At 39.6% G+C, this 144179-nt stretch overlaps 1 long non-coding RNA gene across 3 annotated transcripts; it reads right to left on the bottom strand.

Annotated features, from left to right (window-relative positions):
* Positions 1-60055: 60055 nt before the first annotated feature.
* LOC139684994 (uncharacterized) lies at positions 60056-143663 on the bottom strand. 3 transcript variants are annotated; one of them, XR_011700013.1, is made up of 10 exons: positions 143548-143561; positions 140971-140991; positions 135872-135909; positions 134536-134582; positions 109660-109733; positions 104944-105027; positions 65120-65232; positions 64651-64752; positions 63677-64133; positions 60056-61313 (listed from the first exon to the last, which is right to left on the bottom strand). It is a non-coding gene; the product is annotated as an uncharacterized lncRNA (long non-coding RNA). The 3 variants fall into 3 exon arrangements; XR_011700015.1 differs by lacking the exons at positions 134536-134582; positions 135872-135909 and having other exon boundaries at positions 143548-143663; XR_011700014.1 differs by lacking the exons at positions 134536-134582; positions 135872-135909; positions 140971-140991 and having other exon boundaries at positions 143548-143663.
* Between the last annotated feature and the right edge of the window lie 516 nt (positions 143664-144179).

The following is a 144179-nucleotide window of genomic DNA, read 5'->3' as shown; positions in this document are numbered from 1 at the left end:
TTCTTTTTATCATGTGCTAAGAACTCCATATTGGATCTGGTAGTCTGAGCAAAATATGGAACTAGGGATTTAATCACCTTTTTGTCCTTTTGGTTTGCAGGGGTTTCAGAAGAAAGATTATTATTTGCTATCCCGAAGGCTTGCTGAATTTACAGCACAGATGAGGGGGGACAACAAAGCCACTAATCATCAGGAAAATTTAATCAACATTTTACTTTGGGAAATTTAGATATACCTTTAATTCTTTGCAAAGACTAGTCCACAATATGGTTTAAAGACAAAATTTAAAAGCAAACAAACAAACAAAAAACACCTTCCCAAACCCCAAACAAGAAAATGGGGCTGTTTATCATTGTTCCTAAAGGGATTTTTAATTTTCAACTATGATTCTTTTTGCATCAAAAATTTTAATCACTTTCTTGATTATACCTCTTTATTGGTATTTTTCTTTCACACATTACATTTTTCAAGGACTATAAATAATAATGTAAATAAATAATTTTCCGTTTAGTAGCTAGGTAGTTGTCTTTGGATAATTTCCACTTCAATCACCTCAATCCTAGTTTATCATAGTGAAGAGTAATCTCAACATATCTTGCCCCCAGTTAGCCACACCTCTGCAACAGCTTCCTGACTAAAAATCTAAACAGTTCATTAAAACCCTAAGGAATACTCCAAGTCCTGCAAAGTTCCTTTTTCTTCTTTTCTTTTTTTTCTGTTTCTATTTTCCAGAAGATTTATATTTCATAGGCTTTTGTTCTTTTTGTATCTGTTACATTGTACAGAAAATCTTTTGTATGCATAACACAAAACAATGTACATGACCAGTTCTGCCAAAAAATCTCACCAAAGACTGTTGTCCTTGATATATAGAGGGAATATCAATTTTAAATTTGCAGAAATCCTCTTTTCCTCCAGAAAAAAACTAAAGTTCAAATGTCACTTACCAAAGTCTCTTTGTCTATTGATTCATCCTTTTATGTATCTAGCTATTTCATATTTATATTAGACAAAGTACTGACAGGAAATGTAAGGGAAAAAATTGGCATAAGCTGTTATAGCCAGATGTAATATATGTATTTTTCATATAGAGTAATGCAGTAAAAACACAATTTAACTTTACAATGAACTAAAAATCATGTTTAATTTTTTCTCTAAAGGAAACCTTTTTATATATCACTTACTAGAGATCAAGTAGCATTAAACTTTAAAATAAGAATTTTAATTTGGCTGGAAAGTGATGAAGGAGATTTAGGTAAACATTATTATTATCTGTGCAATGGACAACTTCAATGTTTACAAATTAACAATAAATTACATTAACAAAACAAACAACTGCACAACATCTTACCAGACTGGGATGGAACTGTTATGTTGCCCTCAGATAAAATGCAGTATCTGTTCCATTTTACCCTATTTTCTAAACAGAGCTTAGCAGGCTTGCCACTGGTGCGGTAGAAGTGGTATAAAAAAAATGACACAAAATGAGTATGACTGTATCTTGATCTTGCAGGTAACATGAAGTAATGATGTTCCAAACACTGGATCTGCAGTTAACTAGATGAATTCTAATGATTTGATGGACTTTGGATAAGCTCATCCAAAATGATACTTTGCATTACACAAGCACAAGTAAGTGACAGTGAATGCCTTTTCAATATGGGTTTTTCATCCTTTGAATGTATGTTATATGGTAGTCAAATTTATTTCAGAAAAAGTATTTTAAAGTCAGATGAATATGACTGTAGAATCTGAGTATCAAAGGTTTCTGTAGAAATACTTGATAACAAATGATTTTACCCAATCAGGAATATGAACCTTGACATGAGACTTACCTGCAAATACAACTAAGCAATATATTTCAAAGAGTTATGAATATTCATAAAAAATCACTTGCCATTCATCTGTCACATTAAAGAGATAATTAGTAAAGGTTGTCACATTAAACCATTAGCAGAAAGAGTTGGTGTTTGTGAAATATTTCTTATATTGTGAATTTTTTAATAAACCCCAAAGTTTACAGATGAAATTTGGGTATTTACTGGACAATATGAGTATCAATTGGAAATGGAAATTTACAGAATCATCACAATTATTATAAATAAAAATAGACAAAAGAGTTTATTCCTTTTCTCCCAACAGCCAGCAAGCACTATGCAAGCAGCAAGAAGCAATGAAGCCCATTACTCAGACTGCTGCAGGTGTTAGCCTTGAGGAAGGAAACATCTTTTTTCCATCCTGTCATGTTATTCAGGTTTGCTGTTTATGTACTTGCATATTGGTTGGTTGGTGGGCTGTTTGCAGCCATGAAAACCTAGAAAACTCCTCATTTCAAGTCCTGAGAAGTACTTACTGAGATCCAAAACTTTTCTGGTACCCCAAAAACTGCCTGTACATTCTAAGTAACACTGGAGTGTATCTGCATCAATGCAAATCATTCATCAACAAGTTAAATACTACTCCACCTATACCTCCCGTTAAAGGCAATGGGAAATTAGGGATATGCAGTGGAATTTAATGAAGGCCCATATATTAAAAAAAAAAAAAAGAGAGAGAGAAAAGGAATTTTGATTGCCCAAGGGGGTGTTTTTTGCTTTTAAAACAATGTATTCGTTCACAATACTAGAAGAGTTAATATTGTCCATCTCAATTAAGGTCTCAAGAAATAAATCAGGAGAGAAAATTTCTTCAGCTTATGCTTTATCTAGAACTTTATCTGGGAGTAGAAGTCCTAGAATTTCTCTGAGGTCAGCTAAAGCTGGTTTTGTTATTTCTGTTGGTCTGAAGTTGACCTCACTTTTTGAGACAGTCACTGCACTAGCATTACCTAAAAATAAAATGTAGCTAAGAGATACAAGACATTGAAAAGGTATATATAATAATTATAAATGAAAAGGACATCAAATGTAATTTTTTTAAGAGAAAAATAAAAAAAAAAGCAAAACCATGAATACAATATCAAGTACTTTAAATAATTTGAGTCTGGCCCAGAATCACGCTAAATCTGGAAATTAGTAGACTGGGGGGGTGGGAGGGGGAGGGTGAAGGTTAGAGAAAATAATCATATGTAAAGAGTATGATTAGAATAATTTAATATTCTAGTTACTAAAGAGTGCTTAATATTTAAAATCTCCCTGCTGTTTATCATGGTTAGTAGAGAGATGTACGATAGCAAAAATGAGGATGTCAATTCATTTTGTTATCAAGAGTAATCACTGTGAAATCTGGGATTGAACAAATTATGCTAATTTGGGATCTGCAGAGAGAACAGGAACACAACCTGCACCGCCTATTGACCACAGGCTTCGTCAGATTAAGTTGGGACTGAAAAAAAGTGGTATTTTGCTTCAGGATCTGAAGTCAGGAGGTCTAACTCAGAAAACATGATTCAGAGCTGCCCTCAGGCTGTTCCAAATTAATTATTTTTCTAGAACTTTATGCTGAGATTTTTTTTTTCCGAGATCCTTTTTTTTTTTCTTATATGTAGCCTTCACTTCTGCTGCTGCCAGCATCTGGGAAGGCAATGAATTATTTTCTGTTTTAACGAAAGAATCCATCACTGTTTTTAAATCTTATATTCCTTAGATCTATCTTTATATTTCACGGTAATTACAGGCAAAAGTATCATAAGAACCTTTGCATAACTTCTTACTTTATGCCATTGCCTCCTTCTCCAGAACTGGCCATGAGGTGAAACACAGTACAGCAAATTTATTTGACTCCTTTTTATGGTTTTAGCCAGGCCTAAATTTAGGCTTCAGTTTTCAGTTTAGACCTTATACTATCATCTGACTTGAACTGGGCCAGGCCAGCTGACAGCTGACTTCTAGTGGCCAGTGACATTCCATACCATATTCCGACATCATCACAAATATAATAGCAGGTGTAGGAGGGGCTTAGTTCAGTTTCTCATGGCTGTATGTCTGGGAAAGACGTATTGTATTGTTCTCCTGGATCAGACTCAACTGCCGCTTGGTGCTATGGTATCTTAGGAAAGTAAAATGTTTGTTCTTAGTTTTCTCTCTGCTTGAGTCTGTCCCTCAAGGGATTGAGTTCTCTTGGGTGATATGTAGCTAGAATGGTGGGGTTTGTGTTCGATGGGGAGTGGGGAGTTACTGTTTGTTATTTCTGACTTGTGTGGATGTGTGTTATATTGTAGTCTTCTTTTAGTTTTCTCTTTTCCATATAAATATTTAAACCTGTTTTAGATTTTAGGCTTTTTTCATCTTCTTTCCCTTTTCCCTCAGTGGGGGGTGGGAAGGGAAGCTCTGACTGTATGTTTGGGTACTTGATATTTTGGAGCTCAACCAAATATACTCCTTGATTTCACAAGTTCACTAGTAAGGTATGAACATCAAAAACTTCAGTGAGGTTCATAACTTTTAAGAATGCACTCTAGTTTGTGTTCAACCCTCTGTACATTTAATCATTCATATTATCTTATGTGCAGAAAAGAGATCAAAGAAGTGACTTTTGAGACCTAAAATCATTTATATTATTTAGTTAAAACCTCTCTAGCTGGTGTCTGAGAATGATTTCAGAATTTTCAATGTGAAACATAATATATTGTACTATTATTAAAGCTGCTGCTACTACTTGTAGTAATTCACTGCAAGAAAAAAAAATCCTCAGAAAATTTCTTGCTAAATCATTAAACAATGAATTATATCTCAAAATGTTTTCAGAGTCTATAGTCATTTCACATATTATTTGCTAATGACTACAGATAAGACTAAAGCTGAACACTAAATCCAAGCTCTTGAAATCCATATTTTCTACCAACACCACCTTTTTGCTGCGGATTCTTTTTCATGCATGGTATATAACTTTTCCTAATGCTCCTAACTTTTCAGGGTGGCATGGGACTGCTGGGAACAAAATGTGGCTTCATAAAAACTAGCTTTGATTTCTCTGTTGGTCTGCATAGGTAAGGACTGGGAGACCAAATAAATTGTAGGAGAAAAATGTGCTTTTGGTGCAATTAAATCAAAACCTAAAATATTTACATTGTCAAGTGTTACACTTCAGTAAGTTCATTTTAGAGTTTTAAAAAAAAATCAATTTTTTCATAGCCTGTAGAAACAATGCTCAGCCTGCTCCAGATTTGAATACAAAATTGTCTAAGAGATTAGGGACTGAATTCTGTGCTTAAAACAAAGCAATTAGGCATTGTGGATGGTGTAAGTGTTGAACTGCAGATGTCTTAGCTACAGCTCAGAAGCAGCACACCAGTTTCTGAACTGTGAAGTCTAAAATATGTCATCTGAACATTTGAGGGACTTAGTAAATCTACTAAAAAACCCCACAAGATATTTTCCACAATGTTATTCTAACTGCATGTATTTTACAGGAAATGTGAAAACACCACTCAGTTGAATGACCCCCTTTTTTGACCATGTGTGTCTTGAGATGAATGTTATTAGCTACAGGGTGAGGAAGAGTGAGTCTGGAGACTTATAACCCCACAGAACAATAAGGACTCAAGCTGAGCAGTAACAGATATGTACTTTGAATTTATTATTTATACTTGCCTATCTGACTGCTACTGGGCTACAGATACCATTATGGTCTATAATTTTAAGTCAGGACTAGATTATTATGATTATCTTTTTTGACTGCAACATGTGTGAGAGTACACTATCTAGTAATTCCTGCATAAGTCCCAAATAATTATTTGAAATCCCTCAGGATTTCAGGCCTATTCGTCAGCTATTTACAATAAAGTAAACCTCTGATCCCAGAATTTTGCTCTCCATGCACTACAATTTTTAGAGCCAAGAAATTTCTTCTTTCTGTTCTCCCAGAGCTTGTCTCTGTGGAATCTGTGCAAATAAATAGAGGAATTATTTAACTGCTGCAAATGTACTGAAACCAGAACATGGTTTGAAATGCCAGGTGTCCCTACATTGGATGTCAACTTAATTTATTCTGATAAAATTGCATCCCAAACTAGTTACAGAACCATTTGAGATTATCTTTGATAAAGTGATGATCTAGTATCCCAAACTCTTTGGAGAGGTGTCACTTCAAGAGGGACTTTAATTCTTACAGACATGAGATTGAGGGCAGAAAACACGTTGAAGGAATTTCATTTGCTATCATAGGTTGAGGCTTTCTTGACACAAAACATCTTCTTCAATGCAATAGTAACTGTTGGGAACTTCTTACTTGAGTTGGAGTTGACAGCTTACAGACCTGAGATTCAGGCTAGGTTTTCAGCAGTTACAAGGGTCTGCTGTCTTTGATGAAAAATACAAATCCCAACATTTTCCAGCTATCGGCTTCAATTGTTTGTAGGGAAAGCATGGATAGTGGGCTTGTCATTGAAAAGATTTTTGTGACATACTAGATGGATTCTAGATTTACAGTTCTCAGAAGATAAAACCAGGAACAAAATACATGAGTGTGTTTTCCTCATGAAGGGCTCTTATACTTCATCCTCTCTTTCTATTTTATAAGAAGTAGAATATCTTAACATTGAATTCTCAACCACACCAACAGTTGTGCAGGTATGTCTAACTGCTTTCTAGTTACTCCTTCATTGTATAGTACATGGCAAAATGGAGGTCAGCTTCAAAGTTTTCCTGAGATGCTAAGTAAATCCTCAGACGGCAAATTTAAAGAAAGATTCATGTCACCATGGCTACACTGCTGTTAATGCAAGCAGGCAAGCTTGAGAATGTTGACATGATTTGTGGTGGTTTTTTTCCCTTCTTGTGGATCTACTTTTATATACCTATCCATGTCAAATGGCATCAGAGCATCTTCAGATGGAAGAGGGCTCAGGCTGCAGCTGGGTAGCTACTGTGAAGTGAACAGCAGGAACCTACACAGATACCTAACTGCACAACTCAGTACCTGCATCCTTATACTAACATAGCAATGCTATAAACTATATTGGTCATTGACTTTTGGAGGACTGAGCTATCCAGCTTCAATAAAAAAAACAACTTTTCATCCTTTTTTGCAGGTAGGTCAGTTCAGTTAAAAGGCTTCAGCTGTAAGCACTCACAGATAGAAACAAGTTCATTTCCCTTCATTCACTGTTTATAGCTTTCTCTCTCTTCCTGTTCTTGTAGAGGGAAAAATGCCAGAGCAAGCTTGAAGTCCAACTGCCTTCAGGAAACAGGAAGATAAAAGAATCATCTATACTGACAACTGTCACATGTATCCATTTATGATAATGGCATCTTGAACACTCAACACTCTCAATACATTTGTGCCAGGCTAACGCTTCAAAAACCCTTAATGGGACTCCAAACCTGAGCAAGAAATGTAACCTATACAGAGTATAAAAATAAGTTCTCTTCCAAATAATCAGGAATTTTAATGAAAGACAGGTATAAGCAAAGAATCCAGCAGCACAGGAAAGCTGCATTCAGATTCAGAATTCAAATTAAAGTGGGAATTGACAAAATAAGAGCAAATGCTTACTTTGTATTGCTTAATATTAAAGAGTCTACTGAGGTTGCTGGGCCAACATGGATGACAGGCCAGGGGGGTCTCAGTTCCCTCAGCTGGAGGATCATGACCGTGAGAATGATAACTCCCACTTGCCCCTGACGTTGTGCAGGATCTGCTGCTCCAGCTGAATGCCTATAAATCTACAAGGCCTGATGGGATTCATCTACAATCTCTCCTAAAACAAGTCTCAATGATATTTCAGTGGTCTTTGGAGTCCAGAGAAGTCCCAGATAACTGGAAGCTGGTAAATGCTGTCCTGATTTTCAAGAAGGACAAGAAGGAGGATCCTGGAAACTACAGCCCTGTCAGTCTCACTTCAGTGCCTGAGAAAAGTCATGGAGAAAATTATTCTGGGAAGTATTGAAAAACCCCTGTAAGACAATGTTGTCATCTGTTGCAGCTGGCATGGTTTCATGAGAGGAAAGTTCTGATTATCAAACCTGATTTCCCTCTACGACAAGGTAACCCACCTAGCTGATCAAGGGAAGTCAATTTGATGTAATCTTTTCAGATTTCAGTAAAGTTTCACTACTCTCTCTCATAGGAGCCTTCTGGACAAAATGTCCAGCACAGCTGGATAAACACATCATGTTGTGGGTGAGCAATTGGCTCACAGGTCAAGCACAGAAGGTAACGGTGAATGTGACAACATCGGACCTGTGACCTGTCACCAGTGGGGTTTTGCAGGGCTCTATCTCAGGCCCTGTGCTCTTCATCATCTCCACAAATGACTTGGACGCAGGACTGAAAGGAATACTAAACAAGTTTGCAGATGACACAAAACTGGGAGAAGCTGTTGACTCCTCAGAAGTCAGGGAGGCCCTGCAGAGAGACCTTGAGAAATTAGAGAGATGAGCAATCACCAAACATAGGAAGTTCAACAAGGGCAAGTGCTGGATTCTGCAACTGGGATGGGGCAACCCCAGACTGGAGAATGAGATACTGGAAAGGAGCTCTGTGGTAAGGGACTTGGGGGTCCTGGTCGATGCAAGTTGAATATGAGACAGCAGTGCCCTGGCAGCCAGGAGGGCCAGCTGTGTCCTGGAGGGTGACCAGGCACAGCATCACCAGCTGGGCAAGGGAAGGGAGTGTCCTCTGTTCTGCACTGGGGAGGCCTCACCTTGAGTATTGTGTGCAGTTTGGAGCACTGCAATATAAGAAAGATATCAAGACATTAGAGAGTGTCCAAAGGTGAGCAACAAAGATGGGGAAAGGCCTTGTGGGGAAGCTCTATGGGGAGTGGCTGAGTTCACTTCATGTGTTCAGTCTGAAGAAGAGGAGACTGAGGGGACACCTTACTGCAGTTACAATTTCCCTGTGAGAGGAAGAGGAGGGACCAGCACTGATCTCTTCTCTGTGGTAACCAGTGACAGAATCTGAGGGAATGACTTGAAGTTGTGTTAGGGAAGGTTTAAGTTGAATATTAGAAAAAGGTTCTTCCCCCAGAGGGTGGTTGGGCACTGGAACAAGTTCACTAGGGATGTGGTCACAGCGTCAAGCCTGACAGAGTTCAAGAAGCATTTGGACAATGCTCTCAGGCACGTGGTGTTGCTCTTTCAGATGGTCTCGTACAGGGCTAAGAGTTGGACTTGATGCTTGATCTTTTCTAACTCAACATGTTCTGTGGTTCTGTAATTCTTTGATTCTGTTATTCTGTGATCAGTATTTTAGACCACAGTATTTACAGAAGAGGTGATATAACAGGTTGTGACCTGAAGGCGGGTTTGGTCCTCCAAGAATGTGCACAGTCAACAGGTTGATTGCCATTCTGTGTAGAAACTATTGGCTGAAAATATTTACTGCAAAAGTACAAGTATTTATGAAACAGGTTCAGTGTGGAACATGTCAAAGGCCATTCCTTATAAGAGAGTTGATTGCAAGGCACTTCTCTTCCAAGCCCTTTTTGCTGCTCACATCTGCCCTCAGTGGGTTCGCAGGGTCTCCCAATGTACCTTTTTCCTCCCAAAGAACAAGGTGAAGGTTCAGGGCTGTCTACTGTTAAGAGAGTTCACTGATCTCACAGGGATCATAAAATCTGTAATTTGGTTGCTTAGTTAGATCCTTAAAAATCACAGAACTGCCTGAAGATCACATCTAGGATTTTCAGTTCACTTTTTATTTACTGTCAAGTGCCCTATTCTGTCTTCATTGCATGTAACTGGAGTCTTTCTTTTCATTATCATTGACTTTTGGATTACACTGTAGTATATCCTACTTAAGAACTCACAAGCTTATGTCATCTTTAGGGCTGGTTAGGCACTGTTTAATGGATCAGTAATGGCCAACGGCAGAATAATTAAAGCAGTGTCTCAGTGGACTTAAAGAATTAGAAGAAAATGGAGATTTATGAAAAAAATATCGTTAGAATGAAAATCATTTTCCTGCACTTGATCTGATATGCAAATGAGTGCACCTTTATCATAGAATAGAATCATAGAATCACAGAATCGATTGTGTTGGAAAAGACCTCCGAGATCATCGAGTCCAACCCTTGTCCAACTCAAGTCTATTTACTAGGTCATGGCACTCAGCGCCACGTCCAATCTGCCTTTAAAAATCTCCAGGGATGGCGAATCCACCACCTCTCTGGACAACCCATTCCAATGCCTGATTACTCTCTCTCAAGAATTTTTTTCAGATATCCAACTTAAATTTCCCCTGACAGAGCTTAAGCCCATGCCCCCTTGTCCTATTGCTGAGTGCCTGGGAGAAGAGACCAGCCCCCACCTGGCTATAACTTCCCTTCAGATAGTTCTAGACAGTGATGAGGTCACCTCTGAGTCTCCTCTTCTCCAGGCTAAACAACCCCAGCTCCCTCAGCCTCTCCCCATAGGGCTTGTGCTCCAGTCCCTTCACCAGCCTTGTTGCTCTTCTTTGGACTCGCTCCAGCACCTCAATATCCTTTCTGAACTGAGGGGCCCAGAACTGAACACAGTACTCAAGGTGTGGCCTCACCAACGCAGAGTACAGGGGAAGGATCACTTCCCTGGTCCTGCTGGCCACGCTATTTTTGATCCAGGACAGGATCCCATTGGCCATCTTGGCCACCTGGGCACACTGTTGGTTCATGTTGAGCTTCCTGTCAGTCAGTACCCCCAGGTCCCTTTCTGCCTGGCTGCTTTCCAGCCACTCTGTGCCCAGCCTGTAGCGCTGCATGGGATTGTTGTGGCCAAAGTGCAGGACCCAGCACTTGACCTTATTGAACGTCATCCCACTGGAATCAGCCCATCTCTCAAGTCTATCCAGATTCATCTGTGTCTTCTCTTACTTAACCAAAGACTTGACTCCAAACTCATTAAAACAGGGGAAAGAGAATGGTAGGTGTATCCCTAACAATTTACAACCTTCTAATTCCCCAGTCAGCTTTCCTTTTTTTTACCATCTTTATGAAATACTCATTTGGTGAATAACATATGCCGTAAGTGTGCATCTTTAACACACTGCTCAAATGCCAGCTATTCTTGTCCCACATGTATTACAATGTCATATTTAAGGAGTATACTATTTCACCTGGGATCCACTAACATTTCAGTAACAAAAACAAGGTGAGAAGCTGAAAAAGGTGAAAAAATTCTGTGAATTTATAAGCATAGCATCCTCACTAGTATGGAATTGTAAGTCTTGGTTACCTGAAGCTCAAAGCCACAGCAATGCAGCAAGCAGTGTTACAGAAGGTTTTGGAGATCTACTGCACAGTAACTGAGAGTGCAACTTAATTAATTATGATGACAAGGGATGTTTCATAAATACTCACATATTCAGCTCAAGTGATCATGAGTAGTATGTTTCCTTCTCAGTAATAGGCAGTCAGGTGTACCAAAGAAATCTGAAAGAACAATAAGATGTGCACAGGTTAAATGTACACACATGAAATGTGCACAGAGGTTTTACATATGCCTGTATTGCACACCCTGTTATGGATAGTTTGAATACAACTGGTGTCTTAGCTCCAAACCACAGATCGGAGTTGGAGGGTGTACAGGTCAAGGATAATTCACAGACTCACAAAAATCATGGAACAGATAAGGTTAGAAAGAACTACAGTAGGTCATCTTGTTCAACCTCTCTACTCAAGCAGGGTCATTCTAGAGCAATTGCACAGGATTATGTCCAGATGATTCTTGAATTTTATCAGTGAGGGAGACTCCACAATCTTTCTTGGAAATATGTTCCACTGTGTAATTACCCATATGGTAAAGTTCTTCCTCATAGTCAGGTATAACTTCCTGTGCATCAGTTCCTGCTCATTGCCTCTCATCCTATTGCTTGGCACTACTGGGAAGAGCCTTGTTCCACTGAGAAGAGCCTGGATCCATCCTTTTGACACCCTCTCTTCAGAAACTATAGACATTGATGAATACCCTCTCTGTTGTCTCTTCTTGAGATTGAACAGACCCAGCTTACTGAGCCTACTAAGAGAGATGGTTCAGTTCCTTAATTATCTTTGTCACCATCAGCTGGACCCACTCCAGGAGCTCCATGTCTCTCTTGTGCTGTGGAGCCCCAAACTGGACACAGCACTCCAGATTGCTCCCCACCAGGACTGAGTAGAGGGACAGGATCACCTCCCTCAACTGCTGTATTCCAGGGCTCCTTCTTGGCCACATGGGCGCACAGTTGGCTCATGGACAGCCTGGTGTCCACCAGGACCCCTAGATCCTTCTGTGCACAGTTCCTTCCCAGCAGGTTAGTCCTCAGGCCTCAGCCTGGACTGATGTCTAGGGTTATTGTCCCCTGGGTGCAGGACCCTGTATTTGACTTTTTGAATTTCAGATAATTCTTTGTCCATCTCTCCAACCTGTTGAGGTCCTTTTAACAGGCTGCACAACACTGTGGTGTATTGGCCACTCCTCCCATCTTTGTGTCATCAATGAATTTGATGAGTAGGCATCTTCCCCTTCACCCAAGTCATTGATGAACAAGTTAAACAATACTGGTCCTAGTATTGAATCTTAGAGTACTCCACTAGCAACAGGCCTCCACCTAGACCTTCTGTTACTGATTATGATCCTTTGGGATCTGCCACGTGAATGGTGATGGCCTCCAGAATAAGGCAGTACAGGGACTGAGGTGAGGTTGACTGCCAGCAGTCCCCTGGGTCATCCTTCATGCTCTTTTTGTATCCTGGGATGGCAGTTGTTCTCTTCTAGTCCTCAGGCACCCCTTGACCTTTCAAAGATGATCATGAGTGGCCTCACTATGCTGTCTATCACCTCTATCAGTCCTTGTTGATGCATCCCATCAACGTACATAGATTTGTGGATGTCAAATTTGCCAGGTGTTCTCTAACCCAATCCTTCTTGACCAAGCAAAAAATCTTCCTTCCAAGATTCCTTTTTTTCTGGTCTGCTGGCTGAGAGATCCTTGTGGACTATTCCTGTCAATAAAGACTGATGCAAGGAAGGTATTCAATAACTCTGCCTTCTCTGCATCCTCTCTTACCATAGTCCCCCTCCACTTAGTAACAGGGCCACATTATCCTTAGCATTCCCTAATTCCCCCACATAGACACTGTGATGTGGGTAGTCATTGATTGACATATAATGGTACTGTGTTGTTCCAAACTGAGAAGCTAGTGTGGTTTACTAGAAATGTAAGTTAATACAGCTTTCAAAGTACAACAGAAAAATGTAATCACCCACAAACACATGGTTTTCTTCCAGGGCTATGGTATTTTGACTGCCAGATCAACCACCTAAACCAATCTGAACTGGTCTGGAGGAAGCATAATACGCTGTCATACATTGCACTTGAACAAGACTTTTGCACTCTTTAATCTGTTTGGCCTCTCTAATGTAGTCCCCTAAAGCTGGAAGTTTTTGAAGGAAAGAGTTTTCATTTCAATGGATGAAATGAAAAACATATTTTATGCTGCCAGTCATGCCAGCCATTACCGATTGATTTGTGCAGTAAAGAAACCTTAAAGTTGCTAACTTCTGTTTTTTGCTTATGTATATTTTTATGGTGCGAGCTAACGGAAGGAAGAGATGAGGATGGTTGTACTGAAGGCCGAGAACAGTGAGGACTGCTAAGCAGTTGCATGTGTGAGCAGAAATGAATAACTGAGAAAAGAAGATCTAGCAAGATGTAATTAGCTTTGAACTACAGATTCCATTTTCAGTCAATGTGTTCAGAGGAGTATGTGTCTTTCACTGGGAAAATGCCAAGTAAAAATGGGTGGTAGCATTTGCACAGGAGTGTAGAATGAATCTGAGCAACATTTCTAGGTTTTGCTCCAGGATATTTGGACAAACATGAAAAACATTTTGAAAGTACTTATGGGCACAGATTTTTTTCCCATGTTAAGTTTTGCACATTCTTAGGAAATTTTTATTCCATTCTAAAAGACAAGGCATCACTCTCTTTAAAAAATAAAAAAGGAAAACTCTGAAATAATACTTTTTCTGTTTTAAATTTTAAAATTCCAGTGGCTTCTGATGAATCCTGCAGGTGATCATTTTGATTGTTTTCTCAAATAATCCATGGAACAGAGTATTTGGTGGCTATTCTAGGACAGTAGTATTTCCCTCCTTGGCATCTCTATGTCCAAATCGCCTCCACACTTACTCTGTCTCTTGATCGCTCCCATTATTTCTCCTTATAAGGAAGTTTTATTTCTACCCGTAGAGCAAAATGAACCAATAAAAGGAAATTTTGAATAATATAATTTTTTTACATAGGAAATAATTTTCCAACTCTCAGGCCTTGGTGATTCATTTTATTTAGCTCCATTAATCAGAATATCCTGTTCAATTACTGGTGAAAATGAAATCCTACACAAAATTCAGTTCATACCACAGCATTTTTCCAGCTGTGCTCTCTCTATATCCTCACTGAGATGTCTTTTTCTCAGATGCCACTGAAATTTTCTTTAGAAAGAAGCTTTCAGTAATAGAAATGTGTTGTCTTCTAGTCACTCAATTCCTCAAATTTTCGGATGGGAAAAAGAAGACAAAAACCTTTCTCAAATCATTTAAAAACTTCTAGTTAGCAGGTCTACCTAAACATAAGGAAAGCACATATTGATGTTGTGAGTTGAAATAAATGTTCCAGAATCTCTTCATCCATGAAGATTTACAAATCTGGTTAAGCCAGCTGCATGAGTCATTATGCTCTTAAGAGCAATTGGTAGCAAAGAGAAACTTCTGCTCAATTCCCTTTTGACAGCTGTGATGCACCACAATATTCACACAGACCCTGATGAGTGGTTTTACCATTCCAAACTGTTTAAAACACTCACACTCATAAAATATTAAACAACCTTGCTTTCTCCTGCAGAAAAGTAGGGGAACATTCCTAATTCATTTACAGGGGTCTGACTCAGCTGCCACAATCATTGCTTGACTTAATCAATTCCCACACATACAAAAACTTATTTCTCGCCAAAAGTATCTAAATTAATTGCACAATTTAGTGTAAAGTACTTTAAATCTATTGCATATAAAAGGACACATGGCACGTGCATTCTGATACTAATGTTATTTCAAAGTATTTTCAATTGTTTCCAGGAAATTATGTATGCATGAATTTCGAAATTTTCAAAGAAGTCAAGCTCTTTAACCAAGATTTTTAAATAATCTTGTTAAACAAGGTGTTAAAAAATATACAATCTAACTACAAACAGAGTTTTCTCTTAGAATTCTAATTCAACAAAGTATAATCTCTTCATAAGTAAGCTCTCTTATTGTAAGAGTGAACTGTGTATCACTTACCATGGTGCAGGATGTTATGAGTCAACTCTACAAATCTGATGCAGTTAGGAAATTCTCCATAAAACCTGATGTGGAAAAGCACATGCCCCTCTAAATACAGGAATCCACATACCAAATTCAGCTTTCTGTTCTACTTTATATTTTATGCCTCTATATAGTTCCAAGACCGCTTGCTGTGAAGGTTCACTGGCATCTGGATGTATTACTCAAAAAGGCAGTAGAGCTAAATTCTTAGTCCCATTGACTTCTGTGAACTAGCCAGAATCAGAATTGGGCTCAGTTTCAGGCTGGAAGGTTCCCCAAGTGGTTGTCAGGTTCTGTCCTTCCTCTTTGGCTTTCAGGAGTGTGAAGTTTTATGGAGGATTTGAGCACTGTTTCTAATTAAAGTCCTGTACCTGGAATTTACTGTTGTGTGTTCATTAGCCATGTATTGTGATTTTATATATATATTTCCATTTATTGTACTTTTCCACCTTGTTCTCAACTATGTTTTCTTTACATGCCATGAGGTGTTCTCCCATCAAGAGAAAGAATCTTTGTTAGTCTGAATGTTATTATTTAGAGTACTAAATTGATAACTTTAATCTTTTGTTGCTAGCACAGCAGCTTTGGAAGCATCCACTAGCTCCATATTCCTGCTTGGTGTTCATTAACCTGTTTCTTTTTATGCTGAGTTTATCCAGCCTCCAGGGATAGATTCTCGGGAACAGAGAGCCTACTATTCTTGAGGACTGAACTACACTTGCAGTCCTTCTGTAAAAAATACTTCACTTGTTTAGATTTCAGCCCAAATAATTGATAATATTACAGAGCATGACAAATACATGGTCTTTTTTTCACAGAAAAATCTCCAACAAGTCTGTAACATTACAAAAAATAAATTTTTGGGTTGTTGGTTTTCTGTTGTTGTTTTTTTAACTACCCCTGAAATGTGTACCACTGAGGATTTATGTAAGCTAGTAGAATTTTATACAAAATAAGTACTCTTTTAAAAAAAACCCTAAAATTGAATTTAATCCCTTTAAGTTTTACTACTTTTCAAGAGTAAATATGTAACAACTCTACAATTAGCTGTCATTTCTTCTCTGTAATATTACAAATCTTCAGTTACCATTGAACTGTTAAACTGTGTGCCCTTCCAAACAAAAGATAATTATGAAAACACCAACAGTCATTTGACCACAACCAATAAATAATTTATGAGCTGGGTGCTTGAAATTATGCAAATATTATAAGTACTTTATTTTTTGCCATTATATCAGAGTAAGTATGACTCAGAAAAATGTGTACTATGGATTAATAGATTCAACATTTAACAGATTTATATTTTTACTGTGTTCTTTTCTTTGCTGGTTCCCACTATCTTTAGTATCATAGCCCAGAAAGCAACTCCCAACAATACAATCTGTAAGTTAATATCTTGGCATCCATATTCATTAATCTCTTTGATGCATAAAATACTTTAGCCTTCCTTGCAGAGCATTTTAAAAAGGGAGAGAGAAGTATTAAGATCAAACTAACCGCAAGTCTTTTGCACCCCTCGTGTCCTACGTTTATTTATAGGTAGGAAGGTAGAGAGATTAGACAAATTAGATAGATAAGAAAGACAAGAAAGATCAATATATAGATGACAGAGATAGATAGATAGATAGATAGATAGATAGATAGATAGATAGATAGATAGATAGATGATAGATAGATAGATAGATAGATAGATAGATAGATAGATAGATAGATAGATAGATAAAATGTAATGCTAGCCTTTGGCAATCTGGCTGCCATTATCCACACTACCTCAGTACTGTGAAAATACTGATTAATGTATTTTAAAGCCAATAGAGGCCATTATGGTCAACTGATCTGACCTTTGGCATGATGTAGGTTGTGGAATGCTACCCTGTAATTCCTGAAACAAACCCAGTCATATATGACTGATAAGTTGTGGTTGCACTAATGACATTTTTTGGCTGCTGTACTCTCCCCATTGTCACACAGAACAAAAGTTCATGCATATTACATCTGCACAGAAGAATATTGGAGTTAAGTGCTCAAGTAAGTTTGGCACATTGGTGTGTTCAGCACTGCCTGTTGCCAAGGCTGGAGAGCATTTTTTAATGCCTTTTCAGCCCCATGGATAATTATCATTTGATCTTCTGGCCTTCAGTCATATTGACACAGTGAAGTTTTGAATTCTGGTTGTCAAACGTAGGAAATACGTGAAGAAAAAATGTAATGCATTTACAATGTAATTTACTAAGATATCTGACAGAACCCATGAGCATGCCATTTTTCATTTCAGCAGATTTTTAATCTGCATGAGAAACATAATCTTCCAGTTTCATCAAATTCTCAGAAATATATACAAAAGCTACATACATTCATCGTCCTGTGCAGTGCATTTGCTCCCAAACTCCAAATTACACGGAACATATGAAGTCTCATCTTCTTATAGCAACAAAGAGTGAAAGAACCACTAAAGTTTTATAAACTGAGCCTATGCTCTGCTCCATATGACTACAGGTCTACTGGTTGTCTTTGGACAGATCTAAGAAATTCATGGCTTCTTTTCATTGGCTTCACATTCCCAGCCCAACTGGATCTGAAATTCAGTGTGAAAATCTGTATAAATGCAGAATGAGCTGGTGTTGAGAAAGTCATTTACATACAACCCTGGACACTCTGGCTTGTCAGATCTGCCCAAGAAACTGGGTGTCAGCAGTGTAGTATCTCTGCTCTACATTAACTTTCCTGTTTTACTCCTTATCCAGTGAAAGGAAGGTGTAATGATATTTTATGAAGAAAATACTCCAGCAAACAGACAAATATGATCTATAGAAACATAACATTTTCCTGCAATATGAGTTTCTTTTTTTTTCAAAGCCTCTGCTGACTTTTATAGCAGTGACAGAGCTTCCTGTACACAGGAGTTTTGATCTCTAACTTAGCAAAGGTAACCACTCTGTATCATAAAAAGCACTAAGGACAGAGGCGACCCCAACAAGTATAAATAGTTTTCAGCACACACTGGGCAACTATTTGGAGAACAAAAATTGTGTGTGAGGCCATGGGGATGGGTGAGGGTAGTACAAGTGCCAATTCAAAGCTAGAGGCTGGCTGACCTAGATGGGCTTCCTGACCTTTTTCCATCCTGAAAGCCTCCCCATTACTCAGTGGACTGGAAGTCATCTGTTTGTAATTAGGAGCGGTTGCTGCTTTCTCTGGCTTCCTCCTTCAGCACGTTAGTTGTGTTTGGCACAAAGCAGCGGTATTTGAGGAGTGCTCATGCCCACAACCCCTCCAGCTTTTGGTTAAACCAATCAGTGGAAAAAATGACAATACTCTCTGGCATGGAATACACGTGTTAAAAATACCTTTATTAAAATAGAGGAAATAACACCTATTAGGAAGTGACCCTGAACTCACACTTTTTAATAGGGGTGGAAGAAGGCATTTTCCTTTCAACATCCTGTAAATGCTCTTGTTCTTGCATAGTGTTTAACAGTAGAAGCAGCTGCAATCTAATTTTATTACATATAATGTTATTGTAGACTCATGAAGGGACTGACCTATGACTTAGCAGGTCCCTTTTTTTTTGTGATTTTTTTTCTTAAATTTAGCCAAATCATAAAAAAGCACTTTAAAAAACTCTGCTGAACACTTTTCAGCAGCAGCGTGCAAGGTTTTTCCTGAAGAGCTATAAAGAAGAAGGAGAAGAAAAACTGTAGACAAATCTGAGCTCAGTTACCTTCTGCTGAATGTATTCTGAGAAATTACATTCTTTTGTATCAAGCAGGAGTGAAGGTGTTTAGAAGGAAAGACCAAAACCTCACTCATGCTCTTCTGAAATGTCTCTTTTGCTGCTGGCTGTGACATGTCAAGCTGTGGATGTAATATTGCAAATCAAGCACCCACAACCATACAAAACTGCTTCAAAAGCATAGTCAGTGCCCACTCCTTCATCTCCAAATGAAAAACACATTGGGTGATTCAAGATGTGCGTTTCTGCTTTGAGGTTAAACAAGAGAGCACTATTTGAAAATGATCCAAAAAATATGTTCCTAATATACAGAGATGAAAGAGTATTTCCCGTAGAAGAGGAAACATTAAAATGTCCATTCATTTTACTTCATGTTGTTAAACACTCAGGCTCTGATTCAGGAAAGAATTTCAGCACGTACCTAAGTGTTAATGCCTGAGTTGGAAGACTTAGAACATCCAAGAAAAGGAGGCACAACTTGCAAACACTAGTTAGTATCTGTATATATGTGTATACTGCTCACCAAGAAAGTAAATAGTGGAAATCAGTGGTACCTAAAAGATCAGGAGATGAAGAAAACACCAAACGAGGTATAATTTTTGCAACATATTTTTATTAGAAAAGAAAGAGATACTAAAGGGAAAGGATATAGTTCTGGTCTACATTCAACCTCTGTGCCCAGAAAAGGACCACAGAGCTGGGGAAGGGTCTGGAACACAAGTTTTATGAGAAACAACTGAGGGAGTTGACTGTTTTTAGCTTGGAGAAAAGGAGGTTCAAGAGCGAACTGATTGCTCTCTACAACTACCTGAAAAGACATTGTGGTGAGGTGGGGTTTGACCTCTTCTCCCAGGCAACTGACTATAGGACAAGAGGAAATGGCCTGAAATTTCATGAAAGGAGTTTCAGGTTAGACATTAGGAAAAATGTCTTCATTGAAATAGTGGTTAAGCTTTGGAACAGGCTTCTCAGGGAAGTCGTAGAGTTACCATCCCTGGAAGTGTTCAAAAAATGAGTAGATATGGCACTTCATTATATGATTAAATGGTCATAGTGGTATTCAGATGAAGATTGGACTTAGTAATCTTGGAGATCTTTTCCAACCTTGATGATTCTGTGATTCTATTCTATGATATAATTCAGTGACATGAAGCCCATTGCTAGAAAACATTGATGAATTCAGTAGTGTTCATGGATCACAGAATTGGGGGTCATACAAAGCTTTGTGATTGCATTCTCTGTTGATCATAGACGGGCTATAAAGTTCAACATCAATCCCCACCCCCAACCTCCCTTCAGCTGTCATCTGAGGGACACAGAAATCTATGAAGTAAGGAGAATAATTAGGTGATTAGGAGGTAGGGGTAGGGAATAGCTCACAGTTGCCTTGCAAACTGAGATATAGAAAAAATTTATTGAGAGACCTGTTGCATGACTGGGTGAAAAAGGATGAAAGTCAATGAAAGGGGAGTGATATGGGGCTGCTGAGGATCTATATCCAAGGTATCTTTGCATGAATTAGCACAACTAAGGACAGTTTGACCCTGAGAATCAGGAAGACATAATGAGGGCTCAAGAAAACAGTGTTCCAACAAAAGGACTCTGACCTTTTTAGGATGTGCATATTAAAGGGTTTATACTTGACTGTATTCTAATCCTGCTGTTTATCTCAATGGAAAACATTAATGACCACACTTTTTTGTTTGTTTGTTTTCTTCCTTCCTTCTTTGTTACATAATTGCTACGTTCAGGACTCTTTTTGCCACAGAAAGTTGCTTCAAAGATAATTTTGGTTTTTAGGTTTGATTTCTGTTTTGATAGAAACCCAGTCAGCTCCGAAACATTAAAGAGGAATGAGGAGCACTGGTAGATGCACAGGGAAGGCTGAGAATGCAATGGTGGTGAGTGGATGTGTAAATAGCTCTTGGAGTCTCTAATGTCTATGGATCTGAGAATTTGGGTTTTGCGAGCTGTTGGATAGATTTCTTGGAGTCGGGGGGGTGGGTGAGAGGTGGGGATGGGGGGGGAGAGTGCTGATGTTTAGAAATACCCTTTCCTCTACCAACATCTGAGTGAACCTTTCTTGGTAGTCCCTTTCATTCTGGGAGGAATAATGTGCTTAGTTTGATTTTTAGACTTTATCTATGGGAATGTAATAGAGAAAAGATGATTCATTGTCAAATTCCAGTATTTAGCCGTGTGTCCATATTTGCAATTCAGTATTGCTCAGTTTTGTTTCCTTAACTGGTTTCCTTCACTGGCATCTCCCTAAAAATTGTAGTGGATTCACTTCTTCAAAATGCAGTACATGGTAGGATTTCCAGCTTTTCCACAACTAACCTAGCTGTATAATGTTGAAAAAATCTTCAGTACAAAATATTGCCTAATGACTATAATCCTTCATTTAGTCAAAAGGACCAAAAGTTTATTTATGTATTTTTAAAAATCAGAGTATGATATTATACCTTCATGTCCTTAGTAGAGAAAACTTAAGAAGAGTAAAAATTAAGGTTGATTACAATGTATAGTCTGCAAAAGAAAAAAATAACTTACGGGAATATGAATTTCCCTAAGTTTCAGTGAGATAAAATAGTCTGAAAAAATGACTATCAAGCTTTGGCTGTGAGCACCATAAAATACCACAAATAAAATATTTGCATAGCTTATAAAACACTCAAGTTGAATATTAAAAGCATCTGTTTTCAATGAGCATACTATAATTAAAAGGACTTGAAATGAATCAGAATTTTGGATTCCCCAAACATAAGGCATGTTATAAACAAGTCAATTAATTTGTTCAATATACAAAGTAATGGATGGACTGCTGCATTACAAGGAAATCATTTTCTTCCTGAGCTCTGTGCCTCTCATAAACCACATCAGTAAGACAGAAGTGGTTCACTGGTTTAGCCTACGCTCCAAGACCGCATTTAGCTAGATAACCACTGAAGCATGATATGGAGGATTATTCTGTTTTTCTCTATGTGGATTCGTGTGACAGTATGTACGGCTTCTGAAGCTTTACATATTTGAGTCCAGAAGAGAAGCCAATATAGGAAACAAAGGTCTACCCCATACAGACAGTATTTAGCACTGGCATGGGATATAGAATCACAGAATCATAGAATCATAGAATCGATTGGGTTGGAAAAGACCTCCAAGATCATCAAGTCCAACCCTCGGTCCAACTCCAGTACATTTACTAGATCATGGCACTCAGCGCCACGTCCAATTTGCCTTTAAAAATCTCCAGGGATGGCGAATCCACCACCTCTCTGGGCAACCCATTCCAATGCCTGATTACTCTCTCTCTAAAGAATTTTTTTCTGAACTGAGGGGCACAGAACCGAACACAGTACTCAAGGTGTGGCCTCACCAATGCAGAGTACAGGGGAAGGATCACTTCCCTGACCCTGCTGGCCATGCTATTTTTGATACAGGACAGGATCCCATTGGCCTTCTTGGCCACCTGGGCACACTGTTGGTTCATGTTGAGCTTCCTGTCAATTAGTACCCCCAGGTCCCTTTCCGCTTGGCTGCTTTCCAGCCACTCTATCCCTAGCCTGTAGCGCTGCATGGGATTGTTGTGGCCAAAGTGCAGGACCCGGCACTTGGCCTTATTGAATTTCATCCCATTGGAATCAGCCCATCTCTCAAGTCTATCCAGATCCCTCTGCAGAGCCCTCCTACCTTCCGGCAGGTCAACACTCCCTCCCAATTTGCTGATGATGGACTCAATCCCCTCATCTAAATCATCAGTAAAGATGTTAAACAGGACTCGACCCAACACAGACCCCTGGGGAACACCACTAGTGACTGGCTGCCAACTGGATGCAGCTCCATTCACCAGCACTCTCTGGGCCCGACTCTCCAGCCAGCTCCTAATCCAGGAGAGGGTACACTTGTCCAAGCCATGGGCTACCAGCTTTTCCAAATGTGTTATATAGGACAACTGAAAACCAAAAAATAAAAAGAAGAAAAAAGGCAAAAAATAATTGGGTAAGGATCATTACAATACCAGACGGGAAACAGACAGGTACCTTTGGTTGTGCCCTGAACTGCTGCTGTTCTTCAAAGAAGCTCCAAAAATCAGTGAAAAGCATAATTTTGCATTTTTATCATAGCTCTGAGACCAACATCTGAAGACTGCAAAAGAAGCAGAACTGAAAATGATAATGGCAAGACAAAGTCCTTTGTCATTACACCACTTGCTACCTGTGAGTTTTCTCTGGGTACTCAATGTCTGACATACACTTCTGCCAAGCAATTGTTGTGGAAGGAAGATTGAAAACTTTTTCCTCACTCATGAAAATTGTCCACACTGATATTCAGTATAGTTATGTTTGTATCTGGTCCAAAGAAGGAATCATGGGGTTTGAAAAATCTCTTACATTATGAGGAGACAGAAGTTATGGAAGAACTTTTTAAGGACTTTAGAATACTCTTTGGAGGGATAAACATAAACATAGTTTCAAGCATGCATTGTTTTCTTGTGTGAAATTTCAGTGGGTAAATGAATGAGTAACCTAGACACTTCAGAGCCTACCTTCTCCCACCTTTAGCTTTTGCTCTTAATCAGCTTTATACCCCTTTGCACAGATACTTGCAACTTTACCTGAAGGACACAAAGGAACATGATTGCACATGAGCATCATACATCCCGTTTAGGTTATTCCAAACCTGTGTTGTCAGGTCAGCCAGAAGAACAGCCCTGCCTGAGTCCTGGGGATCCCTCCACCCCAGCAGAAACATTCACCCTCTAGTTTATAACCATAATAAATAGTGCCTCTCACAAAATTATTGCCAAGCCTGTTTGTTTTGAAAGGATCTGCCCTCAATTTTTTTCATCACAGCAAACTGAGCATCTGCACAGCGGTAACACAGTGTTGCTGCTCATATACAAATTGTGAAATGTAATGGGAAAAGTGTTAGTATTGACAATTGCCATGATCCTAAACCTAATCCTGGCAGCAGCCATTTTAGTAAAGCACTGAAAAAGCAACCATTTTGAAGAAAACTCTTTTCTGTGTGAGACAGAAGGAAGACAGAGAGAGAGAGGTAAATTTCATTTTTGCTTTTATTTGGAGAAAAAGAAACAAAAACATATTAAACTCAGGCAGCTCATAGGGCAAATAGAGAGATTCTTGTAAATTTTGGAAAGAGTCATCAGACATTAGTGTGCAAAGAGAGAATCTAGTTCTAAAATCTGTTTAAATTGTTAAAATTTTGTTAAATGTGAAGGGATTCTGCTTTGCACTGAATTCATCACAGCAGTATCACAGTTTTATACTACACATCCAAATGGTTGTTACCAGCTGTGAGATTATAATGAGTCTGTAGTGATTATAGAGCCTGATCCAACTCCTTATTGAACTTAGTGGCAATCTTCTTGTTGACTTCAAAGGCAGTTGGACCAAGCCCTAAGTTAGGACTTCAAAATGTCAAGTCCTGTGAAAATTCCGTTGTACAAGCCAATGATTAATGCAAATGCAGATAATGCACCAAAGAAATATTAAAGTTGAAGTCTTCAACCCCCCAAAAGCAAGAGAAGTGTAAATTAATCCTATCATAGCAAATTATCCCAGCTCTCCTGGGTGACACTTGTAGGTCATATTGCAGTCACTTGATTTTCTTTATTGAAATTTTAACTGTTTTTTTTTTTCAATTTTCTGTTATTAAACAACATATTAATTGACTGCTGAGCACAGCTTTTGATCTGGCTGACCTATGGAGCATAGCAACATGGAATAATAGCAGCACACTACAGCTCAAAGAAGATCTGCCTGAAATTCTAATGACAACTTTGGAGCTCCCTCTACCTGAGCTTCTTTGATGGCCCTACGTTGACTGCCAAAGGAAACAAAGCCTTCTGTGTGACACTTTCCATGCAAGTGCAATGGAGAAAAACATCATTATTTAAACTGAAGCCTAATTTGATGAGCAAGTATTTACCTGAGAAATTACTCAGAGAAATAGATGTCAACTGCAAATATGCTGAGACAGTTATGGCTTGGTTCAGAACCAACAGCTGTCCTGCAGCAAAGCTGGTAGTTTTTGATAAATACACGGAACTACACTTTATGGAGAAAGAGTATGACATAGTACCACCATTCACTTGACACTTACCCTTCCAGGCATGCAAACACATCCAACCACCTACACACCATCCACATAAGTTTTTTGCACCTTAATTTTCCATCCATAAAATGTGAAAACAGCATGCTACTGCTTCTCAGGAGGCTTGTGAGATTAACAACTTTGAATTTTATAAGCACCCTGATACTGTGTTTAGCAGAGCCATATTACCAAGATAGATCTGAGGCTTCTTCCCAAAGGTTCTGGAGAAGAGAGTACAGCATTCCATTCTGTCTTAATGCACTAGAGGAAGGGAACAGGTCTTGTCCTAATGTTCGTTCTTAGTTAAAAATCTGTTCTTGTGCTATATATCAGCACAGTATGTGCCATTGGTAAATAGTTTTTCTTGGCAGTGAACCAAAATGTTCAAACTTTTCAGGTCTCTCCATATGATATAAGTATTTCAACAGGCTTGAAAGACATGCTGTTAGGAGGGCACACATGATGGGACATATTACCAACTCATCTGCAAATTATTTGATTTCATCTGAACCATGTTCTGATTAACTAGAGAGAAAAGGATTTTATTAGATAAAACATTGCTCAAGACTTAGCAAAGAATTGTATTAGATAAAATTCTCTCATGCCTTTCCTTTTCATTCCTTACTTATCATCATGGCTAGACTTTGTGAATGAAGATTAGGGAAGGGCACTACCCAAGCTTGCTGCAAGCATGTCGGTGGCTAAAGAGGCCAATGCAGGATAGGCAAGTCCGGTCATAAAACGCACAGTGGAAAGTCTCCTTTGTTGATATTGGCGGAGAACGGTTCTTTCTGCATTGTCTTTTCTCCTTGAGACTGACTCTCCGTGCATTCTCAAAGGAAGCAGCAGCATCGTGAATGGTGTGCCTCCATGAATCCCAATTGGAGGCCAGAGTGGACCACTGACAGCAGTTAATATGGCCAAGGCTGCAGTGTTGTTTCAGTGAGTCCTTGTATCTTCTGTTTGTGCCCCTCTCTTGTGGCAGCCCGTGGAAAATCCACCATAGAGCACAATCTTCGGGAGGCAGTGATTCTCCATCCTGGAGACGTGCCCTGCCCAGCACAGCTGCGTTCTCATCAGCATGGCCTCGATACTGCTGACCCCTGCCTGTTCAAGAACAGACACATTGGTCATGTAATCTGTCCAATGGATGTTTAGGATTGAATGGAGGCAGCTCTGATGGAAGCATTAGAGGAGTCACAGGAGGTGGCAGTAGATGACCCATGATTCAGACCCATATAAAAGAGTAGACAGTACAATGATTCTGTAGATGGATGTCTATGGAGAAGTGTTCCTACTAGCTTTGTTTTAAAGAATGTTAGCAACTGCACTGACATATTATGTTCTCTTGACTCTTTTTGCACCTAACAGTGTGCTAAACAGTGTTACAAGTAAATCAAAGGCTAACAGATTTCTACCTTCTAACAATAACAGGTTACACTTGTCTACAGCTTTCTGAAATCTAGATCAGTCAAAAACATCTTTTTCTAAGCACAAATGGCATTCTCTCTTCCTTTTCTGTTTGACATTCTCAAGCTATTATAATTATTTGTTTGTATTACAGCAGCCATCAAGTCTCAGTCAAAATCAAGGCCCACCATAATATGCACTGAACATAGTACAATATCAGACAGTCCTTTTTGCTAGACGTTTATATAATAGTAACCAGCATAAGTGTTATAAAATAATCCCTATTTTAAAAGTAGGATAGTAAAGTGTAGGTCTTTATTGATATTTAGGTATTTAAATCTCTTTGCACAAGGAAGATGTATTAATGCTGGAGTCCACAAGCTTTCCTGTGAATATGTGACACAAAGCAAGCCAGAGCAGTTGCTGGGCATCTCTTGGAAGTATTTCAAATATAATGATTAATATGTATACTGCAGCCTGGTAATTTCTGCTTTAATGCAATCCTTTCCTCCGTTTTGAACAATACTCAGTAAAAAGGGTTTTTGTCTGCTCTATTTGCAGAGCAGCTGGATTTTAGCAGTTTTCAAATATCTTCAAGAAGCCAGGCTGCAATATTTCAATATTTCACAAAAAGTCTCTACCTAGACTGGATGTGAACATAGATGATTAGGCCTGGTGACAGGTGCATCTTAAATATTTTCCTGACATACTTCCTCTATTCAATTGACTCAAGGTAATTCTTTATAAAAGATCAAATTCTGTCTATCGAGCATGACAAAGATCTGTCACTCAAGCATTCAGAAACCTGCATGTCTCCTTCATCTTGGTGATATGTTGTTTTATTGCTGCTTTTTCTTAGGAATCCCAGTGGCTTCTGGGCATTTGTGCCTTTCAACTGTTACGGAGCTGGGGTGGAAGGCAGAAAAGCATTCAAGAGCAAAGGTTTAGAGGCACGGGGTGCAAGAACAGGGGTGTAAAGTTGTGGAATAACAATGTCAGCCATGCAGTGGCTATAAAGCACACAAAGTACCTTTCTGCTTAGGGAAGCCATAGTGACATGGCAACAGTTGTTGCTGGCACATAAAGGAAAATGTTGTGTTGGAGTAATTAGTTAATGATTGAGCATAAGAACTTTTTATTTCCTATAGCACTGTCTTTGATTGCTGTTCATTTCACAGAACCTGAATGTGATTTGGATGGACAGAAACAAGTTTTACAAATCTCATATATGAAGTTCACATGAAAAATTTTCCTCCAGCTCTGTCTGACAGGAGCTTCAAATCTAATGAGATCTTTCAGAGACTTCATTGTCAGATACTTAAACTCAGAAAGCAAGGCAAAAGAAGTGGTGAAAGCAGGCTAATGTGGAAATTTGATAGAGGCATTTTAGAACTGTAGGAGTGTATCACTCTCCATCTCTAACATTTCCCACAGAGGAGATGAAAGGAGCTTGTTGTGAATGTCCATCAGACAGAAGATGCTGATACAGTGTACATCATAACTCTGCCCTGCAGAGCATGTCCATGCAGAAGGTATGTGACAAAACAGATGTAAATTTTTGAAAAGGAGTGAGCAGACAAAAATAAAATGTATCCAGAGTCCATTCCTTCCAGCTAGTCCTTGGAAACATCAATCAGGGAACAAGTGTTCCCATGTACCAACTCACCAATCTGTTGTGTCACAGTGCAAGAGCTGAATAGCAGCATAGAGCATCCTGGCTACCCATTCAGCTCCTTGACCCCTTCTGAAAACATTTTAGGATGACTGCTGGGTCATCTATGTGTGCAGGCTCTGCTGGATGCTGCTGCAGGTTTTAGAACAACTTGTGAGCATGGCATTCAACCCTCAGGCTTACTAAAATGAATAATTGGGTATTTTTTTGTTTTGTTTTGTGTCACAAAACATGCTATATAATTCAGCAACCACATATATTTTGGTCAAATTTTTAAATTGTGAACATCATATGTAGAGTATGAGCAAGCTGATCCTTTACTGTAGGACCACTCGAGAGCATTACTAGTTCTCTTGGAATTTTCCATTTGCTATCAGCAGGAATATTTACCTAAAAACTTGGTTTATACAAGAGAGTGTTGCAGGACAAAGAAATAGAGCAAACAGATACATCTAAAATTAAGATTATTTACCAAGGCCCTTTAGATCAGCCTATGCTCTTGGAGGTTGGTCATCAGTTTTTATCACCTTATTGGAGACCTCAAGACAGTCAACATTGTTTATATCATTTTACCCCTTTTAGTGAAATGGCAATAATGTCATTCTAAACCCTAATCTTTGTTATTTCAATTGTGAATTCTTGGGCCCAAGCCTCTTATTTCATGCAGTAGGACTCCCATGTTCATTGAGGTCTGTTTGAACTATATTCTAGCTTTTACCAGGTATCCTTATTCAACATGAACCTTAGCTCACACACAAATTTTGTCATTGTTTTAGTGCTTCCGAAAGATATTGAACACACATTTTAACATTTTTCAAAACTGTGAATTTTGTACTACAACTCTGTTTTCTGAAGGTCACAAAAGAATTAAACCTAGTCTGAAATATCACCACAAATTGTCCTGGATCTGCATGTCCTTAAACCGTGTGGTTTTGAGCAAAACTAAGTAAATGTGACCATTTAACTTTCAGTGTATTCATTTTTTCATCACTTGAGCTCATATCTCAGAAGGAAATAACAAGACATGTACTACATCAAGCTTATTTGTGGAAACTTAATGATAGAAAGCCTGTTGTCAATAAAAATAAAGTTGAAAACAGACTATTTCTCTTTCTCTGAAATTATGTCTACCTGCAGATACTTCCAGGTATTTAAACTGTACTTTTTCCATCCCCTGACTCACTTTCAAAGAACTTTAAAAAAACTGTCAAAGGAAAAAATATGTGTTTTTCATGAAATTTGACATTATGCATTCAGTATGCTCTCGAGACAAAATATCTGCTATCTACTTGAACCTTTTTCCTGCCATGTCAGTCTGATGAGAAAAACTGCATCTTGAAGACAAAAAGAACAGGGGGTTAAAAACAACACCAGAGATTTATTAACCCTGTGTTGTTATCTAACAATTGTCAATAACAAAATGCTACTGAGCTTCTGCATTTTTCCCTTCTAAGTTTCCAGTCTCACACGTCACATCTCAAGATAAATATCCATCACAGAGTCAAAGTGGCAAACAACTGTGTGGTCCCTTGATAAGGAATAGTGACACAGTTTGTCTTCTTCTCCTCCCACAGATTGCAACTAATGGGCTAACAGCAGGTTACAATAGCACAAGATGGATTTCAATAACTATCAGTGCTAGAAAGTGAGCACAGCTGCAGAACAGTCTAAAGAAATATTTCAGTTCAGATGAAAATCTAAAGCAACATACCATATTGAAACCTAATCAATCTGCTTTAAACGGATTTAATGGTAGTCTTAAAAGTTAATTATTGTTATGTATTGAAGTTATGTATTGAAGGCTTATTTGTTACATGTTTTTCCCTGTTAATGGTAAATTATTGCAGGAGCCAAGGCACAGCTCCTGCACAGCAAATAATATTACAGTGGAAGAAAGCACAGTAGGATAGAGAGTATTAAAGACTACAAAATGCCTGTCTGGGAACACATTTTCCAAATGGATTCCATCACACAACATTTTGAAATGTTGAGTTTATAATGAGAAAATAGGAAATCAAAAGTACAATTAATGAAGCAAAGGACTTGTAACAAATTCAGCTCTGGTTCAACAAAATTTCCTCATAGCTGAATTTATAGTAGGTTAGAACATACATTTCCACAAAAAGGCAAGGTGGGGGGGAGGGGGGAAGGCTTATTGAAGTTTCTTTAGGCCCTCCTTTTTGTCAAACACCTATACTAAAAAAACATTAAAACATAAAAAACATTAAAATGTATTGAGACATAAAGCCCATATCAGTGCTTCAAAAGGACAACTGCTTTGATAGTCATCCACAAGCCAGAAATTATAGCTACAGTAGATTCAGTCTCATGATTATTCCAAAAAGAAATACTAATACAATAACGCAAATACAGTCTGAAAAACACAGTTCTAAATTAGTCAAATGACCTGAACTTGCCACCACAGTGCGACTGTAAGAATCGTAAACCCCAGTTTATCATCACACATGACTTTTTCCTTCAAACTCAGTTCAGAGGCTGAAGGAGCTGGATCAATGTTTCTGGAGCTGCCTCAGCTCTGTTAGCACCAAAAGATCCATGAGTTCACCCAAGGAAGTATCTGTCCCTCATCACATTTGTAAAGGAATTTGAAAGGGGTTAATTTTTAGGAAGGAAGCATGACCCCTGCTAATATGGGAACTTGGTGCTGCTGCTGGATCTGCTTCTCATCCTGTTCTTGGTTTCCAGAACCCTGTTCACCTCTCTTTTTGGCCTGACTTCAATTTAACACCTTCCAGTTCAGATGAGAGCTGTGTTGAAGAGAAGCCAGCAACATCTGGATTGGATGACACTGACATCCATGTAGGAAGGTAGGAGGCTTTGAAAAAAAAATCCTCAGGATGGCTTCACACCTGAAAATGATTGTCCTTCATTTGCTAGTCACTCCCTTACTCTGGTATCTTTTGTTCTCAAACTACCAAAAACTGCAAATGAAAAGGGTTTCCTCAGAGAAAACAATGTAGTACAGTTCTCAGAAGTATTCTTTTCACAGAGCTTGGACTGAGGCAGAATATTGCCAGGCTGCAGAGCTATGAGACAATGAGATGATTTGGACAGCAGGTTCAGTTTGTAACCTGTTGTGAGGGGGGGGGGGGGAAATTATATATATATATATATATATATATATATATATATATATATATATAAAGAAATAAACACGGGTCTGCCTGTTTTAACAGTAAGTAGTGCAGTAAGCCAGCAGTTTTGCAATGCATTACTCAGAGGAAAAATTGGATGACCTTGAAGAGTGAAGATAAAGAAATGCAATGAAATTTAATAGTGCAAAGTGGAACAGCATGAACTTGTGGCCTAATAGCAGGAATTTCTATCAGCTGAAGCTCATCAGTTGTAAGAAATGCAGCAGGAGACAGACTTTATTATACTAATTATACATTGTATGACTATGAGTTAGCAATACTGGGGCTATAAAAATGCTAAGTGAGATATTTGTGTAAAAATTCAGAAGTATTCTCTCCATTATGCAAAGTACCCTTGAAAATACATTTGAAATACCAACCATAGCTATGAACACTCAGGTGACAGGTTCACCAGGACTTGCACATGAACAGGGGCACACTGCTAGGGCAGACAGGGAAACAAGGAGCCTGGCTTATGAGTGGGAATGAAAGGGGTCTACCTTTAGTTTGCAAAACCTGCAAAGGAATATGACTGTATTCTAGAAGTATATTAGTAGTAATGAACAACTCCTAGAGAAGAACATTGCTGGCACAAGAAAAAATATGTAATCTGCAGTGAGTGTGTGCTTGTAATCAGAAGAATATTCTCGGCCATTAGAGGATTCTGTAAACTCTTTCACTAGCATTAGAGAAGTCTGAAAAATCAACTGCTTTCCAGGCAGACATTTTTACTCCTCTCCTAAAGTGGCTGCATGTCCTAAATATATAAATGTCCAGCAAGTACTTTTGCAGAGATAAATCCAGTAACAGTGAATGGGGGATTGAACCCTCAGCCCTCCTGGTACCACAAACCTGGAGTTTGCACCTTTGCCAAGGCATATACTGGGAGCCTGCAGACACAAATCAGGTGGCATCCAACTATGTCTCACTGCACAGACAAATTTGAAGCTGGCCTCCAGGAAGCTTACAAGTTCCAAGAAGCTTAGAAGAAGATCACAAGGATCTTACAAGGTCTCTCGGGGAAGTAAAAACAAAATATTGGTTTCCTTCTTCAAGCAAATCCCTTCCCATTTTCCAACCATACTGTCCTTCTAAATGTATTGAACTTCCCAATAGTCTACAATTACAACTAAGGTCTAAACTCAATTAAGTTTTAACTGAGTCAAAAAAACTACCAGAAGATGATTTTTTTTTCGTTCCCCAAGTCCCACTTACTAACTGTTGGCTTAAATCACTTAAAGATTCTTTATTTAAAGTTTCCATGGCTCTTCCATTCATAAGGGATGGTATGATTCAAACGCTTGACTTTTGTTTCTACACCTACTCAAGGTAGGACAAAAATGTGACCCTGAAAATATGTGGGAGGAAAAAGTGCTTTGTTTAACCAATTTAATAAAATTCTACAGCACTGAATAAAATCAACAATCACTTTCCTGTGTGATCTTTGAACACTATGCAGAATAAAATTCTACCTTTTTTGGGTAAAGTGATAAGCAGATTGTGTACAAATAACTGACCCTTGTTGGGACAAATGAAATAAACAGCAGCTATGCTCCAGTTCTCTAAATCAGTATTAATTTTTTGTGTAAGCTATGAGGATAACTTTCTGATAAATGGCAGAACCATGTGATTAAAAAATGCATCACATATTTTTGAGGCTTCTCTTCAATTTGAGCACCTGACTTTACTGAAGTTATGTCTAACATTCCTGATCACAGAGCAGCTTCAGACAGACAGCAATTCTGGATCATATGCAGAAGTCATAAACAGCTTCTTCCCCTTTAAAATGCATATTTTTCTTTCCCAAAGCAGGCAGTAATTATTACCTCATACTGAAAAAAAAATGTGTTTTAAAATCCTGCTTGCTTGAAGTTCACATAGCTGTAAAAAGATATATTACATCGTTAGGAACGGAAACATTTTGCCTTCATATAATTCAGTATTAAACTTTTTGAGAGATCCAGAGCCCAAGACCTTAAAATTATACTTTCTGTTCTATTTAAACTACTTCATTGGTGTTTCTTAAGACATAAAAGACCTCAAGATGTTTTTTCCAAGGTCAAAGGCCCTGTAAGAGAGGAGTATTCCTGTTTTCTTCTGTGTCCCAGTATCTCAGCTGACACAGGAGGGACATAAAACATTCAGGCCCATGAAGAATACATAGTATGGATATTTAAAGATAATCTGTGTAAGTCAATTACATTTCTGCTACATTTGACTAATGTGGCTATCTATCAAACCTTCTTTATGAAAACCTTCCCATTGCACCTACTACAAGTTTCCCTTCCTTTCAGACAATTACGCCCGTAGCAATAATCAGGTGAAGAGCACAGTACAGCAGCTACAGACATGGTTATATTTTGAACTTCATTTGATCAACTGTTTCATAGAAAGGATTATAAAATTTATATTACAATATTAGGATCCTATTTTATGTTCAACTTTTCTGGACAGATGTTTCAAAAACATTTAAACAGGAATTTTTTTAAATGTTTTTCCCAGTAAACTACTACAACGTTAATATCATCTGTACTGCACCAGTGAAAACTCCATGAAAGTATAATCTCTTTCTGTCTTTAAATTTTATTTATAGCCTTGCAAAATACTTGCATCCACATAACCTGCCCTTGCTGACTTGACAGAAGATTAATGATATTGTGGTGTTCCTGAGAACAGAAATATGTCTACCACCCTGGTGAATAATCCCTCATTTTGCACTTTAGAAGTGAGATGGGAACTGTGGAGGGAAAGGACAGTGTGTCATGCTGGATTGGCACACGAGCAGCTGTTCTCCCACTGCTAATTATGACATGCCAGTCCTGCAACGTTAATCAGCACTTCTACTCTTATACTTCCCTGACTGTTTGGGACAGAGGCTAGCTCACCGTCAGCAGCTCGGAGGATGCTAAAAAGGAATCCTATATCATGCGAGGTGGGCTGCAATGGTACATAAAGGTACCAAAAGGACAAAGACCAAAAATTTGTTTGGTGAATGCAGCACACCCACGGCACAAAATCTGAGAGTTGGTTCCAGTGTGAATTTTTTCACTCTGTCATGTTGACTAATCTCTTCATACTTCCCTACAATAATATACCTGAAAAGTGCAGTTTTCATTGGCTGCTCTTTTTCTTTAATCCTTTGTAGCCTTTGTAACAGCACAGTTTGGTGGGGGTTTTAGGTTTTCTTATCTGGGGATAGAAGGAGAATATTACTAAAAGACTTCCTAAGCTTATTCAGCCCTCAGATTATTACCCGCTCTTGGTTGTCCAGGTTGCAAGTGATTACATCAATAAAAGGAGTACCAGGGTAATTAAAAAAGATTTTAAGGCACTGACACAATCACTTACAGGAGCACAGGTAGTAATTGCCTCAGTTCCTGTGCTAGACAGGATGAATGAGGAGATAAATGAGGAGAGGTTTAGGAAAGCCCAGCTTACCAATAGGTGGCTTAGGAAATGGTGCTATCATCAAAAGCTTGGGGTTTTTTGATCGTGGGGCAAACTCCATGTTGCCTAGTCTTGTCAAACCAGATGGGCTTCATTTATCTAGGAAGGGCAAAACAACTGTAGCCCATAAGTTGACACAGTCGGTTAGGAGGGCTTTAAACTACGTTTGAAGGGGGAAGGGACAGCAACTGGACTCTCCAGAGATAAGCCTAAGGGTGTAGAGCCCGAGCTGAGAATAAAATCAATGGCCCAGCTGAAGTGCATGTACACCAATGCACGCAGTATGGGAAACAAACAAGAGTAGCTGGAAGCCAAAGTGCAACAGGAAAACTATGACATAGTTGCTGTCACAGAAACATGGTGGGATGACTCACATGACTGGAGTGCTGCTATGGGGGGGCTACAAGCTCTTCAGAAAGGACAGGCAGGAAAGGAGAGGTGGAGGTGTGGCTTTATATGTTAGAGAGTCTCTTGACTCTGTTGAAGTTGAGGTCAGCAGTGACAAGGTTGAGTGCCTGTGGGCCAGAATCAGGGGCAAGGCCAACAAGGCTGACATCCTTGTGGGTGTCTGTTACAGATCGCCCAACCAGGATGATGAAGGAGATGAATTGTTCTACAAGCAGCTGGCAGATGTCTCAAAATCTCCAGCCCTTGTTCTTGAGAGTGACTTTAACCTGCCAGATATCTGCTGGGAGCTTCATACTGCAGAGAAGAGGCAGTCAAGGAGGTTCCTGGAGTGTATAGAGGACAATTTCCTTCATCAACTGGTAAATGAGCCTACCAGGGGTAAGGCCCCGCTAGACCTACTGTTCACAAACAGAGAGGGGCTGGTAGATGATGTAGTGGTAGGAGGCCGCCTGGGGCACAACAATCATGAAATAATAGAATTTTCAATCCTCAGGGATGTAAGGAGAGCCATCATTAAAACCTCTACTCTGGACTTCCAGAGGGCAGATTTTGGCCTATTCAATAGACTAATTCAGAGCATATCCTGGGAAACAACCCTTGAGAACAAGGGGGTCCAGGAGGGATGGGCATGTTTCAAGCAGGAAATTTTGCTGCACAGCAACAGGCTATACCAGTGTGCTGAAAGGCCAGCTGGAGGGGAAGATGGCCGACTTGGTTAAATAGGGAGATTCTGAAAGAAATCAGGGATAAAAAGAAAGTTTACAGACTGTGGAAAAAAGGGCTGACTACTTATGAAGAATTTACGAAGAGAGCTAGGTCATGCAGGAAAAAAATTAGGGAAAGAAAAGTGGAATTTGAAGTTAATTTGTCTAATTCAGTTAGGGATAACAAAAAATCCTTCTATATATACGTTAATAACAAAAAGAAGGGGCAAGGAACACCTCCATTCTCAGTTGGACTTGGAGGGAAATATAGTTAAGGAAGATGAGGAGAAGGCTGAGGTAATTAAGACCTACTTTGCCTCAGTTTTCACCAGTAAGACAGGTGGCCCTCAAGACAACTGGTCCCTGGAGCTGGTAGACAGGGAGAGGGAGCTGAATAGCCCTCCTGTATTCCAGGAGGATAGTTAGTGACTTACTGAGCCAGCTGGATCCTCACAAGTCTATAGGACTAGATGGGATCCATCCCAGGGTGTTGAGGGAGCTGGCAGAAGAGCTGGCCAAACCGCTCTCCATCATCTTCCAACAGTCCTGGCTCTCTGGGGAGGTCCCAAGCGATTAGAATTTGGCCAATGTCACCCCAGTCCACAAAAAGGGCTGCAAGCAGGACCCTGGCAGCTACAGGCCTGTCAGCCTGACCTCCGTGCCTGGCAGGGTTATGGAGCAGTTCCTCCTGAGTGCAATCACACAGCACCTTCAGGGTGGACAAAGGATTAGACCCAGCCAGCATGGGTTTAGGAGGGGCAGGTCCTGTCTGACCAACCTGATCTCTTTTTATGATCAGGTGACCCACCTGGTGGATGAGGGGAAGGCTGTGGATGTGGTCTATCTGGACTTCAGCAAGGCCTTTGACACTGTCTCCCATGATATACTCCTGGAAAAGCTGGTAGCCCATGGCTTGGAGAAGTGTACCCTCTCCTGGATTAGGAGCTGGCTGGAGGGTTGGGCCCAGAGAGTGCTGGTGAATGGAGCTGCATCCAGCTGGCAGCCGGTCACTAGCGGTGTTCCCCAGGGGTCTGTGTTGGGTCCAGTCCTGTTTAACATCTTTATTGATGATTTAGATGAGGGGATTGAGTCCATCATCAGCAAATTTGCTGATGACACCATGTTGGGAGGGAGTGTCGACCTGCTGGAAGGCAGGAGGGCTCTGCAGAGGGATCTGGATAGACTTGAGAGATGGGCTGATTCCAATGGGATGAAGTTCAATAAGGCCAAGTGCCGGGTCCTGCACTTTGGCCACAACAACCCCCTGCAGCGCTACAGGCTGGGCACAGAGTGGCTGGAGAGCAGCCAGGCTGAAAGGGACCTTGGAGTACTAATTGACAGGAAGCTCAACATGAACCAACAGTGTGCCCAGGTGACCAAGAAGGCCAATGGGATTCTGTCCTGTATCAAAAGTAGCATGGCCAGCAGGACCAGGAAAGTGATCCTTCCTCTGTACTCTGCGTTGGTGAGGCCACACCTTGAGTACTGTGTTCAGTTCTGGGCCCCTCAGTTCAGAAAGGATATTGAGGTACTGGAGCGGGTCCAGAGAAGAGCAACAAGGCTGGTGAAGGGACTGGAGCATAAGCCCTATGGGGAGAGGCTGAGGGAGCTGGGATTATTTAGCCTGGAGAAGAGGAGACTCAGAGTTGACCTCATCACTGTCTAGAAGTACCTGAAGGGAAGTTCTAGCCAGGTGGGGGCTGGTCTCTTCTCCCAGGCACTCAGCAATAGGACAAGGGGGCACGGGCTTAAGCTCTGTCAGGGGAAATTTAAGTTGGATATCAGGAAAAAATTCTTTAGAGAGAGTAATCAGGCATTGGAATGGGCTGCCCAGAGAGGTGGTGGATTCACCATCCCTAGAGATTTTTAAAGGCAGATTGGACGTGACACTGAATGCTATGATCTAGTAAATGTACTGGAGTTGGACCAAGGGTTGGACTTGATGATCTCGGAGATCCTTTCCAACCCAATTGATTCTATGACTCTATGATTCTATGATTCTTAAAGACACAATGGCTGTTTGGAGCTGTAGTATTTCAGTCCCCTTGCTGATGATATCCTTGCAGTCAAAAATTTCTGTACAGAGAGGTCTACTAGCTCTCTGAAAAAAAAAAAAAAAAAAAGAAGAAAATTATCATTTAGATTCTTAACGTGTGTCTCGGTTTGAGGGGAAAAACCAAAATGTTTTACCCACAAGCAGGGGAGGGGCCTCCTCCTCAATAATCACACCACTCTTTATCAAATTTAAGAAAAGGAATTTTAATACAAGAAGGATAACTGCTATATATATATATATATATATGTAAACAGACTAGTGCAACCCACTTCCCCAACACCATAAGAGGAAAAAAAAAAAACAACAACAAAACCCAGCAGGTTTTCCTCCGGGAGAAAAGGTTATACTTAAGTGTCCTTGTCACAGCCCGCTGGCTGCAGAGTGAGTTTCAGTCCCTCTCCAGCGAAACAGACGAGCAGTGGGCTTTCAGATGGACTCAGTCTCTTTCCCTTGTGTTCCCCGTCCAAGAAAGCAGAAAAGGTACGAGCGACCAGCAGCAAATCCAAGGCAGGTAGCAGCACGGCAGGAAAAAGTAATCCGAAGTAGGCAGCGGCAAGACAGCCAGGGAAAACCCCAGCAGTAACCAGCAGGGCAGCCTGCCTCCTTGGAGCCCCCACTCCCCCGTTCCGCCGAGCCAAGACTGAGGAGAATATCCAAAAAAAAAAAACCAAAAGAGACAAACTTGCCCCCACCCCAGCGATCACAGTTAACTACTTCTTTTGTCAACCGCTGGCCTGGGCAGTTAAGTGGCAGGGGAGAGAATTTACATAATAATCCCAAACTACAACAACGTGCTAAATACAAATGCAGGAAAAATACTATCATGATAAAGTCCACTTACTACCAATTAGCTTTCTGTCATCTACATGCCTATATGTAAGTATCCACTCTGTTTTAAAGTGCTGCATTCCTCATCTCTTTGTTCTTAAATTGAACAGATTGAGCTCTTCTACGAGTTGCAATGAGCCATCCCAAGATACTGTGAAAATACCCCTTTCTCTACCACTTTAGAATAATCAGCCTGAACTCTGGTAGCCAAAGAACTGTCCCTCCTAATGTGTTTTATGATTAGCATGTTCAGAGGTGTGTATCCACCTAGTTATGGTGGTGATGAGGCTTTCTGCTTTGGGATTGTTTAAATTTTTCTGGATTGAGGTGTAATCTACAAGGACCGGAAAGACTCAATGAGGTCTAGGTGCCCACCCCATTTTCTTGACAATTGCTGTGAATGTGATAGTGTATATCTACTGCTTGAAACACCATAAACTCCTTTCATGGGGTTAAGGCAAGGAGAGTGAAATTCAGCCTCTGCTGCACCAGAGAGGTTAAATTCATAAACTGAAATACTGCAGTCATGGATCTAAAGAGAGAATAGCCTTCAAACAAGGCAAACATATTCATAGAGGTCAGGGATGATTTAAGAAAAAAGCAGTTGTTTGTCATACAGCTGAGATTCATCTTGCTATAGGTAAATGATATCATCATTTGTTTTAACAAAACCAATGTGCAAACATATGTGCAAAATATGAACGAACCTTTTCTGTGTGATGAAGCACTCTAATAATATGCACGTTTTTTTCTAAAGTGAACTGGTGAACACTAGGTTAGAAACAAAGTTTTTACTTGTCTCCCACAGATATCAGTTATTGCAGACATTATAGCCATAATATTTGTTACCTTCACCATCAGCCTGATGGTGGTTTACATGTGTGTGGTCGCAATATAGACTCTCAAAGGTGAGCTCAGATGGTCACAGTAAATGATTTTTAGTTCAGAAAGTATGATTCCTGTCTAAATTATCAAGCAGAGGGTGTTTTAGTAGCTTAATCAAGGTAGGTAGTCACTCCATATTTCCTTTATAAGTAAAAGGTAGGTTTTCTATCTCCCATAATCCCCCATTTCCATGTATTGGTGAAAGAAGAACAGACACTTTGCCATGTGATGTGTTAGCCAGAGTGACTAAAATCATAGGAGGCATTCTAAACTCTTTCTTTCAAACTCTACTACTTTGAATAAAATATTCAAAAATCACGAGGATCTCATGACTAGTATATCAGCAGTCATATAAAATTTACAAGAGGTTGTGAAAGGCAGTTTGAAGATGCACATGATGCATCTGGGTTCAGTGTGAACTGGATGAACAGTGGTAGGTCCTAATGGAGAAGAAGACATATGGTAGCTGTTTTCAACCATGAGAACACAAGATTTTGTACTTTGGTAAAAATGTGACATCTCCCACCCCATCCAGGCAAGTGCTGATGACTGCAGATAACTTTCTGAGGAGTGGATCTGTGTGGTCAGGACTGAGTGATGAGACATCTAAAAAATACTTGCCACAATCATGTCACTGATCACCATAATTTTATCATTCATTATTTACAATGAAAGAAACACAAACAAAAACAATTATATTTTCAATGAAGGAGAGTATGCAGTTTAAGCCAATAGATTAAAAAGCACAGTGTTTCACTAAATTTTAAATTCTTATTTCCTTTGAATAGAAGATATGTTGACCATATGTGCTTTAGGTCCTACCTGCATCTTTTCTCATTCATATATTATCAGTTTTTTCACAGGATATAGTGTGACTGGCAGACAATCTGGAATCAATCTGTTTGTCTTTAAAATGGTGCTGAAAACTTTTAGAAGTTGCAAGGTCCTGAACTGGGAAGAAAACCTTGGAAGTAACAACAAAGAAGTATTGGAAAGACAGACAATAACTTCAGAGTCTTCTATCTGGATCCTGTTGTGCAAAAAAGCATATATACCATCTCTCAGAAAACCATTTCAGTGAAATAAAGCCTTCCCCATTTATTAATGCAACCAGGAATCAACCAGGCAGTTTTTAATTAGCATTGTAATTTTCAAGAAGGGAAAGATGGTTGCTTTATAGACTTCATATGCAGCTCAGAAGGGGCTCCAAACACAGCTGCATTTGTTTATAATATACTGCTATTTTTTAAAAGGATGCATCTGAGAAACTGTATATACTTGAAGACCTTGTGCTGCATAGCTAGAAAAATTTTATCAAAACCCATGAATTCAATGTATTGCAATTTTGCTCTCTGATGCTTTTCTAAGCATTAGAAATCATAGGTTGTAGAGGGTTTGCAAATAATCACTCTAGGAGAAAGCTTCCACATGTATATTAGTAAGAATAATATAAATATTCCACAAATAGATGAATGCTCATTGATGGGCAAATATAGGGCAAATATTCCGTGTTGTGTTTATTCTGCATTTCAGCCATATCTGACATTTAACTACATTATTTGGCATTCCTTTTTCTCTGATACTCAATGATCAGAAAAATGCTTTAACAACATCAGTGTGCTAGGTCTCAAAACATTTTTGAAAGAATCATATGTCCTTGTCATTTATTACTATAGTTCACTACTTTCTCTCTATTCATATTATCCTACTCTTTTCTGAATTAAATATAATAATCTTAGCAGGCTTTCTAGTGGACTTTTCTGCTCTCTTGTAGTAGATTCTACTTGAATCTCTGTGTGTTTTTCGTGTTTTTCATGTTTTACATGTTTTGTTGTTGACTCAAAGACAAAAATCTTGCTGCCTTTCATTAGCAACATCAAGATTATGGATTATCACCATCATCATCAATCATCTTCACAGGGGACACAGCATAGAACAGCTCAAATTGGAAGCGACCCAAAAGGATCCTTGAATACAAGTCTGGATAGATTATTTTAATCCACTTTTTCACTTTGCAGAAGAAAAAAAATACAAACAAAAAACAACTGCCAGTGGTACTCAAAAGAGGTCATTTGCAATACTGAGATAATATTGATCTGATCTGGGGAGCTGCAGAGCTACTATTCATTGCAAGAGGAAAGACAGAATAACTGGGGCTCAGGTTCAGCCATAGGCTCCCAAATTTATGAAATGCCTCTAAAAATAGTATCTCTTGAAATTTTGTTTTCTCCCATAAGCTTAGTGTTTAGGGACATTAAATACTTTTCTACTGTGACTTACAAAGGCTGACGGGCTCAAATTTATTAAAAAATCAATTGCCAAAATGTACTAACAAACCAGACTGTTGTAAGATGAAGATAGCCCTCCTGTTGTTTTCCATCTGAGACATGTTAAGGTGATAAATGGAATAAGCAAAAGTTTCAGATTTGGCTCATATCCCTTCATTGTCCATAATTATTCAGAGTATCTTAAAGTACTTGCATAATATAAGATGGTAGCAATAGAAGGTGAACTCAGGGAACATTTCCAGGCTGATTTCCATGAATACTGTAAGTTCTCCAAGCTCACATTAGGCTCAGCACTCAAGATCTGGCATCCAAGATGCATTCAGGATTTCTGACTGGATGTCCGGGCTGCCTCTTGTGTGCTCACTCTGAACATGTGGCTCAGTCCTGTAAAGTACTGACGATTTTCTTCTCTCACAGAAGTCAATGGAAAAAAACACTATTGTATGGATATTGAATTGTGGTAAGCTCTGCTTTTGTCCCATGAGTTCATTACTATATAAGTACACATTTCCCCACAATTACTGCTGAAGCATATTTTGAACAGCAAGCACCCATTTTTATTTGTTCAGTCTGGTGCTGATTTAGAGACACTCTGTTTTGTTTAGGTTTTGTTCTTCACCACAGGATGTGGCCTTACTTTCACTGATAGGAAAGGGAAGATGATTCCAGTGTGCATCAAAAATCAACTGAATCAGCTGAAGCACCTATGACTAAACAAGTGGACTAAACTTTTAAATAAAGACCTTTTTTTGTGGTTTTTTTGCAAGATTCTTAATTTTTTGTGTTTTTTTTTCATTTGTATGATTATAATGCTTATAGGTTATTTGCTGTATACTAGCAGTAGATATCACCCCATTTCCTGTTTCAGAAAGAAATCAAAGTATTCCTTTGAGCATGGAATAATTCCCTTTGCAGTCAATGGGGCCACTTTTTGAAAGTTTAAATCTCTTCCTGAATGCTGGTCCATCTGAATAGTGGCAATATTTTTTTTTCATTTATTTAGCCAGTTCCACTTGAAGGACAAGGAGGAAAAGTTTATATATGAAAAAAAAAAGGAAAAAGGAAATTAATATCATAAGAAGCCAAAATAATCTTTTTATTCAAAAAACAAACTCACAGAACTTCCATGGAAAGCTATAAAACCTACATTGTTTTCCCAATAGAATTTTCTAATCACTTAGGTAAACATGGGAGGTAGACTGGGTAAATACATATCCAGTATAGGCTACATATTGAGGTGTTTTAGAGGAATATTTATTGAGTTAAATATATTTATGTATACACATACACATATTGGTACCTGAAGAATATATATTTTAGTATATTACCACAGAGCCAAAGCAACTCTTGGGTGTAAAAAGCTGGCAGTTGGAGGAATCCAATTTAAAAATCCAGTTGAAAAAATCACAACAAAAAAGAGACTATAAAATTACAGTGTACATGGTTGGTAATCTTTTCTCAGTTCAGTGATGTAAGACCTCATATATTTGATGGAAGGAATCTCCAAATAACAATAACTTCTTCATCCGGATGATGTCTATGTAGAAATAACTTGTTTTTAAACAGCTGTTTGTTTTGTAATGAGTTCATTCTATATACATTGCCTTAAAATCCAGAGGACAGATGAATGGCTGACAAAATTTGACTATCCGCATACTTTCTTGTATGATAAACTTCAACAAAGTAAACTTGGAAAAAAAAATCACTTGTAAGTGAATTATCTGCATTTAGAAAAATTGCTTGTAAGTGAATTATCTCCATTTAGAAAAATCACAGAGTAGTTTTAAAAAAGTGAAATTAATCCTGTAGGTGATCTTTAATTTTTTTTGCTATGAACACGCGAAACTTACTGCATGTTATTATTAATCTTCTTTAAAATACCCCTGTTGGCAGGCAAATCTCAGGGAGTTTTGCAGGAAGATATTTTAATTTATGAACTCAAAATTATTTCAGAACCCTGAAGAAACACTAAATATATATTCTGGCAAATGCCTCTAATGAGTAAGCTTCTAAGGTAGCATTAAAAACCAAATTCAAATCACAATGTAAAAAAAAACCCATAAATTTAGGACAGGAAGATCAATATTAAGCTATCATTTGTTACAGGCAAAAATATCTTTCAATTTTGAGTTTCCACAGACAGTGGCAGTAGACAGCTCTAGTAAATGAAGGTGTAAGTGACAGCAGTTTTTACTTAAAATGAGTAAACTAAAATGTAGAGAAAATGATCCTGTTACCCCTTCAGACAGCTGTGCATATGAGTGCGGCCAGAAAGCCAAGTGAGAAAGCTGATATCACATCTTTGCAGTTTAGAATCAGACAACTGCTAATAGTTTTTAATTATGATTTGTTGTTTCTTTTATCCTGTCATACTTTGCTTTGTAGCTAGGCTCCCTCTTTCCACGTAAGCTTTCTCTGGAAGCACAAACTGCTGACTCCACATCTAGAGACAATATAACATCAATAAGGTTAAAAAAAAAAAATGTTATGGTTGGGGGTGTGCCACAGCTGATAAAAAACCACAGTGCAGCTGCCTGGTGAAAAACCCTCCAGCTGAGCACTGATAAAATTTATCACAGGGGCACACATAGGAATGAGCAGCTTAGCAAAGCAGCCTGTGGTGAAACGTGCAACAGCTGAATATATAAAGGTATGCTGCAACTTGACAGTGAAACAGTGGCAAAAAAGGCCTAATAATATGGTAGGTAATCTTCTTATGTGGGCTGTTTGGTTTATTTACTGAGGCTGTTTTGTCCTCTGGACTCAGAGCAGAGGATATAGTGCTATGTACTTGAACCCTCTGAAAGAGCTTGCCTTCTTCTTGTTCCTGTGACACACCCTGAGCAGGAACAGGCAATGGAAGAACAAGGCTGGTGCCAGCACTCAAAACACTGTGATGCAGGACTGTTGTCACTTAAAAGTTCAACTCTTTCTTCCTGCTTTTACTTACTTAATTTTAAAGTGATTTCAAACTTTGCCTTATAAAAGAGGGAGATTGGTTTTCATTTTTTAGGGTACATCTGACCCCAGGGTAGTCAGAATGTCACCAAAACCCGTGATCTTGTGAGGTCATCAGCTGTTCCAATGAATTCAGAAATGTTCTAAAATAAACAAAATGTAGTGTAGCTTTGTTCATTAAATGAAAATATAATTATAAGATTTCTCTTTCTATCTCTAGTTGCTCTTGTACTGCTTGATGCTCAGGAGGGTAAAACTGACACAAGGGTACCTGACTCCATGTGTGTATTTTTAGCTCAGTTGTTCAAGGGTCCAGAAGCTGTTAATATTTTGTTTAAAGAAAAATCAGGATTCAAGGAGCTATTAAGAACAAAAGAGTTGGAGGGTTAAGCAATAGCATAAGAGAGTTTGTGAGAAATCAGGGTTGGATTAGCGGTAACTGGTGACTCACACAGACTTTGCTCATATGTATCTGACACTCCTGAAAGTCTGCTGATTCACTCTGGGAAGGACAGGTTCTGCTTTCTCCTTTGCTGACATTTACAAGCAGCATAAATGAAAATGGTAGTATTTCACACCTGTGTCACACATGTGTAAATGGCTGTAGGAAGAACACAACAGCTGCAAATCAGGTCCAGAAGGTTTAAACTAGAAGACACAGAAGGTTCATAAAAAAGCACAAGCTAAAGACTCTTGCCAATGGGGACAAAGAAAAGAGAGAGAATCAGAGAGAAAAAGGTCAAAGGAAGTGAGAGAGAGATAGGCAAAAACTGAAACCAGGTTCACAACAAAGAAACGGATGGGGGGAAAAGTTATGGGGTTTTATTTTTTTTTAATGGAAGTATCCATGAGCAAAAAGCAGGGAGCATTAACAAGGGGGAAAGAACATGAAGAAGGGACAAGAATCATAGAATCATAGAATCAATTGGGTTGGAAAAGACCTCTGAGATCATCGAGTCCAACCCTTGGTCCAACTCCAGTCCATTTACTAGATCATGGCACTCAGCGCCATGTCCAATCTGCCTTTAAAAATCTCCAGGGATGGTGAATCCATCACCTCTCTGGGCAGCCCATTCCAATGCCTGATTACTCTCTCTAAAGAATTTTTTCCTGATATCCAACTTAAATTTCCCCTGACAGAGCTTAAGCCCGTGCCCCCTTGTCCTATTGCTGAGTGCCTGGGAGAAGAGACCAGCCCCCACCTGGCTAGAACTTCCCTTCAGGTACTTCTAGACAGTGATGTGATCAACTCTGAGCCTCCTCTTCTCTAGACTAAACAACCCCAGCTCCCTCAGCCTCTCCCCATAGGACTTGTGCTCCAGTTCCTTCACCAGCCTTGTTGCTCTTCTCTGGACCCACTCCAGTACCTCAATATCCTTTCTGAACTGAGGGGCCCAGAACTGAACACAGTACTCAAGGTGTGGCCTCACCAACGCAGAGAACAGGGGAAGGATCACTGCTCTGGTCCTGCTGGCCATGCTATTTTTGATACAGGACAGGATCCTATTGACCTTCTTGGTCACTTGGGCTCATGTTGAGCTTCCTGTCAATTAGTACCCCCAGGTCCGTTTCCGTCTGGCTGCTTTTCAGCCACTCTGTCCCCAGCCTGTAGCGCTGCAGGGGGTTGTGGTGGTCAAAGTGCAGGACCCGGCACTTGGCCTTATTGAACTTCATCCCACTGGAATCAGCCCATCTCTCAAGTCTATCCAGATCCCTCTGCAGAGCCCTCCTGCCTTCCAGCAGGTCGACACTCCCTCCCAACATGGTGTCATCAGCAAATTTGCTGATGATGGACTCAATCCCCTCATCTAAATCATCAATAAAGATGTTAAACAGGACTGGACCCAACACAGACCCCTGGGGAACACCGCTAGTGACCGGCTGCCAGCTGGATGCAGCTCCATTCACCAGCACTCTCTGGGCCCAACCCTCCAGTCAGCTCCTAATCCAGGAGAAGGTACACTTCTCCAAGCCATGGGCTACCAGCTTTTCCAGGAGTATATCATGGGAGACAGTGTCAAAGGCCTTGCTGAAGTCCAGATAGACCACATCCACAGCCTTCCCCTCATCCACCAGGTGGGTCACCTGATCATAAAAAGAGATCAGGTTGGTCAGACAGGACCTGCCCCTCCTAAACCCATGCTGGCTGGGTCTAATCCTTTGTCCACCCTGAAGGTGCTGTGTGATTGCACTCAGGAGGAACTGCTCCATAACCCTGCCAGGCACGGAGGTCAGGCTGACAGGCCTGTAGCTGCCAGGGTCCTGCTTGCAGCCCTTTTTGTGGACTGGGGTGACATTGGCCAAATTCTAATCGCTTGGGACCTCCCCAGAGAGCCAGGACTGTTGGAAGATGATGGAGAGCGGTTTGGCAAGCTCTTCTGCCAGCTCCTTCATCACCCTGGGATGGATCCCATCTAGTCCTATAGACTTGTGAGGATCCAGCTGGCTCAGTAAGTCACTAACTATCCTCCTGGAATACAGGAGGGCTATTCAGCTCCCTCTCCCTGTCTACCAGCTCCAGGGACCAGTTGTCTTGAGGGCCACCTGTCTTACTGGTGAAAACTGAGGCAAAGTAGGTCTTAATTACCTCAGCCTTCTCCTCATCTTCCTTAACTATATTTCCCTCCAAGTCCAACTGAGAATGGAGGTGTTCCTTGCCCCTTCTTTTTGTTATTAACGTATATATAGAAGGACTTTTTGTTATCCCTAACTGAATTAGACAAATTAACTTCAAATTCCACTTTTCTTTCCCTAATTTTTTTCCTGCATGACCTAGCTCTCTTCGTAAATTCTTCATAAGTAGTCAGCCCTTTTTTCCACAGTCTGTAAACTTTCTTTTTATCCCTGATTTCTTTCAGAATCTCCCTATTTAACCAAGTCGGCCATCTTCCCCTCCAGCTGGCCTTTCAGCACACTGGTATAGCCTGTTGCTGTGCAGCAAAATTTCCTGCTTGAAACATGCCCATCCCTCCTGGACCCCCTTGTTCTCAAGGGTTGTTTCCCAGGATATGCTCTGAATTAGTCTATTGAATAGGCCAAAATCTGCCCTCTGGAAGTCCAGAGTAGAGGTTTTAATGATGGCTCTCCTTACATCCCTGAGGATTGAAAATTCTATTATTTCATGATTGTTGTGCCCCAGGCGGCCTCCTACCACTACATCATCTACCAGCCCCTCTCTGTTTGTGAACAGTAAGTCTAGTGGGGCCTTACCCCTGGTAGGTTCATTTACCAGTTGATGAAGGAAATTGTCCTCTATACACTCTAGGAACCTCCTTGACTGCCTCTTCTCTGCAGTATGAAGCTCCCAGCAGATATCTGGCAGGTTAAAGTCACTCTCAAGAACAAGGGCTGGAGATTTTGAGACATCTGCCAGCTGCTTGTAGAACAATTCATCTCCTTCATCATCCTGGTTGGGCGATCTGTAACAGACACCCACAAGGATGTCAGCCTTGTTGGCCTTGCCCCTGATTCTGGCCCACAGGCACTCAACCTTGTCACTGCTGACCTCAACTTCAACAGAGTCAAGAGACTCTCTAACATATAAAGCCACACCTCCACCTTTCCTTCCCTGCCTGTCCTTTCTGAAGAGCTTGCAGGCTCCCATAGCAGCACTCCAGTCATGTGAGTCATCCCACCATGTTTCTGTGACAGCAACTATGTCATAGTTTTCCTGTTGCACTATGGCTTCCAGCTCCTCTTGTTTGTTTCCCATACTACATGCAGGCTACTAACAAAACCACATGGACAATGTTTTTTGAATTAACTCTTTTTATTAAACTCATTCCCATCTCTAATAAAGGTAATCAGACAATTCATTCCTAGTGATCTCTGGTTCATAGAGTTTCAGGATTCATTTAGGATTTCAGGCCCTTGCTGTGTTCACTACATTTGATTGGTACTGGCTAAGAAGATATAATTTGTCAGTCAGTTACATTTCAACCTGAAGATCACTGGTTTAAGTTGCTTTGTCTGGTTATTGTTTTGTTTTGGTTCCCCCCACCCCCCCCCACCCCGTGTGTTTCAAATGGAGCTAAAGTTAACATGGCCAACTTTGTTTAACTGCTTCTCTTTGACAAAACAAAATATCTCAGTGCACCTTATCTCCAGTACTTTCATACCAGAATCTATGCCACTGATGCTGTGAGAGTAGCATTAAAAATTCTGACCTTTTTTTAGCAGCTATGTTTCTATAGGTCTTACTACAAAACATTTTTATAAATATGTTTGAATAACAATTAAATAATTGCTGAAAATCCATAATATTAGGGAAATCAGAGATTTCCCATAGCATTAATACAAGTCAACCAAGTTTTAGGCCTTCACCCTGTGAATATTATTTCCAGGATTCCCATTACTTCTGCACATTGACTGAATATAACAGAAATATTTTCTTTCAGTTTCCAAGGATGAAAACTGAACACAGAGTTCCCAAAACCCAACTTTTTCAACTCTGAACTGCATGACCCAAGAAAAAGTTTTGAAACACAGAGCCAAGACAACATTTATTTTTCCTTCTTGTAATTGTCAATCATTCTGTTAATCAGAAAATTCCAAATACAGAATTATTTTGTCTAGTACCACCTTTTAGCCAGTAAGACAAATTCCTCTCTCTGTTGCAACACTAATGAGGAATGTAATCTTGGCATATGATGTGAAGTCCCTACCTCATTCTTATTCTCTTTTATGTTATTATCCGTATGTACTCCAGTATTCAAATAAGTCATTGACAGAGAAATTAAAACACTTTCACGTAGAGTGAAAGATATCCCATATGGGTGAAAGTCTGAAAACATATGCTCTCTAGTGCAGTACCTCTGCCTGATGTTTGCTCTCTGTAAAAGTATATAGAAAACTGAGGCATATTTTTCTACAGTTACCAAGGATCTAGAGGGCTCCAATTTTCAGATGCCCAACTTAGGCAATTAAAGGTGAGCAATTCCTTGCCTAAGAAAGAAAATATCTCAGAAAAATATGACCTGTAATGTCATTTTAGTTTCTTGCAAATACTGAGCCCTTGTTTGTATCTGGTGTGGAATTCTGGGGACTCTTCCATAGAGAGAAAGAGTGGCAAATGGAGAAACATCTCTCTCCTTTTTAAGAAACAGAAGTTTGAGTATAGTTGCATTCCCTTTCCCACCACTCTGCCTCCCTGTTTCTCTAACATATTTCCACAAGTTGCATGTCCCCCACCTAACATGACATGCTAAAATAGCTTTCCTTTCCACATAGGCTATGAAGAGAGGTATGGTACTTCATCAGAAACCTTGATATAACTCTTGTGCACGTTACTCAACCCTTACCCTCTTCTGAGGCTTTGAGTGTCTTTCAGTGTCTTTGAGTGTCTCCTATTCTCCACAAAGTTATACAGAAGCATCAGTGGAAGGTGGGCATACAGAATTGGGTATGGGGTGGGAGTTGCTTTGTCTTTTTTTTCCAGGGTGTCTAAATTTAAAAAAGAAACAGAAACAAAAGCAAAAACAACTCACACACACACACACTTTAACAACTAGGCATTCATTTTAAACCAGAAGAAACTCTAATGTTTGGGCCAATCCATTAGAGTTTATTATTTAACAACTCTTGTAGCTGTCCTTTAACAATGACAATTGTTGTACAATGGAGAAAGAAGAATGAAAAATGTTTTGTAAAAGAATAAAAGTATCAGAGAAGGAAAATATTGTATTAAGCTAGCCACTTCAAAAAGATATGAAATAGTGTGACAGTCGGGGAGGAGGGAAACCTCGGGCTTTTTTTCTACAATTTGATCCCTTCTGTAAACAAGTCTAGTCTCAGAGACCAGGTATTTCCTCCATCTCTTTTCCTTTCCAGGGTTAAGTGCTAATAAAATTATTCTTGTGTGCCTCAATAGCTGAAGAACTATGATTGCGCGAATGATCAGCTCCCACTGGACATTGAAACTGCACAGGATCTGCTGCCCCAGCTGGATCCCTACAAATCTATGGGGCTTGATGGGATTGATCCAAGAATCTTCAACGAGCTGCTGTTGTCATTATAAATCCTCTCTCAATGATTTTTGAGTGGTCTTGGGAGTTCAGAGAGGTCCCAGCTGACTGGAAGCTGGTGAATTTTGTTCTGATTTTCAGAAAGGCAAGAAGACCCTGGAAACTACAGGCATGTCAGGCTTTCTTTAGTGCCTGGTAAAGTTATGGAGAAGATTATTCTAGGAAGTATTGAAAAACTCCTGAAAGACAACGTTATCATCTGTTGCAGCCAGCATAGTTTCATGAGAGGAAAGTCCTGATTACGAAATCTGATTTCCTTTTCTGACAAAGTAACACACCTAGTTGATCAAGGGAAGCCAATTTGTGGATTTCAGTAAAGTTTTCAATAGTTTCTCTCACAGAGTCCTTCCAGACAAAATGTCCAGCACATAGTTGGATAAACACATCATGTGGTGCGTAAGCAATTGTCTCTAGCACAGAGGGTAACAGTGAGTGTGGTAACATCAGACCTGTGACCTGTCACTAGTGAGGTTCTGCAGGGCTCCATCTTCAACGTCTCCATAAACAACTTGGACGCAGGACTGCAAAGGGATACTGAACAAGTTTGCAGATAGCACAAAACTGGGAGAAGCTGTTGACTCCCTGGAAGCCAGGGAGGCCTTGCAGAGAGACTTCAACAAATGAGAGGACTGGACAATCACCAACCACAGGAAGTTCAACAAGGGCAAGTGCACAACTCTGCATCTGGGATGGGGTAATCCCACATGTAAGGACAGGCTGAGGAATGAGATGCCAGAAAGGAGCTCTGTGGTAAGGGACTTGGGAGTCCTGGTCGATGCAAGTTGAATATGAGTCAGCAGTGCCCTGGCAGTCAGAAGGCCAGCCATGTCCTGGGGATCACCAGGCAAAGCATCACCAGCTGGGTGAGGGAGGGAATTGTCCTGCTCTGCTCTGCACTGGGGCAGCCTCACCTGGAATATTGTGTGCAGTTTGGGGCACTGCAATATAAGGTATGAAGCCATCAGAGACTGTCTAAAGGAGGGAAATGAAGGCGGGGAAGGACCTTGAGAGGAAGGTCTATGAGGAGTGGCTGAGGGCACTTGGTCTGTTCAGCCTGGAGAAGAGGAGACTGAGGGAAGACCTCATTGCACTTACAACTTCCTTGTGAGAGGAAGAGGAGGGATAGGCACTGAACTCCTCTCTTGTGGTGACCTGTGACAGAATCCAAGAGAATGGCCTGAATTTGTCACAGGGGAGGTTTAGATCAGATATTAGGAACAGTTTCATCTCCCAGAGGATGGTTGAGCACTGGAACAGGCTCCTCAGGGAAATGATCACAGCACTAAGCCCAACAGGGTTCAAGACACATTTGGACAATAATCTCAGGCACACATTGTGACTCTTGGGTATGCTCCTGTGTAGAGCCAGGAATTGGACTCAGTGATCCTTGTGGTTCCCTTCCAACTCAGATTATTCTGTGATTCTGTGGATCTTCTGGATAGAAAAGATTCAGTTGTTGGTCTTGCCATGTTCTTAGAGATATTCTAAGGTAAAAAAAAAAAAAAAAAGTGGCTGGATTTTTTAGGTTAGTTTGGGTGGGTGGGTGGGTGTGTGTGTGAGGGGGTGTTTGTGTGTGTTTTTGTTTGTTTGTTTTTGAATCAGGTCATTGCACAGATCTCATTTGGAGCACAGGCATCAAAACAGTAAAATCAACCCAAACTCTGACTCAGCATCCACTTACAATGTAAGTTGCTTCTTCTGTGCTCTGTCAGGAAGTATTTTTAGCTCAGAAGTTTATAACTACAAAGCATTTTTAATAAAATGACATAAAACCTGACATGATAACATGGAAGAAAATTAAGTAAAGAGATACCTGTGTAACCCAGGCTGTCTACTGCAGTGGACCACAAATATTTCAGACAAGAAACTTCATGTCACTTGCACAACCATTTGCACGCTCCACTACAATGGGTAACATGCTTTTCCTGACATTACAAACTGTTTAACAAACAAAAGACTGAATGTTCTTTGAAAGATGGATGTTATTGGTTATTCTTTGTCACTGGAAGTAATCCAGAATGGTAAATAGCTTGAAAATGTTGTCTGCTGCTGCCACAGGTGACAGCTAATGGATTATGCTGGTGGGAAGACCATTTTTCATAACCGTCATATTTCTTGACCATGATTCTTTCAGCTAGAAAAAATCTCTTGCCTGCCCAGTACTTAAAATACAACTGGAAAGTAAAATCCAGAGCAAAGACTTTGGAGAAACTTTTCTCTATTAACTCATATGGAAGTTGTCAAGTGTCATAGATTTTAGTATAGGAGAATCTCAGAAAACATTTAAATATATTCTTCAAAAATAACAATATCTTGACCGAAAATTACAATTATGTGTCTTGTAAGTTATCCACTGATTTCAAAACTCTATCTTCTTTCTAGAAATGCGGTTACTGTACTTTGATAACAGAAGTCACAATGGGTCTTTCTACAAATAAGGTACATTTGCAAAACAATTTATTGAGGCAAGACCTTGCTATCACAAACAAGTGTCTATTTGCCGCACCTGTTGGAATACAAAAGAATAATGCAGGTGATGCCTTTCAAATTGAAATGTGCTTATTAACACTGTCTCACAAAGGCAGTGATTGTTGTTAGTGAGAAATGGCAGTGCATGGCTCAACTGCTCATACTCCACTGCTGTCAAATTGTTCAGTATAAATTAAATCAGGTAAAATGGGCACCCAGCTAAGTGAATTTTCTGCTGATTGGAGTTTCACTCTCTGCTGTACTTGGGCTTTTTGCAACATGATCCAAAGCTTATTAAAAGCAGCAGAAATGCACCCCTTGATTTCCATTCAGCCTCAGAAGCCAATGAAAGTGGAGGCTGCCAAGTGCATATATGAGTTCTGATCCAAATAATAGTGTAGTAAATTATACTACTCTTTTAAATCACCTACAAAATATGACAAGAGGCAGGTGATTGATTGATATTTTCTTTTAAGATAAATGCACTGTGCAAATGGTCAGCATACTTTTGATAAATTTTTTCTGAGAAAATAAAAAAATGGTTAAACATTTTCAGAACTGTAATTAGGCAAAATTCTAGGGACTTGCAGGTTATTCCAGCTTGGAATAAAATAACCGTGATTCTTCACAAACAATTCCCAATCTGGATTCCTCTTAGATTAATAGAAGTGAAATGAGACAAGAACTTCGCTCAAAAGCATAATCTCCTCCATAAGGCAGAAGTTAGCCCAAAAGCTTCTACTGCACCTGGAATGGTCCAATATCACCAATCTCAATATCAGGTCACACAATATCTTTCCAGTGTTTTTTTATTTTGTTTCTGTAGTCTCTATGCTGAGGAACAACCAAAGCAGACCATTTCCCCCACCAGGGTCAGAGAAATAACATTAACATCACAAATCTATCAAATTTGAAACAAAAAAACCAATGAAAAAAACCCTCTATCAAATGTCTTTTTGGTGGCTTCTTGGGTTTGTGAGGACATTTGGGATCTGAGGAGTGTCTTCATTTATTCTCTTTCTTTTTGAAATACTTTGCTTTGTTTTCACAAAAAAAAAATAAACACAAAGACTGAGCAAAAAAAAAGGTTTAAAGAATAATAAAAGAACAATTTGTAAGCACTGTTTTGAAATGTGTAAATAGTGCTGTCAGTCAGTGAGGGTTTCTTTTTTCATTTTGAACACTTACATTTTCCAACTGTAGTTTTAGAACATTTCACTGCATGCTGTTATCAATCATCCTTAGACTAGAAATGTACTGTACATTAGTAATGCTTAATTGGCATATTTAAAATAAATAGCTGCTTAGTTTTGCTGTAAAATCTTTGGGAACACTTTTATGATACCACATGGCATTGTTTGTTCCAAAAGCAAATAGTCAAGTCTTGAATGTTAGCTCTGATTGGAGACAATTAGGAGTACTGAAATACTTGGCTTGCCAGGCTACAGCTAAATACAGGTCACCAGGATATTGCCTGACAAGGAAATAAATGTCTCTTACCGTATGCTTGGAAATTATTTGGGAATTAAGAAAAGATTAGCTGTAAAAGAAAAGTAATGATTGATCTTTGTCATGGCCAGTGAAAAAGAGGAAACAAACAGGCATAAAAATCAGACCAAAAAAAAATCAAAACAAAACAGAAAGATGAAAAAGAGAAGCAGTAAGAACAGCAAACTGGAGAGAGGGAGAAGGATAACAATGGCATGAGGCCAGATCCTGCTCCCTGCTACAACTAGGCAGTATCATAGGCTGAAGATGCATGAGTGTAACGGAGAGCAGAGCAAGCTTCCTGATCTGCTTCTTGTTTATACCAACTGCCAAGGATCTATTTCTACTTCAGGTATAAACACCCTTCACTGCACATGCAAAATTTCTGCATTTTCTTCTATGTAACTGTAGAAAGGGAAGCTCATTTTAGACAATGTTGAATGAATATTTAGGAGTGTATAGCCAGTCCACCACCTTTTACTAGACAGATCTTGGCCTGATTCTCCTGTATGATGTCTTGTAACCATGCCACAGATTTTCTCTCTGCCTAACAAATTTCCCTGTCATTCTCCTCCCTGCTTCCAGATAAAGGAGGATGCACAAGGCACACACCACACTGTGCACTGGCAGTCAGACCACTGCATGACTGGCAAAATGCGGATGGCACTCTCCCTATTAAAGTGGTATGTGATGTTTCATTTACATATGCCAGCTGGCTAATAGTAGCCAAATGTTTGTTGCAAAGAGCGAGTGAGAGAGAAAAATAGCCATATCCTTTGGCACACAGAATAATAATAATCCTCCTCCAGAACAGGCTGGCAGTGCTCGAGCCAGAGCCATCTTTCTGACTCTGAGACACTATTAGAGTCTCCACCCTTCTCTTCTAAATTCTGCAGCAGATTGTTTGGGCTGCAGAGAGATGGAGACAAGAGGTCCCATCTGGTATCAGTTCCTTATTTCTTTGTAGCTCTATAATACCTCCAGGTCTTTACACAGTTCATTTAGGAGGCAAGGAAAAGACTTAGGTGAGTGGAGGCAGTGGACCCAGGTATTCTACAAGCTAATAATATTTTTATGTTTTTCTTTGTATTTCTGTTCTTCTCTTTCCCTTCAGATTGACAGGAATTAACAGTCATCTGCTCTCCTACATTCACGGCCCTGTAGTTCTGACCTGTGAATAGTTTCCACACTTCCTGATATTCTTTTATGGGCAAGATATTATAAAGGGCTTGGCAGAGCTAGTGTGAAAAATGACTTTTCACGCTGCTTTTCTCCACACACACCACACCCATGACTATGTGTCTTATTTATTTTGTAACAACTAGAACAAAAGTTTTCCTCTTTTATAGTTTTAAGCATGCCTTTTCCAACTTACCTTCACAGAAGACTAACAGCATGTCTCCAGCAGCTTAATTTCAGACACAGGTTCTGCCAAATGACAGCCAGTTTCTACTGCTTTGTTGTGTGAGAGTATTTTTTGTTCTGTAGGTCTCTGTTTCGGTACCATGTATTACCCTGCAGGCAGACTTGATAGAGTAGACTTGCAAGATGCCCATGTAAATACTTAGCAACTTCTTCATCCCTCTCTATTCAAACACTGACATTCATCAATCTTTGGTGAATCCAGTGTCTCAGTAACACTGAATCCTCTCACTGCAATTCAACAAGAAATGTCAGCAGAGGAAAGAAACCCTTCCCGAAAAATGCTCTGGTTCAGACAGTGAGATGTGGTCCTAGAGGCTCTGCTGGAAAGGCAGGAGCCAAGCACCACTATGTCATATTTCTGCCTCATCTTTGAATATAGACACTGCTAGATGCAGACCAGTTTCTAAGCTCATTACTCTCCTTTTCATCATTCCCCCCATTTCATTAAGCTGAGAGAGCCTTACTATTCAGAGGAAGATGCTAGGCACAGACAGGGAATAAGCAAAACTGAATGGAGACTACTTGTTGGGCTAGAGATGTTGAATTTGGCATGTGGTTCCCTCTCCATACCAGATAGCAGGAAGGGAGAAAAGCTGAACTGTTCCTCAATCTCATATTTGATTTTTGTCTCTGTTTGAAATTGTTTTGAGGAAAGAGGTGTTGGGAAGGATTTGGTCAGAACCTATTTAATGCAGCATCATTTAATTACAGCAAGGCATAGCTTCAGTCTGATTTCATCAGTTAATATTGTGCACTAATTATTCATAGAGGTCCTGAGACATCACTTTGATACATTTAAATTAAAAGATGAAAGGCTAACAACATATTTTATGAACAGGAAATCTAAAACTTTATTCTCTTCTCACAATTGTATCCTTAAAAAGTAGAAGTTCAATTATTTATGAGGTCTATAACAAATATTTTGGAAGAGCAATCCATTGCTGCAGGAAGGAAGGAAATAGAAGCAAAATAAGTACAATTATGTTGCAATTCAAGGAACTAATCTAAAAGATGCTGAGTGCATTCTGAGTAAAACTGAATGTCTTACCGATTTATTAGATTGGGCGGAATTTGAAGTTTTTTACCATACTGAAAGATCAGAGTCCAAAAATACGCTAAATATTTATTTTTTTACCTCAGTTGGCAAAAGTTTTGCATTGAACCCACAATAATTTCCCTTTAACCAAGTGTTCAGCTGCATGTACAATGGCCTGAAAAGGAATGTTCAGTGGTGACTCAAAATTCTGATTTTTAAGTCTGTGCTTTACCATATTCTTAGTTATAAAAGATGAGGAGAAAAAAAATAAAAGTCCTTTATTGTGGTCTTAATTTGCAGCATGCACATGATTATGCCTTATCAAAGCCTTGGAAGGAGGTGAAAGAAACCCAAAACCATTGATTAGATTTAGGACATGTGTATATCTTGATTCATAGCTAGATTTGTTCTGTTTAGTGACTAGCATTCATTTACATGTGGGTTTAGTGCTGTTACTTAATTCTGAACTTAAATGTGAATTAAATGATCACTGGCAAACCACTCGTGGTATTTTGATTATTAAATTTAAATACTTTGTGAGTAGTAAGAAGCTAGGAACACAAATACGGTGTGAATGGTAAGAAAAAGTGTAGTTAAGAGAAATACATGAATCTACACTTTTTGCTTTCTGATTTGTAGGCACTTTTCCAATATGCCTAGTATTCCATCAGACTTATCCAATCTATATAGCTGAGAATATTTTTCAAGTGAGAAGGCCTGTAATTGTTTATTGAGTCTGCTATCATGATGTCAACCACTGAGACAAAACATTGCAGAGAAGCAATAAGAGCTGGAGGGCACCTGGTTTGTGCAGGGAACAGAGAAGCATGCCTTTTGCTGCCATCTGATTTAAATTGACCACTTGAAAGCAATGTTTTGAATGCAGGTTTTTAGGAGGAAGTGTGAAAGAGACCTGGGGAGTGTAGGGAAGGTGGAAAGCAATTATAAATACCTCTAATGTTCAAAGAAAGTTAATATGTTGTAACTCTATGATAAATAATCTGAAATAATTTAATTATATCTGAAGAATTATTTTCTATTAATATCTACTGCAACAAATAAAACTACACTAAGATATCTCACTCCAAATGAACTTTATAATAACAGGTTTGTTGGAGAAAATACTTCTTGTTTTTATCAACTCAAATTCATACATCCCTCCTTATGTCCCTTAGAATTGGTGAAGAGTAGAAATTAGTCTTTCTTTTACAAATCATACTTTATTCTGGAAAGATATTTGTTTCTTTAAATTGACATAAAATACTGATATAAAACCAATAGTTAGAATTGAGTGTTCTGAGGTACTGCTGGAAATTTTCAAAACCTGTTCAAATCAGCATAAACGGGTTTTTTCTGCCCCAGAAATTTGTTACCATGAAGCTGATCTTTTTAATAATATTTAATGCCTACAGTCCTTTTTGTTTGGTTTTTTTTTTATTTTCTTTCACTGCTTACTCTGGACAGTACAATTTCAATGCCTTGAAATTTCCACCAACACAAAGAGTGCCAGAGTAAGTTAATTGCAGAAAAAGACATTCACAGGAGGGGCATGAGGCAGGAATACAATTGTCTAAACTGCTCCTAATTGCTCAGTAGGTAGAGCAGAGCTGTATTTCAGTGCACAAAAACACATTTTACTTCTAGCACATCTGATCTCTTCTTGCCTGTAGCCTCTGCCAGGGAAATTTGCTAACTATATCCCATGGGAAAAGTCATATGAGTTTGACTTAACTCCAGCTCTGACAACTGGGATTCCCTGCAGGCACGACTCCTGTCACTCAAGTCCAGCACTCTGTCTGCCCTAAAGAAAAGATTCACATCTTGCGGTAGAAATATGAAAATTGCTGACTGATTAAGTTTGAACTTTAAATGGTACCCAGAGAGGCAGTTAGCAGTGGAAAGTGAGTGGTAATGCATATATCAAAGGCAGGTGCCTTTACCCTGTTATTTCAGATGGACAACTGAACGTAGAAAGGGAAGATGGGTTTCTAACAATGGAGATCCAGAGACTCCAAACCTTAATTAGCTTTTCTAGACATCTTATTTAGGTCTTTGTTTAGAAGAGCTAATAATACAGTTGTGCTGGAAAAACACCATGGAGACATGTTGGACTAAGCTAGTACTTAAGGTTGTCACTCATTGTGTAGTGCATTGACAATTGAAAGCTAGTGAAAATTTAAAGTTAATGGAATTCAAAATGAAATTTGGGTGGAATCTATTTCATGTCTTGGAAACATCCATGAAGTAGTTTTCAGAAAGGTAGTCTCAACCTTTCCATGAGTATTCTCTGAAATACCCTACATTTTGCTTCAATGCAGTAGTCACCAGGAGCTCCTTAACAAACAGTTACTTCATACGCTTATTTTTTTTTTAACAAGCATGTCTTTTAATCTTTTCAAATATTCAGATAACTGTATGCATCTTTCCTAGACCCAACAAGCTTATGGTGTGCTGTTGATTTTTTTTAAACTGTATAATAGGACTGTGCTCAGAATTTTGCTGCAGCTATAACCAGGCACTTCCATTAATTTTGTGATTTAAAACATGATTTGTGTAATGCATAGGGTTTCACATCTTTGCAGATTTCAGTTGTTCAATATCAGTCCTTAAGTGACTCTACAGCAGTGTGTGGTGCAGGTGTTAAGAACATTAGGATTTCAAATATATTTCCAAATTAAAGCAAGAAAGAGATTTAAAGAGAAAAAAACTCTCGGCCTAATTAAGAAGAGTGAACTAGATTTAATGATGAACAATTTATTGGCAGTTAATAGAGCTCATACATGGTAGCCAGAAGCTAGATAATTTATCCTTAAAAAGACTCTCCATTACATATAAAATCCCTTCTCTCTTGATACAGTTAGCAACTGTACTTCACAATTACCATTTTTATAAGCCTGATTCACTGGCGAATGAAGCTGTATTTCACAGAGTAGCAGCAAAACGTGTAGGTGCTCTGAATATTTAAATATGCAGGATTCAAGTTCTTTATCAAGTAGTTTATGTACTTCAGTCAATGTGCCTTTGTGATCATGACCTTGATTCTCAAAGTTTCATATTTTAGCCTCTAGTAATTTCATTATTCATCTGGAAAACTCCTTAAAATGCTTCTGGTTGACATAGCCAATAAAGTATAGGGTAGGGAAGCTCTGTGTGAACACCCAAGTATGATCCAGTTGTTTCAGAATCCTGTGCTTGCACGAGAGGAAAACTGCTTCTCCCATGACTGCAGTGGCCATCTCCAGCAAGTCAGTGGGAATGGTGCATGTGTCATTCAGATTGGGTTATGACAAGAATGAATTTGGCTTCTTGTTTTGCTTTTGGGATTCAGAAGTGGAGGAATTTGTGCTCCACACACTGAAGCACAATGATGTGTATGCAGACATGTCAATGTCTGCACCTGTGTGGCTGCCTTTTGGCAACCATGCAGAGCCAGACCAGAGTCTTTCCTTTTGGCAAGCAGGAGCTCAGAATGTGGAACACTTTCCAGCATTGTTTCTCCAGGTACTGTCCTTCTGTGCGTAAGGGAGAAGGCAATTTCATTCTGCAGTAAGGAAGCCTAGGTACAGCAGTGTTGAAAGCAGCAGCTTTGTGCTATTTGGGCTTTTGGGGCAACACTAGGGACAACAGCATAAGCCATCAGCTTGCTGAGTAGAGGCATTCTCCACTCTGAGGGGATAGAGGATGGTCTACCTTGATGAAAACTGCATCTGATGATAAATACATCACGTCCCCAGAGGCAGTGCTCCAGCACTTCTTGAAGGAGATTTTAGGCACCTCAAGTTCACTCAGATGGACAGCACTGGTGATCAAGACATGAAATACCTGTTTTATGGCTTCTTCTCTGATTCTTTTCCCCTTCTTGATTTCTTCCAAGCAGCTCTTTGAGGTCTGTAAGTGTGAATGTGCAATGCCATTGCTCAGCACCATCACCCACTGGTGAGTGGGATATGAAATAACAGCAACATGAATTCTAGGATCAGACCTAGGAGCAGTGAGTGGCTTGAGTCATTTCTAAAGAGAGGGGTTCAAAAATGCAACAAAAGGTTTATAAGATCATTAAAAGCTATCCTCACAATTGACTTCTTGTTTGCCTAGAGAAGACCACAGTCTAGCAAATCCAACAAAGATAATCTGGTGCTATCATAGAAAATGAGAACCTTTGCAGAACTACTCAAGAAGACCAACAGAAGGTGGAAAGAAAGTCTCAGATATTAGTAAAACAGTCAAATAAAAGCAGTGTTTTCATACTATCAAATGGAAAGTGTGAAACACATCTTCCACGAAGCCTGCTTTTGGTCTCCAGTATGAATGGGTCATGAATGCAATGGGGTCCTTCTCTGTGGAAATCTCCATATTTGTGGCTACCTACACTGATACTTTTTTTTTTATGAAGTGTGAGATGAAGATGAGAAGAGCAGAAGCTCATTGAGCCACCAGAGAGCATAGGACAGCTCATCATCTAGCACATTCTTCACAGTTTATATGAACTCAGGTTAGCATCTCCACAAATGTTCAACCTACACAGTCTCCCTGGTGGGGCATATCATTGACCTACAATCGTGTGGCAATTCTCTGAGTAAGAGAGAAGTAACATCACCCCTGAAATTTCTGCAGTATGAAAAAAGAGAATTCTGGGAGAAAATCTTAGATACTCAGTCTTCTAAGCATCTCAAATATCAACTTTCTATTAGCAGCTTGGCATTTATAAAGAGGTTTTCAAGATTAAATTGTATGTTAAACATATTTTCCATCATATTACCTTGTTAAGGGGGAAAAAGATGTTTTACAAATAACAAAAAATATTTTTCTTCTCTTAAGTGTTATCTTAAAAAAAATAATGTCCATCAAGAGGCTGTAAGATTGTTTTCAAATGGTAACAATTCTAACTTCCTCTGTTATACAATACTGTCAGAATACATATTTTAGAGGTCTAACATAATCTGAGATAATTAATCTTGTCAAGGTAATAATGAACAGCTGCATCAATCTGCACAGAGATGACTCGTACAATAAATGAGGTGAACATGGGTAAGCCACAAAAACACTCACTGCCACCATCAGCCCATGAAAATTCAGATCTTGAAAGACTGCCCTAGTCTAGATTTCCAAGCAGACTACATTTCCTCCTTTCCTCTAAATTTAAAGATCACACTGTTTTAATATATAATTTTACAATAATTTATGAAAATGGAGAGCAATGTGGAATGCAATCAATCATTCATACTTCTGAAAGGGAACCCAAAAATAGCAATGCTGTTCTGCAACTCTGTCAAGAACTGCTGCTGACATCATGTTCGTCCTGCTATCCTGGTGAACTTTTTGCTTCATCAGCCACTAAAATAAAGTTTTATTGCACAAAAGCTTTACATTTAATTGTGGGGTTAAGCCATTTGCAGGAAGGGAGGGAGAAAATATGATTTGTAAACATATCACAAGTCTGTGTTCATCTTTTCCTTTGATCCAGCTAAACAGTGCCTTCCATGGCAATGGAAAAAAAATATTATTTATAATAAAAGTAACTGAAAAAATTTAAAATACCCAAAAATTCAGGATTCACTGTCAAAACTGGGAGATTAGAATTTCAAAAAGAGTCGTATCAGCATCTTCCCAGTCTAGAGATATTGCCTAGCAATGGAAATATTCAGCACTTTTTGTTCTGACCTTCTTAAATTGGAATATATTTTATTGTGATTTCAAAAAACCGTAAGGAGAATTATAACACATTAAAATACTTAACATAAATACAAACTATTAATGAAGGTAGCTCAGAAATAAAAATTTTCACTACAAATTTAAAGGAAAAACATTTTTTTTAAACTCCTTTCTTGAGTGTTTCCCTAGTTTTGTATCAGGCAGAAATTACTTATTTACCCACTTTCATTGTTAACAGAGCAGCACAGGCACTTTATTCCTTACAAGTTTTGTAGCACAAGGTGAAGGATGTCATAGTAAAACCCTATATGAACACAACATATATGAAGTGTAGTGATAGGTATGTCCCTATCAGCTGGGAGTTCATCTGGCCAGCATCAACAATAAGACAACCCAGGGCATCTCCTGATCTTTAATGCCAAGGAGGGCTATAATGTCAGACAGCCTGAACTAGGGTTGGTTAAGTGCTATTAAAGAGAAATTGGCATCTATTCTGTATAAATGCATGGACCAAGTCCCAGAATAAAGCAATATTGTTGGACAAGGGTGTATCTGTTAACGTGTCCTTTAGCCTAACCTTTAATGCATCTTATGGCTCTGAAGCTCATAAAGATTATTCAGTGGCAGGGACATGTTTAGAATCAGGCCTTCCATGTGAGTGAAGAAATCAAATCCTAATTATTTCAGGAAAAAGCAGCCTGCTTGAAAAATAGTGAACTTACCTGTTGAGAAAAGCTTTAATCCTTTCACAGTTGGCTTGTGCTCATGTAATTTCACTTCACTTGAGAAAATCTATGATTGGATAGGTGGCATACAGATAAACAGAAGTTTGTTTTGTTTTCTTTTCTTGCATATGACTATTGATCCTTTTCATTCACAATTTTCAAATCCTTTTAGTTGAGTAAATTGCTTACAACAGTCTAAATTTTCCTGATGTTTCCTCTACTCTATAGAGACTTGGTAAATCAATTCTTCATAAGATCAGTGTCTTGCTCTAACAGATTTCCAACTCTATATATTAGACTACTGAATGCCAAAAGAAGAAACATTCACAAAACTGCTTTGTTGATGCTTTATGTTCTGGATGTTGATGAAATGGAGATGTGATACAAATTTGTAGTCAAAGTCAATCAAAGGAAGCAAATATCTCTGCTTTTGATGAACAGTTTGATGATGCAACTGCAAAGGAAATGTCATTATTTTCAGATAATTCTTACAGAAATGAAGGCTTGTCTTCTTGGGAAAGGTGAAAATAATGGCATTATTAAGGAAAAGAAGTAGCTAACTAAAACTTTAAATACCAAGCCTAGGTACATAAATGAAGTTAGCAGAAAATTTTCCATTAAATATATGACATTCCTTATAAAACTGTTTTGTTTTTGGAACCTTGGTATTCCTAAATTATGTTAACATATGTGAGGTCAAAAGAGCAAAGAAGTAAGCAATTGTATTTATAGCAGGACCACTGGCAAATTATAGAAAGAACAATAAAATATATTTGACCAGATTTTGACTGGAAATTGTCTATCTCCTACTATTGTCTGAAGGAACAAAATAACCCTCTGACCAACTGTAACTGTTATATCATCACAGTAAGGACTCCTCATAAAATAGGGAAGACATGTAATGATTTGGACCCAAGCATGTATATTCAATCTATTTTATAAAAGTAACCCATAATAAAAAAAATCTTTACCACAGAGCAAAACAGCTGATTCTGGAGTCATTATGAATTGTCAGCCACCATTTCTTCTGTAGCACTGTCTTTAGATGTGAAACACACATGCAACTTGCTGACCTTGAAGAAAATATATTTTGCAACACTCCACAATCATAGAGAAAACCAGACTGCAAGATGGTAAAAGATATGAAATGGATAACAGTGCATGGGGTTTGACTATTTGCCCCTAGAAGAGAGGTATATTGGAAGCAGGGAGATACCGAAGCTGTCATATCTGGCCAAGCATCTGGTCTGCTTCCTCCATCCTCTTTGTGAGAGTCTGGAAAGTTAACATGCTGAGGCAATAAAATCCCTCATTCTGTCAGCTTCTGTATAGGAAAGCTGAAACCTTTCAGCATGAAAGAGAGTAATGAGCAGATCAAAGAGTGATCTGTTAGGAACAGGATGGAAATACAAGACACATATCACACACATGAAGTCTCACTGTGTAAACTTTCACTGTACTTCACTGTCATGGGCGGGCCTGCTGCATAGCACAGGTTCCAGGGAAAGCTTTTGATGTGAATCTTTTCTCTCAGACTTGTACCCAGTGGCCATCTGATGAAAAAAAAAAAGGGTTGTATAAAGTTATGCATGTGCTTTAAGGATCTTCAGTGCTCAGGCTTGGCAAGTGCCAATTGCTGAATTCACCCAAAATTTGATGAGTAGATCTGCAGAGAGCTGCACATTCCTTGTTAACTGTATAGTTAATGCTTTCAGCTAGTGCCTTATGGACAGTGTCTTGCACAGTAAACAAGCCAGGATGAAACAGCTGTCTGTGCCTGTGTAGTGTTACAATAAAGGGGAAAGTGAAGAACTGTGGTTACCACACAGGAATTGGTGCATTTACCAAGGATGATATATCCTGCCACTCAGTTTTGTTCTCTGACTTTTCAGCAGCAACTTGTAGGCAGTGGAATGAAAGGCTGAACGTAAAAGAATCATTATGTTTTACTCCACAACCAAAAAGAAGTAAGTCAGCAAAATCAGCCCAGTTCCACACTCCAGTCTGTGCAGGAAAAGATTGTGAATATTGCAAAGGACATCTGTCAAAATTTAGTTTGCTTTTGAAAGAAGAGCTCAAAATAAGTGGCACCTGGAAGTTTCAACAGATTATTTCTTGTGCAGGCCACCAGCAATCATTTTCCTTATGGAAGCCATTCTGTCCTGACACAGTATTTAAATGTCAGAAACAGTCATTGAGTCACTGCCAATAATGATGTTAGGGTTTTTTACTATGGACAGAACTAGGAGACCATGATTCCTGGTTCCAGCCTATCTAGCAGGCACATAGACTGGGATTTACCAAGGAATTTAGGGAAGCTAAATGCCAAGCTCCTGTTGGCTTCCAATGGAAACAAATTCCCACCAAGTTCAGGCCTTTTCAAAACCTCAGCCTTCATATTTTGAAAGTTACATATACATACTGCCAGGTTTTTAACACTGTTCTGATTTTAGCTGGGAACAGGATACTTTCCTATATAAGAAAGGAAAAAAAACCAAACAAGCAAAAGAACCTGGTTTAAGAGCTGAAAAATATTGCTTATTTGTATAAAGTTTAAAAAACCGTCAGTAGATTTTCTGTTTCAGCATTAACAGACGTCTGCACCCAAAAGAGTTCTCTGCTGGAGACTACCAGAGGGCTTTGAGTCATTTTAGAAGGTAGCAACTGTTCTGATTTCCTCTGGAGTTAAATTAAAATAGTTCCCAACACACAGCTGCTTGTTTCTTCTCCAGGGATTCAGAGAGGGAGTTTTGATCCCAACAGGGTGAGACATGGCATGGGGGCTGGTGTTTCTCCCTGACCATTTGACTCACTGCCCTTAATGGGGGGTCCTGAGCACCAACCCCTTGGAGGAGGCAACAGAACTGAAGCCAAGGCATTGAGTTTTCTGCAGATCACCATACTCCAGCTGCCCCCAGGCTTTCAGTGGGGTCACCCACGCCTGCTGGCTGCTGTCTCAGGCACTGCCACAGAGGGAAGAAAACATGGCTTGTACCTCCAAGGGTCAGTGGCACCAGCTCTGAGATGGCCACAGAAGTTTGCCTGCAGGTCTCATCCCTCTGCTCTGTTCTGGGAGAACCATGCACACTGTCCAACACCACCACAGCGCTATTGTCATGGTCAGGGTGCTGTTGGGGCAGGGGTTGTTCCCAGGCACTCTCTGCATCTCCTCCAGCTCCCGGGAGCTACTAACATCTGTGTGAAGTTTGCCTTTTCTGGGTATTTTTTGCAGTTACATGCCCAATGACCACAGGAAAAAGGCAGCCTAGCTGGGTGGGAACAGGTCACTGAGACACAGTGACACTTGGTGCTAAGCCAAGGTTTGCCAAGGCAACCAATGCCAGAGCTAGCCATGACATGCACTGCCCCTAAACCCCAGGCCATTGCCCTGCTACCAGCCCACCCTTCCCCTCTGCAGTGAATTCTGACAGTACCTGTGAGCAGGTCCCCAGCACAGCCTTACCCATACTCAGCCCATTCCAGCTGCAGTGTTGTGTTTGCAGACTGCACATGGCCACCCCCAGCACTCAGTGTAACCACAATATGTTTTTAGTGAATTTAATGTTACAGAGTCAGAAGTATCCACCCTTCTTTTTTTTTCTTCCCTCCTTCCTTTTCAGGAGGATTGTTTATAATCACCTTGTGCAATATAAACAGTGACAATACGTCTTTTATTGTCTTTCTCCTATAAGCAGATATGGACATAACGATTTTCTGTAACATCAGAACAAATCGGTGGCTATTCTTTTATCTCTTTCTCATGAATCTAGGTGCCTCCTGAGGACAACATGCTCCTATTCATTGCCTTGCTTTAGATTACTTTTTTTAGTTTTACCAAGAATTTTTGCAGGGATCTGTATGCAACTGTGAACAGTTTTCTTATAACATCATAAGGTCATGAATTGAAATTTATTAAATACCATTCATAAACTGTTCTCACCTGCTTTGAATGCTCTTAAGGCATAATATAAAATAACCAGTAAATTATGTAACCATGTGCATAACCTCAAAAACAAATATCGTATACTAAGGACTCAGGAACGTTTTTCTGTGTATTTTACTATGAGGGCCAGAAACTAGAAAATCAGTTTTGTAGATGCAACCTATGCTATAGAATGTCTAAGATGCTTGATCAAGTTGCTTTATAATTTTCACCTCGGTTTCCTGCTATGTAAAATGAAGCTATTATTTTTTATCCAAACTTGAAAAATTGTTGTGTGCATTTTTTATTATGTATGTGTTTTGAAAACCTAACTTAAGACTGTTTAGATACTGTACAGATATGGTTAAACAGAATTTTTCCTGAGAAGACATTAATAAACATCTTTGGAGATTCTGGCAGAATAAAGAAAAAGGAGAAAAAAATTCCTCACTATTTAAGCTGAAAAAAAGATTTTATTTGTGTACAAGGGGCTTTCTAGAAGCATCAGACCAGGATTGTTTGAAGTTCTGAGTACCACTCTGCTTCCAGTTGGTGACTGATTCTGATGTGAACATATTTCTGAGGATTTTTGAGTATTCAGCCTTGAAAAATAGCAACTAATTGAAGTACTTATAAGGAGAAAATAATAAATCAGCAATTGAGCAGACATCTCACATTAGGACTGGTTATTACAGATCATGGCATAGTGTAGAATCCCACTGCAAAGAAATATTTGCCTATAGACTTACTGCGCATTGGCCAGGTCTGTGGTATTTTACATTCATATTCATAGTTAACTGTTGAGTCCAATTGACTGTCACTGCTTTGCAAAAATCTGACTGTATCTGGCTAAATTTGGCAAAGTGAGTCCCAGTAATGTCTTAAAAGCAAATAAGCCTGCAACAATGTAAACTGGCTAATGATTAAAAATAATTGGTTGCACAATTACTATGTTTGCATTAAATGAATGCAAAATATATGCAGAACCCAAGATAACACCTCAATAATGTAGAGACAAAGTAATCAGAAGCTTGTTAATGGGCTCTGGGATTTTTTATAAGAATACTGCGAAGTATTAAAATATTTTTGGTGCGTTATTCTACTCCTGGCACTAAAAACACAGTTTCTTGGCAGAATTCCAAATATATAAGTTAGAAAACAGTTGACATTGTGTGTTACTGGACTTGATTTCAGCACAGGATAGAAGTATTCAAGTACTTATTTTCAAGTTTCCCATATTAATAAAGTAATAACATTTTCCAGCATGGACAGCAAATACATGTGCCATCAAGAAGGACACCTCTATCAATATCTAGGCTGTATAGGGAAGATACAGTCTGATAAATTTACATTTTTAATAAGAAAAATTTTAATACAAAAAGTAATTATTAATCAATCTATTCAACACAACTTCAAAAGGCTAAATACTGCCTGAGCTATGAGCTTCCCAGAGCAGACTGTGATCTTCAGAATTATAAGGATTTCCAGTATTCATTCTGTTAAAAATAAATTAAATAAATATGTACAAAAAGACAATAGGCGCTTCTAACAATTATTCTGATAATTTTGTTCCATTTAAGAAGTCAACCACTACTGTCAGACACAGTATTTTTACAAAGCAGGGTCAAACTGACAGCTGTTCCAGAGGTACTACAAGGTGCAAAAGGAAGTGAATTTTGGGTGAGTTAAAAATTCTAAGTTTAAATTGAGGTGCTGGAGTTTATTTTCCTTCTTTTCACCCTTTTACTGGTATCATAAGGGACTGGAAACAGTGTGGCAGCATCTGCTCAGGATGTGGAAATTAGAAAGGACTCTAGACTCTGAAACATCAAACCCCTGGGACAACTGAGCAATATCATGGGTGGTTAACCCTCACTGAGGGACTGTGGTGCATGCACAGGAACATGGGGGAGGGGGAAGAAGGGTTAAAGTTAAGAAAGGAGAGAAAATTTCCCTAATTTGAATAAGCCACAAGGCATGCTCACTTCCTAGAGATATTGCTAAAAGCCCAAAGTGCTCAGCACATCCCAGGGAAGTTTAACACCACAGACTCCATCTTTTCAAGTCAGTTGTAGGTTGTTTCATTGTGCATTGATTTAAAATATAAATGTATATGAGCTCTGACTTCTAATCATGTAAATGAATCAATGTTCTGGGGAATATGGGCTTCATTTTTTCCTGATTTTTGTTTGGTTTTTGTTTCTTTGTTTGTTTGTTTTGTTTTGGCCACTGCACATCAATTACCTGACTTTAAATGTATATAATTGTAACAAGGGCAAAACATGAGCCATGGCCACTCAAACAAAAGATATAACTTCTCTCCCAGAATAAGAAATATTTACCCAATCTATTTTATAGCACACCTCTCTGTTTTAGTTAATCACTTGAAATAATTCCTTCCAAACAAAATCAATTTCTGATCCCTGCCACTACCTACTAGCTGGCTTCAGGTCTAAGAGGCCTTGGGATGCTGACATCCTTAGAGGCTCTTCTCTGCTTTCACTTCAGACAGTAGCAGCTATTTAAAAGTATCTACGTACCTTGCTCCTTAAAAAAAAAAAAAAAGAATATGTATGCGGCCCTGATTGATAGAGCATTTCTTTTACTTCCAATTTTCTGCAGTCACAGAGACTTCTGCTAATGCTAATTTCATTAGGGAAAAATACTCATTCAAACAAATAAACAGAGAACATATACATAGTTTAGTTTGGTTTAGTTTGGTTTAGTTTGTTTGGTTTGGTTCGTTTTCAATGGGAAAATATGTGATTTTCAACTTAGAAGGATTACCTGGGAAGCGAAGACCCCAATACGCCAGTTTCATCTACCCATGTCAGATATCAGTCAGACACAAAATCCGAGTCCTACACACTCACAAGCAAGGACTTATGAATGCATCCTATTGTTTCCTTTCCTTCAGAAACCCTCTTGAAAACAATGATGCTAGTTCTCAGATCTTTGGAGGAAACACTGCAAACATGGTGTCCAAAGCCCCTGGGGATCTCACCCACATTTGTTTTAGTGTTGTTAGTGTGTTCTCCATAATTTTAGATGCTCCACACTGAAAGGAAAAACTTGGTCTGGATCTTTCAGGGAACACACAAATCTGGTGTAGAATATCATCAGTTGAGATGATTAATTTGTGGAGAGGAGGTAACAACAGAAGGGTTAGGATGGTGGAGAAGCAAATGTACCCTGACAGAGACAGACTCTAGCAGGTCTCCTTTGCCCATGGAGACACAAACCCACAGGCTGTACATTTGCAAAGGTAGCAGGTCAAATATTCCATTCTCTCTTTTTTTGTCCTCTAGCAACACTGAAACTTTAATTCTGAATTTGTCGAGGTGTTTATCTACCGGGGGATTAAAAAAAAATTAAAAAAAAAAACAACAAAAAAACAACAAACCATCAGAGTCTCCAGCTCACTGTTAGCTGTCCTTGGCTCGAGACCTGAATCTTCATTGAGAGCCACTGCACTATGTTCTGCACAGAGCACAGCAGCCTCCACTGTGTATGGCAACAGCTGTGCTGAAACATCCACCTCTCATTGTAACAACACTTCATTAAAAAACATAGAAAATTCTCAAAATATTTCCATGCCTCACAGCCTATATCTGATAAACTGATTAGAAAATTACATGATCTGTTTTCTTTAAGTTTTCTGGATTAAATGTCTATCATCATAAAGTATGCAAGAACCCCTTGAGTGACATTCAGATCCTAAATTCAACATATGAAATGTAATTAAATGTGATAGTTATGAGCAGTGATAACACTGCATGCTATAGGCTGCTTTTGAAGAGACACAAAATAAAACCATGGCTTCTGTCTTCATCTTTCAAAGATATGTACAACATCAGATTACACATCAAGCAGTGATGGGAACTGTGTGAGGGCATGAAATACCAGTAGCAGCTTCACTCCACGGAGTAAAAGAAGACTCCTAATGAGCTGCTACTTGATTCCTCACCAGCTGAGACTAGAGGATCTGTATATCAGTACACTGATATTTCATCCCAACTCAAATACTAACCTGTAGTTGGTGGAAAAGTCCTCACCAGCATTTACTGAACTTTCTGTGGAGAGAGTCCCAGTTTGTCCTAAACTGTTTCTTAGAGGCATTTAAAACATTTTCTTTCAACTGCTTGAATGAACTCATTCACTTAACATTCAAAAAAACCCCTTGAAAGATAATTTAGAAGAACTTTTGTAAATATTTTTATTTGTTATTTTAGCTAAATGAGATATAAAACCAAGGTGTTTCCTCAACTTATTTTCAAGGGCTAAATAAAGCAATTGTGATAGGAACAGATCTCCTAAAATTACTAAATCAAAAGTGATTTTAATATGCCATTCACCTTGCCAAACAGACTGTAGCTGATCTTGCCAATTTATATTAAGAAGTCTTTTCTTGGTTATTGCTGAGATTTGCACATAAAAGATGTGCCTTTTTCTGAGGGAATAAAAATTCACGTATCTAGCTGTTGAAATAATTGCAGATTTGAAAACTAAAATCTCCTATTTCTAATGACAGAGTTACAAAATTATCTCATGAAGTTACTCTGTCAGTTTCAGCCTTTAGGGTTAATAGTAATGCAATCCCTGTGCAAACTCAGACTGTTGTCTTGTATTAAGTGGGGCAAGATAAATTACTACTTATTGCAGAGTCCTCTCACTCACACATAAGATCTGGAAAATCACTGCAATTTCTGTATCTCCAAAGACAGTTTTTTAATTATCTACATTTCAGTCACTGATATAAAACTGACTTAATGTTACACTACTTGTGTGAGAATATAGATTAAAACAGAGTGCCTAAGAGCTTTTGTTGTTGTTATTGTTTGGGTTTGGTTTGTTTGTTTGTTTGTTTTTTCCTCAACAAGTTTGAAAAAATATTTGAGGGGGGAAACAGCAAAAAGAAATTTTACAGTAGTTTTTCTGACCCTTGTTTTGGCCTAGCCATGCAGCCAGCTCATGTGCCTGTGTACTCTCAAGTTGAATAGAGGCAACAGGATCTGATCATGGGCCAGCAAAGAGGGATGGGGATGAAAGGACATTGGTGCAGATCTCACCACACAAGTTGTGGTTCTCTTCAGGGCAAAGACACCTATTGAACATGGAGCTGTATCTCCTCAATGGGAAGCCTGTTTCCCCTGAGTCTGATGAGTATTTTGGGGTCCATATCTGATGTTTTCCATTCAAGGGTTTTAATTAGAAAATGTCCTGAAAAAGCTGGATAATTTGGGGGCATTTATTTTTTTGGTCCTCACATTTCTACATAGATACAGTCCATAGAGTGTATGTTACAATAGCGGCACTTCACACAGCACCAAAAATATCTTATATTGAAGTACCATAAACAGACTATGACTGGGGCACATTGGGACTGATTCCAGTCTCCCACATAGAAGTCAAATACTATCAGGTGTCACAAGGTTAGATGAGTACAGGATGGATCAAATATCCTACATTTTATTTATGACATATTTGTGTTGCATACAAACTGGCACAAGTATGAGGAATATGAACATCTCAGGATCCTTCAGTGCCAAATAGAGACATGATGCAACATAGACATTTTTTCAATTCAGTGTAACATACAATATGCCACTCTCCATCATGCTACAGCAACTGAAATGTGCTGCAGGCCAATGGAAAATATCCTTAAAAATAGCTATGCTGTTTCTGAGCAAAAGGAGAAGTATTCGACATTTCCTTGAAAATGTTCCCACCTGGATTTGCTGGAACAGCGACATGGTCGCTCAGTGACAGGAAGCTCACTGGTAAGGAGCTTTCTCCTTGATATTACCCTGTTTTCCAAAAAACACTGGAACCATGGCTTGTAGTGGTTCTTTAAAATACTGTACATGAATGCTGCACTCTACACTGTTTAAGTGTTCCATTGTGAAGCACTGTATTAGAGGCTTTCTGCTGCTCAAGCAACTTCAGAATGTAATGTATTATAATAGTGTGCTATTCTCATAGAGATCATTTTACAAATGCAACACAAAAGATTGTCACATGAGAATCTTCTAAATCGTGTCAAGGAAAATAAACACCCACTGCAGAGGGACTTGCTTATTTTGCTAAGATGTTTTATAGCATATTAGCATAAAAATACTACTTCTGTCTTTCAGGTTCACCCATAGCAATGCTTAAGAGCATTAGATGTGTTACAAATATAAATTATTTTGGCAGCATGATTATTTGTTAATGTATATTTGCAAATTGTCTATGATCCTATTCAGCCCTGGCATACAACCTGTGTAAATTATAGCATTTTACATAATTGAAACAGGAGTGTGAGACAGTCCCATTAGTTCTCCCACTTTGCATACATGACACAAGAACACAGGCTCCAGTCACTAATTGCAGAGCATGTCCTGCCAGGTCTTGGCTCCTCAGAAGATGACAGAGGTCCTGAAGAGTCATATTCAGGAACTGCCTCATTTTCCTTATGGACCTGTGTAGAACCAAAGTGATGATCATATCAAACCATGCTGGGAATCCAATTATCTAATATAAGATAAAAGTATTCCACATGTTCTTCCTTCCTTCCTTTTTTTATTTCTGGAAATACCCCTGCTGTCATTCTCTACAGGGCTGTTCTCAGTATGTGGTCAACCACCTGCAGCACAGAATAGAAGATATGCCCAGGGCTTCACCAGAAACCAGCATCAGGAGAGAAACTACAACTCAGATTGCCCAAATTTTAAACTGTTGCCCTTATCTATTGAGCCATTCTTGCCCTCATCCTCCTTGGTGCCACTAATGCCCATGTCCTTTCCTTTGATATAGAGCTAGCCTGTCACAGAAGCTTCTGCAGGCTCTTTGATAGGTCCTTGGACAATGTAAGATCTCGTTGCAAAGACACTCTTAATGAATGGGACCCACGGGAACAGCCTGAGTAGATGAGAGGAACTACAAAGAGCTGCAAAGCTCCTCAATTTTCAAACAGTCTCTTTTAGGTTCAGCTAGCATCATTACAGAATGTAAAAACCTTACAGAAGATTAATGTTAAAAAATTACATTTTAATGGTATTTTTAGATTGTACTTCATTTTCCAGGCTGCAGTTGGTTTGAACCAGAGCCACAATGCTTGTGACGCTCGAAACACAAAAAGGAATTACAAAATGTGACAATTCTTAAAATGTGTTTCTTGTTGTACAACAAATTCCCAGTGTTGTGGATTAAACTAGAGGGAACACAAGCCATAACATGGGGATTATATAGAATTTCTCTTGTGCTGTGGCAAAAGTTAATGCCTGCCTTGTTCTAGTTTGTAAGGAGAAGAGGTATTTTGAACAGCATAGCACATAGTTGAGCTGATTGGAAAATGCAAGCATATGGAAATCAAAGATTTTACTGCACAGTTTATTGACAGGTAATTACAAAAATGTGAGGTACTTCTGCCCCTCGTATGCTTTGCAGAACTACTGACTGGTACAAGTCCTTGCAATTTTATCCACCTTTTTCTACTCAATGTTCCTCCAGGTATCTCATTCTAAGGAACCCACCTACACACCTTAAACACACACAATTAAATATCTTGGTTATTGGCATTTGGCGGCGGCAGGGGCTGGGGGAGCTGGGGGGGGCCGGGGGGGGAGGCTAATTTCTTAAAACCACATATTGTTCAAGTTCCTCTGTGTGTCTTACAGTCAAAATTCTGTTAGCAAGAAATTCAATCAAGTGCTGGAAATTACACTTTTTCTTATTATAAACTCAATCATTTCTGTTTAGAAGACAGAAGCATAAGTAGATAGGAAAGCTGAAAGTGAAAAGAAACAGAGCAGGTATATTTAGCTTGGGCTTTTTGGATTTTATACTACAACTCACTTTTAGTCACAGCCTGAAGTTGGGCAAGAGCTTAAAAGCTAAAAGAGGGGTTGAACCCAAAACTTGCCATGACGTCCTTCAAGCTTTTACATGGCTGTTTACATGTGGATGGATTCAACTGCCCATCTGACTTTCATCAGGTGCCCTTTGGTTGCCTGCTTAAAACAGTCTTCAGAGCCTAAATTATCCTTGATGTCTAAATTGATTAAATCAAATAATGGTAATAAATGAACACAGGGACATTGTCCATTTTTTCAGACTGAGAGAATTTTGGGGCTGGGTTGTTCTTTTTCTCTCTAGCTTGTGGGTATGTGCATTCAAAACAAACAAAATATACCTTAATGATTGCCAAAAGTACCTGAATCCTCTGCCTTACACCAGCAACATGAAATGAAGAAGAAACAGTTGTTCAACTGCAGGAAGCAAGCCTAAAAAACCAAACTGTTATGAATATATATTTTTTATTATTATATTTTCTCCTTAAGGCTAGGAAAATTCTGGCTGATTTGAAATGAAGTGGAAGTCCAACTCCCATTTCCCCATGCCTATAACAAGCAACAATGAAGGCTTGATTTACCTCTTTTTTTTTGTTTTCTTTTTTTTTTCTTTTAAATAAGTCTTTCATTAGGTGGCACACGTGCATTTTCATTAGGAGACTGACTTTCCCCTCCCTTTATAAAGGCAATCCCTGGGGAGGAAATTCCTTGGGCAGAACTATCTGGCTTCTTGGTGAATGTCAGAGGACAACATGAGCAACTTTGGAGTTGGTCTGACCTGTGGTTAGTCTGTTGATGAACTGTCTGGGATAAAGCTGGCCACCCATCTAGTTTTGGATCCAAGTGTTACTTTTGTGGGTGCTTTAATGCCCTTGCATTTTTAAAGGTTTGTTTGATTTCCACTGCTCTCCTGTTGTGCTGATCTCTGAAGTTAAAAGGCAGGTCCATCTTGCATGTGCAGTGTGTGGTGATAGAAAAGCAAATTCAGTAGAAGGAAAAGGAAAAGGATTTAACCTTTTGAGTGCCAGCATAAACTGGCTTACCAGAAAAAAAAAGCCTCCCTAGGACAGGGAAAACACAAAACCTCCAAGGTAGATACTCACAGCAGTACTTGGCCTTCCAAGAAACTTCATGAGTTTATTTTTGAAAGAGTCACTGAAGTATTTCTTCCACATATAGTGTGATGGTGTGTTTTTCTGCCGGCAGGATAGGTCTTTACAGCCTCTGAAGAATAAAGAGGCTTGACTTGCTTTATTCTGTAGGATCATCTAAAAGATGTATTCCCTAAGTAAAGCCTAACACTTATTTAATATATAATTGCAATTAATTATATCACCATAATATTGATCGAAGGTGAGAACTAGCTGCTCTCTGAGGGAAATATTTAGGCAAATATTTACATCTTGTAAACTGGAACTTTTCCTCTTGCAAGTCCATCCCTGTGCTATTTTATAATACCAAAAAAACCAAAAAGACCAGATATGAAAGCTATCTATTTTACAATAATGAACTTCAGCTGTTAGAATTTAGTGAGTTACCTCACATGTCTGAACATATTTGAAAGGTTGATGTCCAGGTTAGATATCTGCCAACACACTGTGGTTTCTATATTATGTCATCTAATTTTCCTTACTTCTAATTTCATTCACTCTCCTAAAAGCTAAGAAATATTCATCTTTTTTCAATAATTTCTGAATGTTGGGATTTCTGAGTGTCTGACAGCCTAGTCGGAGCAGAACTGTAGCAATAGCAGAAATGCAGAGGCTCACAGCTTATACGGTACCTATGGAGGGAATGCAATCCTCCGAGGAGTAGATTTACTGCATGGAGACATGATAACATTAAATTGGTGCTACACAGTTCTGGGATGACACAGACAAAGCTATTCCTATGGGCATGTGTGAGTACCTTGTTTCAGAAGTGACCTTTAAGAGTTTAATAGGAAAGTTTCCAGAATGTTCTTCCAAAATAAGTGTTGCAATGTACAAAACTTCAAACAGAAATTTTAATGCATATGTTCCTTGATCAAAATAAAGGGTACTTTGGGTCTTGCACAATAAGAGAATATTTCTTCAAGAAAGACAAATTCTTATTGTGTATTAGTAGGTTTTCCATTGCATAACAGTAGGACAGTTCCTAAATCTCAATAATTTTCTGAATATTACAAGATTTTTGTACTTGCTATACATTTGGAACTATTGAAAACAGAACATGTTACTTTGTTTGCAGGAAAGCATTAACCTTGAACTTCCTGGCACCATTTTTTGATTTATATAGGATCCCCAGCCTTTAGCTGATTTGCAATGTTTGACCAAGAGCAACAAAATAATTACCCTTGCCAGACTACCAGTATACTCTGTAAACTGATCACCGTGGCTGTGTAAACAGCCTGGTGATGGGAGGGTTTGAGTTTACCAAAGCTAAACAAGACAAAGTAAGTTCAAACCTAAGTTAATACTCTCCCTCGTGTTTTGTCCTGAAGCCTTCAAACATGAGGATCAATAAGCTCCAGTCCAGCAACTTGATACTGTTCATGGCTGACAATGTTCCTGTAGAAGTCCGTCCCACAGAACACACTGCTGACATTGTCCTTCAGATGTGAATAACATTATCAAAGGAGTCTTTACCATAGTTTTGATGACTAGCTTCTCACAACCCTAATTTTTCTATTCATGCATTTGCTAAAGGATTTTGGAGCGCTTTTTAAGAAATATGATACCATGAATTAGTTGTTACTTCTTACATGAACTCTTGAAAAAAAGTCAAAATTCAGAACCTTGTTTTTAATCAGATATATTAGGCAGTGATCAAGATTTAACTGAAATCAACAGATTTCAAGAGCTGCGAAAAGGAAGGAGTCCTTAGGCTGGATAATGAATCTCAGTGGATGGACTGTCTCCCAAACAGAATCACTTCACATCTCATGCACAGCACAATTTTTTCTCTGTAAAATCTCAAGTCTGACAGTCTCTCCAACATCCTAGAGTTTGCTGTTTCTCTTTAAAGCAAATAACATGACTCTAGTCTCTATTGTGACTGCTAGTCCAAATATTTGTGGGACCTCTCCTGTTTACCATGTTTATCGGTGTCCTGGAAGAGTTGCTGGAGTGCTCTCCCAAGAAGTTTGCAGATGTCACAGAGTGACATTTAGGAGATGGAAACAGGTCCTCCATAATGCGGGGGGAGGACAAGAGATAATAGGAGATATTCAGACTGGATGTGGATAGACTGGCTTTCCATGAGGACATCAGGGAGGGGGGTAGGTAGCCTAGGGAGGATGACTGGTATCCAGCCTCAGAGGTTTTAAAGATGGGGTTAGGAAAGTCCCTGTACATTGCGCTCTAGTCTTCAAGCTGGCACTGCTTTGAAAAGAAAGTGGGACAATAGACCAATTTGTTCAATTTGTTTTGATGTTGCATTTCCTATGTCTCTATAAGATATAATTTGGTTTTATTCTACTGCAAAGTATGCTGAGAGCTTTGGGGAATAACAGGGCTGACTAATTTTTGACTGTTGTTGAGCCTGTTCTTACTCTTATCCCTGGTTATGCACTTGGTACCTCTGATGTCCATTAAGCACATTGCTGGATCCTGAGCAAGTCCCATTCTTCACTGGCAAAGTATATTTTCAGCAGTTTTCCAGTTCTTTGAAGACTGAACACAGTATTTCCAGTAGCACAGACTGATGAGAAAATATCACAGAAATCGAGTTCATTTTACACAGGGGCCCCACCATTAGAGACTGTCTTATTTCAAAAATATATTCAAACTAGCCTGAAACCCTTAATCTGTTGATAAAACAAAACTCTTTATACCAGTGAGCTGCCTTGTGGAAATTCTAACACACACAGCTTTAGAAATACCCTTTTTCTTTACACAGTTCTTTCTCATCATCCACCTCCAGGACCCAGAGGCTGTTCTGGACAGTTAGTGTTTTCTGTGTGGTCCTGTCCCACCTCTCCTGCTGTATCTGGGCACTGCTTAGAGAGGCATCTGTCCATGATTACAGATCTCCCTCATGTCATGGGTCACATCACCAGGAAGTGGGAAGGTTCAAGACGACAAACTGAGAGTAATCTGTCACTGTCAACTGCATGGAATCAAAGGATAAACAAACCATATCTATTTTGGCAAATGGTGAAGGAAGGGGGAAAAGCATCAGCTATTAAGCTAATGTAGACAGACAGGACTGACCTCTGTTATCTAGATTAGTTTATTTTGCTGCAGTATTTTGCATACTGAAATCACTTTTGTCAGGGAACCTCCAAGCACTTTGCAGAAGATGTAATTAATAGCTGTGACACCTCTGTGAGATATAATTCTCACAAAGTCTCTCAGGTAATTGAAAAGTAACTGAGGTGTTTTGGCTTCAGTAACCATCAGGTATAAGACTGACAATGGCATGGGCACTAGAGGCATGGTGACAGCACTGGTGAGACCTGTCTCAGGGCTAGGAGTGCACAGGTCAGAACTGAAAAGAAAACTCAATATTGATGAAGTAGTTTGGAGGATGATGACCTCTATCCAAGGGTGGAAAGGAACTTTGGTTAAGGTGAGGAATTACTGATGCCAGTTTTCAAACAAATAACAGATTTTTACAGTGTTGTTTGTGTTACTCCTAAAACATTGAACTGAAAAATTGAAATGAGTAATACACAAGCTACATCTGCTTCAGCAATCCCATGCATGTGATCATCGTTACCCAGCATTAATCAAGAGCAGTGAATTCAGCTTCCACAAAACAATCAGTTCTTGTCTTCAGCTTCTGGGAGATCATAATTCAGTCTTACCATCATTTCTTTCCTTTTCTATATTATTTCATGAAAAGTAAACCTTCACAGAAAGAAACCAGAGTCATTAACTATTGGAAACTTTGATGTGCTACAAAACCTGAATTAGAAGTGATAATGAAATTTCCACTGCTGAAAACAGACTTTGCTAACTGATGTAGTGAGAAAGGGACCCATATGACCAATGACAATAAGAACCATGTTCATTTTTAATATGCCTCTTTCATCTTTGCTTGAATTGGCAGAACACCAAATTATAGTTTAACTTAAGATGCTACTTTTATTTTTCAGTAATTAAAATAAATGTATGTTTAACCATTTCCACTATTAAATCCAGTATACTTGACAAAATATCTTTTAGAACAAAATCTTAAAAACTGAATAACATTTGTATTGCCCTTTGCAGAGCATAAAATTACTCTTAAAAATCCAGATTCTAATCTGCAAAAGCAGCTCACCACTAAATTACTTGCACTTCCATGGACAGACACTGTGGTTACTAACTGAGATTTCTTTTTTTTTTTCTCCTAGGAGCTGAGCAAAGATGAGCAGGAACAACTTAAAGGAAAGCAGGAAAGCTGATAAGATTAGTGTCCTTGGCTATCTGTCCCATCCACATTCCACAACCAGTTGGGCTGGGAATGAAGCAGTTCCAAGATTCACAAAGGAGCCCTGGTTCACAGGTCAGCAGCTCAGGTTCTTGCAGGAATGAACTCTTGCATGTTGTTTTTTTGTTGTTTTTAATCTTTCAGATCCTGTCACTGAAAATTATTTTCCCAATCCCAAACAATAGACCCAACATTGCTTTCATTCAATCAACAAGACATCAATAGACAAATTCAAAGGAAACAGTAGTGAGTCCAGAAGAACTCGCTATACAAATATATAAGTATTTCCACAAAGGTCTTCAACATAGCACTAAGAAGTTGTGCTGTAACTTAGCTGCTGTCAAAACACAGCAAATTCTCTTTTTTGCTCCAAAATCCCTTTTCCTATGACAAAAACTTTAACTAAAAATGTTTGTTTCATTTTGCTGAAGAAAATACACTGAAAGATATTGTTGCCACATCTGTTTTCATTGAAAAGTCAGAAAGTGTCCTCTAAACCAGTAGCAAGATGAGAAGGGAATTTTGATTTTGACATGGATGCCAAAATGTCTAATAAAATCAAATGTTTGTATTTGTTATGGAAAACCAAAGGAAATGGCAATAAAAAAGTGAAAAAGAGAGGGCTGCACTTGGAGGAGTACAACTTTACAAAAAGTAAAACCATCATTAGAAACAAGGAATGATGAAGTTACATGGAAAAGGATGGAAATTGAGAAAGAATGGAAATTTGGAAAAAGGTGGACAAAGTGGCAGAGTTGCGTTGCACAGGGTATTGTCCTGAGAAATGGGCACAGAGCAAATGAGGTAGACAAAATGAGCAGAAAAGAGGGCACTTAGTAGTAAAGTAGATGAAATATCCTGAAAAGGAAAAGTAACTGGCAACTGAAACAAAAGCTAAGAGATAAACATAAATTATGCAATGAAATCAAGAAAATGAGACATACACACACAATACTAAAAGAGAGAAAGCCAAACCACAGAGCTCTGCCAAGGGACAAACCCTGGAAGATTCATCTTGCCAAGAATTATGAGGAGTCTTTTTATTTTTGCTTCTTAGTCTTGCCAAAAGATATGAACTATATCTATTTATTTGGGGGGGAGGGGGTGGGGGAGGGGGCAGGGGGAAGGCAGATTTTATTGCAACACTCTAATTTCTCTTGGGGAAAAAAGGATGCTGTAACAAAAAATGCCTGTACAGTATTTTCACATTATGTGCAGGGACTCTGGAAGGACTCAGTAAAGGTAAAAGTAGACAAAGCCTCTCTACCAGGCTGTTCTGTAGAAAAGGTGGAATCATCATGGTTCAGATTCAAATACACTTGTGAAGTCTGAGCAGTTGTGACACACATTTAGATCACTGCAACTAACAAAACTGTTGCAAATAATGAATTTGAATCAGAAATTGTGATCTGATTCCAAAAAGGACTGTGAGGTTCACAATACAGCTGTTTCTTTCTAATAATGGTCTTAAGTTAACTTTGCAAATGTCAACATTTTACAGACCCTTACAAAAAGGTAAAACAAGAAGAATGGATATATCCCTTTTGGGGACACATTTGGTTGATGGTTGTTCCTCAGAATCTAAATAATCACCTGTTTGCTGATATGCTAGCTCTAAAAATTTGAAGAAACTAATTTGCCTCTATGATTAAAATTAAAAACCAAAACAAAAAAAATCTAAATAAAAAACCTAAAGCACAAGGTAAAAACAAACAAATAAACAAACAAGCAGAAAATAATGACACAAAACCAGAAAACAAAAGACAATGGCCTATAGAGTGCTCCAGTACAGGCACTGACTGTACTTGACCTGAGCTCTGAGTGCACACAGGGGTTGATGAGTTCAGCTGATGGCTATGTGGAATTGAGGCCAAATGGCACACAGAGTATAGCTCCTTCTCTCAGCTCCAGTCCTGCAAAATTTTATTTGACAATATTTTCCCTTGCTCACGCCTTTCTTCATGTACACAAAGCATAAGAGTAGACAGAAGACATTGCACCAAATAAATCTCATATAGCCTAAGTGAAATGCTGGCAGGACATGGGAGCCGTTCATCATGGACTAGTTTCAACATAGTCTTTTACCCTTTTGACCTATTCATTCACTTTTTAAGTGTTGACTGATCTGTCTGTGCCTGGCCACAGGATCTTCGAAACTGAAACGAAACTTTTACTTATTTTAACTTTCCAAATTTGTGAAGTCTACATTTTTCAGAAACTAACTCCATTGGCATAACTGAACTCTTCATTTGAAGCAGCTGGAAATTTTCCAAGAGCAAGTAACACTGCATTTCTTCCTAATTGTAGCTCTCTCTTTTGTAACCTGCTCTGTTTTCCTATGACTATGTGATACAGTGATGAACTTTAAATTCATATTGTGCTATGAAACATTGTCAGAGTGCACAGGTGTATTTTCTAAATAGAACTGTGTTTTAATTGAGGTCCCCTTTTCCAGCTACCTATTTAACTACAACGTTATTGTGTAATTGACTTGATCTTGAATAAAGTGATGACGAAGTATATGGAAATACAGGTTATGGATGCATTGCCTTTAGGTATCGTCTCCAGAAGCAGCAAAACCAAATCCAGCTATTCTCAAATTCCTTTTAAAAGCAAATTGCCACAAAGAAACAGTAGCATTTTGATGAAATACTTCCTTCATATACTTCAAAGGTATGAAAGTCCTAAGGAAATGGATCATGACAGCATACCAACAGCTGAGAGGAGAAGGGCATTCCTGAATAAGAACTGACACTTAACCTTTGTGTACTCTTCCTTGTATGGTGCAAAGGCTGGTCTTAGGGCAACAACAGGATCAGCTGGAAGTGAGTCCTGACCAGGTACAGTACAAGGTGACACATCTCACACTGTTCCTGTAGATACTGTACATATGATACTGCCTGGTAATGTACATAGAGAAGCACAATTTTCTAAACCTGGAAAAACAAACCCTAACACACCAATGGATTAACCCAAGTCTCAGATAAATATCCAGATTAAATGTTTTCTACTTTCAGCAGTTTTATAATTCTTTTTCCAAAGAATGAAGTCAAACATGGCACTATAAATGTATGGGCATTTGGACAAAGGTGGCTGTGAAATTCAGCTGTATCTTATAAGTAGACACACACAGACACACACAGACACACACACACAGACACACACACACAGACACACAGACACAGACACAGACACACACAGACACACACAGACACACACACACACACATATATAAATATGTCAGACCCAGCGTACAGGATTCAGGAGGATACTTAGGTGTAGAAGAAGGAAGTAGTGAACAGTCTGTTACTTTCTCAGACTAGGAAGACCTGCTCTCAAGAGAAATTTAAATTTCTGCAGGAATCAAGGTCTGGGAACTGCCTGCACTGCTGTAGCTTAGGACAGGGGGAGGGGACAGAGGCTTAGGAGGTATGCAGTTGTTGTGCACACAGGGACAGATAATTGAGAGCTGCAAGTCTGATCTTTTTCCATGACCTAAGCAATGGTTAAAGATTTCCATTCCTCCTAGATTCAAGTCTCACCCTAAGGCTAGCCTTCACTGTGTCAATGTCTTTGGATACATATCAGAACTCCTGAAACCTCTGTAATTTTAAGAGAGATGTATATGAGGTTATCCACGCAAAGTGGGAATGGGCAAGTGGCTTCATTTATCAGACTAATACTTATTTCCATTGGAATAGTATGTCTCCCCTTTTAACCATGTCAATAAATATATTAACCACTAACCAATAAATTAAGTAGCATTAAGCAATATTAATAGCAACTAGTTTTTTCCTCACAACAACAATTTGTAGACTTAGAAAGGGAATAGTGCAGTATTGTGTTACACAACACATGCTTCTGTGGAATTCTTAAGGGAAAACAGAGCCACATCACATGCCAGGAGCTCTGCTGGGGGCCAGCAGACACATGCAATACCCAAGTCCCTCTAACTGGATAAACCAAAGACTGCAAGAATTTTGGTTAATGTATATTTTCAGTCCATACAACCTGTATCTTTTCTCATGTGAAAAGCGATGTTAATCAATGAAGAGATACACAGTGGTACTTACTGCTCTGTTGCAGTAGATTTATTTACTATGGGAACTTGCAATATACTCAAGGCTTACAATAGTCTTATGTTTTGCCATACCCTTCTTCAGCAAATGAGTGTCTCATTCCAGTAGAGCTTTTCAGAACCAAGTTAAAAATCACTTATGGTAGTTAAGTTTTATGTGTATGCTCCAAGATGAAGGTAAGCTTTGTGTTAAGACATCCTTGAACTGCATAACTCTCAGAAAGAATAGAGTTTAAAGAATGGGAAACTCCCATGAGGGACAAGCAAAGACCAGGAGATGTTTTGAAAGGAGAGCAGAGGCAGCACTTCAGGAGTGCAATGCCTTATTTAAAGAATGCAGGCTGACTTTTCCTCTAAATTAAGCTACAGTAAATTTTCAGATAAAAGTTTAAGGTACTTGCTTTGCAGTGACCTACTGTCATGTGGCAGCAGCAATCACTCTGTCAAAGAACTAAAGGCAAAAGGGAGGCTCATGTGGTCAAATAACACACAGTGTTTTACTTCAAACCTCCTCAGAGCATATAGTTGTAAAATTCTTCCCCAAGAAGAATGACACCTAATGTCAGGAATAGAGGGACAACAGTTTTTTAACCATAAGAAGGTCTGTAGATTGTGTTTGTCCTGTCAAGCAAATGATATCTGCTAATGACAGTTATCTTTGATATTTATCACTGGGGTTCACTGTGTTGATATCAGTACAATGTAAAAGTACTCTGAGAGATAAATTGGTCTCCTTTTCTTTCAGCATGTGTGAATAGGAAAATCAAAGAAGGGTTTTGCTTTCCTAAATTTCTTGACTACTTCTGTGCACCCAACACATAAACTACACTCAGGCTCACATATCTCTGGCTGTGCCAGAGTCAGGAAGAAACCTCTAAACAACAAGTTGTCCTAGTTCAGCAGGAGGGACCAGCTAACACTGTGTGGGGGTGATCAAAACTGTGTATTCTACCCCCTCTATCATTCCCCAAGGACAATGGGCCATTAGCAGCAGCTGCCCAGGGAGCCATTATCACTTCACACCCAGCCTGAGGGGGGCGGAGCTGCTAATGGGCCATCAACAGCTCAACACCCCCTGGCTCCCAGAGTTAATCACCCATTGTGTGAGTCCCCGCCAAGGGGGAGGGACTGAGTGCTCCCTGAGGGTACATAAGTGGTGGGTAAGAAGACCTCGGGAACCTCTCTTTGGATCCAGAGTAGCAGCAGGACCTTGACAGGAGGAGATCACCGCTCTCACCCAGACCACAGCCCTCGCCTGCACCAACAAGTTTTTCTTTTCCTTTTGCTCTGGACTTGGGGGAACCACAGGGGTCTCAGCACAAGGGCAAACAAACCCCCTTGGGTTTGTGCCCCAGGACACTGGGCTATACTGCTGGGGTATTGTGAGTTGAAAGCAATCTCCCTTGTGTGTCAGTGTTGTTATTGTAATATTATTATTAAATTTTAGGTCTGACTTATAATCTCTCTCGTGGTGAGTTCATTTCCCCTGCTGGTTCACCTTTAAACCAGCACATCTTTTGGCACCCAACGTGGGGCCACGAGAGAGAAGTCAGAATTACAATTTCATTTTGTGTATTTGGATACAGAAACTCCCTGACTACCATGTTGCTTGATGTATTCATGTGGATGGTGTATCTGGGCCTGTTCATATTTCGACACATGGGGAACCATTTGCCTGTTTTGATGCTCTCTTTAATACCAGGGAGAAGGGTCAAAATTGCTTTATTAATATACTATGTTTATGTTGTCATAACATCAGAAGCAATGAATTTCATTGTGAATGTATATTCAGTCTGGTGTGCCTGTCCTGGTTTGGGTTGTTACCTCTGGGGTCTCATTAAAAATAGCACCCAGACTGTGGGGAAAACAGGCGGAGATGGTTACTTCCACCTTTTCACCTCTGCTACAACAATCATTGAAAATATTGAGCTTCCTTTTGATGTTAGGGACAGCATTATCCTACTGTTAGTGCTGTTAGTGTTGCTTTGTCTCCTCTGTACTGTATACACCATGTTTAGGGTCAGAACTGGGCTTTCTAAGGAGACTTGCTGGAGGCCTGCCCTGGGAGCGGATGATGTTGAGTGGCACGGGAAGTGGGAAGATATGGGTCAGTATTTGGAGACCTTCTCTCCTCAAATGATCTGGAAATTCACCCCAGAACAACTGCAGGACCCTGCCAAAATGCTATGCTATGTGAAAGGAAGATGCTCTGGTAGTCCCAGAGAGGTGCAGCTCACAGCAACCTGCTGGGCCCTGGCCACTGCCTACCGCACACTGCTTGGTGTGGTACAGCATCATCAGGAGGAGGAGAAAAGGAGCAAATCCACAGGCACCATGTCCACCCAAACCACGGCTGAGCCAGAGAGGAAGAGAGATACATCAACCAGCAGCATGTCCACCCAGACCATGACTGAGCCAGAGAGGAAGAGAGATACATCAACCAGCACCATGTCCACCCAGACCATGACTGAGCCAGAGAGGAAGAGAGATACATCAACCAGCACCATGTCCACCCAAACCATGGCCGAGTCAGAGAGAAGAGACACATCAACCAGCACCATGCCAACACAAACCACAGCTGAGCCAGAGAGAAAGGGAAACAAATCAACCAGCACCATGTCCACATAAACCATGGAGGAGCCAGAAGGACAACAGAAACCGATAGCAGTTGCCCCTGTCCAGAAAACAAAATCAAAGACCAAATCAGTTCGTACAGCGCATGATGAGGAAGAGTCAGGACCTTCATCTCAAGCAGAAGAAATGGAGCCAGAAATAATCACCCAGTCCCTATCCCTGGGAGAGCTGCGTGAGCTCCGGAGAGAGTTCACACGACAGGCAAATGAGTCCATCTTGACCTGGCTACTTCGAATCTGGGATGCTGCAGCCAATGACACAATTCTAGATGGGAGTGAGGCAAGGCAGCTGGGATCCCTTTCTCGAGATGTTGTCATTGATCAGGGCATTGGAAAGAGACAGGAAACTCTCAGCCTCTGGTGGCGACTGTTGTCAAGCGTGAGGGAGAGATATCTTTGTAAGGAGGACCTCCACGTACAGCAAGGACAATGGAACACGATGGAACAAGGTATCCGGTGCTTAAGGGAATTAGCCGTACTGGAGATAATCTTTTCAGAGGATGAGAGATTCCCTAAAAGTCCAGATGGTGTCCAGTGCACATCCCAGATGTGGTTAAAATTTGCACGACTTGGGCCAGAAATGTATTCTCGCTACCTTGCAACATTGCAGTGGAGAGAGGGAGAAGACAAGGTGGGTGCACTGGTCAGCAAACTCAGGATTTATGAAGACACTGTCACTGCTCCATTACGAGCCCACGTCTCAGCTGTGGAAACAAAACTGGCTGAACTGGAAGAGAAGATTAAGGAAGGACTCTTCCATATCTCTCCAGAACAAACGAGAGTCTCTGCCATCAGAAGCAGGCGTCTTCCAGCTAAGGAGAAAGGGTACACTCCACGCGGCAATCTGTGGTTTTACCTCCATGAGCATGGAGAAGATATGAGGAAGTGGGATGGGAAACCCACCTCTTCCTTAGCAGCTCGGGTACGTGAATTGCAAAGAGGCACAACTAACACAGGGAATTCTTCAAGGTTGAAGGCTGCTCCGGTCTCTCGTGGGCAAGGCTCCAGACAGTATAGGAATGATGATGTTATGCCCGATCCTCTTGAAGGAACCTCCCGGTCACATTCACAGGGAGAGCGCAGTGAATACCATGACCAGAACTAGGGGGGCCCTGCCTCTAGCCAGGTAGAGGAGAGGGACAATCGGGTTTATTGGACTGTGTGGATTCGGTGGCCTGGCTCATCAGACCCACAGAAATACAAAGCTTTAGTGGACGCTGGTGCACAATGCACGTTGATGCCATCAGGATACGTTGGGGCAGAATCCATCTCTATTTCTGGGGTGACAGGGGGATCCCAACAGCTGACTGTACTGGAAGCTGAAGTCAGCTTGACTGGGAAGGAATGGCATAGACACCCCATTGTGACTGGTCCAGAAGCCCCATGTATCCTTGGCATAGACTACCTGAGGAATGGATATTTCAAAGACCCAAAGGGACTGCGTTGGGCCTTTGGCATAGCTGCTGTGGAGACAGAGGAAATCAGACAGCTGAGCACCTTGCCTGGCCTCTCAGAGGACCCTTCTGCTGTGGGACTGCTGAAAGTTGAAGAACAATTGGTACCGCTGGCCACAGCCACAGTGCACCGTCGGCAATACCGCACTGACCGAGACTCTGTGACCCCCATACACAAGATGATTCGTGAGCTGGAGAGCCAAGGGGTGGTCAGCAAGACTCACTCACCCTTTAATAGCCCCATATGGCCAGTACGAAAGTCCAGTGGAGAGTGGAGGCTGATGGTGGATTACCGTGGTCTCAATGAGGTCACACCCCCCCTGAGTGCCGCTGTGCCGGACATGCTGGAGCTTCAGTATGAGCTGGAGTCCAAGGCAGCCAAGTGGTATGCCACCATCGACATTGCCAATGCCTTTTTCTCCATTCCGTTGGCAGCAGAGTGCAGGCCGCAGTTCGCTTTCACCTGGAAGGGGGTGCAGTACACCTGGAATCGACTGCCCCAGGGGTGGAAACACAGTCCCACCATTTGCCATGGACTGATCCAGACTGCATTGGAAAAGGGTGAGGCTCCAGAACATCTACAGTACATCGATGACATCATTGTATGGGGGAACACAGCAGGGGAGGTTTTTGAGAAAGGAAAGAAGATAATCCAGATTCTCCTAAGAGCTGGTTTTGCCATTAAACGAAGTAAGGTCAAGGGACCTGCTCAGGAAATTCAGTTCCTAGGAGTGAAGTGGCAAGACGGGCGTCGTCAGATTCCAACAGAGGTGATCAACAAAATAGCAGCTATGTCCCCACCGACCAGCAAGAAGGAAACTCAGGCTTTCCTAGGTGCCGTGGGCTTTTGGAGGATGCATATCCCTGAGTACAGTCAGATTGTAAGCCCTCTCTACCTTGTGACACGGAAGAAAAATGATTTCCAGTGGGGCCCTGAACAACAACAAGCCTTTGAGCAGATTAAACAGGAGATTACCCATGCAGTAGCCCTTGGGCCAGTCAGGACAGGACAGGATGTGAAGAATGTGCTCTACACTGCAGCCGGGGAGAATGGCCCATCCTGGAGCCTCTGGCAGAAAGTACCTGAGGAGACTCGAGGACGACCGCTGGGATTCTGGAGTCAGGGATACAAAGGATCTGAGGCTAGCTACACCCCAACTGAGAAAGAGATCCTGGCAGCTTATGAAGGAGTTCGAGCCGCCTCAGAAGTGATTGGCACTGAGGCACAGCTCATCCTGGCACCCCGACTACCAGTGTTGGGCTGGATGTTCAAAGGAAAAGCTCCTTCTACCCATCACGCCACTGATGCCACATGGAGTAAGTGGATCGCTCTGATCACGCAGCGAACCCGGATAGGGAATCCTAATCGCCCTGGGATTTTGGAAATCATCACTAACTGGCCGGAAGGTGAGAGTTTCGGATTGTCCTCTGAAGAAGAAGAGGAGCAGGTGACACGAGCTGAAGAGGCCCCACCATATAACCAGCTACCAGAAGAGGAGAAGCGATATGCTCTCTTCACAGATGGCTCTTGCCGCATTGTAGGGACAAGCCGGAAATGGAAAGCAGCTGTATGGAGTCCTACACGTCGAGTTGCAGAAGCGACTGAAGGACAAGGTGGATCAAGTCAGGTTGCAGAGCTGAAAGCTGTTCAGCTGGCTTTGGATATCACCGAACGAGAGAAGTGGCCAAGACTCTACCTTTACACTGACCCGTGGATGGTGGCCAATGCTCTGTGGGGATGGCTGGAGCGTTGGAGAAAGGCCGGCTGGCAGCGCAAAGGGAAACCCATCTGGGCGGCTGAGATGTGGCAGGACATCGCTGCCCGGGTAGAGAAGCTGAATGTGAAGGTCCGTCACGTAGATGCTCATGTACCCAAGAGCCGGGCTAATGAGGAGCATCGTAACAACGAGCAGGTGGATCGAGCTGCCAGGATCGAAGTTTCTCAGGTAGATCTGGATTGGCAGCATAAAGGTGAATTGTTTCTAGCCCGATGGGCCCATGATGCCTCTGGTCATCAGGGCAGAGATGCGACATACAGATGGGCTCGTGACTGAGGGGTGGATCTAACCATGGACAGTGTCTCACAGGTTATCCATGACTGTGACACATGTGCTGCCATCAAGCAGGCCAAGCGGGTGAAGCCTCTATGGTATGGTGGACGGTGGTCGAAATACAGGTATGGGGAAGCATGGCAAGTTGACTACATCACACTTCCCCAAACACGCCAAGGCAAGCGCTATGTGCTGACCATGGTAGAGGCAACCACTGGATGGCTGGAGACATACCCCGTATCTCACGCCACTGCCCGGAATACCATCCTGGGCCTTGAGAAACAAGTCCTGTGGAGACACGGCACCCCAGAGAGAATAGAGTCTGACAACGGCACCCACTTCAAGAACAGCCTCATAGACACCTGGGCCAGAGAGCACGGCATTGAGTGGGTGTATCATATCCCCTACCATGCTCCAGCTGCCGGGAAAGTTGAGCGATGTAATGGACTGCTGAAAACAACCTTGAAGGCGTTGGGTGGCGGAACTTTCAAACACTGAGAGCTGCATTTGGCAAAGGCCACCTGGTTGGTCAACACCCAGGGCTCCATCAATCGAGCTGGCCCTGCCCAATCAGAACTCTTGAATACTGTAGATGGAGATAAAGTCCCTGTGGTCCATATGAGAGGTATGTTAGGAAAGACTGTTTGGGTTAGTCCCACCTCAAACAAAGGCAAACCCATCCGAGGGATTTCTTTGCTCAAGGACCTGGTTGCACTTGGTGGGTAATGCAAAAAGATGGAGAAACATGTTGTGTACCACAAGGGGACCTAATTTTGAGTGAGAAGAGTTGGTAATGTTTCATTGTATATATGTGTATATATATATGTATAGGTAAAAAGGGGATTAATTTGGGAATGACTAGATGGAGTAGAATAAGGGGTGGATAATGTCCTAGTTCAGCAGGAGGGACCAGCTAACCCTGTGTGGGGGTGATCAAAACTGTGTATTCTACCCCCTCTATCATTCCCCAAGGACAATGGGCCATTAGCAGCAGCTGCCCAGGGAGCCATTATCACTTTCACACCCAGCCTGAGGGGGGCGGAGCTGCTAATGGGCCATCAACAGCTCAACACCCCCTGGCTCCCAGAGTTAATCACCCATTGTGTGAGTCCCCGCCCAGGGGGAGGGACTGAGATCTCCCTGAGGGTACATAAGTGGTGGGTAAGAAGACCTCGGGAACCTCTCTTTGGATCCAGAGTAGCAGCAGGACCTTGACAGGAGGAGATCACCGCTCTCGCCCAGACCACAGCCCTCGCCTGCACCAACAGGTTTTTCTTTTCCTTTTGCTCTGGACTGGGGGGAGCCACAGGGGTCTCAGCACAAGGGCAAACAAACCCCCTTGGGTTTGTGCCCCAGGACACTGGGCTATACTGCTGGGGTATTGTGAGTTAAAAGCAATCTCCCTTGTGTGTCAGTGTTGTTATTGTAATATTATTATTAAATTTTAGGTCTGACTTATAATCTCTCTCGTGGTGAGTTCATTTCCCCTGCTGGTTCACCTTTAAACCAGCACACAAGTACACAACATACTTCTTTCATACTTACTCCAGGACTCCCTCAAATTGGGTTGAAAAGGCATGACAGAGGAACCTCATCACATATCATGATAAAACGATGAGGAAACATGTTTATCCTCTTCACAGCAGTCCTCAGAAGTGCCTAAAGACTCATTTCTTCCAGCATGATGAAATACAGATGAAATATCAGTGAAAATGGACTGTGCATCAGGGTTAAACTATTCACACCTCATTGGAGATCTAAATGGAGACAGTAATTTAATCATTGTGGCACAGTATAACTCAATTCATGGCAGACTCCCCCCCCCAAAAAAAAAAAAGAAATATAGCATCTGAAGCTTCACCTGTAGCCCATGGCAGGTATAATGTTTGTCTTCTTGACATATATGTTTATGGAGATTTTTTGTATGTGTGTACATGATGTTTAGCACTGCCGCACTCAACACCTTTATTTAAAAGGGATTTGGTAAATTTTATCTTCTAGCCTTTAGACCAACCTTGTTCTGTGGAGACGCTCATGATGCTCAGCCATACTGCCTCACCACATAACACTGTAATCTCCTACTTCTTCCAACAGGGCATGGTGACTGTACACAAGCACACACATTGGTGTGTCCTTCTGTGTGTGAAGCCCACAAAGACCAGCAAGAAGCAGCAAATGACACAGTTTTTGTTGCCTTTGGAGATGAGATCTGGCTCACAACTGACTTCCGAATAGACAGCCCATCCAAAATCCTGTCTACCAATCCAAAATGGTGCAAAGTTTCTGAAACAGTGTCATGCCTTTGGACCACACCATCCAGCAGTGTCCAGCTTCAGAAGAATTCCCCTATGAAGAGCTGGTGCCTGGTGAGAGGTGCTTCAGCCACAGGTGAAATATGCTGCCCTCAATCTATCATGTCCTGCTTGTATTTCTGCATTGGATCACCAGCTCCAAAGCTTCTTGATGGACCATAAGCCACTATTGATTCATTTTCACATCATGACAGTGCTGCACTCAGCATTCTATTCTATAGTCTGAGAGGAACATTATAACCAAGGCTTGTATTTCTTTTCAAGGCTTTTATAACTCTGAGATGAGCTGTCAAAGTACCAAATTTCCTAGCACTAATACTTCTAATCAAGATAGATTTGGCTGGATATATTTTCCTTTTTTTCCATCTTGTATGGTCACCACTCCCTCGGACTCAAATGAATCAAATGTTTTCACTGTCAGCTGAACAATGATTTTGTGGTGAAAGTGCTGACATTATCCTGCCCCTGCTAAAATTTCACTGTCCCGAAATTACTAATTCCCTGTGTCCAATTCTGGAAAATTGTATAGGCTACTTAATTGTATGTGTTGAAGATGTGTTTCAAAATAATATTACTTAATCCTGTCTCTGCGCTCACATGAGGTATTACAACACCTTTATTTGTGTCAAGGTTTAAAAATGGAATTAACAGCAAAGAACCATGACTTTGGACTATTTCACATTTTTCTATTATTTTTTTCCTCATTTCCATAAATTTGTTAGATAGTATTTACTGCATTGTATCACAGTGAAGTTAAGAACAGTCATTCATTCCTTACGTCCTAGTTCAGCAAGCTGGAACCAGTTTATCACTGTGTGGGTGTGGCCAAAGCTGTGTATTCTAAACCCTCTATACAATTTCCCAAGAACCGTTAACAATGGACCATTTGCAGCAGCTGCCCAGGGCACACCCTCAGGATGTGAACTGGGTGTGAAAGACACCTGTGAGGTGCTGTGATAACTCCTTTTCAGCAAGTTGTTAGCACCTCCACACCCAGACTGAGGGGGTATGTCTGCTAATGGACCATCAATGATTCCAAAATACCCTATAACTCACAGAGTCAGATCACCCATTGCATAATTCCCCGCTCTGGGTAAGGTACTGGGTGGTCCCATCTGGACCTGAGGGGATATAATCTTGGAGGTTTTGGGACTTGGGGGACTGTTCATCACATCCAGAGGAGGACCAGAACCTTGACAGGACTGCGACCACCACTCTTGACCAGACTGCAACCGTCATCTGCACCAACAAGTTTCTCACTTTTTGTACTTTAGACTCAGGGTGAACCACGTGGGGCTCAGCACAGGGACTAACAAACAGCATAGTGTTTGTGCCCCAAGGGGCTGAGTTATACTTCTGGGGTTTGTGGGTTAAAACCATTTTCTCTTTGTGCTATTGCATTTATTGTAATATTTTTATTAAACTCTGACTTAAAATCTCTCTTGTGGTGGGTTTGTTTCTCCTGTTGGTATACCTTTAAACCCACACACCTTATTAAACAACTTGACTATTTGAAGATGTGAAAGGAACAGCAAAAGGATATCCGAAATGTATTTAAAAAATGTAAAGTATTACTGTTGCATCATTTAGAGGCTATTTTGATCTTGCCTGGTAGTATAGCTCTTGTTATCTATAGTGTATTTTGTTAATTATGACAGTATCTCACGAGATATAGCTTATATCTTCAAGTGCAGTACAGAAATGTTAGATATTAATAGCCCTTTCTATATAGGAGACTATATGGAGACTAAGATACAACAAGGTTTAAAATTCAGATCATCATTGCTTCAACCAAGACAAAATAGCATTAAAATGAAATTGTTTGTGGCATCTATAACTCCTCTATAAGGTGTTTTACTAGCTTCTAACTTTTGCATACACTCATTTTAAAATCCTCTGAGCAACTTTAAAGATTTTCTCATCTTTCAGAATAACTGTCATCACTTTTGCAGGACAACCTGCTTTTTCTGAGTTTGTTCCGCTTTTCTTCCTTTTTGCCTTCCAAAAGCACTTCCTGATGTTCCTTCCTACCTCTCCTGTACTCCTTGTACACTCAGCCCACACACTTTCTTTCTTCTTTAAGCCAGAATTAGGTAAACTTCAGAAAAGACACTGCCTGCTTCAGCAGACTGTAGAGTGTTTTAGCAGGTGACACGTTGACTTGTAAAGTTAACCTGCAAATAATTTTTGGGGCAAAGGTGAGTGGGTCTGTGCTCTGGAATGTTTCAGAGACAGCCCTTGAAGCTCTGCAGCTATCCCACCAAGCCATGGCCCAGAGCCAAAGCAGACACATGGATTTCACACTCAGGAACAAAAGGGCTCAGTTTTTCTCCCTCTGCAGCCAATTGCACTTTTAGAAACAATTGCACCAGGATTTCAGCGAGCTCACTGCACATGGCTGGGGAGGCACATGCTCCACACATCCCAAGTCAGTGGTGCCCCATTCCAGCAGGGCTTCTCTTAGCTCCAGTTTTCATATTTTCAACCTCATTATTAAACAGAGTTCATCAAGAAGACTATATCTTCTTGTCTCTTCAGGCAAAATGGTGTTAAAATGAAACAAAACAAAATTTGGAGAGAGTGAGATAAGTGACAACCATCCTTTCCCTCTTCCTGCAGATCTGGCAACAGAAGTGCTGACACCATCACTGATGTTTTGTCCTGATTAAGGGATGTGCAAACTTACTGACACGTCTTACTGAGCATCCCCCAGACAATTTTGAAATTGGCAGGCCTATTCTGGACATACTTCTAGAATAAATGTAAATGGTAGGATGGAAGAACATGTCTTAAAGTCACAAAAGATGGTAAGTCAATGTTTATAAAACATGTAATTGTTTTTTCTTCCAGCACAACTACGCTCAGGTGAAGCAGTGCCCAGTACCAGAAATGCTATTCAGTGTGAGCTGTTTCCTGTAGGAAAAGTGTACACGGGAGTTCAGATTATTTCATCTATCACAGATGCTGCTTGTACAGTAAAAGGACAGCTGCAGCTGATGACAAGGTCGTGTGGAGACTGACACCTCTGCTGGCTCCACTTCAGGGGCACAGAGGTGGTGTGTGATACATTAGGTTTCTTAATTATTGATAGCATATAATTGGGACAACTTAAACCCTTTTTAAAGATTGCAGTAAGTTTAATCAAAACACTTGGATAGATTTTGCTGATGTTGGGGCAGGAAGCTGCAGAGTGAGGTGGAATTAATTGTGTAAAATGGAGCTCTTTCTCAGTACATCACAGGGCCAGGGCCATGGCTGGAGTTGTGCTTAGTGTCCTCCCTTCACTGTCATAATCTTTGGACTTCTTTTGGGTGGGAATAAATGATATTCAGATTCAGCCCTCAACACAGATTTGGTGTACTCTAGACAGTTATGCTCAAACCATAAATGATTGGCAAAGATGTCATCAGTATCTCAATATAAACAATCATCTTGACTTTCTCACAGCTGGCATTGCAAATAGTAGTAGCTTAAAGATGTGCATAATTCGGAATGAATTATTTCGGTCCCAGTCTTACAAAACCTTTCAAGGTGTTAAAATTTGCAACACAAAAATATTTGTTTACAGCACAACAAAGTAGAAAAGAGACAAAAAAGATTACATGAGAAGTAAAGATCTCCTTATTTATTCATCACATACAGCACCTTCAGGGTGGACAAGGGATTAGACCCAGCCAGCATGGGTTTAGGAGGGGCAGGTCCTGTCTGACCAACCTGATCTCTTTTTACAATCAGGTGACCCACCTGGTGGATGAGGGGAAGGCTGTGGATGTGGTCTATCTGGACTTCAGCAAGGCCTTTGACACTGTCTCCCCTAATATACTCCTGGGAAAGCTGGTAGCCCATGGCTTGGACAAGTGTACCCTCTTCTGGATTAAGAGCTGGCTGGAGGGTCGGGCCCAAAGCGTGCTGGTGAATGGAGCTGCATCCAGGTGGCGGCCAGTCACTAGTGGTGTTCCCCAGGGGTCTGTGTTGGGTCCAGTCCTGTTTAACATCTTTATTGATGATTTAGATGAGGGGATTGAGTCCATCATCAGCAAATTTGCTGATGACACCAAGCTGGGAGGGAGTGTCGATCTGCTGGAAGGCAGGAGGGCTCTGCAGAGGGATCTGGATAGACTTGAGAGATGGGCTGATTCCAATGGGATGAAGTTCAATAAGGACAAGTGCCGGGTCCTGCACTTTGGCCACAACAACCCCCTGCAGTGCTACAGGCTGGGCACAGAGTGGCTGGAGAGCAGCCAGGCAGAAAGGGACCTTGGAGTACTAATTGACAGGAAGCTCAACATGAGCCAACAGTGTGCCCAGGTGGCCAAGAAGGCCAATGGGATCGTGTCCTGTATCAAAAATAGCGTGGCCAGCAGGACCAGGGAAGTGATCCTTCCCCTGTACTCTGCATTGGTGAGGCCACACCTTGAGTACTGTTTTCGGTTCTGGGCCCCTCAGTTCAGAAAGGATATTGAGGTGCTGGAGCGGGTCCAGAGAAGAGCAACAAGGCTGGTGAAGGGACAGGAGCACAAGCCCTATGGGGAGAGGCTGAGGGAGCTGGGGTTGTTTAGCCTGGAGAAGAGGAGGCTCAGAGGTGACCTCATCACTGTCTAGAACTACCTGAAGGGAAGTTCTAGCCAGTTGGGGACTGGTCTCTTCTCCCAGGCACTCAGCAATAGGACAAGGGGGCACAGGCTTAAGCTCTGCATGGGGAAATTTAAGTTGGATATCAGGAAAAAATTCTTTTCAGGAAGAGTAATCAGGCATTGGAATGGGCTGCCCAGAGAGGTGGTGGATTCACCATCCCTAGAGATTTTTAAAGGCAGATTGGACGTGGAGCCGAGTGTCATGATCTAGTAAATGGACTAGAGTTGGACCGAGGGTTGGACTCGATGATCTTGGAGGTCTTTTCCAACCCAATCAATTCTATGATTCTATGATTCTACTTTCTAGGGCTTTTTGCTCTTTAAATTTGTTCTAATATTATCAGAATTGATTTCTAGTCTCTCTGATCCCAGAGGAAATGTCTTCAGTGAAGCTCTCGGTGGATAAGTGTAATGAAGAATCAACTTGCAGAGTTGTTACTATGGTGCTCATAAGTGTAGAGCTTCTAAAAAATTAACTTATAAGAAAATTCCAATGCACTATATTTAGAAGCATTTCATTTTCCACCTTTTGACATAAAATAATTAAGCAATTGAAAGTCTACATAGATTTTTTTTTTTTATTGCAGCATGGTATCTTTTAAAACCTGTTTTTATTGACTTTTAAATAGGCACCAAATTTAGAAAAAAAATCCTACTTACAGTATTCTCAAAAAAACCCAAAATTTGTAGCAAGAATTATATAGTTAGGTTCTCTGGGTTTTGGTTTAGTTTGGGTTTGGTGGTTTGGTTTGGTGGTTTTTTTTTTGTCATTCTGAGAACCAAATCCCTTAGGCTCTACTAGAAAATATTTATGTACAAAGAGCTCTACTTGAATGTTTACCTTACTCTATACTCTAGAAAGGCATTTTAACAGTGGTACTACTTGGACTGTCTTGGAAAAAGCCCAGGTCTATTTTTAGATGCCAGCCTCCTAAATTGTGTACTGTATCACAGGGCAATAGAAGCAAAACCGGAAAATTCTGCTTCCTATTATTTTTGAGAGCAAGCCAACTCTCACCCATTTCTGTAGGACGGCCCAGCTAAAAATCCTCTATAGTCACCACCGAAACCATTATGAGTAATATGGATCTGTTACAGGCACAGCTGTAATTTCACATACACAGTTAATACCACCTGAAGAAGAGTGAGTGGAAAATAATGGAAAATAACACCAAAAAAGGCGTACACCTTTGCAGAAATCTCTATGCTGTTATTACAAATCAGTTTATACTAACACAGTTGTTAGAACAGTTCCTATTAAATACAAAAAAAAAAAAAGGAGTTAGAAAAAGGAAAAAGCCACCCCTTTCCACACTGCTTATAATGAATAGCCTGCCAACACACAATTAATTTCCTGCATATCTGCTCGGTGGGGCACTTCCCACTTCATGGCCATAAGAGTTGAGCCATTTGTTGTTGTAATGGCTTTCTTGTTCCACTTTTAAATGAGGTAAAATTCTTGACAATGACACTTTTTTAGTGCTACCACCTGCACTTTTCTGCAACTACTTGAAACTCTACTCACAGCTCTGACAATGAGATTCCATTCTAGTGATGTTTCATAAACACACGGTTATATAGGCAGGGCAAGGAAATGGATAGGAATGTAGCTATTGTTGATAATCAGATTGATAAGGGTAATTTGAATTTTAAAACCTACTATCCAAATGATTGTTTGTGTCTTGGCATCTTTGCAATATATCTGGCAATAATTTTACCTTCAGCAGTTTCAGAGAAAGAGAAGATCTCACAAATAAACTAAGGTTTTGCACTTTTGCATAGGCTCTGTATTCTCAAAGTCATGTGGAAAGAAAAAATAACTGCACAGGTTTGTAGCATCCAAGTGAGGCAAGCACTGGCAAAACAGGAGCAACATGTAAATAATTCCTGAATGGTTTCTAACTTCTGGTTAGGATAATATTACATTTCTCCTATGCAAAGACCTAGAAAACAAGTAATGAAAAGTCCTATACAGCTGATTAACAATTTATTATAGTACTACCATGAGTATTAATAGTCTGACTCTGAGTTATTATTTCATTATGAACTTCATTATTTCATTATTTCATTATTTCATGTTTTTTTCCCTTCACTAGCTATTCAATAAGAGAACTGTACTGCTATTTGTAATTAGGTGATTATATTCTGCATGAACAAAATTCACCTATTTTTCCCACTGTTTACCCAGAAAGAGATGCAGTTGTTGGGGTGCACACCAAGCAGATCATGGGGTCCCTGTTCCAACCCTCTTGCATGCTCCCAGCCTGGATGAAACAGGACTGTATTGCAGAGCACTGACACTGTCTGTGTGACCACCCTGCTCTATAGCTTGTGCTGTAAAGATCATACAGCATTTTCCAAGTTCATTCTCCATTCATACTCACTGGATTAAAATATTGGGCCCTACAACTTTAACTGGCTGTGGGAGTTTTGTGTCCAGTTTCTTCTGCTTTACAAAAACAGAAGACATCAAGGACAGTTACTTGAATGTGGAGAACATAGTGGAGTTACACAGTGGGATGAATCAGAAGTTTTAAAGCTAATACTCACTTATATATGTATATATATATATACACACACACACCCACACCCACACACATATAAATATGCAGGCATGAGCACATTGATTTTCTATGACCTTTTATTACCTTAATTTAAAATTTATTTGTTTTTTTAAATATTTCTTTCTTTGAGTTTTCCTCCAATTTTTAACTTTTCTCACACTTAATGTAATCTAGATAGAATTGCTTGCAGTAAATATCAAGAGCATAAGCTTTTAAAAGACTCAAGGCCTAGAGGCTACAGCATAGGATGGAGAGTCAAGTGCTTAAATCCAAAGTTGATTTCTTAACTGAATTCCTGAGTAAAAGAGTGGTTAAGTAATTTCACCTGTTTCCCTGTTATTTCACAGGGCTGTTGGAAGCCTATTCAACCTAAGGTGACTGAAGGCCCACACCAAGACCCTGAATCACCTTATCTGTGACCTGCTTTTTGCTGATGGTGCCGCCCTCGTTGCTCACACAGAAGCAGCTCTGCAGCGCTTAACATCCTGCTTTGCAGAGGCTGCTGAGCTTTTTGGGCTGGAAGTCAGCCTGAAGAAGATGGAAGTTCTCTACCAACCTGCACCTCAAGAAGTCTTCCATCATCCTCACATCACCATAGGCAATTCAGAGCTTAAGTCAGTTCAGCAGTTCACCTATCTGGGAAGTATCATTTCCTCAGATGGTAAGATTGACAAAGAGATAGAAAACAGGCTAGCAAAGGCATACAAAACCTTCGGAAAACTCCATAAAAGAGTCTGGTCCAATAAACACCTGAAGAAAAGTACAAAGATTAGTGTCTACAGAGCCATTGTACTGTCTACTCTTTTATATGGGTCTGAATCCTGGGTCATCTACCGCCACCACCTGTGGCTTCTCCAACGCTTCCATCAGCGCTGCCTCCATTCAATCCTAAACATCCACTGGTCTGATTACGTGACCAATGTGTCTGTTCTTGAACAGGCAGGGGTCAGCAGTATCGAGGCCATGCTGATGAGAACACAGCTGTGCTAGGCAGGGCACATCTCCAGGATGGAGAATCACTGCCTTCCGAAGATTGTGCTCTATGGTGGATTTTCCACAGGCTGCCACAAGAGAGGGGCACAAAGAGAAGATACAAGGACTCACTGAAACAACACTGCAGCCTTGGCCATATTAACTCCCACCAATGGTCCACTCTGGCCTCCAATCGGGATTCATGGAGACACACCATTCACGACGCTGCTGCTTCCTTTGAGAATGCACGGAGAGTCAGTCTTGAGGAGAAAAGACAATGCAGAAAGAACCGTTCCTTGCCAATATCACCTAGGGAGACGTTCTGCTGTGCCTTTTGTGACTGGACCTGCCTATCCCATATCGGCCTTTTTAGCCACCAGCACGCTTGCAGCAAGCGTGGGTAGCGCCCCTCTCAAATCTTCGTACGCAAAGCCTAGCCATGATGATGATGATGATGATGTAAAAATTGAATCTTACAGTCTCAAGAGGCAGGGAGGGATATGAGTTTGCCAAGTCATTTTATGGTTGTAACTTTCAAGAAGCCTGAAAAACCAAATCCTTAACAAAGACTTTTCCTTCATTATTTTTACCCATTGCTTAATTATTGCATGAAATGTTGAGATGTGACTTTCTAAACCAAAGTTTTGACATACTGATTTTGTAAGGGGAGAAAGACATGAAAAATTTCATAAGTTTGTATAAAAACATGAGCCAAATTTTTTTAGGGCAAGTTTTCCCTTCATTAAACATAACTTTTGTTGCTGTAGACAGATACAAATCTGTGTGCTCTACATATGCTACCATTCATTTGACTTACCATGGAAAGTAGACACTGAGAACAAATGCTCAGCTCATAATATCCATTATTTATTTATTTATTTATGTGTTTATTGACAAGATAACACTTCCTTCAGCCCTGCAACAAGCCTGGAAGTTCTTACTGGGAAGGGGGAGATATTTTTCTCCAGTTGGTTCGAAAGAACTATTTTTGAAAGCAATTCTTGTATTAACCCTGTTTCCAGTTACTGAACAAGAGCCTTTATTTATTTATCCACTTATTTATGTATTTATATATTTATTTATTACCATCTCTTTTTGTTTTCTTTATTTCCCTCAGAGTTCAACACCATACCTTAACTTGCCAAATGACCAGAGTATCTCATCAGATCTGCTTCTGATATGGGAGTACAGTGATCCACGATTCCACTCAATTTGAAGGCTGCAGATGATCTTGATGGTTTTTGATCAAGTGCAATTGTATAAACAGAGATGTGGACACTCTGCCTCACAGGGTTGACTCCTTCATCAGCAGCATGCCCAGCTTCCACAACAGCCAGGGAGAAAACAGACTCCCGGGTATATAAGTTCATTGTCTGCTTCCTCCTCTTTGAAATATTGCATTTTTAGAACCTTGGTTTTAAAAATGCACTATAAATCTGACATCAAGTGTTACTGAACTCCCAACTCTAAATAAATAGTTTAAAATAAAAGTTGTATAAATACTCATCTGTGCCAACAGTACGGTTTGAAAGTGAGCACAGTAAACACAGAGTAAATTAAATGGGATCCACTTTCGTGGTGTGGATGGCTACTTAAACCAGTTATTATAGAGAAGATTTTGTTTTGTGGTGCGACAGCACGTACCCATGTGGCTAACCAAGAGCTGGTTGAAAAAGCAAGCCCCACCCATACCTAGGAGCAGTGCCATGACCAGACCACAATTCCTGTGAGGCATAAATTTAATTTGCTGAAAATGAAGTACAGACACTGTCACAGCTCATTAGAGAGCAACAGACATATTGCAAGAGAAGAAAGTGGAATCTGGTGGAAGGTCCAACTTCTACATGTGCTGTGAATAAACCAGACTATTGTTTTTTGATAAAGGAGCATTGTTTTGAATGTGTTGAGTAACTAAGTCAAGCCAGGAGAATTTTTTTGCCAAATATAGTCTCTTGCTCACTACTAAAAATCTTAACTTTTAAATTAGGAGCTGAAGTCACTGAAAAAAAAGTTTACATTCCTGCAGCCAGCTGCAGCAAAGCCAAGAAAATGTTTGGCTTAATAGTCATCTCTTTCATGAAACTTTCTTAAACATCTAAGACAGAAAATACCATGCTATTATTTAGTAACTTGATGCTTAAAGCATTGAGTTTCTTCCCTTCTTTTTTCCCTCTGGTTTTTGGTTTTGTTTTTTTTTAACTTGTTCAGAAAAGTGTTGGTAGGGTCACTGCTGTGGTATTAGGCTATGTGAAGCATTTCATAACTTAAAGAAATCATGTTTTCTGTTTCTGGCACTGACTCCAATTGTAGGTCACAGTTACTAGCAGTATGGGGATTTTTGTTGTTTTGGGGCCTGGTTTGTTGTTTTTCCATATCCCAAGCCAGTGTAAAAGAGGAAAAGAAGGTGGTGCTTTTCACAGTAGCTAGCTGCAGTGGGGATATGGGTCTAGAAAAGCAGCAGAACTTAGGAGACCTGACTGTTAAAAACAGTGCAAACTGCTATATTACTTCAGGGCAATGCTGTGCAAGTGACATGCTGTAAAATTATTAAAACAGATAGAGCAACTGCTGGATATCTGAATTGTCATCCACATCCTTTGATATATTTAGTGCTCACTACTTTTCGCTACTCCAGAAAATCAGCACGAGTTTCTTGGATTCTGAATCTGGGTCTGAATAAGCCAGCCCCATTCATGTCCCAACAGCAATGCTAGGACCGAGATGGAGTGGTGCAGCCCATGCCTTCTGTCTTCAGGAGACACTGAAAAAGTTTGACCCCATAAAGTGTGGCCCACCCCAGAGCTTCCATAGTTGGTATCCCTTGCTTGTCCTTTCTTTCCACCAATACATTAAGGGTATCACCCAGGAAAACAATCTCCCTAATAAGTTAGTTTTTGGGTACATTTCTGTCCAAACAAACAAAAATCAATTTATCTATTCACTATTTCATCTACCTTTTCTACTTCTTATTTCATATGTCTATTCCCTTAATACCTTTTTGTTCTGCCAGTGTTACCTTCAGAAACAACCTGTGATGGGAAATTTGGAGTTGACTCAACAAGGATCATCAGTAAAAGCATAAAGGCAAAACCAAGACCATGCTGGGGTCCAGCTGCTGGAGTGCTGAACACAGCTGCCCTAAACTGCCAGAAGTATGACTGCCACATGGAGGAAGAGATTAGCTGAAAGTAGCTGACTTTTCTCCTTTTTAGACTTTTTGCATGCTGTATTAAGAGAATATTCAAACCAACATGTTGGTCCTTCCTAATATAATGGGGTACTGAGGGTACCCCAGTTAGTGTCTTGCTTTGCCTCTTTCTTAACCATAATAAAATGCCCTGATTTTCAGGTGATCAGTATCTCTGAGCACTGAGCAATGACACAGAAAGGGAACAGAGAAAATGGGTGTACATACTCTGGCCAGCTGTTGGGATGCAATTGAGTAGAGCACACTGGGATTGTCTTGGAAGAGTCACAGGGCACCAGGCAGATTTGTTTCCTAAAAATTAACAGACAGGCATAATCAGAGCTGAATTGACTTTTTTTCATCTTTTTCTGGTGTGGCCAGACCTCTACAAGGTGGACAGATTGAGATAAGCCCCTTGGATCCCCTCTCACCTTCCCTTGCCTGATGCCTATGGATTAATTTGCTGTGATTGAGATGCCCATGTATGGACATTTACAATGCACAATATCATGTTAATACCACAAGAATTCTTGTAATTTTTAAACTGGCATATTTGCTAGGACATGTCTTAACTACATGTGCATTGTAAGGAGAGAAACCTACTTCAACAGGCAAACTCATTACTGAAGAGTGTAAAGTTCGCATGTCATTTTATTTACATGAATTTCCAAAAAGTGTACATTTGATTTACCTTTGGGGTTTTATCCCATTTACTTCCCTTTTCAAGATGCAGCAAGTACAAAGACATGTCTGAAAACACTGTTTTAAAGCCCACATTAAAAGCTTATGTCTTCCAAAACAACTTTTGCCCCAGGCTTGGCATGTGTGTTGTGCAGCCTTCCTTACGTCACATATTGATTACCACATCTGAGGTCTTGAACATCTCAGATTTTGAAGATGATCTTCAACATATTACAATTTAAGTGGTTTTAATGAAATTACTTTCAGATATAAAGACAAGCATCTGCTTTAAACATTTCAAAAATACAGTTTTTAATAGATGTCACATAAGAGTTATCACACACAGTAAGCAATTTAATTTTATTCTACTGTAGGTTGTATCAGTTTTGGTTTTTGTTTTTTTTTTTTTCCCCCTGGATTCTTGATTTTATCTGTAGAAGATAGAATCATTTTACACTTGATATTCTCTCACTTGAAGGCTTGAATGATACAACAGTTGCTAATCATGGCTTTGACTGAGAACCAAATTGAGAATAAAAAATTTTGTTTCAGTCATATGCAACACTAGTCAAAGAAAACAAAATACTCAATATATTGAATTATATTAATTAAATTAATATAATAATAAGTTTACCATAATCAACATCGACAGCACTTGCAATTTTATCCCCAGTCACTGGATATTTGCTGGTTTCCATAAAATCCTCACTCTTTTCCTCAGACAATTAGATCCAGTATCTTTAACTCTCAGTCTCTCATAACTATTGAAAAATCATGAGTCCTAATAAGTAAAAGAAAGAAGTGAAAAAAAAATATGGATGGATTGAATGAAACACTGAGATTTCTGGCACTGACTTGCATGTGATATGTTCTTTCTCTCCTTTCCTTTTTTTTTCTTTTTTTTTAAATTATTATTCTGAAGCCAACCTCATGTTTGATGATGCAGTTTACTATTTCTGAAAAACTGAGGATTGCAGTGCTGCTGATTTAATAACATTTCACCATGTTCCAGCCTCCTTTTATTATTTTGTTTACATTTTCCCCCTTTCATGCTTTTCTTCCCTCTGATTCCCCCATTTCTAGGACCAGTGCTGGAGCTCTTCCTGGAATGTCTGATCAAACACTCAGTAAAAGGTATCAATATCTTAAAAGCTTGAGTCTCCTCATATTACAAGTAACACTGAGGTAAGACCAAATGCGGCTTGTGACACTCAAAAAGAGCAAACAAATGGATACTGACATGGATCACTCACATTGACTTAATAGATTGCCCTCGTTCTTCAGCATGGATGAGTTTACAACCACTGTTATCTCACTGAAAGTATTGCTAATCATGTTGCTCTGCACTTCAAGAAAAGTAGGACTTCAGAAAGAATTGTGGTGGAAATTTCCAGAATACAGATGGCCTCTTTGGATAAAGACAAGCTTTTTATATTTAATTGCTATACCTGGGAATCTTGGCTGCCCTTTCTACTGTCTCTGGATACACTCAGGTGGATTCACATTGGTGGGATCCCCTGTGAATAGGGGCGTTCCCTTCCCCTACCATAATTTGCTTCTTTCTTCTTGCTGTACAACTAGTGAAAGGGAAAAAAGTATTTCCATCAGCTCTGTTGCTAAGACTCCTGGTTTTCTTAGTTGTGGATGAGGAACCATGAGGAAGCCAGAACAAAAGAGAATCAGCAAGACCAACACATCGCCCATCAGCTTAGAAATTAGTTGTCTTAAATATTTAGGTGCTTTTCAAGTGTTGTCTGGAGAAAATAATTTCTGTGGCATAAACAGAGCTTATCTTAAAGGTTCTACAGAGAGAAAGGACCTTCAATCATCAGCAATTAAATACACCAATAAGCAGTCTCCAGAAGGCTGGGCATGTTTGCGTGAAAGAATGTTTCCAAACTGTATTAAAAGTAATCAGGTATTTTCATTTTATGCTTGAGGTTTTCCATGAAGGCAGTAGGTAACACCGTTGCAAAGTGCCAACTTATAACAGCTCTGGGTTTTTTAAATATAGGTCGTCAGGTTCTATTTTTAGCAATGGTAGCATAAATCTGAAGAAACCTCACTAAATTCAGAGTAGTTGCCTTCTATTTACATTTGAATTAAAGATGTCAAATCAGTCTCTATTTTATTGCCATACACTACTAAATATGAATCTCTGATTCTGCAAACAAAATCTGTACTTATTCACATGACTGGAAATGTCCACATTAATTCTGTGCAGCAGGCACCCAAGTGAGAGTTAATATTCTCAGGTTAAAAAAAGACTGTGAGTGTTTTTACTACTACTCTGTTTTAATACCATTTTGTGAATTGGGACAGCTGACACAGCAATCACTGAGAATGCTTTTTAAGCCACCATTTTTTTGTTACTTTACTTACCTCAGAATATATTCTTCTGCTAATTAGAAACTTATTCCTTATATAGTTTTCAAGTATTTAAAAGATTTGTTCACAATGCCAAGCTGCAGTAAAATCTAGCATAATGTAAATCACTTTCTGATACTACTTTCCCTTTCTCTTTCTGGATAGCATTATAAATTCAATAAAATAATTATTTTGAATGACATCAGTGAAGAAATTGGTGTCAGGGATGAAGCTTAAAAGTCATATCATCTGGCTAATAGGTAAAAATGGATGTCTTAGGCTGGAGTTTGGCTAAAGTAGTTTGAATATTTGAACACTTTTTATTTTAATAGGGAAAACTTTTTAAACTGCTGAAAGTGGGGACAAGGTAACAGTATCCTCTTGGCACATTTAATCATATGTACTAAGGCAGCCCATATTTCCAATGCGATCCCTCTTCCCTGTCTAGCATTAATGCTGCAAATTGATGTATTTTTCTAAACAGCAAACCCAAGCAGTAATGTGTGGTCATGGGAAACTGGAACAAATGACCACTTGCTCTGGAAAGCAGCACATTGAGAGATTGAAGTCCTTTGTGTTTACATAGTGGCTTGACTCTCAGCAACAGGTCATAGCTGCAGAAACAAGAGCTGCCTGAAATATCATGTAGGGTCAGTAAAACCAGGAATGTGCTGTGTGCTGCCAGCAGTGCCCTATAAGATCTCAAGCAGCCTGTCTTCTCTAGAGTTGGAAGGCCTGAAAACATTTGTGACCAAACCTGCTGGGCTAAGCTAGCTTTGACAGAAGTCAGCTCATTAAGCTGACAGGAAGCTTGTCTCGATCTTTCAACTGCTAAATGTTGTAGTAACTCCAAGACAGCAGTGTTGCTCACAACAATGATCCACAACACTATTTCCAATGTAACAGTTAATTTACAATTATTGCCTTTTGTATTAATGTCCGTGTTTTGGAAAGCAAAAAACCCACTTAAACCTCTACTAAGTTGGTGCATAAATAACAGAAGATACCACTTAGCATTTTCTCTCCAAATGGAAGGGAGAAAGCCCACCAGATTTTATTCAATGAGTTATAGTACATGTAGTCATAAAGGTTTTCTTTTCTGACACCATGGTAATCAATAGTTTGAGGGGGATGTTATATTGAGCCTCTGAAGCAAAATTCTCTTGTCCTAGACTTCACATGTACCTTTTTTTTCCTGTTTAGAGAGCAAAAGGATGACAGGCAATTCAATTCTGTTCTGAAGAGTGATTTAAAATGTGGACCCCTCCCAAGGCAGCATCTCTGCAGAGCTGATTTACCTGAAGACTTAGACAACCAACCCAAGCATTCTTATGTGTGTTCCTCAAAATCCCAGCCAGAAACTTTGTTGATGGCCTCAAAACCAGGCCTTGGCTGATTTGGAAAACATCCTTCCTAGTTCCATGATACCTCCTAGGCACATCGGTAGATCCATTTTACTTTAGATAGATGTTTCTACCTTCTCTACTCACACATAAATCTGACTTGCTATGGTTAGCTATCAATTGGCATTTCCAAAAGCACCCATCTCCACCCACCCACAAAGCAGTCCAGGATAGCAGGGTACCTATTATACAAGCCAAACCAGTCAATCTGTTCAAGGGTATGAAATTCTGAGCTGGCACTGACTAGTAGCAAAGAATTATTCAGAAGCGCCACAGTGTACACATTTTAAAATACATTTAAATTCTCAGTTCTTAGACTGCCTATAAACTTTCTGAGTTGCAGAGGCTACACTTGGATGTAATTAAATAACAAGACTGCTATCTATAATTATAATGACTCTTTTAAAGGTTTTTATTTAAAAGGCAGAAATGCCGAGGCCTTGAAACAACCACCAATAGTGTGTGTGGCTTCATTTCAAATTTCTATACTTACACAAGCAGAGATCAGAAGAAACAAGGAATCTTGCCACTCTTTTTGTGCCAGCTGAAGAATGTCCAATCTCATTTCTACAATAAAAACAAAAGGGTACATTAAGTTGCTTTTCATACATAGAACAAACTAAATGTCAAGGGCCAGCCCTGAACATGCTTATCTTCCTCAATAAAGTAATGGAAGGAAGCAGTGCTCCTGATCCACCGGAACTACTTTTCCTGACCTGTATTTAAAGAACTGGGTCATTAGGGTTTGGTTGTTGTCTGATCCTTTCAGAAAAAAAAAGGCTATAACAAAGTACTTTCAAATTGTTAATGCCACCTTAGTTTTCTATCAGAAATCTTATTATCTTAAGTAAAAATAAATAGCATTGTCATGCAACAAATTGTCCTAGTTACAGCAGCCAGGACCAGCTTATCACTGTGTGGGTGTGACCAAAGCTGTCTGCTCTAGACTATGTAATTTTCGATGAAGTGTTAATAATGTATATTTTGCAACAGCTGCCCAGGGCACATCTGACAGTTCAGGCTACAAGCTGGGTGTTAAAGAACCCTGTGAGATAGGAGGACATCAGTGTCTTCACACCAATGACTTAGGTGTGATAAATCCCCTCTGGGGAGGCATTTGTACCTTCACACCCAGCCTGAAGGGTCATGTCTGCTAATGGGCCATCAAGAATTCCAAAAGCATCCCATGACTCACAGAGTTACATCACCAACTGTGAGCTCCCCTCTCTGAAGGGAGGTACTGGGCATTCCCATCTGAACTGAAGCATATGTAGTCCTCAGGTTTGGGGACTTTAGGAGTATCACTCCTTGGATCGAGAGGAGGACCAGAACCTTGATAGGACTGCAACTGCCATTCTCGACTAGACTGTACCCATCATCCTCACCGACAGGTTTTCTCTTCCTTTTACTTTGGACTCAGGGAGACCACGTAGTCCTCAGCACAGGGGCTGATGAACACCATTGTGTTTGTGCCCCAGAGTGCTGGGTTATACATCTGTTCTTTGTGAGTTAAAAACAATTTTTCTCTGTATCATTGTATTTATTGTGATCTTTTTAGTAAATTGTAACTCTGACTTGTAATCTCTCTTGAGTCGGGTTCATTTCTCTGGCCGGTTTACCTTTAAACCAGCACACAAATGTAGGCTTTGCTGTTGCTGCAAGATCCCTTGGCCCTAGAGTGCTACCTACTACAGTTCAAGATACACTTTTTAGATTTAACAAACAGCTAAATTGTACTCTCATTAACCAAGTGCATTAGGCTACACACTAATAAAATCATCTTATTTTGGACCAGCAAATTTTCCATTAAAATTGAAGGATATTTGTGCTGCAGAGCCATAAATTATGCACTATCAGCGGATTGTAAATAGCCACCGATACGGTGGAGAGGTTTCTGCTACCAGGAGCAAGGCTAGGAAAGCGGCAAGCAGGGCTCCCCTAGGATCAGGCTCCTTAGAAGCGAGGTCAGCTCCTCCCGCCCCCGGCCCGGCAACCACCCCAAAAGGAACACGTCCACACTTGCCGGCGGTCCACGAGGAAAAGCCAAGTTTAATGCTGCGCGCTAGCTTATAAGGAGAGCATGGGAATTCCCCGGATGCAGGCGGGGAAGAGGGGCGGAGACGGGGCGGAGTAACGCACTTCATTGGGTGCATGCAAACGAAGGGAAGGAGGGAGGGGAGGAGCGGCAAAAGGACTAATGGGAGAATGAGATGGGCGGGAAAAGTCTACCATAGGGTTTCCGGCACTCCGAGGCAGGGACAGCCCCCGCCCAGGCTCCAGTGGCGCCCCGTGGGCGGTCTCGCCAGCAACCGCCCCCATGGCCGGGTCAGGCCAGGACAGGGGGCTGCGACCTGGAGGGTTTTGTGGGAAGAGGAAACTTGGATAAGGAGCAACTAAGGGAAAAATAACCAGGGTAGCCACATTAAGGGTATAACATTTAGACTGGGGAAGCATCAATATAGGGTGTGAACTTATTAGAGTCCTTATAAATCTCTTGCAGAGCTTCCATATTCGGGGAGCCGGGTTCCTGGACTTTGGCGTCCTCATCTATCCATCTCTTGTAGTATTTTTGCCACTGTATAAACCCCGGGTCTCCTCTGACAATGCACTTTGTACAGGATTCTTTTAAGCCACAGCCTAGTGAATCGCATGGATATACTTCCATTGGCTATAGAGAATTTCACATCAGGATCTAAGGCAGCGTGTGTATTACATCTTCTTAATGGGGATTCACAGGGGAAGAAAAAAACTGGTTTATTATAAATGAAGATGTTCTGAAAGGTTTTTTTTTTTAACTATACTAGAAATTAGTGAGTGGAAAAAAGGTTCAGCATAATGTGTAATTCTTTATCTTACCCCAATCAACAGTGCTAACCTGATTCTCCATAGTTTTGTCAAAGTTGACTGAAGATTTGAAATCTTAAGTGAGGGCATAAGGTCTTGAATTGCCAACAAAGACAAATCTGTACCATGCCATTTTTATCAAAGAAAAAGAATCATTATCAAACCTTTCAGACAATTGAAAAAAAAAATCATTTCCACTTCAATTAGTAGCATTTCTGTTCTTTGTAAGGCAATCTTTGAAGACAGATAATGCAGATTCCCTACCAAAACTGGAAGCACTGGGATTCACTACTCCATGTCAAGCTCTGCATGCAGATAACTATGATGAAATGTAACAGCAGCATTCAGAATAAGGCACATCACCATAACCTCTGATCCCCAGTGAAAAATTAATACCACAGTGTAAAAGGGAAAAAAAAGTCTTGGAACCTTAGAAAATTTGTGTTCCAGCTTGTCACACTTGGCGGAAAAGAAAAAAAAAAGAGTAAAAAATACTTAATAATACCAATTGCTGAGGTCTCAGGAAGGTGATTAAAGTTTAGACTTCTACCATAATCCTTCCAGCACTCCACTCATCTATTAACACATAAAAACATCTTGTGTTGTTGCTGTTGCTTCAGGCATATGTAGGGGCACTTTGCTGCTAAATAATGATTTACACGGACCAGAAAAGTGCGATATAACTTTGCACAAAAGACAAAACACATTGTTTGTGTTATTGACCCCCACCTTCGATTGCCCACCCAGGGGGCCTGTATCAGATATAGCAACAAGATATTCAACAAAGGTCAAAAGACTCAGTACTGCATTTTTCTTAATCTTCCATCTGCCAGAATTCAGATAAATTATTTGTCTCTGGTGTTCTGAATTCTGCCTTGTATGCATTTTCCTAAAACCATGTGCTGGAGCCAAGACGATGTAATTGAAAGTATCCTTTACACCACTATTAGCACCATTGCTGAGCCTGAGGTGTTTTTGTGTAACAAAACATACAGCAGTGCATAAATGGGTAGATCTTCTGAAAAACAGCCTGAAGCAGTGAGGTGGTGGCTGGGATTTTGAGGAACACAGCAATCTTTACACCTCCACCTGTGCCCAGTCATACAAGAGTCGCAGCTCCCGTGCCATCACAGCTCAGGGAACAAAGGTACCAAAGAGGGACAGCTGGGCAGCAGAGTGGACATCTCTTCTCCCTTCACAGCAACCAGAAAAGCTGGAGTATTAGTACACTTTTTTCCCAAAGTCATATGTCATCACCCACCTGATGGCCATGGATATCCTGGTATGGGGCCTGGAGATGCCACAGCTACATCAGCATCACAGGGTATTATTTCAGTAGCATCCTGTGCTTTGCACTGAGCCCAAGCACCTTCTTCTTGGCATTCCAGCGGGGCTGGAAGCACCTCATGCACCCCAAATATGTACCTTCCCTCACAGGCCATAGCACAGTTATATTTTTACCACCTCCCAGGGGAAACATTGTAGATTTAGCACAGCTTCAGGTCTGGTGCTCTCTCTGATTGCAGCCAAGGGGTATCAGCTCTTTCTAAGTATCAAGATATTTAGAGGACCTGGCACCAACAAACCTATCCATTGTACTAGGTTGTAAAAGGTCTGAAATGGCTTTATAAATCAGTGTACAAAAATGAAGATACTTGAAGAAATCTTCCAAAGGCATTCTTGTGAATAGGTTACTGCTTTAAGTACAATTATATTTCTGAGGCAGCAGGGATCCAATAAATTGCACAACTCTCTAAACAAAAACAGGTAAAATGAATGCACCACACACACAAAAAAGGCCCCCATGTTTTCCCAGCAAAACTTATTTTTCATATTTTTGCTTAGTCACAGCCATTGTTTCTGAGGTGCAGGTCAGATTTTAAGAACTGAGATGCTGCTTCTCATAGCACATAATTTTTAGATATGGATCACAACTGTGTTGTTTCAAGATTTAAATGAAACAAGCAAGACAAAGAAAATCTTAAAATTTTGCCCAAAAGTATATATTTTCAAGCTTCTAAAGAATTTGGGAAAATTAACCTCATGTACAAGTACCTTCCTCTTAAAAACAAAAAGGGACTTTTAAGTAGTTTTGCTATTTTCACTACCAACACATAAACACAAATTCTTGTTCTTGTTCTGCAAAGGACATTCTCTTATAACCTACCAAACAATCTGCTCCTTCCTCCTGAAAGTCTACTGCATTTTTCTGATCACTTTGGGAAAGATAAGGAGTCCAGACATCTCAAAATCTATACAGCAGTAAATCAATATCTGACATTCCTACAAGACCTTGATTTAGTGGTCACATAATTGATTGATTTTTGACACTTTACCTGACTCTTTTTCACCAGTATTTTACATCTTTCTTGAATACGTGCAATACTTTTCTTCAGTATGCAAAACAACATTCTCAGATTCTCATTTTTTCCACATTGGCCTGTCCAAATAGAATCTGTGAAGCCTGAAAAGCTCCACCTTTCCAATAATTTTTTCACTAATCATTATTAGGTCTATATTCTTCAAAAATATTTTATATACACACACACACACAAACATATGTATAGATACATAGAGACATATACACATGCATACATACATATATATACATACGTATATATATACACACATATACATATATACATATACACACAAATATACACACATACACATACACATGCGCACACACATATATAGATAGATAGATATAGATAGATATAGAGATAGAGATAGATAATATAGATTAGCTGTAGATAGATATATGGTTTTCTTCTGGGCCACAAGAGGTTCTTATTCTGGCATTACTTTTCTTGGGTGGATACCACTGAGTGGAAACAATGTTTTCTGGGAATAGATTTACCAAAATGTCATGTGGTATATCTGACAAAGGTTCAGAGCTTTGTTGTCCTACACATTTGCAATAAGACAGCCCAGATGCAAACAATTAAGTTGTATTTAACCCTGCAATATCTGCATCCATATTTGCCTGTGTGCACAGCTGGAAGAAAGGGCATAAAATTAGTTGACTAAGTTCAGTTATTGATATTGCCTTGCATGGTCTGTGTGAAGAAAACCCTAAAACGTAGCTCAAACTATGTCATGCACCTTCAATATTTACAGATAACGCTTAAAGTGTGAGAAGTATTTATAGAAAAGGAACTTAATAACCAGTTTAGACTCAAAACTTTTCCTGGTGAGAAGAACTCCACCCACTAGGCTCAAAATTCCAGTAGCGGCTCAGCTTCCTTTTCACTGTTCCTGTGGATTCAGCCTGGGAAAATTAACTGCAGAGGTGGAACATCTAAGCAAGCCTTGTGCACGCATCTCTAGGGACTTCCCCCCTCTGCTCTGTAATGCAGGTTCAGTAGGGGTTCATCCAACAATCTTAAGAGATCTGTCACAAAGCCTGGGAGATCTAACTTATTCAGTGTACAGAAAGCAGAAAAATCAAAAGGAAATTTGGCTCTTCCCTTATTCCCTTATCAGTTGTGGTTAGAAATTCTTTTATGTTTTGTCTTTCACTTCAGGTATGACCATAAAATAAATATTTCGTTTTTGTTCTTTGCATGCTGTTTCTCCCTAATCAAGTGCTATCAATGTTATGTCTTCTAACAGCTTCGCCTTCAGTACTGAGAAAATTAAAGCCCATGATAATAATGCAGTTGAGGAGAAAAAAAAATGCAGAGGTCTGGAGGTGAGCCATGTCTGGACATGCCTGTTTACAGGGTCAGGATCTTACTTATTGCTTTGTATCTACAGTTGTGTGTCAATCTTGAGCCCTCATCTTCCTGGTGGTATCTAAGCACAGTGTTTTGAGTGAGAACAAAATGAGGTTGCCAGCCAAAGCTCATTCATTTTGCTGGAGAGGGGATTGTGACCCACATGGACTTCACATCAATTTCCTAGAAGCTAGTTTTTTTCCCTTCTTCTGGTTAGGAGAAGAAGAAAAAAAAAAGTCTAGAACTTCAGTTCCTTAAAATATTTCATTGACAACCGAAGGGAAACAATATGTTTAACGGTTATGTTCACTACATCTACTTAGACTTCTGTTCCAAAAACAAAATTTTGTCAACATTTCAAATTATGCAGTGTCACTTTGACCTGCTTTTTTTAGATGCCTGAAAGAATAATAAAGGATCTGAAAGGCAGTAATTATGGACTTATAGTTTGAACCTTCAGTGGACTTATTTTTAGTATATATTGTAAAGGATGCTTACAGAAGCGGGGGGGCGGAAGGGGGGGAAGTGAACCTAGGTCAGGAATGAAAATGTTTTGGGAACTTGTTTTGGGAAAGGCAGGAAGCTCTTTTGGTTTAGTTTATTGCTCATCTTCTACTTTTTTTCAAGCTGCATTATTGCTGTTGTACATGAATCCTCATGTAATATCATTTACAATATGCAAAGTCACTTTAACTGCAGCACTTCTTTTTACCCTAATGACACCAAATGCAAAACTGATATTGGTTCCTGTTAAAAAGGCAGCTAGAGTTAGTGGGATTTCATAGTCTCTTCAGATCTTGTGGATGTTCTAACTTTAACAATGAAAGCACATATGTATTATAAACACCGAGTTAATATAAAGTTAAATAATCACTTAATTCATTTTCAGAGCCATCTGGCTTTTTTCTCAAAGCTTGCCTTCCAGGCTGAAGATTATCTGGATTCTCTTTTGCTAGCCACTTGAGAAATATTTGGGATTCAGGAGACAATTCAGGAGACAGAACACATGCAAAGTTCTTGGAAAGTATGTGTCAGCCTCGATGGCTTCAAATGGAAAAGTCTGCAAAGAAATCTGACCAACACCAAGCAACTGTTCTGAAGAATGTGGCTTAAGGTTTTCAAAGTGCAGTCAGCCTGCTAATGCCTGCAGCTGTAGTGGGGGAGCTAACAAAAGCAGAGAGCAGACAGGGTACAAGGGGAAGCACTCCCATTTCATCAATTCTGCATGAAAAATTTCCCTTCATAATATGTCCAAATTGAAAAGTTCTTCACTCTAATTGACCTTAAATAATCACTGCTAATATAGAGATTTACTGACTGAAAATTACAGCCTCCATTTCTGAGATTTAGCTTTTCAACCATAGAGCCTGAGAATGAAATATGAGTCAAACTATTGTTCCCTGAGTCTAGAGTATTGGGGTACAACTATTTAGCTGACACAGTGGGAGGAAAGAAGTGTACTGTTACCTTGAATTTCAAAGTGGAACATAAAAATGAACATATCTTTCTGCAAATTCACTTTTACTGTAGCACTTCTTTTTACCCTTATGACACCAAAGGCAAAACTGATATTGGTTCCTGTTAAAAGCAAAGCCCTGCTTGTTGCACTTGCTATAACTTTTATTTTAAGCAGGGTAATTATAGAAGGCACACGTGGTGCTGCCCATATCTAAGGCTGCCCATGATTTCCCATAATAAGATTATTTTTCATAAAGATGTTTACATTATAGCATAAAATCTCAGAATACAGGAAAATACCAGAACTAAGATGAGGAGTGCATCTTTAAATTACCTCCTTTCTCCTTGGTAGCATATATTATGTCATTCTCTTCAAATACTTTATCATAAACTTCTATGAGACTCCAGTCTTATTCAGTATAGAGAGTAGACCATTTTCTGGGCTTGAAATGGACTTGTTTGTTGAAAAAGACTTTTGTCCAAGGCACTTGTTTCAGAATTTAGTTGGAGAACTAACGTGCCACTGGGTTGCAAGAAGAGAAAAGAGGGGTTTGCAATTAAACACTATCAAATACTACATGAGCAAATGCTGCCCTTCATTACCACACTCCACCATTATTCAAGAATGTCAGAAAAAAAAATACAGATTGTTTCAGTTCATGAATTTCTCTATATCACCTCAGAGGCATAGACTCATCTACAATATTCCACGATGTTCAGAGCATCACACTGAGTATTTGAGGAATCATGCAGCTCACCACCTGAGCCAACCTGAAATATACTCCTTTCCCTCCCTCAGGGTCTTGTCAGAAACCCAAGTTTTTCAAAAGAGTTTTTAGTAGACAGAGTGGAAATCTCAGTATGTTTAAACTAACAGTCTACACTAATTTATATGAGAAAATCCCCATGCGTTTGTTATGACATTATGTTGTTGAAATTGGCTTCATACTACTATTTCCTCACCCAGACATGGCAACAAATCTTCTGAGTCCCATGGCTTTGACACCTTACATAAAGAATTCAGGGTCAATATGATGGAATATATGACTGTGTTAACTCAGGACCATTTCCCTTGACAAAGTTGTGGCTAGAGAACTGCACTTTTCACTTTTATTTATCTAACTGATAGTGACGGGGAAAAAAAAAGAAAAGGTAACTGATGTTCTAAGTAGAGCATATGCATCAATTTTCATATATAAATGTGAAATATTCTCAGAAAAGAATGTAATATAGAGTGTTTGTCCAAATTAAATTCAACATAATGTGGACATAAATTGCAGTGGCAAGTGACACTAAAGGAATAGTGATAATTCACTATTGTAACATTTTACAGAAGTATATCATGCTTTAGACTGCTGTCTGGACAAATCTCTTCTTACAAAGATACTTGAGTAATCTCCTTGGAAGTGCATCATCTAAACCAAGTAATATGAATTTGGGTTACAAACACGAGCTGTTCTTATCTAGAACTTAAGGTCAGTAGCAGATGTTACACATTCCTATAGATGCATGCCCAAAGACAAGGACTTTATTTTTTTTTAATGGCAGAAATCTGTTAGCTATTCTTGCCTTATCTGCAACAGCTGAGCAATCTTTCAGTGCCATGAGGAGATTGAAAACTTGGCTCATATCTAGCATGGACAAGCTTGCCTTAATCACATTGCTCTTTTATATGTGCACAAGGACATCAACATTGACAGTGCTACAGTAAAGCAGCCCATTTGCTGAAAACAACTGTCAACATTGTCATGTTTTTTGGAACCTTTTATAATATGATTTCTATGACAAAGCTTATGTAATTCAGTTTATCAGTTGCAGCAATCAGCTTCCATAAAGGGGATATATGGAAAAACATACCGGAGATAGATTTTCTATTACTTGCTCCTACATGACACTCTAAAGCAAATGGATTAGAAGACAATACAAGATAAATGAACTACAATGGGGCTTCCACCAGTCCCATTTAAAGCAATTTTGAGGTTTTACACAAAAAGTTGCAAAAAACAAAGTAAATATATTTTGTGTTTGGTTTAAAATTCTGGCTTTTTCAAAATTCATTATACATTTTTATTTCCATACTAATCTTGCCATTGAACCTGTAAAGGTATTCTTGAAAAAAAAATCATAATTAAATTATTTGTGGTGCTAATTGATACCTGGGTTTCTAATAATTCCAAAAAGTAAAACTCAGAATAGGCACCAAACCTGTGAGAGAAATGTTATTGAGGATTACACTAATTTAGACTTGAGACTGGTGCCTAATCTATGCCTATACCAGCTTGCCAGTTCTTGGCTCTTCCAGCACCTCTCAAGACCAGTCTCTCCACATCTGTCACTTTATAAGTTACTGGACTGTTGACACAAATCACCAAATGGCTTTTGGCATCCTTGTCACCACAACATTTTCATCTTGCTATATTCTGCTTTCATACTTTTCTGGAAGTATTATTTAAATATATTATAAAATTAACAGTATTAAACAGACAGAGTTTTATTAATGACAACATGAAAGTACATGAAATTATCTCCTACCAAATTTCATCCCACAAGCTTAATGCCATTTCTGATTACCCAAAGTCCTTATTCCTCCATCTTGTCTTATAGAAGTGGGTTTTTTCTCCCTTTCAATCAACCACTATTCCTAGAGATCCATAAAATAGCATGTAAAGAAGAACTGGGTAAGTTTGAATGAGATCCTGTCTCACATCTCAGATAGGTTATGAGGATCGCTCTGAATTTGTTCCTTTAATTTTCTTCAAACTGAGCACTAATGTTGTGGAAGCTGTGGGCCTCTGAACTACTGAATTGTCCCTGTTGAATGTTAATGAGGGCTCTAAATGATGCCATTAACAATAATTTTTTCTATATCATCTTAATCACAATTTCTAAAGATGTCTTTTATATATGTATTAGCTGTCGATGCTCTGAGATATTCCAATTCATTTTTAACAGATATTTGCAATGCCAGGGAGATAACTCAGCACAAACTGTGCAATTACTGTTATTTATCTTGAATTAAAGAGTAGGAGGGGGGGAAAGGAGGGATTGTGGGCATAATATTCATTAGACCCAGAGAGTTTCATAACTCTCAAGAGAATCTAGTGCACACTGTCAAAGTGAATGGTGACTCACAGTTAATCTGGTTGGTGGCCAGAGTCTACACATAGATCTCTTGCCCACAGCCCAGGTTATTCAGCTGTATAAAAAGCATGAAAGCATTATTATGGCTTCTGCAAACACTCAAAATCATGGTTATGGTTTTGCCATGCAGGGGAAGCATTAAGTTACACAGAGTTGTATATGTGTTGCTCTGAGCTAATGATGTAATGTGTTTCTAACTACTCTTAAAGTTTAGAAAAATTAAAATAGTTAATCTTCATGATGACAAAAGGAAGCAGGAAAATAAACTGACACACTTGAATGAACTGTGAGGAACTAAAATGCACAACATGTGATAATGTCATGACTCTGTGTTACTGTGCGTTTCTGGGCTGAAAAGATATGGCTTGATGGGTAATTTGTCATGCTGTGCAATAGAGAACAACAGTAAAGAGACTTCAGACAGAAGAAAATTACACAAATAGTAGGGTGGAAAGGTATAATTGGAGATGGCAAAAATCTTAAAGAAAGACATTTAAAATTACTGTATTGACCTACTAAATGCACTTGGGCATGGAATCCCAGCCTCACAAGAAGAGGCATTAAATGATTGTAGGCTGTGACACTACTACAGGATAACGTCAATCTTATGGAGCTATTAGAAGATAAATTAAAAAAAAAAAAAAGGCAAAAAAAAAAAAGCTCCAGAAAAGTTTTAGACTGACTAAAACAGATCCTTGTTTTGCCACTTGCATGCACAGCCTGAATAAATAGTGAACTTACAAGGAAAAATTTACCTACAGCCAAGCTGTATATGCAGTAGTATCCAGACTCATCAGCCAAGACTTTGCTGCCTTCCCATGAACTGCACCACCAGGATGTGTGTCTGTAAACAGCCCTAGTGACCTAAGTGAGTATTTGCTGCTATTTCAGATGATTTGTCCACTTGCCTTTAAAGAGAGAAATTATGCCCAGAGATAACAGTGCTCACTCCAAAGAAGCCAGCAGAGGCAAGGGTCAGCAGAAATGCATCCATTTCTGCTCAACATGTCCATTGTTGTTCAAACTCTTGGTCCTTTAGCAAAAGCTGTTGAGAATCATAGAAGCATAGAAAAAAACCACCAGGATCATTGAGTCCAACTCCTGGCCCTATGTCAGAAACCCCATGAATCTCACCATGTGTCTGAGTGTTGTCCAAACACTGCTTGAGCTCTCAGACTTGATGCTGTAACCACTTCCCTGGGGAGCCTGTTCCAATGCATGACCACCTCTGGGTGAAAAGCTTTTTCCTGATATCCAGCTTAAACCTCTCATGACTTATGACATTTCCTTGAGTCCTGTCACTGGTCACCAGAGAGAAGAGATCAGAATCTGCCTCTCTACTTCCCCTCATGAGGATGCTGAAGGCCACAATGAGGTCTCCCCTCAGTCTCCTCTTCTCCAGGTGTCCTAGTTCAGCAGGAGGGACCAGTTAACACTGTGTGGGGGTGATCAAAGCTGTGTATTCTACCCCCTCTATTCATTCCCCAAGGTCAATGGGCCATTAGCAGCAGCTGCCCAGGGAGCCATTATCACTTCACACCCAGCCTGAGGGGGCGGAGCTGCTAATGGGCCATCAACAGCTCAACATCCCCTGGCTCCCAGAGTTAATCACCCATTGTGTGAGTCCCCGCCCAGGGGGAGGGACTGAGAGCTCCCTGAGGGTACATAAGGGGTGGGTAAGAAGACCTCGGGAACCTCTCGTCGGATCCAGAGCAGCAGCAGGACCTTGACAGGAGGAGATCCCCGCTCTCGCCCAGACCACAGCCCTCGCCTGCACCAACAGGGTTTTCTTTTCCTTTTGCTCTGGACTGGGGGGAGCCACAGGGGTCTCAGCACAAGGGCAAACAAACCCCCTTGGGTTTGTGCCCCAGGACACTGGGTTACACTGCTGGGGTATTGTGAGTTAAAAGCAATCTCCCTTGTGTGTCAGTGTTGTTATTGTAATATTATTATTAAATTTTAGCTCTGACTTATAATCTCTCTTGTGGTGAGTTCATTTCCCCTGCTGGTTCACCTTTAAACCAGCACACCAGGTTAAACAGACCAAGTGAACTCAGCTGCTCCTCATAAGGCTTCCCCTCCAGTCCCTTCATCATCCTTGTGACTCTCCTTTGGATGCTCTCTCATGGCTTCATGTGTGTTTTCTATTGCGGTGCCCAAAACTTCATATAGGACTCGAGATGTGGTCACCCCAGCACAGAGCAGAGCAGGGCAATCACCTCCCTTCACCAGCTGCCCATGCTGTCATTCATGCACCCCATTAAGAAGTGTTAAGACACTTCTCTCCCTGGGACATGGAATCTTTTGCTATAGGGACAAAATCAGGTGCCTTTCCATAAGGTATATATAAATACGCTTCCTTTTCTCCTTTCTCTTCTCATACAGTCACAGAACATCAGTGAAAGTACACTAAAGGAAGCAGAAAGAGACCTGCTTTTCTTTTTGATTTATTACATACTACTTACTCATCTTGGAAAGATGTTGCAATCTGAGCCCTTCAGAACCATTAGGGTGAAGAAAGCTACCAAAGAGTGAGATTACTGACTGTTCTGTATCTCCATGAATGTGAAATGCTTGTATTACTAACCACCTTCTGAAATTCACTGAAGCACTTCTGCATACACAAAAAATGCCACCAGCACATTAATAGTTTTGTGTTGACTTTAGGAGACTTTTGATTTCAATTTCATATCTGCATGCTCTTTTATTCAAGACAAATCACAGACTACATCTCTTTCTCCCCTCAGGGCTACCTGAAACTCCAGAAAATCATCCTAAAATGAGCTTTCCAAGGTTCCCTTGTTGTGAGTACAGCATACTGGCACAACAGGGAAAACCTTGCTGAACTAACAGTTTCTCAGGTACCTAAAGTATTCACTCTGTGTGAAGCCTCAACTACAGAAAGACAGAGCAGATGCAGAATGAGGCACTATCCCATTGCAGAGATACACTAAAACATTTTGCTACCAGCATTTTGGCCATAAAAATAAATTGCCAAAGGTGTGAAACTTCAGGTAGCCTGCTGTCAAGCTAAACAAACAATGAAGCATCCAGAGACTCCAACAGCAATTGTTGTTCCATGACTGACATGCACTATTCAAAAGGCTATTTGCAGTGCATTTAAATATTAATGAAGAGACTGCTTCAGTAAAAAAAGTTTCTGTTGTTTGTTTATCAGACTCCATTTGGTAATAGTCAGAGTCTTGTGTGATTCTGTGGCAATTAAATATGCCAAAGAATCCACCCACTGCTGTAGATGTACATTAGGGGATGCAGATTGTCATCTTTAAAACTAAAATAGGACTTTTTTTCCCCTTTAGTAGCAAAGAAAATCATCCAGATGTTAACTGAAAAAAAAGCCTTGTGGAGATATATGCCCGAGTTTGCAGGCACTGTAACACAATGGCTCTAATAGACATGAACTGCTCTTTGATTTTAAGTGTTAACTAAACCAGAAAATTTCGCAGACATTATTTAAATGGTCAGTGATGCTAAATATTTCACAGCTGCTTGCTATCCTAATCTGCACTTCCCAAACCATCTTCATATTCTTGCCAGATTTGATGAATTTCTCCATATCTACCCTCAGACCTCCTGTTTATTGGGTTGACAATTCTTGGTAACAACATTGCGGTCTGAGGCTTGCTTAAAAATGAAAAATTAAGTCTGGCATAAAATCAATAGCATGCAATATAAGATTAAATTATATAGAATGCTGAATTCATCAAATCATTTTTGGTAAAGCCTGCAATTTTTTTTTAACTTACTTGCAGTAGTGCCTGAAATCTCAATCTTTTGCAACACAAAGCGGCAACAGAATTTAGGTCAATTGAGCTGCAGCATAAGATAGGGTCGTAAAGAAAGGATATCAGAGCATGCCAGCTGAAAGTGACTGTTCCGATCCAAATCCTTGTGTAAAATAGTTACATTGTGCTCTTGTATCTTACCCATTTCAAAGTCTGTGTGCTTTATTGAAATTTCCCAGCTCTGGTAGATGAGTATAAAAGTAACATAACACTCAGGGCATCATCTGGTGTAAATTAATGTCTATTTAGAGGGAGTGAAGCCAGTTGCATTGGGCGAGGATTGGCACATTGGTGTAAAATAATTCCTAATAGCAATCTTATATTCAACCATTCCCAAAGAGGTAAGAGGCCTTATCCTTGTCCTCACAAAAATTTAAAAAAAATAAATAAATACATAAAAAACCAAACCAAAAACCTAGAAAAACTCCTTCCTCGGGGAATGGCCTATCCTTGAAAGTGTTCAAGGTCAGGTTGGTCAGCGCTTGGAGCAACCTGGTCAACTGGAAGGTGTCCCTGCTTATGGCAGGTTGTTGAAATGAGGCAATCTTCAAGGTCCCATCAAAACCAAATCATTTTATGGTTCTATGACTGATTGATTCCTTGAGCTTACTTCTCAGTAAGCTAAAAAAGCCACAGTTCATCAATCAGGGGCATTTCCCTAAGTTCTGCTTTTAGGAAGAAATTATTACTCATCAAACTAGAGAAAGAAGATAGGAATGAGAGAGACAGTTGATTCTTGCCAGAGTACAGTCCTTCCTTTGACAAGGTGAAGGTCATGGCACAGTTATGTAAAAAGGTATGCTTCTGGCCTGATTTATGTAGTCATAGCTTTAGGAAGAAGTCATGAAATATAACCTTTCACAACTCTCACAAGGAAATTTCAGCTTAAAATGTAAGACTAAATACTTTATTCACTGTGAAGTGGGCCTTCATGCTGTATTTAATATCAGAAAACAAATTCATATAATTGACGAAAGTGGTAAGAAAACTTCGATGTTCATAGAGCAGCTCTGATTTTGGCTTTGCTGTTTGTTTGGGTGGGGGCAGAAGTAAGATAATTTTTACCTAAATAAATCCATCTTGTTACTTTAAAAAATAAATTAAAGCAAAACCGGAACCTAGACCAACAACAACAAAATCAAAAAACCACAAAAACCAAACCAACAAACAAAATAAACAAAAAGCCCCCCACCTGTTTGCAGTTATGAGCTGCTTTTATATACTCATTCAAGGCAACAGAGAACATATGGGATTTGAGCTTATTTCACACTATATTGACCATATTTATGGGCCCTTACCAGAATGGTGGCAGTTTCAATACTATTAATTTTCATCTGAAAATGGAAAAGAGCTATTGCTAACTAGAGGGTTATAAATTGATGTAATGGATTTATACCATAAGTAAGCTGTATGTTCAGTAAAATAATTGCACCAACCTCTAAATTATTCCTCAAAAAACAGCATTTGCAAAGTGCTTTGTTTTTTCAGCAGCATTCCAACTCCCTTTCTCAACCAGGTACACCCATAGCCATTGCCCAGAATGATTGCAGGAGGAAACTAAACTGAAGCTATTTCTTTCCTCTAAAGGATGTCCTATGACATTTCATAACCTGTGATTTCAGATATAGAGTATGGAGCCCTGAAGCTCTCACAACTATGCTTATATGTCTCTAGGTTTGCATTTGCAGAACAAGTGGGTCAAATCCATCACTCTGTCCTCCGTAATTCATTTGTGACAAAAGCAAATGGGCCCAAACCATACTCCAGCACATCTAATTTTTCCTTGAGAATTTTCCTCTCTTCTCATTGCCCTACCATTTCTCTACACTAGGAATCTTATCGAATGATTGGCCTAGGCAAGATACAGAAATTGTGACTGCTCTTCTGAAGTGTAAGGTGATCAGGATCAGAAGGTCCACTTCAGGCATGTCTGTCTACTCATATCTTTGTAGGCGAGAAGGCTGCCAGCTCAGCAGTATTTTATCCAGGTCACCAAAAACTTGGATTTCTCTGACCGTGTAATTACAACACTCTGTGTTTGGGAAGATCAGCTGCAGGTATAGAAGCTCACCATAAGAGGAGGCACTTTTTTGATGCTGTGTCCTGGGAAGTGGCGATATCTTTCCACCACTGATGCCATCAGAAACACCAATCCCTGCTGTTTTATTTCTTCCTTTCTGTTATTCAACTGTTGTTTTATCTGTGCTAGAACAACAAAAAAATTTCCCCCAAAATTAACACTGTCACCTGGACCTGTGCTGGGAGACAATGAAGTGACTGGTGCAGGTTGTCCCCTACATGTGCCTCATTTCTTCATTCTGCTGCCATCTTCCTCTTGTTGAAGAAAACTCCCTGTAGCTCAATGGAAATGTGCAGTTCTATCAGCAACACACATTGTATTTTCCCTAAATTTGTTGATGAGGTTTGAAGATGAGTTTGAAACAAGATGAACAGAGAACCTTCATCAAATATGTGTCCTTCCTCCCTCAAAAAAACCCAAGCCAAATTCTCCAGCATCTTCATCTATGATCTATACTCCATTTCTATGACCACACCTGCAAAATGAGGATGTTTGCCACTTTCATTTGTAGTGTCAACCTAAACTCATCCTAAGTCCTAAACTCATCCTAAACTTAGGACCACTATGAGGAAAGGTAGGTTAGGCAGAGGCATTTATTGAATTCTACTTCTGCAAACATTGATACAGGAAAGACAAAGGAAGAAGCTGTCAAGGTTCTGATTACCTTGACAGGCTGTAGTATTCTAATAAGCCTCCCCAGCACCCATGCCCCCAGACCCAAGAACTCCCTTAAAGTTCAGTCCATGATCTTAATTAGTTGAAACTATGTTTTAAGTGTAATTGTCTCTGGCTGGACTAGACTTTTCTGTGCATAGCTGTCTGCTGTTCAAACAGGCCCCTGCTTTGTCACCAGTCCCATCTTTGCCTTGCCACCTGGATGGACCAATAAGCCTCATCTCAAGTCCTGTCCCTGATCCACCTCCTACTGGTTCTGACTGTGCTGCCAGAGTGACCCTTGGACCTATCTAACAACTTCACCCTGTGCAGACTGTTTGGACTAATTGTAATTTTCCAGTCTTCATCTGGACCATATGACATTCCTTTAAAATCTAGTTAGAGAAGCTCATCAAAAAGCTAGAAGACTTAATGGCCAAGAAATATTCACCCAAAGTGAAGTCATTAAATGACCAAGTAAGATGATCACAGTATCCTCCAAAGTTTCCATTTTGTGTATCTTATCTGATTATTTCAACAGTTGCAAATACTACTATAATCACTCCAGCTTCGTGGCAGCTGATGTGCTATACATGTTTGAGAGCGTAGTATCAATTAACTGTGTTATCTATAATACCATATCTGCAATTATTACTAGCTCACAAGTTATCATTAATGTATTTGACAGTGTTTTCCAAAGTAATGCTTATTTAACATTTATTTAGAGGTTAATCAAAATTCCTAAGACTGCCATTTATTATAATCTGATTTTGGATAATTGTTCAAATCAGTGGCTCTTAGAGGCAGCAGTTTTGTTTCAGTCTCAATGAATATGGTACATCAATGCCAAAAACAAGAGAGGATTAGAATTATATTTGTGTACAGACTAGTGGCTACTGTAAAACTCAATTCTTTGAAATATCTGAATTCTACTAGAAATTTTTCTGCCTACTACTTTGGAATGCTGGACAATGCTTGCCACTATCCTAAGAGTAGGAAGGTGGGACAAAGAGAGGAAGTTAAGGTAGGGTTAGCTCTCTGTATTATTTCAAGGAACAGGAAAAAGAAGTAATGGGAAAAATAACAACCTCTATATTTATTCTTTAGTACTAAAAATTGTGACCAAGCAGGTAGAGAGCAGACAGCAACTGGAACATCTGTTCATACACAGTGCAAACCTTTCACAGTTTAGTGTGCACCCCAGTAGCACTCAGATTCTGTGTTAATGTTAAGTCCAGTTCTTAAAATACCACAAATATCAGAATTAGTTGCCATGCAGCTCTAAGCAAGTTGGCTCTATGGAGATAGGCATGACAACAGCTTTTGATCACCTTCCCTCTTTGGGGCCAGATTTCCAACTAAAGTCTCATACAAGCAGACACAACCTTGTATTCCTCTGGCAAACCTCCTTGGCAGGCACATTATTCGAGCAGGCACCAGGTACATTCCCAAGACTATCTCTGAATTTCTTCCATTATTCAAAAATCTAAAAGTATTAGCAATTCCCAAGTGAAACAACTTTACTATATTCTTAACAGACATAATCTAGAAAACCACTCCTCCTGTTCATTTCAAGTTACTGATAAATTATTATAGAATATCTAGCATAAGGCACAAACCCCCAAAGTGGGTAAAATTAATTAAATTGTAATGGTTGGCATTTGACTGCTCACAAACAATGGAAAACCTCAATGTTAATCAACCATGGGTATGCCTGTGGTACCAAACCCACCTAAAATAACAGCTTTTCAATCTAATATAGTATAAAAGTTCTAAAAAAAAGGACACCCATTTTCCAGTTTATTAGTAAGCATCTTTTGTAGTCACCAGGACAAATGCATAATAAGTCTCTTATTTATTGAATAGAACATATTTTTAAATTGAAGCTTGCATGAGTTTGTGAGACAACAGCAAAATATGAAAAATGGTTTGCAGGAAGACTGGTTGAATCATTTTTATATGAAACTGGGAATGTTTAGTCAAACCCCTTATTCCACTAGTCCTTTCCAATGTTTATTATAAATATCCCTTTTCAAATAATTAATTTGACAATATTGCTGATTTGTAATAAAATGTTTTAGTTCTAAAATCTTGTAACATTTTGAGGTTACATTTTGCTGTCTATGAATCACTCCCTATCATATTTATTTTTCAATTCTTGGGCAACTACACTGGCAATGACTAAGTAAAACAGTCATACAAAACAGCAGATCAGTCTGTAACAAATCATACTTTGGCACAGAAGGTCACTAATAATTTATTACTTTAAAGTAACTTAAAATCAGCATAACTGTTTTGCAGTAAACATTCCTGGAGAAGCTCTTTTCTTTTTCCTCTCCTGACAGAATCCTGAAGAACTTTTAAATTAATGGCATATACGTACCTGAGTTCCACCAGACTACAGCTACTCACATTATTTTCACTCCAGTAGTATAGATGCGGCCACATCTATTCCAGAACTGCTTTTGGGGTTTTTATTTTAACGCAGAGAATCTACTAAGACACACTCATTGTGAGTTTGGTGTTTACAGTTCCTGAAACAATACTTCTTATGGCATCAATATGTCATCTAACAACTGTGTGTGAATCTAGTGTGGCTGAGACAGTGCTATGGCTTGCACAGAGGCTGCTCAGCATGACACCAAGTTTGGGTCCTACCATGCCATCTCATCCCTTATTGCCTCTGTGTGCTTTGTATATTCACTCATACAAGCACACTGGCTAGGCAGGATTCCTACGTGTGCCAGAAAGTACTTCCTCTGCCTACATTTGTGACTTCTCACCATAGCTTCTTCTAAATCTTTTAAAGAAAATCTACAAGTAGAGGCATTTGCAGTACTTGTGTAGGTATGTATGCAGCTCTCTCAGGCAGAGCATTTCAGCAGAACCAGTAACTCACTGCAAGGTCAGATTCTTCTCTCTCATTCATACTTCAGTCTACCCTTCCCATTCAGTGCTTTTAATTTTCCTTCCTAAAAAGTTGTTTTCATTTTAGGACATAAAAAATAGAAAAGTAGAGAGGCATGTTCCAAAGTTTTCTTTTCCTCCTATCCTCAAAGACGTGTTTTTTCCCAAGAAATGTTGGGCCCCATGATCCTTGAGGCCCCTTCCAACTCAGAAGTCTATGATTCTATGATTATCTTTTCTCCTTCCTTTAGATACATTTATGCTTAATCTGACTGTTTCTCCTACAGGTATGTATATGCTTATCCCTATAAACAGCCTCTGTCACAAACAGGATCACTCCTACTTAAACATCATCTCTTCCCTCTGTCTCTTTCACTACCTCCTCTCTCACTCTGTATTTACTCCATTACATATTTCTGAAGTATTATTTGCAACTTTATTCATAAAGTTCTTCCACTTTGAATTTTTGGTTCCCACAACTGCTAACAGCCACTTAAGTGGACGAGCACCTCACCTTATCTACCTTAATCCTGTCCTACACCCTTTTCACAAAATGGTTCAGAATGCTGCTGCTAAACTTGCCCTTTCCCTCCAACACTTCTACTGTCTGTATTTTTCAATTTACTCTTTGTTCAGTGAAAAAAAAGAATCTTAGGTCCTCTTCTGTCTTAGGAAAATTTATATAACATTGCCCTCCATCTCGTTTGCCAAAGGTATAATTACATTCTTTCTGCTTTTGGATTCTGCACAGTGATACAGAAGGGCCACATACAATTTCACATATATATTTAATGCTGTATTGCACCTATTTCAGTAAATTTATGAATGGGAACTTTCACACTCCATCGCCTAGCTCTGTTTTCAGCATTTCCACTCATTTTCAACACCAAATTTGAGGCTCTTTTGCTGTGTATGAGTTCCTCAAATGTAGCTGCTTTTCAGTCAGTCAGATCTTTTTATCAGTCCTTTTCAACTGGGTATACTTTAAGAATGGAAGAGTCAGAATTTAAGGCCTGGTATTTTTGCTCTGATGACTTCAAAATAACGAGGTCCTCTTTGGAGAATTCCTTGTCTACATTTTAGTCTGCTGATGCTACTTAAAAGCCTTCACACAACTCAGATCACTCTTGTTGTCACACCAATGCTACCTACTCCTTTGCCATATTCCCCATTTTTTCTTGTCCTTTTTTTCTCACTTATTTGCATTTGATCTATACATTCAAAAAAGCATTGAATGAGGCTTTATTTTTCCAAAGAACATCCAAATAGATGGTGCTAGAAAAGTGATCTGTGAAGAACTAAAATAGTAATAATAAGTTGGGCATATGATGATCTAGAGTTGTATAATATGCCCTATTATCATACGATCTGTGCAGTTTTGTCATAGCTTTTTAGCACCTGAAAAACCGAATATAGGCCAAATGTTGTATCTCTATTTTACGTGATGGAGAAGGGAGACAGATTTTATCTGCAATATGCTCAGGCTGACTTTCTAGCATTTTGGAAGTGATTCTTTAACAAATGCTAGGGAAAAAAGACATCTTGGATTAAAAAGCTAAAAATCACAAAGCTGAGAACATGTTACTTAGATTTATGTGCCCAAGTGATACCACTACCAATATTCTTCATCCCTTTCTTTCCCTGAGGTCTATGTCTAGGAAAAATTGAATTTTTGCCAGTTACACGGAGGAAACGGGGCATGCTTTCCCCATTTCAACATAGCAGGGTCAGGCTCAGCCCTCACTGTATTTTGCAGTGCATCTGAGCAATTCTACCATTCAAGAATGTAACTGAAATTTTATTTGTTCAGGATGATAAGCAAAGTCAGAGCCTCCTGGTCTATATCACAGAGGGCTGAGCTGAGACTAGGCTCTTTCTACTTCCCCAATTAGTACCCCAGCAACCTTGTAGCAGGGTCAGGCACATGATGAAAGGGAAATGAGAAAATTGTCGTGTGTGCTGCATCCTTCTCTGAAGGCTGAAAGTTTCACCTCTCTAATATGCTTAGCTGGCGCAGAGTAAAAGTTCTTGAGAGCAATCACAATCCTAGGTCTCATGTGGCAATCTGCAGAGCAAATGGGCAACCCCACAGACAGATTACTCTCTGAGGATTTCACAGTGGGTCAGGCAGTTTCAACTGGCCTATCCCATACTCATTCTTAAATAAAACCTTTACACATTGGTAAGTGCATATAAATAAATTAAAGTATAAACCTAGTATGGAGAATCTGGCATGTGAAAAGCAACAACTTATACCATATAGAAAAGTTTTACAGAGTTTTTATGCAAAGCCTGTTCCAGTCTAATCAGGGGAGAGATCATTTGTGCCATCTGCACTCAGCAGGGACTGCACTGCAGAGACAACATGTCAAATAAAAACTGTAACAGCGGTAAATAGATATAATATGCAGGGATACAAACTTAGCAAACCAAGACTCTAAACCAGTTGGACTTCAGTGAGAACTACTGGATCTTTCCAGACAGAAATGTGTTTTTCTGATACCAGTAGTAATTAGCAAGGTATTTCTCTGTCATAGTCTGGCTCTGGTGAAGAAAATGTTGTCTATAAACAAAGTTAAGACAGGATTTTAATAAACACATACAGGATGTTAACTAATTGATAGTGATAAATCATTTTCATACTTTTAAAATCAAAGTATGTTAAAAGTGTGCATCAGTTGTACCAATTAATAGGTGGAATTCCAAGAAAGTTTTGATTTTGAGCCAGAATGATAGTTTTTAAAATAAACCATAGTTCATGTCTATGTTTCTTTCTCTGTATTTAAATACGGAGACATAAAATTCTTTATTTTTCTTAGCTCTATGTTTTGATATTTTAAGTAAGTCATGGGGCACACATTTTAATAGGAAAATTATTATTTTATTTTTCATTTATTTTTGTGTGAAAGCATCTCCTTTATTTTCAGTCTTTAGGTTCAGTTTCAAGATGACTGTTAGGATCTTAACTTCTGTGACCCACTAAGCAGTGACATAAGTGGGCATGAATGTTGCCAAGAGAAAATAATCTACTTGCTTTTTACTTTTTCCTATTTCTTTTTTAGAAACACAGAAAATCAGACTAGTTTAACACAATTAAAACAGCATCTAAGTCTGATGGTAATGTGAATTATGATCATTGTTTTTCAAGCAGTAATGGATAATGAAAAGCTTCAGAATTTTCATTCATTAGGACTTTCAGAACATTAATTTTAATCTCAGAATAATAACTGATAGAAGGCTTCAAATAAAACACTTGAGTTTATCAAATATGATGAAAGCACAAGATCTTTATTATGACAGATATGAACCCCAAGAACCAAGTTTTGCAAAGGAAATAATAAAAACACTTACTTATTCAGTACTCAGCTCTTAAACCCTGAATAAGAGAAGTACATACTGAGAGAGATGTACTTAAAATGTTTCCATAGATACAGGATGATGCCAATAAGGTTGATGTTTCTATCTAAAAGGGTGGTCCTGCAGAGGCATACAGCATGCTGAGTGGTTGTTTATACAAATGAATAAACAGAAACCTTAGTTATCCTACAAAGAGCTCCTGACCCACACTTTTTCTCATTACCTTTTCCACAAAGAACATTTTGACCTTTTAAAACAGTACGTTCTAGCAAAGTACAGTCTTTTAAAATTTTTGCCTTAAAGTTGTTTGAGTTTATGGCATAGTTTTCAAATAGAGAAAATGGAGTACTCTAGGTATGCTGCTACCAATCCTGGCAAACCTATGCTGGTGAGTCTGTGAGAAGACACACTGATGCAAATTACATCTTTCTACTTAAATTACCAGAAGCCACTTTCAGGAAGGAAAAAACAAAAACCAAACAAAAAACAACAACAAAACAAACCAACCAACCAAACCAACCAACCAACCAACCAAACAAAAAAACAAAAACAAGGGCCACATATAAATTATAAACCCTTACCTCAATCCAATAAGGACAACATCTAGTTTTGATCACCTCTCTCAAAAGAATCTCACTTTACTTTAGCTCCCATTTTAAAAGTGGCTGGTTCCTAGATTACCACTGCATAAGTGCTATGAACATGCAATTTTGACACCCTGTCTCTCAACACTGCATGCTTTCTAATTTTGAGAATGAGATTAATACCTCCTATTTGAGATGTTTTAGTCTTCTAATATTTCTTTGGATAAAAGAGCACAATGAGTTAGTGAAAAGAAAGGCAATCAGCTTTAAAACTTAACACAATTTAGTAACATAAACTGAAATTTGTGTGTGCTACATTCCCATTTTTAAAAAAGTCTCCTTTCAGACACAATTAATAGAACAAAGCCTCATCTTCTTCAGAGATTATTCTTGGAATACTGTAATTTTAACGCCTATGCAAAGGAGGATATCTTTTTGCCATGTACAAGCTATTTGGCCTTCCTTCTTCTCAAAGCGACTCCTGGGTAAGATGACCAAGTTGATATTTTCCATTTGAACTCTCAGTGTACTTTTGAAGGGGGATGGCAATACTGTGTTCATTTGTCAGCACTGACAAAGGTCTGCTTGTCAGTGATACCTTTTACAGCTAAATTTACTCGAGAGTGACAGAAGCAGGTGCACCTTGGCCTGCCAGACACTTGTGCGTCTGCATCACACAGCCTACAGGTCAACATCCAAAGAAGAAAAAGCCCTGGTCTGCAGAGCAGAGGGTGAGTGAGGCAAACACAACCCAAACTGGGGGGCTTCTCTTCAAAGCCAGCTGGTCTGGCTTTATTCTACAGGATTTTTTTTACCTACCTGTTTGATCAACAAAGCCCTCAGCAGGTGCTGACGGGTACAACTTCCTGGAGAAGCAGAAGAAGGGCACTGGTGAGTTTTAATACGGAAAACAATTAAAAATGATTCTTATGACTTCAGGGTGTTCTGCTTGTCATAGCGCTGGGTGATTCAGCTCCAGGCTCGTGGTTATGCTCACAAAGCTTTCTTCACAAGAAAGCAGATAAGTTTTGTAGCCTGCTTTGCATTTTATTTGATATGGTGTTTGATTTTAACTTCTGTTGCCAAGAAAAATTTCTTGAAACTGATTGGATATTTATAGTTGGTTTCTTTCAAACTGTTTCTATGATTCTGAATGGAAAGAACATAGAGGATTACACGTTGGAACAGCAGAAGCCAGACAGTGCTGGCTGGGGGTGTACTCTGTGCCCCCCTCTGCCTGCTTTAAAACAAATGAGTTATCCTGGTAATTTCCAAATAAATCAAAATGATTCATTGTCTGTAGACTCCTCGTGGTATTTGGAGCTTCAGCAGACATTTTGAACCTTAGAAACTCCATCTGAACATCAACTAGGGTTACTTTGAAATAAAAAAGGAAGTGAAATTAACAAGGTTTAGAGAATTTTACAAGACTTGATAATCAAATGATTATCACACAGAACTGTTGCATTACACTAAGTGAAAACGTACCTTGTAAAGCAGAGGCTACATGAGAGCACTGCTTGACATTATGCTTTTTAAAGACATCATGAATTTACACATTTCCTTATTTTAAACCCCCAAATTATGCCTGTTTGTTTATTTTTTAATTTGCCTAAGGACTTGTACATTAGACAATGGAGGGGGAAAAGATTTATTTTCTCTAGAATGATAAGATTTCAAGTGATGTGAAAATGCAGGAAAGTGTGTCCATATGTTACAATAAATATTTTGGAGGATAGTAAATTATTTTTATTATTATTTCTATTTCAGGGACTCTTTCTTTTGACTTGGTTTTGCAGTATTCATTACGAATTGTAGTGTTAAATTGAAAACATTTATTTAAGCAAGTAAGCAGGCAGCAAACTTGACCGTATGAATCTTTTCAGTAACAGATTCCATATTCTCAATTCGCTGCACACCATAGTAGACACTAATGGATGAGCAAAGGGAATCATACATCAATATAGAGTTAGACTATTTCTGCCATGGATATACCCCATATGTGAAAATAAATGATTTATCAGTAGTGGATAGTCTAAGATTAGGCTGAATAATAATACCTCAATAATAACATTTTTTAAAATCCTTGATCTTTGATTTTGTTTTTGCTAGGCTTCTTGATATGGAACCAGTACAGTTGACAGGAAACTCCTACCTTGGTGAGATAGATCAGGCATAATCCTCATCCATTTTCTTCATTTTGGGAGACAACAAAAGTGGAGAAGAGATTATCTTGGTTTCTGAAATGTGCTATATGAAAATAATCACAATTTTGTTTGCCAAAAAGATATCCTACCATAAGTGAGAATAAAAGGCCAGTAGAATAAACCATTACTAATCAAAGCATAAAGTAAATCTCTAAATATAAAAGATACTTTTTCAGATGAAGCATGCGTATAGAACAAAGCAAACCCTCCAAAACTAGAGCTGCCCTTAAACTGAGCAATGCCTGTAAAACTTCAATGTTTCACACATAGCATTTGTAACGTATGGAAACCAAATCCTCTAAAATGTCATTAAACCCAAATACTGTTAAATCCAAAGTCAGTAAATAGTAATGGCAGTTCCTGGACTTAACTAGTCATTGAACATACCACACTAGTCATGAAAAACATTGGTTTAGGGCCCTTTGTTCTGTACACTGTAAGTTCATCAGTATTTTACTGTGTTGATTTGAAAGGCTCAGAAACAGTAACTAACGTAACAAACTCCTGGATAATTTCATGAAATTCCAGTTAAGTTAGTCTTTATTTCACTGCATTTAGGGAAAAGAGTATTTTGTAAAATGAAAGGTCAGTATAAGATGTTTTATTTTTCTAGAAAAAGATGGTTTAATGTTTCAAAAGGTGGAGATTACTCACTAGATAATTTATACCACTAAATTTAAATGAGTGCCCTTTATTGGTCTTTCTGGTTTTTATTTTTCTCATCATCAGACTTCAGCACATTAAGTGAAATTCTAAAATATTTCTGTTATTAATGAAATGGATCATACATTCTTATATTTTTCTACCAACTACTCCCCATTAACCAAAAGCTCTGTTGTCTGTTTTGTAAACTATGACAATTTATTCTACAACTATATTTTTTCTTTTTATTTTGAAAAGCTATAGTGTAGCTCAACTTCCAACCACATGTTTGGTTTTTTTCCAATAAATCCCAGCTTTAGTGTCAGGAAAACATCTATATTCATTATTTCATGGTGCTTATAAATAAAAAGGGGATTTAACCACAAAGTTTTGGCAAAAATTGGAATTTAGTGGCTCTGGGTTGTGCTCATCAAGTTAATTCACAGCTTTTCATATGGTGTTACATGGTATTTTCAAGGTATCTTTTGCCTCCTCCTTTCACTTATGCTGGTAAAAACTGCATTGTTTCCACTAAAGGCAATGAAGTTGCACGTAAAAGTTAGATAAGAAGACTGAATGCATGATAAAATTTCAGGGCAAAAGTAGGATGAATTGTCTTAATTGCTGCTTCACACAAGAGCGTTTAAAATATGCAAATTTTCCATTTCATATTATAAAGTGTAAGTATGTCCATATAGATATAGATATAGATTTGTAACTATTTTCCCCTTGGTACAGCAAGCAAAGTCTTATTCTACAAAATACATATAACTTTTTTCATGAGCTTTCAGTAAGTAATGTTTTTGTTCAGAAATTTATTGGTTATTAGTCTGAGATGGTCAATCTGGAAAGCAAAGGATCAGACCATGTTAGGAAGCAGTGGAGAATTCTCCACCTTGCCAGTGACCTGGCAATGTACAGAGCCATTGACTTGCCTGGGGGAATCAATGTCCCTGAGCTGTCCTGGTGGCTGCAAAAGGTTGGCTCTGCAGCCACACCCCACCACTGCACCCCACAGTGGCCCATTCCCCAGTGAAGACACCATCAGCATTCACACAACACTCCCATCACTGCTCATAACTCCTCCCTACTATCCCATTCTAAAGATGCTTTTGCTCTGTACATTAAACAGAAACAAGGTAATAAGGAGAGGTCTCAAAATATACCCGTTGTCACAGTGTACAGGTACACAAACTGTTAACAGAGTTGTCTTCTCCAATTACACTACTGACAATTTATTGCAGTCAGATATGCCGTTTGTTCCTTTGAAAGCAACTAGCAAAGTCTGAAAGCACCACTTAAGAAATTTTCAACAAAGACAAAAGCAACAGTGCTTTCTCTGCATAGCTCTAAAGGCACTGGATTCTAAATCAAGTCCAATAAATACAGCTTACAAAGAACTGAGGTATATACCTTAGACTAAGGTATATAAGTTTGCTGGAAGCATGTAAAATTATTGCAATGATAATAATTGTAAAAATAAATAAAATAATACCCAGAGCAAATGAAACGATCATTACAGCTTTATCTATATCTACATAACATTACAAATATATATAGCATTATAAATCTATGTCTAGAATTACTAGTTCTACATATATACTTAAAAATTCTGCTTATGGCACATGAAGCACATGAAGAACAATATAATGTTAATGTAGCTAATGCACCTTACCCTGAAACATACAATCATCTGTCAGGGCAAAAAATCAAAAGCTGAATAGTATGATATACAGCTGCTAAGGATTAATCCTGCAAAACAAATCTTTCTGCATCTGGGTTGCTGATTTTGTCTTCTATTTTGTTTGGGGGTTTTAAAATAAAAAAGCTCTCATTTAGTAATTTTTCTTTCTCTCTACTTTCTTTTATTGCTATAACAATGCCAATATGGAAGTATAAAAAATGGATGCTTCCTATAGTTTTTGCTATAGATATCTGCAGCAGTCATTCTTTTCCTTTGCTTTCTGAAGTGGAAGCAGGATATTCTATACAATATAAATACATGCAAATAGCCCTTTTCCTAGTATTGATCCATCTCCTAACCTTAAATTATTGTAGAAAGAATGTTTGTTAGCAATAAATTATTATTGTGTTTGATAATTTTAAAGAAAGAGTATATCAATGTTGAGAAAAATATAAGACTGTGAAATCATCTACCTGCCTATCAGGAGATAGTTCCTACCCTTGGAAAGATACAGCTGTCTACTGAATTTTAGTCCTTGCACTAAATCAGTTAATCAGCCATTTAATGCTCCATCACAATCTCAACACAATGAGATTTTGGTTTATATTCTTCCTCAGTAATACAAGCAAGCCAACTCTCACTTAGAGCAAAAAAAGCACTTGATTCCCTTGCTCCTAGAAGAAACAACTCTTTAAATATCTTTAAAAGTATCGAGTTTTATCTGCAAAAATAATGTGGGAACTGCTAGTTGAATTTCACATTAATCCACCACTAGAAACAGTCCTCTTAAATTATTTCTGCCTGTATGTCTTTTGCCTCATCTTCCCTCACATAAATATCCAGACCTAAAAAGACCCTTTGGTGTCTCCTAAGAGCTAGAAAATTTTATAACTCGCTTCCAAATATGTATCTATTCCCCAACTCTTGCTCCTTTAGATGAGCTACAACCAAAAGCACAATTAAATCACATCCAGAGATAGAGGCTTTACAAGCACAGACCTTCCGACTGCTGTGGATCTAAAAGGTCAAAGACAAGCACTAGTGACACCATAACGTATTTATTTGTTACCGAGTGTAACTAAAGAGGGTAACAACATATAATGTCAGTTCAAGAACTTTCAACATGTATTGAATAAATTGAATGTTTAACAAAAAAACTCCTGATCTTTTCTCTGTATGGTTTTTAGCTGTCTGACAAAAGTAATAACCCCAATTGCAGAAACTTCAACTCAGTAATCAGGTCTCTTCCCTTTTAACCATGTCAGGGTAGCTATCTGTAGCATCACTGCTGAATTTGGGTCTTGCTGGTCTGACTGGTGGAGACTTGCAGAACATAGCAGACCAGAAATGGGAACTTATACCTGTCTTCAAAATACAGGAGCTGTAGAAAGATGCTCAAACTAGATCATAAAGCAAGAACAGAAATTTCAGACAAAATACATCCAAAACAAAATACATATCCAAGCATGATCTGAGACTTGGTTTCCTTTCAGCTTTAGTAATATCAACTATTTAAAATGCTTCCATGGAAAGAGTTCTAAACAATAACATCACACTTGGCGGCTCATGGAAGTTTCAAATAGATAAGCAAGAGTGGCACAGTTACATTCAAAAGCTTACCCAACTATTGCACAATTACATTTTATGGCCACAGAGGTTATGAGGTCTTCTGCACTTATCAAGAGAGCTGTCAACCTTCAAAAGGCCTCCCTAAAATATCTAATAAAATTTTTATATTAATTAGTGGTTTTATAACAGATATTATTATTACAGTAGCACTCAGAAGACACATTTATGGCTGAGCACTTGTGTTTGGAGCTGTTCAGATGTAAAATAAAACTACAAATTTAGTACTGAAGAGTTTGTAAACACCTAAAAACCTATGCATTTTCCTAATGTCCAGAGAATAAGCTATTTTTTTCCTGATATCTGCACGCAAGCATATCTGTATAAAAGAGTTTCCCAGCAGAACCTTCATCCTCTCATTCCATGTACTAATCTATTGCTCTTCTCTTCTATGGTCAATTTGTGCTGCAAATATCATACAGCATATTCTATTAGAAAAGGTCAGATCATTGACCATCAAAATTTGTCCAACTCTGGTTCCATAAAGTGGTATGAAATCTAGAACAGAGACAAGTTATCAGAGAAACAGCAAAAATCTGGGTGCTATTTTTTGTATAGCTCAAGCTCTAGTCTGGAAAACTGAGAACTCGTTTTTACTGAAGCGGGGGGGGGGGGGGGGGCGGTGCTGGGGAAGAGTGGGGTGGGGTGCAGGGAACAGGTTAGGAATACTGCAACAGCTGCCTTACACGTGCTACATTGGAATATGTATAGCTGGAATAGGAAACCATAGTGGCTTTCAGCAATGGCAGATGAAGTTGACCAACCTTTTTTCCCCCTTGGAACATTTGAGTTTGAATTTTGTTTGAATTGTGGCTAGAGGTCTATCCAAAACAAATCTCTACTTTGCTTGGTCCTCAAAATTACCATGAATTTCATTGTCTTCACAGATGCAGATTCTGATCTAATTTGTAGCAGCTGCAGAATACTTAATTAAGCATTTTCTGGCCATCTATGGCTGTCTGCTTCTGTATCGCATCATCACGCAGTGTAAGATAGACAAAAGCTTGAGTGTCACACAATTAGTAATGGAGGGCAATCATATTTTTTGTTTTGGGTTGAAAATTTTTTGGCAAAATATTTGAAAATATCACATACCTTAGTCAGGCAATTCCATTTCTGGAAAAGAGAAGGAATTTGCAACCTTAAAAAAACCTTTGCATCTTCTCCTCCCACCCCCCCAATTTTTCACAAATGAAAGGGAATCACAGGGAGATTCTTCTTATTCAATGGAGGGCAGTCACATGGATAAAAGTGGCAGCAGGAATAACAAAGGTGGTTCTTACTTAACTACTAATTCTAAAACAATTCCTGGGAATCTTTCCTTTTGGATATAAGGAGGAGGAACTGCCCTATCAAGAACTTCTTTAGAAATACCTAACTAATGGTGAAGAGATTGAAAACTTCTAAAGCTGCATAAATTAACAATTAAATACAAATTTGCCTTAGTTTGCATCAACTCTAGAGTCTCTGAGAGATAGCTCTTCCATATTAGCAATTGAGTTGAATAAAAAAAGATATTGTATATCTTACATGAAAGTTGTGTAATAATCTAGAGACGTTAATCATGGTTGTATTAAACCTTACAATAAATTACACTTCCACCAAATGCCTTGCTTTAAAAAAAAAAATAAATGAATGATTCTGATGCTTCTGAGGCATATGAAGATGCAGAATAATCAGACTGATGAACAGCAGTTTATGAAAATCTTCAAATACATTCCTGTACTCAAATCCTATTAAGATGGGGAATTGATTCCAAATTTCCACTCTAAACTCACATTTGATCTATTTTTATATTTTTGCATAGGAAAGAAAAGGTCCATTTAGCTTGAAATTTTACTTAATGAGCTTTATGTCAGAAGAGATTGGGGAAGGGGTGTAAAATTTAAACTGCTTACTGAGGTTTTGAGTTTGTCTGAGACTAAATTTTGCTTGCCAATTTCTGACTAGCACTGAAAAACTTCAAAACCTTTGATGCATTTCTTTCATGCAAGTCTAGACTCACATTTTTTGAGTCCCTCAATCTCAGTGGGGGAGAGGTTAGTAGGCTAAATTTTTCCTTTAGTTATACTTAAGTAAGATCACCAACTACAAGAGTTATAACCCTAAAATACATATGTGTATATATAAACTATGTACATTTGGTGGAATGTTGCCATAGGATGATAAGGACATTTGAATGACTTAGACAGTGACTGGTACAGAACTGGAGTTACAGCACACTCAGATCAATTCTGAGGCAGAAATAGGATATGAGTGGCCACTGACATAGGGCTGACCTTCCATTTTAGTCACTGATCTCAACCTGTCAGAGTACACTGGATTGTAATAGACTTCAGGGAACTTTGGACATGCCACATGAGCTCCACAGCGTCCATGTTTCACACCCAGCACAAGATTTAACATTTCTACAGCTGCTAACTTCCTTCAGATGCAATTTCAGTCACATTAAAAAAATATAAAAATAGAAATAAAAATTATATACCTTAAGTATTACCTATTTCTAAAATGCATGTGTGGCAAAAAAAAAAAAAAAAAAAAAGTGGTTATCACTAGGCCCAGATCTGATTCTAATATTAGTTTGTGTTGGCATTCACAAAGTAATAAATACTATTTTACACTTTATGGGGCAATTTAAGTAACGCACAATATTTCAAATAAAACATATTTGACTATGAAGAAGTTATGTCCTGTCTCTAGTTTGAAAACAGTTTAAAAAGAAATTAAAAAAAAAACCCAAAGCGTTACAGCAAAAAGAATTCTTGGATAAAAATAATCTTTGGGCAGTTGTTTATGAGATATTTAAAGGACAATATCAACTTACAAACTAAAGTTTCAGAAATTGCCCTTGGTAACAATGAAACACTTCACATTACTAGAACTGGATAATTTTAAATAAACAAACCCCCTTTTTCCTTGTTGACTTAGAGCATTTGGCAACATTTTTTCCTCTACAGTCTCTTCCCTCCAAAGGCCCTTGAAAATATCAGTAAGGGACCACTAAAAATATATTTTTTTAAAAAGGGAATCGGGGAGAACTGGAAAAACAACTTTCAAAAAGGCTGGAAAGTAACAGATAATGACCCAGATTAGTTGACCTCCAAGTCCTCCATCGAGGACTAGCACAGACTTAGGATGCCTTTCCAGGCCCTGCTACACCTCTCACTCCATGGCTGCAAGTCTGCCCTACCGGACACCCATCAGTCCGCGTCCGAGTGCCGGCATGTGCTGCTGGAGCTTCACCAGCCCAGCCCCACACGCAGGTGCACTCCAGCCCTCCCTGCAGCCCCTGCCCCCCGGCTCCCACCGCCCACCCTCCCACTCTTTCTGCTCCAGGGCAGCCCCTGCTCCAGGCTTTGAGCAGACTCAACCTGCAACCCGAGCATGCAGAGTTGTACTTCACCCTCCCAAACCAGCGACATCCACGCGTTCCAAAGGTCGGAGCGGTGGGCAAAGGCTGTGGACAGGCTCCGGAGGGGCCTGATGGGGCAGTTCCCCGAGAGGCAGCCTTTGGTCAGGACTTCCCAACCCTTTCCTGTCCCGTCCCAAAGAGCCTTTCTGGCTGCCCTTCTTCAGCCGCAGCAGGACAGCCACCGCTCCCGCTCCCATTGCCCGCCCTTCCTCCCCGGGACCACCCGCTCCGGCTTCAGCGGCGCCCGCCCGGACTCATACCGCCCCCCGCGCCGCCTCAGCGCCTTCCCGACGGATCCGGGAGGAGGAGGAGGGGGCGGCGGCTGCCGCAGCACCCGGCACCGCCGGAGCGCCCCCCCGGGCCGCTGGCAGCTCTGGAGAGATCCCCGGCTTTCCGGCAGCTCCCTGCCCCTCACGGAAACCCGAGGCCGCGGTACCCGTGGAGATGGGGCCGGGCACAGGTGCCGTACCCGCTTCTGCGGTGCCTCGCCTGCTACCGCAGCCTGAGGGACATCTTGGCCCCTAGAAATATCTCAATAAACAAATGAAGAGAAGACCGGGGTAACAATGTGTGTGCAGGTGCGAAGGGTTAGGGTAGAGGCTCCTCTGGACCAAGTCGTTCCAGAGGAGAGTCCCTCTCCACAGCCATAGGTGCAGAGAACAATGAGCATTTTGCGGTAAAAAGGTTCTCCCAGTGCTACCCAGTGTTGCCTTCCTGCAGCTAGATCCGAGGAGATGCATGCCTGGGTGTTGTCACCACATACACCTGCCCTTAAAAGAAGGAATTAATTAATATGCCAAGCTTTAGCTTTACATTTTGGCCTGGACTTTTAAACAGGCATATATTAAACAATCAGATGGCTATGTTTTCCAAAATGCATGTAAAAGCATAA

This window comes from Pithys albifrons, chromosome Z (genome assembly GCF_047495875.1).
Source record: "Pithys albifrons albifrons isolate INPA30051 chromosome Z, PitAlb_v1, whole genome shotgun sequence".
In the NCBI taxonomy this organism is placed as follows: domain Eukaryota; kingdom Metazoa; phylum Chordata; class Aves; order Passeriformes; family Thamnophilidae; genus Pithys; species Pithys albifrons.
This window is presented reverse-complemented; position numbering and strand designations above follow the sequence as displayed.